This window comes from Amia ocellicauda, chromosome 8, assembly GCF_036373705.1.
Source record: "Amia ocellicauda isolate fAmiCal2 chromosome 8, fAmiCal2.hap1, whole genome shotgun sequence".
NCBI lineage: Eukaryota > Metazoa > Chordata > Actinopteri > Amiiformes > Amiidae > Amia > Amia ocellicauda.
This window is the reverse complement of record NC_089857.1, coordinates 13,587,739-13,731,917: the sequence shown is the minus strand read 5'-3', so window position 1 is coordinate 13,731,917 and position 144,179 is coordinate 13,587,739. Positions and strand designations below refer to the sequence as shown.

The following is a 144,179-nucleotide window of genomic DNA, read 5'->3' as shown; positions in this document are numbered from 1 at the left end:
AATGTGCTAATAGCTTATATCTGTAGCCTTTGAACTAGGAGGGCAGGCAAGACAGAAACCAGTGGTGTGATGGACCTGTTTCTGATTACAGACGAAGGATGCAAATTGCTTTGTCTTTGATCATTTTTCGGGTCCAATGTGAATGGAGAAAACAAGATTTATTTCCTGTATCAGAGTTGCATTATTCTAGTTATGTATCCCTAGTGAAAAGATACAACTCTCTGCACAATTGTCAGTTTTTTGCTAGAATTACAGGTCACAGTGACATACCTGTCCTTCTGCTGTACAGGCCACAGCAAACAGGTAATGTTGAAATCATAAGAAAAATGTTTCATACATAATCCTGTCTTTGCAAAATACAGGTAGGATTCATACACCCAGTCATTTTAAATCCTATTGTGCTAAGATTGGCAATGATCTATAATTTCTATAGCATGACAAACATTTGAAGTTAAAGAACATCATGTCTGTTTTCATATCAGTACTTTTATGTACTGTTAAGTTATTCAAATCACATTTGGGATTTTGGATTCAAATAAACTGCAATGCATCTCAGGTAGGTATTACAATTTCTTATCAAATCTAGTATTTTAGGGGAGATGGGGAAAAGTGTAAAATCATATTTGTCAATTGCTTTGTTTTTCTTTCAAATGATGCATGCATGTTAGAAATATGAAATACACTCAACAAAATAAAATTATATTTCACGTTTTCTTCCCTGTCATCACAGAGAACTATTTTTTAAAGGGATGGGAACAATCCAATTAATTAATTAATGTGTTTGCTTGCTTCTCCTTGGTTATCAACTTTCACAAATACTTACCCACATGTTGGAATTTGCTAGCATAGGCCGATGAGCCACTGTGCTCTTTATTGGATATGTTTGATTTTAATTATTGTATTTATCAGACACCATGAGGAACACTTATATTTCAAACACTGGTTACTATCTGAACTTTAAAAAATCCCCCCAATTAATGCAATACTAAGTTATAAATGCACAATCCCCAAATAATGGTAATTTACACTGGGAGCAGAGCACAACATGTATTCAGCATTATTCAGAAATCTATAAGGTAGATTGATAAACTTTCAAAACACTTTAATACATTGAGGGAGTAATTCTAAGTGTACAATATCTAACTTAGTTATTTAACTATCTGAGTCATAGAAAGAAAACAGACATTACATATAGGGGGGGGGGGGTAAAATACTAAGTGGTATATGTTTATACCCTAGTGACTGTGTACTAATTTTAAGTCTGTTTTTAAGTTGATGCAATATTTATGCATATCATTTAAGCTTCAAAGAAAGGGGTCTTATTAAAACAAAATTAATATCTAGATGGTAATCACTTCACATCTTAGATCATCTTTGCTACTTAAGTAGATGGTATTGTCCACGGAATTCCGAATCCTTTTGCTCCAGTGATCAATTTTTTAGTGGTATTTGCCTTTGCATCACTCACTGACACTTTACACTGTCAATACTAGCTTGTATCTCCACATGGAGATGCCAGGGGGCTAGTACTCGAGAGACTTCTTTGCAGGATGTGGGTTCAGTGTCTGTCTTAATAGAACTGCACGCACTTTAGACCTGTCACTAGAAATCAAAGTGAACCTTATTGCAGTGATTTTTTTAATAGGTTATCTTATTTCTCTGAGGAAACAGTTTACAACTTGTAGGTCTTTTAAAGTACAGCTTGTTTCCCCAATCTTGGGGAATGTAAAATGTAAGGAAATATAATATTCAGAATTACTCAGGAACCTAAGAAGAGATCTTAATGTGTAGATTATAAATGTGGTTAATCTGTGAAGTATATGTGACAAGTAGGAAAATTGACACACCATTGAGATCAAATAGCAAGATAGCTATTTTTCCCTTTTAGACTTCCTTCTAGCCAGTTATGTACAGTGCATCAATTAGCATGACTTGTACAACCATGCAGACTGTAGGCCCTTCAAGCAGACCTCCGGTTAACTGATCAAAGTGTTAATTTACATACTTGTCAACCTAGCTCAATAATATCAAGAGGTTTAGGACAGTTTGGGTTTTCAGACACAGTTGACTTTATTTATGTACGTGTCAAGCTATGCTCACACTACACGAATTTTAAAATCTGAACTGATTTTGATAACAGTGAGCAGCTCACACTTAATAACCGACTTTCACATATTTTGCATCGTGAAGGAGTGTACACTAGATGATCATTTAAGGACAGGGGGTCACACACTTAACGACTGATCTAAAATCCTTTGTTGTGGGGATCTCTGACAGTCTCGAAACTCCCCAAATCTCACGGAAACGCATGTGATCCATCCAGAGAAAAAGTAAACAAACGTAGACTTGGCCTATCTTTAGCCCACTGCTCTTGCTGTTTGTGCATTCTTCTGTGCAGAGAAACAAAAAAAGCAGAAAGAAAAGAGAAGATGGATGTAGACATGGCTGGGGAGGTGAGGGCAATATGGTCTGTATAGTCTATATCCATCCCACATTGTAGGTATCATGATTTTGTGCAGACCTGGGTCAATTACAGATACTAATTGGTATTTGTATTGGAAAATATATATTTTTAAATACCTGCCCCAAATAAACTATTTACATTTTAAGTATTTGAATAAATACTTCTGAAAATCAAATACTCCTGTCATGTTTTACTTCTTAAATCAGCTCAACTCTCATTGGCTGCTGCCTGTTTCCGTTCTTAGAACGTGTTGCTGCTCATCTACACTACATGACCCGTGCAGATTCTAATTGTAAATATTAAACGTTTGATATTATCATGACAGCCCCAACAAGCTAACGTTGGGATCAGAGCACAAGCAATTTCATCATGGCCCATCTCACATTACACGCTCATCTGTACCGGGCATGCGGCCTGACCAAGCTGCTTGTCGTCACTATTGGTGCAGATTTGTCGGGATTGCTAAATCGGGCTATATCCAGGCTAAAGAACTTGTAGTGTAAGGTTAGCTTAAATTGCTGAAACCTACTTGTTTCACTTTCTCCATCCTCCACACCCATGAGCAGGGCTTAATTTGTGCCAGAGCTCACCAGAGGGGTATTTGGACCTCTAAGCTCTTTGTGAAATGAAAAAAATTTAACACGCGCATTTATAATTTGTTTTAAACACAGTCACTGTTTTCTCATTGTCTCCATGATCCATCCATCCATCTTCGAAACCGCTTATCCATGTGGGTCGCCAGACACGATCCCGGCAAGCATAGGGCGCAAGACAGGAATACACCCAGGATGGGATGCCAGTCCATCGCTGGGCACACACACACACGACAATTTAGTGTGGCCAATTAACCTAACCAGAGGAAATCGGAGTACCAGGAGGAAACCCATGCAGACACGGGGAGAACATGCAAACTCCACACAGACAGACACCCTGAGCTGATACTCAAACCCAGGACACCTGGAGCTGTGAGGCAGCAGCGCTAACCACAGCGCCACCGTGCCGCCCCTGTCTACATGATATTTCTGCAAAAATAAAATAAAAACTCACCCAATGGTCTTCTGAGTATTTTCTAAATCTACAGTTACCCATTGGCTATATACAGGGCTGGATCATCCACTGTGCAAGTGTGTGCAACTGCACAGGGCGGTAAGACGTGGGGGGGCGGCACCATCTCAAGATTACAAACCCTTCAAAACTAAGGCTGTGTCATGTATGTCCAGCCTTCTAAAGGCAGATAACCAAATAGATAAGAACATAAAAACATAAGAAAGTTTATAAACGAGAGGAGGCCATTCGACCCATCGTGCTCGTTTGATGTCCATTAATATCTAAGTGATCCAAGGATCCTATCCAGTCTATTTTTAAGTGTTCCCAAACTTTCAGCTTCAACCACATCGCTGGGGAGTTTCTTCCAGATTGTGACGACTCTCAGTAACTCTCTGATGCAACATACACTCACCTAAAGGATTATTAGGAACACCATACTAATACTGTGTTTGACCCCCTTTCACCTTCAGAACTGCCTTAATTCTACGTGGCATTGATTCAACAAGGTGCTGAAAGCATTCTTTAGAAATGTTGGCCCATATTGATAGGATAGCATCTTGCAGATGATGGAGATTTGTGGGATGCACATCCAGGGCACGAAGCTCCCGTTCCACCACATCCCAAAGATGCTCTATTGGGTTGAGATCTGGTGAATGTGGGGTCCAGTTTAGTACAGTGAACTCATTGTCATGTTCAAGAAACCAATTTGAAATGATTGGACCTTTGTGACATGGTGCATTATCCTGCTGGAAGTAGCCATCAGAGGATGGGTACATGGTGGTCATAAAGGGATGGACATGGTCAGAAACAATGCTCAGGTAGGCCGTGGCATTTAAATGATGCCCAATTGGCACTAAGGGGCCTAAAGTGTGCCAAGAAAACATCCCCCACACCATTACACCACCACCACCAGCCTGCACAGTGGTAACAAGGCATGATGGATCCATGTTCTCATTCTGTTTACGCCAAATTCTGACTCTACCATCTGAATGTCTCAACAGAAATCGAGACTCATCAGACCAGGCAACATTTTTCCAGTCTTCAACTGTCCAATTTTGGTGAGCTTGTGCAAATTGTAGCCTCTTTTTCCTATTTGTAGTGGAGATGAGTGGTACCCGGTGGGGTCTTCTGCTGTTGTAGCCCATCCGCCTCAAGGTTGTACGTGTTGTGGCTTCACAAATGCTTTGCTGCATACCTCGGTTGTAACGAGTGGTTATTTCAGTCAAAGTTGCTCTTCTATCAGCTTGAATCAGTCGGCCCATTCTCCTCTGACCTCTAGCATCAACAAGGCATTTTCGCCCACAGGACTGCCGCATACTGGATGTTTTTCCCTTTTCACACCATTCTTTGTAAACCCTAGAAATGGTTGTGCGTGAAAATCCCAGTAACTGAGCAGATTGTGAAATACTCAGACTGGCCCGTCTGCCACCAACAACCATGCCACGCTCAAAATTGCTTAAATCACCTTTCTTTCCCATTCAGACATTCAGTTTGGAGTTCAGGAGATTGTCTTGACCAGGACCACACCCCTAAATGCATTGAAGCAACTGCCATGTGATTGGTTGGTTAGATAATTGCATTAATGAGAAATTGAACAGGTGTTCCTAATAATCCTTTAGGTGAGTGTATATACATTCTGCCTACCCCCCTGGAGCAGTTATGTCCTAACAGAGATGATTTCCAAAACTTTGCTTCTCTGATTGAGTCATTTACTTCTGTTTTTAGGCAAGAATAAGTAGAATGACAGTACAGAGAGCCTTTGACAGGTTAAAACAGGCAAAAGTAATACTGGGGTTTGGAACTGTTGTGGGAGCATCTATAAGATAACTATAAGATCTTTATTGTGAAATCTAAGTCAAATACACCAATCAAGTACAGTGTGAATGCTGTGAACACCATTCAATACATTCATAATCACCAAACGGACCCCATGTGTGGCTTATGGGGGACCAAACCGCACCATTGCAGTGGTATCTGATATGTCTTTATTGTGTCCCATCAAGGAATGGACTGATGAAAGTCAGATCGGTTGCACTGTTGCAAGTAATGCATGCAGCTTTTCAAAACTAAAGCGGAATAAGATTGAACTCCCTTCACTTTGCAATGACTGAACGGACTGGCGACAATATCTATTGAGCATGAACTTGCTCAACAACTGGATTTAACAGAGTCTATACATGCCTTTGCAGGGGAAAACACCAAGCTGTTCAACATCCATTAGTGGTAAGAATATACTTTTGCTGTCTTGTTGTCTGGTGGATGTTTCGGGGAGAGTTAGGTCTGTGCAAACTAGAATGATGTTGTTTATATTTTGCCTATGCAGATATAGATAGAGTTGAGCTTAAGTTTGTTTGATAGACTCAAAGATGTGATTGCCTTGTTTAACCTTCCTGGTCAATGGTTGTACAGCTATGTTTTTGGAATGGTGTGTCACAGTTTCTAAGGAAATGCCAGGAGGGAGTGGTGAATAGTGCTGTCATACAGGGTGCAAAAATGGCCAGGGCCGGTGCTGCATATTTACAGTATAGTGGGAGATCATACAGTCAGATTCTGAAACCCCATGGACCCAACGACGTGTCTTTGAGAGATGTTTCAAAAATAGAGTAGGGCTAATAGCACATGACTATGGTATTTGAATTTGAAATTACTAATTAAAAAAATATGTTTTGTTTTTATGTTTCCTTATTAGCATGTTGTCTACAAAGGCGTATTGAAAATGTTGTGAAATTGCGTTACATTGATGTTAACACTAAGTGCTCTGGTACTTCCACTCCCCCTTTTACATTCGCTCTGTACCATTCACATTGCGCTCCAGCACTTTGTGATGTACAAATTAAGCACTGCCCATGAGTACTGTCTGCACTGGTAAATTGGCACTAGGTTCAACTTTAGCAGGAGAAAACGTGTGCGTATTGCAAAATCTGATCTAAAGCTGCTCTACCACAAGTATAAAAAAATATTGCAATGTGGCAGCACAGTTATGGATTGCAAAATGTACGACATGTAATTTTGTAAGCTAGTAAATATATAGAAAATACTGTTTTGAAGACATTCCATTGTGTTTTTTATTTTTTCCCCTGGACTGTATAATTAAGATTTCATTGATAGGAAATGTTTTTCTGTGGCCTACACAAAATTTCATTATGCATCACAGTATGTATTTCTGTAGACTGTCTAATTGTGAACCCACTTTGGGTCTTGGGATGTGTATATCCATACTGTATTGAGGAAAAAATTGAAGCCATCGGAATGTGTTTTGAAGTTGGAACATTAAGTATTTTGACCTGAGACAAGAGGGAATTCAATGACAAAGGTCATCCTTTAGGCTTAGGGGAACTGTGGTGCATTAATAGACAGTAAGTGCTTGTGCGATGGCACTGGATCCATGGCAGCTGTTTGTTCAATGTTTCATGCTCTTAGCCACAGCTGCTCCAAATGAGAGTTAATATTGCAGTGGCTTCCACTCAGGATTGGTTCTGTCAGCTTTGCTGAATGTCACCCTAGTCCCAATGACACTGGCTAAGAAGACTTATTTTTTCACCCTTCTCTGTCTATCTGTCTGTCTGTCTCTTTGTATCTGTTTCACAGCAGACAATGAATGTAGTTATATGTTTATTTTTTTCCCAGTGGATTAAAGCAATAACGTTAGGATATCAAAATGTTGACTCCTGGCATATAGTTTTTCCTCCCCTCCCCCATCATTATTTGCTGTCCTGTTGTTATATCTCACTGTATGTATTTTTTTTATTACATTTAACTTCAGTTTGCCAGTTCGGATAAAATTATTCTTTGGCTTTAACCGTAGGGGGTGTTTTGGAAAACTGACACAAATTTTCTGCAGATGACCGTCGAAGCACAGCAATACAAAATCATGAAGAGAATAGAGGGTAATACTTTCAGTATGGGCATAACCAAGGAGAATAATACCAATGGGACCACTACCATTACTACTACTGCTACTACTACTACTATCACCCTTATTTAAGGTTTAGTGTAGAATATCAAGGGAAAACAAGTGAAAACCTACTAAATTGCACACACATTTACTGTGGTTCATTTTCAGTAGGGAGCCATAATTAATTATTCTATCACTACAGTTACTACTCCCACTTCTACTTGTATTGATATCCTTACTCTTACTTCTCCTCCTCCTATTACTTCTACTACTAATTATAATCATAATCAGTGTCATGTCACTCCAGGGACTCTGAAGAGTGTAGGTGATGCGGAGGTGCTCCCAGAAGGCACTCCTTCCCCAGCCTTCAAAAGCACAGGGCTGATGCCTGGAAGAGAAACACGTGGAAACTGGTCGTTTCTGATGAATTCCGGCCTTAAGGATGACTGAAATCAGACAACAGCTGGTATGCACATACATGCTGTCACACAACAATTCAATTACAGCACCACAGGATAATGCAGATAACTGAGCTCCTTTGGCTCATCGTTGTAGCAGGACTGATTCTCAGGATCGCTACTTGGTTAGCTCCCCAAGGTACCCTCGACTACAGTAACATATCTGTCTATGCTGCCGCACGGAAGTATTGACACAAGGGTGACGTGAGGAAGTGTGAGGGATAGACTGCAGGCTGGCAGGGAATGTAAGAGGAGACCTGTTGCTTTGGTCTCCACGGGAGCCTGGAGTGGATTGCAGCAAACATCTGCTAGGTGGTGCACCAACAAAGGCAGGTGCAAAGCCTGATTATTTTCATAACCAATACTTACTTGTGTATACTAGACTGCTGTAAAAAAGCTGCTTGTGTCAGTCATTGTCAATACCAGTTAATCCCCCACAACAAGAAAGGAAGATGTAAGAAATCACAAATCACAAAGTGCAAGTGGGAATGGGAAGAAATGTAATCTTTGTATATACTTTGTCAAATTGTATATATTTCACGATTTTAATACAATGTTCTGGCCAGTTTTTTTTTTTCAGGCTTTCTCACCAGGGCATTGTTTCAAGTATTTCAGTCACAGATACATATGTTGTGTCGTGCCTCCAAAAGTCTTTGCTCTGTATTGTAGTAAAACTATCTTTGGGAACGCCACACTGCATGCTGCATTAAATGTGTACATTTTAACTGCCAGTCTCTTCAAACAAGTGTTTCCATGCGCTACAAAGTTTTGCACTCAGAAGGTTTAATTTCACCAGAGATAAATCAGCCTCCCAATTCTCTTAATTCTTCAGTTTTTCCGCCTGAGAAACCGAGACAGTTGGTTCGTTTGGTGAACAATTCATCTCTTGTTACAATCTTTCTCCTCTACATCCCCCATATGGCTATTTTCAAGGAGAAAAATTGCATTCATTTCCCGCGGCCCTGTCCAGCAATGTCAGATAACAGTTTATTCATCCCTGGAACCCTGGGTGACATTGAAGCATATCAACAGTGACAAAAGTATATTGAATAATTATCTTGAAATTAATACATTATCCCAAACTTAAATAAATGTCATCTGATCAATATATCTTGGAATGGAAAGGGAAGAGATGTGAAGGGCACTGCTCCATTATTCATTAATTTTAGAGTAATATAGGCAGATGAAATGGTTATTTCAGCCCAGTGCCATTACACTCACCAGCATTTTAAATAACTAACTCCAGCATTTAACAGTATATTTCCTCAGTGTCATGGCAGAAATAATTAACCCGTTCAGTGCTGCTTTCTATCCATCTCAATACCAGGCACAGACTGTCTGGCCTTCACTGAGAAAGATTTGTCTTCTTGTTTGGTTTGGGTGTGTTATAAGTGATGCCCTTTTTATAAAATACATACATAAAAGTCCTGATACAACAGAGACATGACTTATGGGTTTATGCTATGTTTTAAATGCAAAGATTCAGTTGAGTTAAGTGGAATTGTATTATTTGGCATTTGGCTTTACGTTTTGAGGTACCCCTCCCCTAAAGTAACGTGATGAAGATGAGAAAACCTCAGTCTGGGTAACTGCGTAGGTAGTTGGGTTAACTAACCAGTGCTAGTCTCTGTGCACAGTGGCAGTGTGGCCAAAAAAGTAGGTGGAGGTGGAAGAGAAGAAGGCCTTTGTAAGCTATACTAAACAAACAAGGAATTTATTGAACTATAATTGAATCCATAATTTAGGTTCTCTTTTATTAGGTCCCAATTAACCATTTCATTGTACTTTGCTGAAGTGTAATTAAGAGATCAACTGAGCATGATTAGGAGTCAAGCAAACAAGCTTGACCTGTGTAGTTCACCTGGTCTTTGGTCACATTAACAATTAACCCTTTTGCTAGGCTTCCATACATTGTTTAGGACTATGAGCTGCTTGACAAACTTACTGTGAGCAGCATATGTGAAAATTAAATTGTTGCTTCAACGATGCTCATTCTTGAAAAAGACATTCTCATTCAGAGCATCTGTGAAAAAAAAAAGGCTCTTCGGATGGCAGTTCCACAGTGACCAAACAGTACTTTCACATGCTGTTAATGGACAAAGCCCATGTTGGTAAGAAAGTAGAAGACACCAAAAAAAATATGTGTTTCTAAATAAAGATGCATAATTTAATTTAAGCCCTTAAAATATACATAAGCCACCTGTTACCATGCATATCCAGCAAAAAGAAAAGCATTTAGCAAAGATGGGTGAAGAGTAGTGACACAAAATGTAGGGTTTTCAGGGATCTTTATTTTAAATTCATATTTAATTTTAATATTTAATTAATATTCTACTGCAGCATCAAGCTCACACAACTGAAATGGAATACACCCATAATTATATATATATATATATATATCCCTCTGAATCTGTAATAGTGATTTAAACATCTGCTCAGCCAATTTCTGAAAACAGATGTCTGAGATAATATCATGAATATTCCAGTCATGGAAAGATATAATGTGACATTTCTTCTTGTTTTTATTTTTAATCTTTGGCAGCTTTACTCATTGTAGAAATATCCTGACCCTTCAATCTTGTCACTAGAGGCACTCCTCCTGTCTCTTAACAATGTGACATTGATCCACTTTGCTGCAGACTGGTTAAAGCTGGGCATTACTTTATTTGATCACAACACTTGTCTGTTCAGCTCAGCTACAGTCAAAAGCCTGTTGTCCATTTGTCCCAAACTAATCTTTGTAACTGTTTTGACTGAACTCCTTTTACAGCTTGGCAAACCTTTGTGTTAGCAACCCAAAAACAGATATTTATTATCCATTTATGTATTTGTGTTAATATAACATGGCATATATCTAATGATCTATCTATATATGTAGAGAGAGAGAGAGAGAGAGAGAGAGATTACCATCATCTTAAGCCTTATTTTTATTCTAAAACATATATACATACATACATACATACATACATACATACATATAGACTATGGTATTCAGTGTGAAAGTACATGTAAACTAATGAGTCAGTGCTCCTTTAATGATACTGCGTTAAATTCTGATGTTACTAATGTTTTTTTAAAGCAACAACAATGATAATCATAATACAAAAATAAAAAAAGCAAGAAATGTTGTAGCCAAGTTGGGGAGATTGACTGCTTTTAAATGGATTGCTCAATGACATACTATGCATTTATATTCTAATGTCTAGTGGAGGGTTTCCTTTATGTTTAATTTCATACGCGCTATGTTTTAAACTTTAGAGCTTTTGCATTTGCAAGTGCTCTTGTAATTAGTGCTGTGACAACTGTAACTACCAAGAAAATTGATGTGTTTTCAATTACATACCACATGACGTTTTCACATTGCACTATCATTACAACTTAATGACATGCTAGAGGAAGTTAAAATGACAATATTTTTAATGAATGTTGCCTTTTTAAGAATAGAGAGAGAGAGAGAACTGAGTTTACCTTAAAATCTCAAAGATAAACAGAGCCAAAAAGACATTGGGTTGTATGCCATTCTGTTTGTGTGCCATATTTTGTTTCTTTCTTTGAGCTTCACACTTGAATACATAAACATTGTATTCTCATTTCAAACGCTGAAGTCATTTTACACAAGCAAGTAGTGACTTCTTTCTCTTCTTTTCATACATATGTGTGACTGTCCTCCCACCCAGCTTTATGTTGTCCATTTGGCAAACACTTGCTTAAAAGGGATATTTTAGTCATTATGAAAAATATATTGTTATAATCATTAACAAATAAAAAACCTGTGTTGCCATTAACATGTATTGAATGAGATTTCTTTGCTAAGGTAACTGCAAACTGGAAGCTAAAGTACTGAACCATCCCGGGAGTCCTAAATGGCCTTCATCAGACAAGTCCTAATGAAGTCGAGTTAAAATCTGTGGTAAATTAATGAGAATGTTCCTTTTAGTGGCAATCATCCATTCACTTACTATTATAGCAGCTTTAATTATTGTTACTAATGATAGAGTTTTTGGGTCAGTGCTTTCAGAGGGAAGCTAAAAAGTTATTTTTCTGCTAAACCACGCACTCTGTACTCACAATTGCTCAATGAAAATATTAATATCTTTTGTTTTTTGTTGTTTGTGTCTGGCATGAGACTTGCATCACACTACCCAAGAGGAAGACAGAGCTATGCAGGTATTTACACATATTAAAGAGTATAAAAATATAACAAATTGTAGCTGTTTTCTTCAGGGAATATCTGAGTTTTCTAATATCTAATTTTGACAAGTGGCTTATTTCTGTTTACCTACAGTACATGTTCTTCACTTTTTCCCAATCAGCTCAGCATGATATATAATTCAGGTTTTGCAACACTACAAAGCCTTATGTCACAGCCGTTTCCTAAATCATTATTATTTAGTCACTGAAATGTTGGAGGAAATGACCATGCATTTACTTAAAGCACCTCTACATAAAGTAAACAATTAAAGGGGAATGGACTAATAGTTAATGTACAATATCTTTAAAACATACTAGTTTCTGTTACTATTGCTAGACCAGCAGAGTAAATATCTCATTGGCTTCTGGTGTATCTGATTTCTATCTTCCTGAAGGGGGTAGTGGATAGTAACTGATTAATCAGTTCACTAAAGTGCACCCTTCACAATTAGCAACGAGACCTCAAACTCAGAGATTGAAAATGGGACACAAAGCCGACAGTTAATTATAGCCTAGGCTTCAAAAGGGTAGTTAATGAATTTTAAAGTGCATCAATTAATAGCTAATTGGGTTACACGCTCAGAACTTGAATGGTGATTGTTGAAGGGTAGAGATTTTCAATGAAAGAAATGCTTTGCATGCATTCAATATTTCAGCAGCTAACTGTTAAATATTGGTGTTGAGAAAGTATTCTTATTCGTTTTGTCAATTACATTCCATAATTCTGTAATGACATGAAGAAACCTTATGCCTTCATCACTGAATATATTGTCAATAGCTGCAGTTACAGTTAAACTACTAGTAACATATGTATTTCCTTAAATATAATTTAAAAGACATAACTGTGTTAATTGGCCTTGCATCAATGAAAACAGATTGACAAAGCATGATCATTTTGGGCAGCTGAACTGCCCAATGGTATTCTTCAGTCAGTGTTGTCTGCAGCCTGGTACCCTGGTGCCAGATCAACATCTTAGGAAGCACTTTAGTATCAGTGTTGGCAAGGGAGATGGGTCAGTATGACCTACAATCAAAAGCACTTTTATGTTCTTTTTCAAAAGTATATATATAGAAGTTTCATAAGGGGTATGAAGGAAACAGAGTTGCTAGAGGTTCAGACAACATATAATAAACAGGGAAGGTTGACCATCAGATACTCTGAGAGAGCACCAGAAATTTGGCAAGAAACTCCTCTGCATCTTCAGACTTCCTGATCAATATACATCTTGGAGAATTACATTTCTAAAAATGTTATATTGACATTCACACATATTCAGAAGATCAAAAGGGAAAAGCATTAATTTTTAAATCAATTTTCTTTTGACTGACTGTTAGGCCTGGCTGTATGTGAAATGCTGTAATGAGGAAACATGGTGCTGCCGTTCTAAAAATGTTCTTATAAAATGTGGACTGAGTAAAGCAAAAGCTGTTTGGTTTGTCTCATGGACAAAATGTCAAATTTGCTGTCAAGGGATGCTGTAAAGGTTAGAGGTGGGGAAGTTGGCACATTGCTTGTACAATTTTAAATTTGGCAAGTTTTGACAACATGCTGTGGGAGCATTTTCTATTTTGGGCTGAGTATGAAATGAGCCACTGTAGCTCAAATTGCTGAAAAAGTAAATGCTGGTTCTGATAGAAAGGTGTCAGAACACACAGTGCATCGCAGTTTGTTGCGTATGTGGCTGCGTAGCCGCAGACCAGTCAGGGTGCCCATGCTGACCCCTGTCCACTGCCGAATGTGCCTACAATGGACACGTGAGCATCAGAACTGGACCACGGAGCAATGGAAGAAGGTGGCCTGGTCTGATGAATCACGAGTTCAAGGTGATGACTTGGCCTCCAAATTCCCCAGATCTCAATCCAATCGAGCATCTGTGGGATGTGCTGGACAAACAAGTCCAATCCATGGAGGCCCCACCTAAAAACTTACAGGACTTAAAGGATCTGCTGCTAATGTCTTGGTGCCAGATACCACAGCACACCTTCAGAGGTCTAGTGGAGTCCATGCCTCGACGGGTCAGGGCTGTTTTGGTGGCAAAAGGGGGACTTACACAATATTAGGCAGGTGGTCATAATGTTATGGCTGATCGGTGTATCTATATGTATATGTATGCATGCATAAAAAACAAATCCCAGATCCCTTATTTATATCTTTGTCTTTGTGGCTTCAAATAAGAAACATTGTAGACTAATCCATGCATTTTAAAAACAGCAAAAACAGAAGTAGAAATTAATCCATTTTTAAAACTGCATCTGTACATATTGTCGTTCCTCATGTATACTTCCTCTTCTCTCCCTTATTCCACCAGGCCCAAAAGTCATTTTCTGCCCTTGGTACAATCACTGTGCCAAAATGCATAATCTCCACTGTGTGTCAGATTGCTGCTACTCCTGTTACTAGCAGGTTAGACACTCAATTTCCCCTCTGTGGAATTTTTACAATTCGCCAGTTGGAATCATTTAGACCTATCACTTACTGGAGTTGATCATATTATTCATAATTTCAATCACTGATCTGTGGTGATTTCTCCAGTTTGGTGTCAGGCTTTTTCAACCACACAGCAAGGTATGAGGGGAAATTTTATAAAATCATGTACTGAATTCAGAAATTATATAAGCATTTTGAATAAGAACTCACACACCTTTGTACATAACAATTTAATTATAATATCTGAATAATAATAGGTACAGGTGGTACAGTGGTTAATGCTGTGGCCTCACAGCTCCAAGGGGCCTGGGTTCAAGTCTCAGCTCAGGGTGTCTGTCTGTGTGGAGTTTGCACGTTCTCCCTGTGTCTGCAGGGGTTTCATCTGGGCACTCTGGTTTTCTCCCACCATCCAAAGACATGCTGGTTAGGTTAATTGGCCACACTAAATTGTCCTGTGTGTGTACCCAGTGATGGACTGGCGTCCCATCCTGGGTGTATTCCTGCCTTGGGCCCTATGCTTGCTGGGATCAGCTCCAGTGTCCCCTGTGACCCACATGGAAGATGGATGGGATGGAATACCAGGTAAATATACACTGATCAGCCATAACATTATTGTGTAGGTCTATCATCTATTATTTTTGTCATTTTAGCTGACGCTCTTATCCAGGGAAACTTACATTTGTACAGCTGGGCATTTCACTGGAGCAATCTAAGTGAAGTACCTTGCTCAAGGGTACAACAGCACTGTCCCACCCAGGATTTGAACCCACAAGCTTCTAGTCTTGAGTCCAAAGCCCTAACCACTACTCCACAGTCCTTTTGCCACCAAAACAGCCCTGACCCATCGAGGCATGGACTCCACTAGACCTCTGAAGGTGTGCTGTGGTATCTGGCACCAAGACGTTAGCAGCAGATCCTTTAAGTCCTGTAAGTTTTTAGGTGGCGCCTCCATGGATTGGACTTGTTTGTCCAGCACATCACACAGATGCTCGATTGGATTAAGATCTGGGGAATTTGGAGGCCAAGTCAACACCTTGAACTCAATGTTGTGTTCCTCAAACCATTCCTGAACCATTTTTGCTTTGTGGCAGGGCGCATTATCCTGCTGAAAGAGGCCAATGCCATCAGGGAATACCGTTTCCATGAAAGGGTGTACATGGTCTGCAACAAAGCTTACGTACAGTGGGGGAAAAAAGTATTTGATCCCCTGCTGATTTTGTATGTTTGCCCAATGACAAAGAAATTATCAGTCTATAATTTTAATGGTAGGTGTATTTTAACAGTGAGAGACAGAATAACAACAAAAAAATCCAGAAAAACGCATTTCAAAAAAGTTATACATTGATTTGCATGTTAATGAGGGAAATAAGTATTTGACCCCTTCGACTGAGTACTTGGTGGCAAAACCCTTGTTGGCAATCACAGAGGTCAGACGTTTCTTGTAGTTGGCCACCAGGTTTCCACACATCTCAGGAGGGATTTTGTCCCACTCCTCTTTGCGGATCCTCTCCAAGTCATTAAGGTTTCAAGGCTGACGTTTGGCAACTCAAACCTTCAGCTCCCTCCACAGATTTTCTATGGGATTAAGGTCTGGAGGCTGGCTAGGCCACTCCAGGACCTTAATGTGCTTCTTCTTGAGCCACTCCTTTGTTGCCTTGGCTGTGTGTTTTGGGTTATTGTCATGCTGGAATACCCATCCACGACCCATTTTCAATGCCCTGGCTGAGGGAAGGAGGTTCTCACCCAAGATTTGACGGTACATGGCCCCGTCCATCGTCCCTTTGATGCGGTGCAGTTGTCCTGTCCCCTTAGCAGAAAAACACCCCCAAAGCATCATGTTTCCACCTCCATGTTTGACGGTGGGGATGGTGTTCTAAGGGTCATTCCTCCTCCTCCAAACACGGCAAGTTGAGTTGATGCCAAAGAGCTCGATTTTGGTCTCATCTGACCACAACACTTTCACCCAGTTCTCCTCTGAATCATTCAGATGTTCATTGGCAAACTTCAGACGGGCCTGTACATGTGCTTTCTTGAACAGGGGGGCCTTGCGGGCGCTGCAGGATTTCAGTCCTTCACGGCGTAGTGTGTAACCAATTGTTTTCTTGGTGACTATTGTCCCAGCTGCCTTGAGATCATTAACAAGATCCTCCCGTGTAGTTCTGGGCTGATTCCTCACCGTTCTCATGATCATTGAAACTCCACGAGGTGAGATCTTGCATGGAGCCCCAGACCGAGGGAGACTGACAGTTATTTTGTGTTTCTTCCATTTGCGAATAATTGCACCAACTGTTGTCACCTTCTCACCAAGCTGCTTGGCGATGGTCTTGTAGCCCATTCCAGCCTTGTGTAGGTCTACAATCTTGTCCCTGACATCCTTGGACAGCTCTTTGGTCTTGGCCATGGTGGAGAGTTTGGAATCTGATTGTTTGATTCCTTCTGTGGACAGGTGTCTCTTATACAGGTAACGAGCTGAGATTAGGAGCACTCCCTTTAAGAGAGTGCTCCTAATCTCAGCTCGTTACCTGTATAAAAGACACCTTGGAGCCAGAAATCTTGCTGATTGATAGGGGATCAAATACTTATTTCCCTCATTAACATGCAAATAAATGTATAACTTTTTTGAAATGCGTTTCTCTGGATTTTTTTGTTGTTATTCTGTCTCTCACTGTTAAAATACACCTACCATTAAAATTATAGACTGATCATTTCTTTGTCAGTTGGCAAACGTACAAAATCAGCAGGGGATCAAATACTTTTTTCCCTCACTGTAGGTGGTACGTGTCAAAGTAACATCCACATGAATGGCAGGACCTAAGATTTCCCAGCAGAACATTGCCCAAAACATCACACTGCCTCCGCCGGCCTTCTTCCCATAGTGCATCCTGGTTCCATGTGTTCTCCAGGTAAGCGACACAAGCACCCAGCCATCCATGTGATGTAAAAGAAAACGTGATTCATCAGACCAGGCCACCTTCTTCCATTGCTCCGTGGTCCAGTTCTGATGCTCATGTGCCATTGTAGGCGCTTTCAGCAGTGGACAGGGGTCAGCATGGGCACCCTGACTGGTCTCGTCTGTTGGATCGGACCACACGGGCCAGCCTTCGCTCCCCACGTGCATCAATGAGCCTTGGCCGCCCATGACCCTGTTGCCGGTTCACTGCTTTTCCTTCCTTGGACCACTTTTGATAGGTACTGACCACTGCAGACCGGGAACACCCCACAAGAGTGCAGTTTTGGAGATGCTCTGACCCAGTCGTCTAGCCATCACAATTTGGCCCTTGTCAAAGTCGTTCAGATCCTTACGCTTGCCCTTTTTTCCTGCTTCTAACACATCAACTCTAAGGACAAAATGCTCACTTGCTGCCTAATATATCCTACCCACTGACAGGTGCCATGATAATGAGATAATCAGTGTTATTCACTTCATCAGTCAGTGGTCATAATGTTATGGCTGATCGGTGTGTATATGTGTGCGTGTGCGTGTGCGTGTGCGTGTGCGTGTCCTAAGGGTGCTAATAGCATGCAAGCTTTTTTGCATACATAATTAGAGGTGTGTGATTTTAAATAAAATAGAATCTTAAAACAGCTCTGCACCAAAAGTGTATTAAGGCAGTCAACAAAGACAGATCCTACTGTACAAAAACAATAAATGTAGCTTGTATAGACTACTCTGGATTTTTGGATACACTTCACTTAGAATTAAACAGTTTTAATAATTCCATTATGTTAGGGAAATACTACAGTACAAGATGCATCTAAAATGTGTGACTTCACAAATGCAGCATTAATAATTTATAATCTTTGAATGTACTGATTATTATGAACACAAAAAAGTGCTTTCATGTATGGAAAAATAAACGTCATTCAATTTTGTGAAGTGCCTCTGAATGAAACCATGACATTTAAATTTTTAAAGCAGAACGCAAGTGTGTATGGTTAGCCAATTCTTTATTATAATGGGTAATACAACAAGAGCCATTAGCGAACATACTAAAGACAATTGGGTTTTTGTGGAAGAAATTATAAAGGGGAAGTCAGAACGTGTATGCAGTTGCTGCCGAGTTGAAATTTCTGTTACAAAAAACGTCTGTGGGAATCTTGGAAGACAGACACAGTGCTTCACACATTAAGCTACAAACTCCACCGTCTTCTCCATCTGCTGCAGTATAAATGTCATTAACAAAAACCTTAACACCAATGTAAAAGGAAGCATTTATTACTCACAAATTTGTACAATCTATGGTACAAATCAGGTGCCAGTTTAAACCAAACAGATGGGCCTGTGGGTAATGCTTTTCATAAGAAACCTACCCATCAGCCTTATAGCAAGTAAATGCCAGAATTACACAAAAATAATTTTAAACACAGTGCAAATATATTCAGTGATGGTGAAAACTAGCCATTACCCTTGATTAAAGGCCTGAGATTCATGGCAATCCAGTGGTAACTATACATAACTATACATATATATATATATAGTGAAAAAGTATCTGGAAGTATTTTGAACAAGGCTCATCACAGTTCTGTAATTTCTTACAACTGCTGAAAAGTGGTCTGAAATGTATAATATCTAAAACAGAAATAAAACATCAATTTACAGTTAGGTTTGGTGATTTTGCAGTTGGATCTAGAAAAATATAATTTGCTAAACCACAGGTCATTGATGATAAACTCAGAGAGATAGAGATAGAGATAGAGGTGTGTGTGTATGTGTATATATATATATATATATATATATATATATATATATATATAGTGAACTGAACATTGATTGATTGATTGATCAACCAATAAGAACAGAGCATGCAACCAGATTCTCATGCTGGCAAATCAGTCAATCAGGCCACACCCAGTCAACTGAGGGTGGGGCAGCCTAACTTCCATGCTATTTTCTACATTAAGAAAACAACTGTGTAAAGACTTTGTACTGATAGTTTAAGGTTGCAAACAATAAATTGTCTAAAATGGCTCATATGGCTTAACATGATAAATAATAGCATGTTATATGTGAGGTACAAATGGACATTAAAAGCAAAACGAAGAGTTGTTTTGCTTGAATAAAGAGTAAAATAAATAATATTTTAAAAGTTTTTTTTTTTCAATGTAATTGCCATTTGGTTTCTAACAGAAACTGAGTTGAACTTTGAAGGATATAAACAAGAGAAACATATGTTCAGTTTATAAGGATTTTTTTCTCAGTTATTTTCTAATTAATCATAAATAAACAAAACAATTATAGAAGGTGTTACTGACAACACTATCCTGATAGAATTGTTGAATTTAATACAGTGCATGTTTGTGGTAATTAAACAAAAGAAGAGTCTCTTTGGGTTTAGGAATTAACTCGTATGTATGTATGTATGTATGTGTTTATTTATTTATTTTTGGAATACATTTGTGTTTAAGAACATCTAAGCTTATCTAATATTATTTAATGATTTAGTATTTAAACTGTACAGGTGACAAACATTTGTAACACAGAGATTTTATTCATAACGAAAGCACAAGTTTGTTGGGTATTGTCGGCTTATATGGCTGTCCTTGTTTCCTATGGCTATTTGTTTTATTTATTTTATGAAATGTCCTGTCGCTACATTCCCTTGCCTGATTAATATGACCTTCTAATAATGAATCTTACCTTTGGGCCCATCTTCTTACTAACTGGCTGTGATGACCACTAACTGTGAGGAGCCCCCAGAGTCTCCTCTTTCACCTGGCAGTGCCCATGGTTAGAGAGGACTGGAGTAGCGACTGTAAGTCATGTCAATAGATTGACATTGTCAAACCCCTCCATCAAGAGACTTTTCCCTAAGGATTCTCACCATAGGGGGCAACAACAGATAATGTCACACCAGTCTTACCATTTGCTGGGTACTAGAATCATCAGAGCTCTCCAGTTTAACCCTTACCAATCCAGTGAGATGTTTAGGTCATGAACTTTTAACAGACAAAATATATGATCTTAATTGACCATGCCTCTGTATGTGACGAATATGTTACACTGGGTTCCCAAGGGTTAAAGGCTATGATAATGGGTAAGATAAGGGGAAATGTATTACACGAACAATAACGTTTGAAAGGAGGATTTGTTTGTCAGCATGTCACAGTAAAGCCCAGCAATGGTTTAGGATGTGTTTGATATGAGCATATATATTATCCTGATTCTTTTCTCAGATGCATTTCTGTACCAGCTGCAGTGTGTGTTCACATCATGTTAACCGCTAGTGTGTGTATCTAACTGGTATTCTCTTGCAAAAGATGATCTTCAAAATTGCAACATTAACAAGGACATCCATTCATGCAGGACGTCAAACAACACAATAACATACAAATATCTAACACACCAGACAGTGGAAGACATTAGAAAAATTGCAATGTTGTTTCTTCAAGAGCATCAATACCAGGAATGCAATCCAGCTGTTGGCACTCAGGGATTATTTTTAAAAGAACTTTAAAAGCTTAAATCTGAAAGGATAGTGCATATGAAAAAAAACAATAACCATCATATAAATTTACTGAAAAGCGTTGATAATGCTTAGATAGAATATTGGTTTGAGAAAATAATGCGCTTTCGGAAAAGTTCTGCCTCTCCTCTTCCATAGCAGAGACTTTGCATTAACAAAATGTAGAAACATGTATATGGGGATTGTCTAATCCTTTAAGTATCATAAAACCCTTTGCAGAGTTATCCGCCTTACAATGAGAATAAAAAGTGAAAACCTAAAGAGAATTCAGATTTCTAGAGACTTAAGGGGGAATCCAAACACAAATATGCGTGTTAAAACTAAACTATCTTTTAATATCAGAGGAATCAGCTAGATTATCAGCTAGACTTTTTATAATGTTGCAATTATGAAATATGCAATTTATTGAGTTTTAGACTGAATTGTCTGTCATTGATTTGACCTGGGTTAAACCACCTCATTTGTTTTTCACAGTACAGAACATATAGAGGTGGAATTTTTAATGTTATTTTCAATCAACAGGTTTTTGTCAGCCAAATAAAATATATTCTGCATTACGATATGCAGTTGTGTGTCAATGACTTGACAATAGTAACTTCTCTCCCAGACTGTGGAAGGGAATGCTAGGTTTACCCTCGGTTTCATTTTGCTGCAAAACCTCTTTGACATGGTCACATCTCTAAGAGCCTGAGCTGGTGTTATGTATTATTTAAATACCAGCCAGCATGTTGAGGTCAGGGGAAACATGCACGGTTACTAAAAATATTGGTTTGTGTGTGTTTATGTATGGCTATAGTGTATAAGGAAGCACTCTTCCAGTTCAATTCTAGCATATGGGCAACTTTTTAAAATTTTTACCTTTAAAACAAAACTTCTGCATTATGAAAATAATAACTGGAAAAAAATATCTGCGAAGTGAACATGGTATAAGTGAAAACACCAATGTAAAAGGTATACCTGAAAACACAGGAAGCAATACCTTGTACTAAACAATGCAATACTCATTTTATAATATGCCGTAAATACATTTTTGGAGACCCCGATTAGCACCAATGACTTTTAAGTTTTTAAGTTTGAAAGTTTGCATATATGATATAATTTATCTGGAAGAGTTAAGTACATTTTACTTATTCACTTTAGCAACAGATAAAGATGCATGAAACCATGTTTCGTTACTGTGCATGTTTCCCTTTAAGACACTTTTTGACGACCAAGACAAATGTATGTGAAGAAAACTCACTGTTTTTGTCACAAGAGGCAGCTGCAAAAATAACAATAAGAAATAAGAACATTTAAATTACAATTTCAGTTTGAGCAGACCATTAAGACCATTAAGAACATTTAAATAACCTGAAATGTTTTCTAACACGGGAGTTTAAAAACAAACACAACAAAAATCACAAACCAGAGAAACATTACTGACACTAGATAGAGACCATTGGCACACAGCAATGATTTCTCCCATCTGAGTAATGAGAAAATGAATAAATCACCTTGACTGGTAAAGATTACATTTAAGTAAGTCATAATGTATTTATTGAAATCCTTCATAGACACGTATCCAATACCTCCCTCATACTGATTCCATAAAACATGCGTCTTGTTTTCCATGAGCTCTCTTGTTCTGTAACAGCTTCAGTAGGTGGATCCATAGCTAAAATCAAAATAAGCCCCTGCTCATGATGAAAATTTGGAATGAAATTGCTTGATTACATAAATATGTCACTGGATGGATCTATACCAAGGGGTGGATACAGAGGCGCAGCTCACGACCAGGCAAGCCAGGCCACTGCCTGGGGCCCCAAGACTGAAGGGGGCCCCCGAGGGACAACGAAAAGAAATCCACAGCATTCACCGCAATACCAACAGAAAAACTCTGTCACCCAACCACCCACCGCTCTCACCGGAGAAAACACCCCCCTGACCACTCTTACCCGAGACAACTCCGTCAGCCCCCCCACCACCCCCCCGCTCTTACCGGAGACAATTCCGTTCGAAAATGTTCTGCCTAGGGTCCCTACAGACTCTAGAATCACCAGTGGGTGGATATGATTAGTGTACATACCGCATAGGATAATACATTGAGGTATATAAATAGAATACAATATGGTGGAATCCCCTGTTACTGCATGAAGTACCAACCATGTTTTATCCAGGGAGTTGCCCTTAAACCATGTGTTTGAAATCTTAAAATACATTTGTGACTTTTATCCACAGAGACATACATACAGTAAATTGACCAAATGAACTATTTGCACCTGGGGAAGCAGATGTGATCAGGGGATTCATTGGGTTTTCCAGGGAAAGTCACACGTCTTTTACCATTGGAAAACAAATTGCGTGAAATTTGCATGAAATATGTAGTATAGTTGTATATTGTAAGGTTTGCCAAAAGTGTATCATTCACCAAATGGTACTATACAAATGGCTTGGCTTATGTCTTCAGAAACAATTGTACTTGTAAGTGAAAGAGACTCAGTTGTAAATGCATAACCATACATTCATTAAGAAAGAAAATCTTTGTTTTGCCACTTGACGTCAATATATTGTTTCTCACTTATTTTGAAACAGAGGTTTTGAAAATTGGCTCAACAAGCAATACATGTTTATTTGTTTTTGACAATTTAACCCTCCAGAGGTTAGCAATGGAATTATATTATTCTATCACTTTCATCACAAGATATACTTTCTCTCGATAATATAGCAACTGCTGCATGAATTTAATTCATTCTAACCTAATTACTCATCTGACAGAACAAGACTGAACTAGCTCCTCTTCTGTTTTTTTAGTTTTTGTGTCTTCAGAGCCAACCAACAGATTTGAAAGTTCAGTTTGCAATGTGTGTGAAATGTGGAGATACGAACACAGCTGAAGTAAATTGTAAATTAGTATGACCCTTTTTTTTTCACTTAAAGAGTACATACACTAAGTGCTAATTCTGAGATATTGCTAAAAAGTTAAATGAATCATGTATTATATTACTTTGGACAGAATAATAAAGCAGATTAAAAAGCATCTTTATAATTCCCTGAATTCCTGATTGACCAATGGACTATTTCATATTTGTATTTTATTTATTACAAAAATGGCAATTTTCGATGTGCCTTGACGGTTTAAGTTGTATTCCAAGAACTCTGTGTCTTCCTGCTGTAATTGAGATGCAACAAAAACTGTAACAACATGATTTGTTTGACCAACTGTACACAGATTTAAAGTTTTCATTTATCTAATGTAAGACCCTTTCCCTAGACTTCACATTTTTTCGTCCATTCTTTTAAAGTACATGAATCCCCCACACAGAAAAAGAAGAACATTTAAAAAACAAATATATATATATAAATAATGACAAGACGTTCAACAAATATTTTGGTACTCAAGGGATTAAACTAGGGAGCAATATCTCATTAATGTTGTCACTGCTCAGTTCCCTGCACTGCTTGCTGACCCAAATTAAGAGATAAGAGAATAAGCATCCACCCCACCTTGTGCTGCTCCATTCAGCGAGGATCAAGCATCCATAATCCCTGGATTTTATATCTACCAAAACAGCTTGGGCCCATCAGCAAATTGCGATGGCATATGGTATAGGTTTATGATTCATCTGGCACATGCATAGCAATGAGGGCCATCATCCGTCAGCAAACATGGGAAAATATCAGAATGGAAAACGATGCCAGCACTGTGAAGAAACGGAATAACCGAACGGGAGTTTTGTGTTTGCTTTGTGAAGTTGAAGCAGCTGAGGCAGTAAACTGCATTTCATATCCCTACCTCTCTGGTGGCTGGGCAGGATTAAACCGCTGCGGGTTCTGCCATACTGATCGGAGCAGCACCGATTACACAAGAGCCGTCGTCAAATGTCTCACCCTGCTGTCATTCAAACACCTCAACCAGCAATCAGAACAGACACAATTCAGACAGCTTTCTTTTACAATGAGGGGGAAACTGAACAGGAGTTGTAGTCTTAATCAACATGATTTCTGTGACTCTGGCCTGTGCAATATTTTGAGTTTTCAAAAAAATTGCATCAACTGGTGGTTTCTAGTCACAATATTTGAAATGTAGCTTTTGATAACCTTTTTAATTTTTATTTGTATTACTTGGTACATTTGGGTTTCAAGTGTGTTTTTGCTTATACTCTTCTGGATATGGTGTTCATATATTATTTATGGAAACTGCTACATAAATAATAATCTGATAATCCACTGTGCTGGAACATTTAGACTTGTGACAGTGGTTTGGTCCAGAAGTCCTCATCTGTCTTAGCAGGGAGATTTTCCTCCAAAAGTTTGCATAACCCACAACTGGAGTTTATAGCTGCGTCATTACAGACGGTGTTTGCTAAGCTTACATGTGTTCTCATAAAATCAATGTGTTGAGTGTAAATCTGAATATATGATATTGCCTTTAACTCTCTAATGTGTGTGGTTGTTCTCTTGTGACACAATGTATCAATTCAGCAGCTTTTGATTTAACTGTTTTTCTGCTAAGTGTGTGTTGTTCTTCAATGTTAAGGGAAATCAATATCAACCAATATTTTCATATTTTGTGCGAAACACTCAACTGTGGTGTTACAGCAAAGATATGTCTACTTCGAACTTGCTAAGACCTCACAGGTGGATTACTGAAAGGACTGTACGATGAGTTGAGTTATCATCCACTACTTGAAACCTTGCAGTTGCCTTTTTTGGTTTGTTCTCTCCTCATGTTTACTGTGGACAGATGTTGACATGCAATTTGCTAAATTAACACATTTTCAAGACCTGTTTGCTAATGAATCCTAAAATGATGTCATGTTTCTGAGGATGCCAAGCTGATTAACCATGAAAGCTTTAGGAACACTCTCGGGCTCTTTGTCCTACTAGTTCATTAACAGGGAGAGTTGACTCTTGGCAAGGTGACTGTGGAATCTGCTTCTTTTCATTCTTTTATTCTGTCATCATCCCGTGGAATTACTTAACCATTACTGCTTTGGTCAACCCTGATTGGCCAAGAGCACTGACAGTTAACCACCATGCCAGGCATCATTGCTCAGACACCCAGGAGAGCTAAAGGCTGCCGCAACAATATTTTTTATCTCATCTAAAGACCCTCAATGAACTGACAGTCGTATGTTCAGGTTTATCATCAAATCTTTGACCCTGAGGCTCGGAGGTGAGCGTGTTAGTTACTGAGTTAACAATATCCTCACATTATTTTGTTTCACATATTATATATATATATATATATATATATATATATATATATATATATATCATAGGAGGTGCTTTTAGGCATGTTTATGTATTCATAGAGAGGTACAAAAGAGTTATATATTATCAGCTGTGAACAGTGTTTTCCCTTCTGAGAGAATGTTGCTGTGCACTCCAGTAAAATCTAAATAAACATAGTAGAAAGCCAAAGAAATTGGTGCTATTGAACCCCTATTCACTTTATTAATAATGAATCTGCATTCTGCTCCCTTAGAATGAAGCCCCTCTATTACAAGAATCACTTGTTGTTGTTGTTGTTTTTAATTACATTTCACGACAACCTGCAGTACAGAGTAATACAATTCATGTGCAGACCTATGCTTGACAGGGCATTTTAAATGATCTCAGGAATAAAGTACTTTATGTACAATTTAAGAAAACATGACTGCATTGCTCAACAGAATATTTATGCTCAAAACAAACAAAATCCCACACCATCACAGATTAACTTGAGTACCTTCTGTAGTAAACCTGAATAAGTAAACATTAGTTTAGTGACTGAGCAACTTTAATCATACTATAACTCTGAACTGTATCCTCAGTATGCACCTTGATTCAATTCACATATTACCATATTAAAATGTCACACTTATGATGATGATAATTATTATTATCATTAATACAATCACATAGAATAAAATTCTGTTTGTAATCCTGTTTGTAGGTCTGTTTGTAATCCAATTTTTCTATAATACATCTCAGTGCAATTATGTAATACCATAAAAGGTGGGACTAATCCATGCAACAGCAGAATCAATTTATGTCTACCTTGGTATTGGCAACTTATGTAATAGTTTTCCATTCAAACTGCAGAACATAAGTGTAATCAGCTTAGTAGTGCTGCAAAATTAAATGTTCAATTTAAGCAAAGCAAATTTAATGGAAGATGTTCTGGTGTTTTTGGACACTAGACTGTCTTAGTTATTCTTTCAGTAACAGACTAACAGGATCTGGGTATGTATGTAGGAACACAAGGTAAACAGAAAACTAATAACATTTTTCAGAAAACACTTTGAGAACTAAAATACTACAAATCTTAGTCACTTTACAAAAATACAAAATACAAAATATATAGATATTAAAAATGTTTTTTCAAATGCAACATGTAAAAATAGTCAATATCTTTCCATGCTTACTAAAGAGTAGCCAACATCCCCTCCTTTGAAAGTTTAGTAGTAGGACTTCATTTGATCTACCAAGAAGGCACATTTCAAAGACACTGCGAATTCCAGTTCGCTGGTAAAGCACGGCTGGTTTCAAATGGAAACACCTGCCTGAGTCACTTCTGCATGTCTGCTGGAAAACAGAAGTAAAACGTGTATTCTTTGGTTAAAATAAAATCGTGCTATTTTGAAAAAAACCTCAATTAATAAACCTCATCCTTCAGATGTCTTGTTCAGTTACCCTTGTTTAGGTTCAGACCAGAGAGGTTTAAAGATATGTGTAAAGATATGGAAAATTAATCTGATTATAGCAGGATGTATGTATGTATGCATATTTATATACAATAAACATGCTATTCCTTAAATATCTCTTGGAACACACAAAACAGGCTTAAGAACTCATAGCCTTTTCCATTAATAAATTCATCGATAACATGCGATAATATAATTCTTGGGTTCTATGAATTTGAAAATGCCTGTCAAGGATAACCATTAGCATCAGGCATTGGAAATCCATGGCCAACAGTTAAGACAGGAAGACGGAAAAAGATAGAAACTTCAAATACTTGACTTCAAAGAGGGAAAAGATCTGATAATTCTCTGCTACTCTGTGACGATAATCTATATTTAAAGGAACAGGAGTTGAGAGCTCTGATTTATGGTATTTCTTCAAGGGGATGCATTCCCATCCATTCCAGATGCGGGCGACTTCCCTTTAACCTATTTTTAAAGGCGCCTGGAAGCAGCTAGACACCGCGCACCACAAGAAATATTTAGCCAAGCATAGTTTTCACTGTCAGGTCAGGAAGTGAAGAGTAACCCCAAAGGCCTGTTGCAGGTTGCGTTTGTTGTTAACAAGCCCCCGGTGCTGGCAGAGCGAGCGGCGATGGAACAGGTGCAGCCCAGGCAGGCTGACAAGTGTGGTGAGAGACTGCCTGCCGCACATAAAAAGTATCTCTAGGGGTGGGATGGGAATTCAGCGAAGGGCCTACATACACTTCAGCATTATAATAAATAAATCACAGGCCCGGAATCTGGGAACCTCAGCCATTTCATGTCACCACTCACTTAAAATAAGTTCAGTCAACTCTCCATGTGGCGCTCCAGGCTTGAACTCTGAAGGTCCCTGTGCACATAGACTAGTAGCTACTGTATGAAATTTGTTCAGAACCCCCCCCCCTTTTCTTTGATCTTTCCCAGCTATACAGATGAATAAATAAGAGCCAACTAATTATAAAACAAATTACCTGCACTATACATGTTTTGTGTTGTAGTCACCTGTCATAGGATGATATCAAAAGAGAGCCATTGGATAAATGTGATAAGTCTTGATTTATTGTTTATTTATGGTTTGATATTTTTTTCACTGATCCTGTAATTATTTCCATGGACTCCTTTAAAAATGCATCATTATTTCTATGCTGTTTTAACTATGTTTAATGTTTACCACAAATCACTCTCCTTTGACAGGACATGATGGAAGTTTCTAAACTTCATAGTATTTCAAACTTAGAGTTGTCTCACGTCTCCCTGTAGGTTGCAGATCTCTATAGTGTACTTCACATAACTTTTATTTTAAAAACAGATTTGTTTAAAGGATTTTACACTCTGGGCACTGTTTCTTAAAACTGATTCCTTATAGAGAAAATGCAACAGAATTAGTCAATCTCTTTTTTGATTATCTTTTAAAATGCACTTTGTACTGCCCAGAGGTTGTACTGATACAGCCCTTAGGTACTGTATCTGGGACAAATTCATACATTTGACAGGAGAAAAACAATCCAAAACACTGGCAAATACTGCTGTGAAATTATGTAAATGCTTCATAGCCTCCACAAGAGACTTTATGTCTTCGAATCTGTACATAACCTAAAATGTAGCAGGTTCAATACCACAAGGGATGACAATAAAATTGTCTTGAACCTTCAAGATGGAGGGGTGTAGAAAGTGTTCTAGATGACATGCAAGCTTTTAATTTGAAGCTCCAATTCCTAATTAAATAGGGCACAAATGTGCCATCCAAACTCCAATTCGTAAAATCTTTGGTCACTAATCCGATGAATAAAAAAATTCAGGGTGAGTACACGTCATATCTGTTAAAATTTTTTAAATCAAATCATAAAATATAAGCTAGTATGTACAACATCAGTATTTGGAGGCTTCCTTTTTTTCTCTTTTTAATTTATATGCATAAATATATGTGGGGCTCAGTATGGCGGTGTAAACCATGTGCACTCCCATGGAAATGGATAAACAGAACCCAAACCATTAATGTGGATGAATGGCAAAACAGAAATTAAACACACTAGTATATTAATACATACAACATATAATATATACAGTATTTAACAGAGGTTTATGTCATTGTGGGAGACGGAAGAGGATATTCAAATAGGTAACATAGACAGATAAGTAGATCCTTTTTTTAAAGCAGTTTATTAAACTCTCAGATTAAAAAGCATATGAATATGCGCGTTATAATATCGTTGTTTTCTAAGCTGTGCAAAAAAGGTAAGCAGATAATCGGCTTAACTGAGGACTGTGGTGCTGAGGGTCCTCACATTCAATTGGTGACAAGGTAGTGTAGGGAAACGTGGCACGAAAAGGATACACAAGACTCTTCAGCAGTTTATTTGACACTTCTACTAGGACAAAGCTTGACAGACAGTTAATTGTGGTATTGATTAAAAACTAATCCAAATCTGGCATAACATTTTTTATAAAATATACGGAAAAGCTGAATTCAGAGCATCTTCATTATTATAAATGTGCCTTGGATTTCTCGACGTACACAGTACATGGAAACTGGAGTGGAAGAGCTGTTACTGTCATCTCTCCCCACATCCTACATGCAATAACACCCTGAGCCACCCAATGGAAAAGGACTATACTGATTTACAAATGTAACTTCGCAACCAGATCCTTATGCCTCCTTACTGTTTGGAAGCCTCTTCCTAAAGAGGGGGCATCTGTTTCTTAAAGCTACAGGAGGACGGGTTAATGTGACTTCTGGTCAAATGTAACTGATGGTGATGAAAGCCATATCACCACAGCATGCAAATGACGAGGAAACACTAGGTATATGTTGCACTTTTTTTTTTGTGACTAAATGGGAGACCTAATTTCCAAGCTATCCGACCCTTGAAGGGCTATTTGTGTGCACTTTGCCTCCAGTGCCACGCACTCACTGAGATGCCTACCCAGCATCCATTGTGCAATATATGCGTCTTTGGTTTGGTTACATACTGTATAATTACATCCCCATGTCTAGCCTTATAAATCTTTTGGAGCACAATTAAAGATTGCCTATAGCATGCCTTTTTAACAAGGGACAAAACAGAAGAGGGTAGGGAGTCTAGTCTTCAAGTGTAGGTTTACAGATGGCCCCCAAAATAAAATCATGACGAGTGAAAAGGATTTTGTATGCGTTTTTAACTTTAAATAAAAATAAACATCCTTAGGAGTATGCTTTAAAAAAAAAAAAAAAGAAAAGAATAGAAAACCATCAATGGATGGACTTTAGAATAAAGACTACATACAGACACTCAGAAGTAGTAAAACAGGATATATTGACTAACCTGTATATATATTTTTAAGTAAGGACACTTAGATTTAATTAAACAAAAACTCAATATCCTTAAGAATAAACCACAATTAGAACAACACTGTATTCATACATATTGGTAACAAAAATTAGGAAGTGGATAATTACTTGATTTGCTGACATGCTGTGTCACAACTAAGCAGAATGTATCTTTGCATGAAGGTACATCATTTATATATATATATATATATATATATATATATATATATATATATATATATATATATATATATATATCACTTTTTGGCTTTAATGAAATGCTTCAGCAAATGCATGTGGCAGAAAAGTGCCAAGTATATACAATCAATGATACTTGTATTTGAATGTACAAGAACAGGAAAAAAAGAACTATACATTAACTGGGTGTATTACCAAATAACAGATTTTGCAATATTGTTTAAAATAAGATCAAAATCAAATCAGATGGGTACAACCTGATCCCAGCTTGTGTTTACTCATGGGCATCACAGGTACATTCAAAACAGCTATTTATGCACATGTACACTGAGATGTGTAATAAATATAAAATCAAATGACAATTAAAATAAAAATGAAGAAGGAGAGAAATAAGCATATTTTGCATGTCTGTGATATCAAATTAAAGCTAAAATAAGCTGCTACCCTGTTTGTGGCTTATGTGGAAACAGCAAGGCCAATTAGCCCCAGATTTTATGTGAAATGTCATTGGGATGGAGAGCTGTGTTTTGACTGGTATGTAAATAGCTCATTAATATAGGTTATTAACAGCCTTCTGCTTTCAAGTTACAAGCACAAAAGAAAAAATGGAAATATGTATGTATTTGTTGTCTATCCATTTAAACAAGCAGCTTCTTATGATTGGCATAAATAAAGTTAAGCGAAAGATTATGCAAGTGGCGATACGTATATATAAAAAAAAAAAATGCGGCAGCCCCAGAGATTTGGAAGTCGACCAAGAGAATTATTTATGTCCCTTGCAATTTCGATGAAGAGCACAAAGGAATAATTAGACTAGGACGCTTCGTAATGCTCTTCCCATCTCGCACACTTGCATGCCCACCAAATGTGAAATGTTCGCCTATTCCCCTCAAACGTGATGGTTGTTGAACTTATTTTTAGTGTCATTTGATAAGCTTCTCTGCTTGCAGAGAGACATCCCACTGACCCAGCCACTGGTCATTGTCTATACCAGTTCACATCAAAGCAGGCGCGCTTTGTCAGGTTTCGACTCGAATATCCATTTTGCATCTGAAGTACCGTATCGAAAGTGACTAGATCGTTCGAGCCTTTTTCTTCAGCTGCTGCCTCCTTCCTCCCCCACAGTGTTTCCGCTCACACTAACATCATTTTGGACTGTCGACGTGACAGGGCACTTGAAAATTTTACAATAAATATATATTGCTCGTTGTTTCTGCAAGGGTCCGTGCGACCATGAATATAATTTCCAAAAAATGAACAATGGTGCGCACCCTCTTTCTATTTTGCTTTTTATTCGAGACCCGTCTCAGTGTTCCCAAGGATCGGTGCTCCTCAAAATCCCAATAATGCAAATACAGTAATAGGTCATTCAATGTCAAAAGGCATAAAAAAGATGAGCAAAATCTTCACAGGCTGCTGCTTGCTGTTGCCTTTAATTATATTAATTAAACTTTGAGATTCTCATGCAAAGAGAGTTGCTGGGTTGTGACGCGGAGGATCCCTTGGAGATTTGGAGTATTGGAGATACCGGCATCGAGACTGCTGTATTTATATACATATAACAAAGTCTAAAACTGATAGGTATGTTTATAAACCATGATGCTTTATGCGTTACTAAACTTACAGCGAGTACAAAACATGGAAAAAACACCAGTCACCATGTCAAGGTCTTGAAGCATCAGTCCCTCAAACCCCGCCGAAGATCTTTGGTTACAGGCTGTCTTGCAGTACAATAACGCTCTATTAATTTTTCTGTCCCGGGTGCATAATGAAAGAAAGGTGTCTTCAAAAACTAAAGGGCAAAGTCTTGCTGCTTCCAATACCTTGGGGCATCCTGTCTACATTTTGTCATGCGTGTGCACTTTTCAGTGTTAAAATGACAAGATTTGCAGTCAGAAAGCTCCCGCCAGGCATTCAACGATACTGGAGTTGGAAAGATTTTGTGATGAGACATCGCCAAAAGGCAATGGACTTTTGCACTTGTTAAGCCCGTTGGGATTATTTTTATTTCCACGCCAACGGCAACCAGCCTCTTTCGCTCTGTTTTTTTTTTTTTTTTTTAAATAGCTGCCGTCTGTGTCCATGAAATTAGGTTTTCCACAGAAGGCACAATATGGTCAGAATATGTTAAGCCTTTGGTGTGCACAAAATGCTAACCAAAACCGAACGGCACAAAATGAAGCATACTTACTGCATTTATTACTCTCGTCACTAACAAAAAAAAAAAAAAAAAGAAATGGGACTAGATCATTAGTATTTAAAGGCTTGGTAAGGTGCTTGAGAATGAATGACTATTTTTAAAGACCCTGCATTCTGAGGTAAAAGAGTCTCCTAATGCCCGTTTAAGGGCACAAAAACACAGGAAAGCACAAAGATAGTGGTTATTAGGCGAAGCGGAGAGGTCCTTTAGAAAACTGATTCCTCGGTTGTCTTCAGTAGGTAGTCCTTCTCATTCATTTCAAAGGTCCAATTACTCTTCATCTATTTCTGAACGCGACTGAAATTTATACACCGCCCCTGAAAGACATAAAGGAAAAATCAAGAGAACATGGTGAGTACTTTCAGGTAAATAATGGCACAGGGAAAAAAACTCTTCAGCAGTTATAGCTCTGAAGGATACTTCTTCTTCTGCATAACGATGGCTTCAAAACACTAATGGGATTAATTTATCTTTGCATAAATAAACCTGTAAACTTGAGAAAAACATGAAAGACAAACAGTGAGACTGAATCAGTGGAGTTCAATCTTGGACAGTTGCAGAAAGAGATTCTGGTACAAATCTAAAAAAACTGACTATACGTAAGAATTATACTTCAAGTGTTAAATTAATTAAGTGTGTAATTATTATTTTTTATAACAAATGTAATGTTTTCTTGCAATTAAATGTCAAATACCATATTTTTACATTTAATAAAAGGTTCAAGGAAAAACAAAACAAGCAACAACTATAACAAATATTATAATATTAATAATAATAATTATTAAAATAATCCCACTAACCATGCTGAACATTTTCTAAAATTGCAGGCCAATTGTCCCTCTTAGGAACTTTAAAACTGCACCGACTTTATAGACCAACTAGGAACAAAATGTTCTTGGTTTCATTGATAGATATGTGCTTTACTTCACACCTCAGACGCGAACATGGCAATTTATCAGGTCACCCAATGGGATGGCACATTCCCACTGCTAGTACGCACGGCTCCAGAGACAGGTCAGAGCAGCTGAGTGCATCTCTCGCTGCCAGGCTGAACGGCACAAAGAGGGAGCTCTAGCACAGCGTATTGCCATCGCCAACAACAGCCACTGCTCAGTAATGTAGCACCATTTCCACTGGCTGGGGCTACAGAGGGCAGGTCTACACCAGCAAGTAAGAGCATAAGCCTGACAACATGGTTTAATTGGGAGTGTTTTATTCTGTAAAATAATGATAACTGATTATGTATATTATACTAATTTTAAAAGATTCAGAACTAGATGATGATGATTAATAATAATAAGTATTATTAGTATTATTATTAAACTAATGATTTTATCCATGTTATTTCTTCATCAGAGGCTCAGTTTAACTGCAGTTGAACTTCCAAAGTAGGCAGCAGTACACACACAGATATGCTATTTTGTGAATTAGAATCAGCACATTACGCCCTGATTCCTATGGTGACAGGCTTTGCTGTGTCTCATAAGCTCTTTATTGTACACCCTCTGCATTTAATCTTACATGGCAAACAAATAAGTCACATCAGATGCTGTTTTGGCCACAGATACCACAGTGGATAAGTTCAGTGGATTTTCAGCATTAAGTCTTGAGATTCAAATCTGTCCCAGCCACAATGGCTGAAAAATCATTATGGTGTGAAGGCGATGCAGGTGCAACACAATACGTTCAGATCCATCCCTGCTCCCCAGTGCGCAGCGAGCTGGTACCAATCTGGCAGCCTTTGCTGAAACAAGGCCATGTTGAACAGAAGCAGCAAAATGACTGGCACTGCCCACCTGTGCTACACGAAAAGGACAATGGTCTACAAGTCCACTTTAATGTCACTGAAATGCGACCAAATAAACAGCTTGATGGCTGGGTGACTGAATGCATCTTTGGAGAGGAAGACAGAAACTGAAACTTGTTTCAAATACAATACAGTGCAGAGTGATATGAACAACAATACAAATCTTACAGCTGTCATTATAGTGTAAGACATATTTAACAACTATACCTGTGACAAGGCAGGGGAGACTTGGATCTGTGAGTTTATAGGAGTGTGTGAATGGACTGTAATTTATTTACTGTAATCTATCTGAATGTTTATCATACACATGCCAAAATAATTGTTCTCTTATGAATATAGAGCTGTTATTAGGTGGAGGCCCTATGAACAGCACATTAGAGGCAAGTATATTGGATGCCAATCGGATTCCTTGCTACCCTGCTACATATTCTATTATAAATGCAGACCAACAAAGAAACAATATTCTTCTAAAATGCATTGACATAAGTGTTCCGTGCACACATTTGGGTGGTGGATTTAATTTAATATATATATATATATATATATATATATATTTTTTTTTTTTTTTTTCCACTTACAAAAACGTGGCTTTACCCATTTTTTCTCATCTGTCCAAAAAATAGTTTTTACTGTACTTATCTCTACAGCAGAAACAACAATAAATCAACAGGGCTTTGTATTAATACAGGTGGCATTATGCTTTGGAGGTATTCCAAGGCAAAATTACTAGTGGGCATTTTTGAAATAATATGTTTTTTTTTTTCTCTCCACATGCTTACAATGAGATCCTTAAGCCCCAAAGCTTTCAAGAAATGATTTTACAATGCAGATTCATGTCTTGGGGACATCTGAGACATGTTCATGCGTCCCAGTGACTTCAACCATATGCTACACCTGACGTACTTTTTGAAGGTGTGACTTGTTGATTTCTCTATTCTCCTCAGCACCTGTGAGTCTGAATCACTGTGCTGACTTGCTGATCGGTGGAACAAGCCCTTACCTGGTTCAGACTCCCTGCACACCTCACTACACTCTCCTCAGAGCTGGCATTAACCTCGGCAGTAAGCTTAGAGCTAAGCAACTGAGAGTGATGAAGGCGGCGTGTGATTATGTGCATCATCTGCTGCTCTTCCCTAATGGAGCAGCTTAGTATCTGCACTCTGCTCAGATGTAGGCAGCTCTCTTACACTGCTTCACTCTCTTCAGTGCAGCGACATGGGCAACACAAACCACAGTCCCCTGTTTTTGGACAACCCCTTTGTGGGACAGCTTCTGTCTCATCACACATAGTAACAAAGATTGATTTGACCGCCACACACATACATATCTGCAAAAATGTACACATCTGAAGAACAAACAAACGAAAGAAATTCACTTCATCAAATTATGAACTAATTTCATCAGGACCAAGTAAAGCACTCGCAGACGATGGAGCTCATCTAAGGGGCTTTGGCAAGCAGCTACTGGTGATGTATTTATTGTATTACTGATGCAATACAATGGATTATAGTGCAAAGTCTTTCTCTTCTGCAGTGCAGCATCGCAGCTAAAACTAAAGATTCAGAAAATGATTTAGGTGTTAGTCTAAATAATTTATATATCTGTATGAATGGAAAAATAGGATGATTAAGAAAGAAATAGAAATTTAGAAAATGTATCACATTTACATTGTTTAGAGCAGTGGTTCTCAACCCTGGTCCTGGTGGACCCCCTACCCTGCTGATTTTTACTTAATTGAAACTCTTAATTGAAGTAATAATTTGCTTACATTTGAATTGTGTTACTTATAAAAAGTTGGTTCCTTAATAAGATAATAAGTTCCTTATACGATGTTATACTTAACTTAACCCCCCTACTGTTTAAAATAATTTAAAGGCTCTGATTTAGGAAATTATTACTTAAATTAACAATTCAATTAAGAAACTGAGAACTTGGTTGGAACAAAAACCAGCAGGGTAGGGGGTCCTCTGGGACCAGGGTTGGGAACCACTGATTTAGAGCACTATTATTTAGCTACATTTTGCATTTAAATAAAGGTCAGTGTTGAAATTACATTTTGGTCCAGGACAGGGTTCAGGAACATCTACTTAACTTTTTTTAACTAATATTTTGCTGAACACCAATCTTTGTTAATTTTGCAAAGAATGTATTTAATATAAATAAATTAAAAGTTTATGCTCATTGATGTATTTATTATTTTATTTGTATGGTATGTGACTTCAGAGATTCATGGAACACCTGCTCATGCCTTAAGGCACACCTGCGTGCCGCTGCACATTGGGTTGGAAACACTGTGTTAGATGGAACAATCCTGCACTTGAAAGATAAGGTCATGGTGGGAAAAAATTATCTCAGTCCCAAGAAAACAGCCTATTGACTCATTAAAAAATTATACGTTTTGGGGAGTTCAGACCAAAGGGAATGCAGACATTTCAGCAATCAGAAATGCTGCCATTAATATTAATTTTGCATACTGGCAACAATTAACTACATCTGCCTAAATTTCAAAGAGATTCCTGAAGCATTAAAATAATATCTTCTTTTTATAAATTTTAAAATCTGTTTTGTTACAAAAAAAATGTCCACAAAACTGAAGTATTCTAAAATGTAGTGCATCAATTACAGGCAGCAATACTTCTAAAGAGCAATAAGAAAACCTGCCAGTGAAAACTCATGGCACAGACAAGATCAGAGGAGCCAGAGTAAACATTTGATTTCAGTCCCGTGTGCCGCTAACAGAAACACTGATGTCATCCACAATGAAGCTTTTATCTAAACTATGTTCCACTTTAGTGTCATCCCCGATGTGCCTTTCATCTCACCTGTGTTCCTCTGTGCAATGCTTTGATTCACAGCATGTACAATTCTGACATGTTCTACACAGAAGTAAAGGCTTATGTTCCATAATGAGGTAGCAAGTATATACACATACTTTACTAAACGTCATTAACCTGTTTGTATTCAATCTGTGAATTATTTTCAGTTTTTTTTCTGGTGCATTAAAAACACAACAATTATAAACAATAATCACTTTAAAAAGTCTCCAATGTAAAAGTTGCAAATGTCGTTTGATCACCCTTTAATAGATATCATAGGCCCTTTATGTTGTAAACGTTTTAACTAATGTGGCACCTGAATCCTCTTGGAGAGGTTATGTGACAGGTGCGAAAGACAGAGGAAGTGCCGGACACCCTGTCACAATAAGACACTTTTAATAAGAGTGGTGTAATTGTAATGTGCAAGGATGTAAAGATCCCAGCTGACATGATATTTGCAACATATCTTCTGCAAATATCATTAGCTTAAATTGAGTTATTCTGTATAAATAAACTGGCATGTGATCAGCAATTGAGCTCAGATGACTCAAAGACTGACCAGAGACAGAAATGCCTTTTAATCCAGAGCCAGCAATAAAATGTTATGCTGGCTGGCAGTTTCATACTGTTTACAGATTGTTCATCACTGGCTCACATTTCTGCAATGACAAGAGAATATTTTTACTGTGTGGAGGAGGGAAAGCTTGTCAGCTCCACCTGGCCACCGTGCCACATATATCATGCAGTGATAACAGGCAAGCAGCATGCGCTGACATATCTGTTACAGGTTAAATAGGCAAGGCACAGGCATGGCTGCAGCATTTAGAAGCTGACATCACAGTTTGTTTGCCTTCCCCTGCCGTTAGACGGGAACAGTAAGCAGTGTTGGTGTCAGATTTCTAAATCCACACAGCATCCGCATTTTGCTGGCATGAAAAGTTCTCGTATTCTTTTAATACCCCCCCCACCCCCACCCCCACCCCCACCGAAAGGGTGGATTTTCAAGCTAGAAATATGAAGTGGAGGGAAGATGCCCTATTTTAAGAAAAAAAAAACAGCTACAACAACACCAACAACCCCCTCCAAGAAAATATCCCTTGATCAAAATGGAGAACAACAGCGCGATAATTAAAACAAACTGAAGCCAAATGTTCTTTTTTTTTTCTTTTTTCTTTTTTAAATATAACTGACAAAAACCAAATACTGATAGCATGGCTTGTTCAATATTCATTTGAAGATATTTTGGTTTGGTACACAGAATATAAAATGTAAGACTGAATCAAGGAAGTATAATAGCTACATGGGAACTGTATCACTGGCACCATGAATAATGAAAACTCTGGCTGTTATATTTGCCTTTTATATGGAACTACATTTCAAAAGTCGTTAAGGAATGAGGCAGTACAGTCATTGTTTTTTGAATATATTAAACAATCCCAAACAAGCTGCCATAACTGAACCCTGCCAACAGTGAACACAGGCACTAACCACACTGTTTCTGGAAAAGCCATGGCAGAGAGGACCGTTTTGATGCCCAGATGGGAAGATTTGACTAATACTCTGCCAGAGGTGTACAGGAAGATATCTACAACTTTCTGCTCCAAAGAATTATGTGGTCCCCAATTTCTGAAATTGTTTGTATTTTCTATTGGTTTATTTATTTCAAAAGTGGAGCAGAATTTGCACTGGATTTAAAAGCCTGCCGAGACACCTGTAAGCACTCTCAACAACAGTTTTGTTGTTTATGTTTGTTTTTCTATATACATTGCTCACATCAGTACATCCAAATCAAATCAAATGTGTTCAGGAATTCAGGGAGTTCAAACATCTGAACTCTCATAACATCGTGGCTGTTAATGAACATGAGGTTTTAGATGCCAACTTTTCTTTTTATACATAACAATAATGCAAATTGGGTCAGTTTTTTTTATTTTACTTATGTATGTCTCCTGAGATTAAATATGGAATCAATCCTAGAGTGTTGCACTATTCTTAAATGAAGCATTCCTACAGTATTTAAAAAATCCAGAGTTTTAAATATAGAAATGTGCGAATGTAAAATTGTAACTGCATTAGTTCCCCTCTGTAACATGAAATCATTAAACTATTTATTTATTTATGTCAGAAATGTACCAATCATATCTGTGTCATTTACCAGATAGACAAACAGAGACGTCTAAGTGCTCAGAGATAAATATATGAATATTTGTGAACATCTTCATTCATTTTTGACACAGAGCTAAAAATAAATCCTGCATGTTTGCTGGTCCGAGGATAAGTAATTTCTTCTGAAGCTAAATAAGCGCACAGCACTAGCTGCAGCTGTTTCCTGCTCAGCATCCTGCGTCTTTTCCCCTGGTTTTGTCAAAGTAAGTGCGCATCGTTGCCAGCTAAAAGCTCTGGGCACCATCTCTGGCTGTTCCTGAGTTGACTTCCAGAGAAATGCCAGTCGTTTTGGCCGAGGCGAGCTCACAGACGGAGCAGAAGGCACAGATGGCACTAATGCGCGAGTGGAATCCAGCAGAGGGACGCGATGGAGCCACGGTGGAGAAGGGTTCCAGAGAACCGCAATATATCCAGTCAAGCTCAGTAAATACCAAGGTTAATGCCACAGCACTCCCGCATAAAGAATTCAGAACTATAAAATAATAATAAGGGGGGGAAGCAAGGCTGTTTGGATAGGCAGAAATTTTAAATTTGCCATCCTCATTCTGAAAACAAACAAAGCTGGAGAGAGAGTATATGATCCCGTTGTCGTGCTTTTTTTGTTATGTACTATCCTTACTGTTTGCACCCTCACATTTCTTAGGCTGGACAGTGAACACATGGGCTGGATTGCTTACATAGACAGGGATTACTTAAAGAGTGTTATACTGAGTGTAATGCAGGGTAAATATTGTTATGGTTTTACAAAGGAAGACGGAAAGGAAGCTCGGCTCGTTTGGGATGGTTAAGTTAATGCTTATTTAGTATGTGCCATCAGTAAGGCATTTAAGAGTCCCTTCTGAATATAAATACACGTAAAATGTCTAATGTCTAAAACCTCTAATGTCTTTTGTATTTCACACCTTTCCTTTATTTGAAATAAAACAAACACCAAAATAAACACCTTTCATGAGAAACATTTGATATAAATAGTTTTCTTGTATTTTTTGTTCCATTCATAGAACTGGTTTTAGCAAGTGTAACTTCTAAATTTTACATGAGAAAAAATCCCAAAGGCCCAATTTAACTGTTTGGGTTGAGCATATAATGACAAAATACAAGCACCAATTTGAATTTCGTCCTGTGATTTAAATCCTTTAATATATATCACATCTGCAAAATGTTTCCCCCTACCCTGTTCACCAGTTTTGGCACAGACCATTCCAGTCCCCCTGTGTCACTGCTTGAACTCAGTGACTTGTGAGAATGAAAAACACACACACTTTGTGATATCAGCCCGGTTGAAACAAGGCACGGGAACAAAACTGAAATGCCAGTTTTCGAAAAGGCACATTTTAACAAAATCAGTTCTCCACACACCCAGCCAGCCTGGTGTAGTCTGAGCAAGGCTGAGTTTACTCCACTTATTCCTACTTACCCATAGCTACGTAGGGTCTCTGATATTTCAGATCATTAGAGATCAATATTAATCACTCGAGTTCACTCAAAGTCCTAAAATCTTTGATTTTGCTAACATACTTGCTCAATTTGAACTTTAATAACTGGGCAAATATAACATTAAATGCATTTCTTATACTTGTTTCATTAATCTATTAACAATTATATATCACAGGAGAACCCAACTAATATTTTGCCATGACTTCAGGTATTTATAATTCATATCATCTCTCAAACCAGTATGATGTATCATATAGTCTGAATTACCTAAACCTAATTAGGTTTTAAGATGGTAATGTATAATTGTACATATAATCTGATATTATACATATTCAACCAAGAGATGTAACAGTAGTCACCGAATAAATAAAGGAACAAACACCATGAAGTTTTGGTTTCTTCAAATAAAACACACAAATACAAAATTAGATTGGATACATCTGGGTCTAACATTTCAATTATAATTTCATGTGCATAACAGTCCCACGACACCCTGAATGAGCATCCTGTGAGGCTACTGGGCTAATTTGTATCTTTAATGTATATGCTGTCTCTACAGCTCAGACACTGCCTCTCCTTCCTCAAGAAAGGCCCTTAGACATGTTACACATTCCACTACACAGAAAAGCATAAGCTTACATAATAACTCACAGTTAAAATGCAATGAAACCAAGCTGAATGAGAGCATCACAACAAGAAAGACTACAATTGAGAATAACTCATACAGTTTATCTTGCTAATGTGGTTCCTCATGAGATAACAAATCCCAAAGTCTCATCCAGCTGTTTATTGATTCCAGAGTCCCCTTCAGCTGCAAGTCTGGGGTACATTGTTCCAGAAACCCTGGCGTCTCATATTCAGACCTATATGTGTCTGCTTCTAATGTTCACTAGTGACAATATTCCAGCACTGTAGGTCCAGAAGATTGTACTCTCTCTCCATTAGAGAATATTACCGTGATATCTGATACCAGGCTATTAATGAATGTAATCATCTTTTTAGGATACATGCAAACTAAGGATATTTCCAAAGTGGTTAATTACAAAAATATATATATCTATATAAAATCATGAACAAAATTGTGTTCAAACTGGACAAGTTATCTCAAGTATAATGTCCTTTGGAGATTTAACACCTGTCATAATTTTAATAGCCACTATAACTTATCCCTCTCTGGAAGTTTTGTGCTTCGTGTCAGCTGTATATCTCTTGGAGTTTATTCATACATGTCTGCAAAACCGTCTGCGGAATGATTTTACATCCCTAATATTATCCAACAATATTACATTTTATTACATGCAATGTATCAGTTTGCAATGTGTATTATTTTGTTGCACATTGGCCTTCTTGAAACTGGTAACCACAAGAAATACAGCTGTTCAGTATGATTTCCTGATATTTACTTAAAGGCTTCACACGAGAGGCGACACACATTACATGCGTATTAGCAGAGTACCAGAGAGCTTGTAAAACAGTTCTATAGAGCTACTAAAACATTATAAAAACACAGAACCAAAATAAGTCATTTAGCCTGGCTAACTGCTATAAAGACAAGTGTTCCAGCATAACATCTTAATGATGTAAATCAACTTTTATATTGTTTTTATTGGAACTACAGTACATTGTCAAATACCTTCTGAGGACCTTTATGACACTTATGTTATGCAGCTATAGCATTTATTCATGCCTTAATATTGATACTGAGATCCCATACGACTTGTACCTATATTTTAAAGTAATGGTCTAGGTTTCTCTATCTGAGAAAAGGTATGGCTGTAATGGGGCTGGGATTCAGACCAATACTGCTGACACATTCAGGGCAGAGTGTAAACAGGCCTGTTAAAATGATACCTCTCCCCTGAGCTCTGAACTCTTTACAGACAATCTGCACTCGGGGACTAGCCTCTTGGCACAGTAGGTGTCTTGATTGTTTTGTGGCACTAGTGCTCGAGGTGGGCCATAATGTGGGACATCCCCATATAGCCTACTTATGTCATTTCTGTTGCAGTTTCAATACAATCCACACAACAAATGGAAATAAAAGATAAAAAAACAATATTAAGTCTCAGACACTGGTTAATTTGTACATATTTTAAATAAGAGGATGTCGGCCAATTTCATTCTAAAAGAAGTGTTTGAGGACGCACAGATGTGTATTATAGACAAGCCTGGGTTGATATGTAATGTCCTATTTACAATATGGTCTAAGGCTGCAGTGGAGCCACACGTATTCTGTTTACTTAATTATATGGCCTGATGCCTTGTCAACATGAACCTCTGTCTGTCTCTTTTGCACTTTTCTGTGCCCGCTTCAGAAACTTATTATTTTTGCCTAATGGGCAATCACTCAACATCTATTTCACCACACAGCCGTTTATTAACACAACATTAAAAATAGAAGTGAAAGACTAAATTTAAATGCAGAGTACAGTGATTATAGTTCTTGTTTAGAAAAGGAACTACAGAAACTATTAAACATTCTACAAAACAGTTTTCCTTTAAGAACAAAAGTTATTACTACCTATCCAGGGGAAGCAGCGTATATTTTCAGAACCCGGTTTAGAATGTGTTCAGGATACAATCTATCCAATTCCTCACACTGTATCAAGTTCCAATATAAATGAATCTCTCAGGTCATGCCTGTTGGATATGTTCTACGTCAAGTGAAACACAATATGGGAACGGATGGGATCTCATCATATACATTTTTCTATAGATGTTACCAGGTTCATGAGTCTTACACTGATGTATTTTTAGGTTGTATTTACTATCCTGAGATATGAACATTATTAGCATATTAACATTATTATTACAAATGTAATTAAATCTAATTTAGTTTACTAATGCACAAACAATAGACCAGTGAGTGGGACAGAATCATACCAATTAGTTAGCTGATGCGCAAAGGAATTTTAAAAAGCAATGATTATATAAATGTCTATATAATCTATGTCTTATATAATTATTATTATAATATAGACATATCATTATAATTATATGTCTATATAATTTCACTTGAAAGAAGCATCAGCGATATGACAAGTTTATATCCGTTTATATAAGAATGCAGCTTTCAGGATTACATAATTCAGTATTCAAACATGCTTTAGATTAATTTGGGATAAGGATGGTAAAAAAATCCCTCTTTTTCCAGAAAAATAAAACAACAATACATGTTCAATTAATACAGAAAAACAATATACTATGTTCTGAAGAAAATGCAATGCATATTTCTGAGCAGGAAGAGCTTTATCCTGAATTACACTGCAGGCACTTAACCTGAACTGTATTTTAGGCAAGTGTTTGTGAATTTCATAGGTTCTGATTCTGCATTTAGTGAGAGCATGATCTCTCACTCCACCAGCCCTGTGCTGGGTAGGGTCAAATGAGATATATAAGAATTTAACATCTGAGCATATGACAGGAGAGCCAGTAATTGGAGTAAGCTGTCAGAACAGAGCCGAGCTAGTGTGTCTGAGAGTCTGCCATTTGGACACTGCAGTGTACATGTGCCAGGACTCTTACCCTCCCACAGGGTGGCACAAATTAAACTCAATGATGAGACTAATGCAGGAAGAAGTGTTTCTGGCACACACTCGAAGTGACATTAAGGGTAACGTGCTTTAGAAACCCCACGTTTCGAGGTGGTAGACCACAACAGTGACGGCAACATGTATTTTGGTTCCATATTCCTACCTTTCATTCGTAATAAAAGCTTTGTTTATAACCAATGATTTTTGATTGTTGATTGTTGCATGTAAAACACTCACACACACATATTTTCTCCTGCCCAACATAATTTTAAATACCATATTAAAAACTCTTTGAAATAAAAAAATATATAATACAAAATTATATAGATAGATAGATAGATAGATAGATAGATAGATAAATTAAATGATTGGTAATATGCAATTATATACAATATCAGTGATTAGAAAATGCTCTCTGGTAAATCAGAATTTGGTAAAAATATGATTACACTATGCCTACTACTGGTATATATGGTATTGTATGAGGACAGCTGAACTAAAATGTAATTACTACACTCAGCTGAGACAACAGGTGTCAAGTAATTGATGTTCGGTCAAATACAAGGGATGAGCATTCAACTTGAAATGCACATTAGCATAAAAACAATACATAGGTGCTGTGTTGCCCCCAAGCATTACTATATATGTAAGTCATTAAAGATGTTATGGGAGAACATATCGCTCTCAATTTTCCACATCTTTGTTTTTATTATTTGCATTTGGTTGTTTGGGTAGTAAGACATTAGTTTTGGTTTGTGTCAAGAGATCTGCAAAACTATGCTCTCTTAACTGGCATAAAAACTATAAACACATAGCCTTATACATTCACCACGGCCATCATATGAACTGGTTTTGTATAAATAGGAATTGTACAAAAGAAAGCTGGTCACTGAAATAAATTGCAGAAGCCTGCAATAGCACTGAACGAAGTCTCAAAAATGTACCTGCTCAAAATATGTTAAAAAGCTGGTAGATCAATAATAATAATAATAATAATAATAATAATAATAATAATACAAAAATAAAACTGAAACCTATCAAAATATTAAAAAGCATTCTCCAAACATACAAATATAAGTATATGCCATTTAAATATGTTTATATATATATATATATATATATATATATATATATAAAATAGTTCATAGATATTTTGTAATTATTTTTGTTATTATTTTTAATACTACTACTACTACTACTAATAATAATAATAATAATAGTAATAATAATGGTATTACCCTCTTTGGAACCACCTCCTTCCTAATGGGCAATAAAGCCAGTCTCACAGTCTGGCCTCTTTATTGATTATTCTGCTTCTGTTTACAAAGCCTGTGATTTCCAGCAGGTCTTCAAATGAGGCATAGGACCTGAATATAGTGGTAAAATCTGCCACCATCTAAGCTAAGTGATTATACCAGGAAAAGGAAATCAGTCCAAAGATGCTCTTAATTTGCAGTACTTTGTGCAACCAAATGCATTATTTATGACATCTGTAACAGTATCAGCTATAAACCATGACACTAATAATCACTGCCACTCATTCGAATTGTGATTGCCAGCATGCACTGCTAGTATGTTGCAGCGTCTCCGTACATGACATGCCTTCTGTGTGGTCACAGGTGTGTACAGTCATTGGACAATCTAAGACTCATGAATCCATTAAAAAACAAAACAAAAACACATAGTTTTTATTGATATGGGGTAGATTTTTCTTTCAGAAATATTCTGTCTGGTTATGGGTCAAATGATTTATTCTTAACCCCACAAGGGACTGAATACAATGACAAAACCAAGCATTTTTATTTTTAATATTATAATGTTTGTATATAAAATGCCACAGCTCTCAATTATACTGTATTTTGGTTTGGGATCCTAATATATTTACGGTTGTATCACATTTAAACTTTAAGTGTTAAAACACATTCAAATATTTATATATGGAATTAAGAGTAACTGAAATTATTATATATTCTCATTGTTATTTAACCATAACATGCAGTTCAGTAGGTAGTATAATTCCAACCAAAGCCCACAAAGCACATTTAACTAATCTGATTTTTATACTGAATTAGTATACTTGAATTCTTATTTTCAGTTTGCCTAATAAGGACAAATTGTCAAATATGCAGACCATTTCTGTTTGATTGGATATTATTTTTTATAAAGTAGTTGCCTTTTTGTTTTACTTCTTGGGAGTTATAATTTTAACCACCTGTAGCTCTGTGAATTATATCACCCTCTTTTTAAGTGGTAGTAAAAGGCAATGCATACAGCTGCCCAGAGTGCTTGAATTATGCCAGATTGAAATGACCTTTTTGGCTTTGCAAATGCTAAAATCCAAATGTTTTGCTGTTCTTAGGTTTAAAAAAGAAAAACAGTTACACAACGATGAACAGTGGTGGACATTCATGAATTCTTCCATCTCTACTGATGCTCAAGGAGTTACTCTTATAGAAGCAAATTATAATGACTGTACAGTCTAGGAGTACAGCAATTTTAATGCCAGTACTAAACCTTTATTGAAACACAGGCCCATATCTGTTACACCATCTGGCATCATTGATCACTTTCTTTAGACAATAAAATCACTTTGATAATCTGCTTTGGGTAAAGCCTAATGTTGTCCTGATTTCTGTGACACACATCCGTGAATGTCAGTTCACCCCATTTGACCTGATCATTTCATGGGGTTGATGGTAATGCAAGAGTTAATAGCGTTCGCAAAACTGTGTGTGTCGCAGAGCGCATCATTTTCCTTTAGTTAAAAAACAGACACTGGCCTTTCACCTCTGGAATTTGCGCCGGAATCCAGCCTAGGCAAGACTCCAAACATCATTAAATAACAGTGTGCTGCAAATTATGACAGTCAAGTATTTTTACTGGGTCAAGGCCAATGTTTCATGACTTTTAACATACTGTAAGTGCAACTAAATAGGGCAAATGGACCTTCTTTTGGCAGTCAAATTCTCAGAAGCATGGGAGCAAAGCACAGTGATCTGATATTAGAACCATGACCTGTTAATTAATTTGCCCATGGTCCAGCAGAAACACTGACTGAAATAATACACCTTTCACACTTACGTTATTTTACTTATCTATTCTTCGTTTGAAACACAAATAAATGTCAGACGATAAATCCGTATATTTATGCAGAGGATATTTCAAATTTCAAAGTAAATTCCTGAACTGAAATCATATCCCTCTTTTTGATTTTTAAGTTCAGAGAATGATGGCACCTTCAAAGAACATTACGGTGAGAAATATTTACAATGGCTTCAATTCACACATTTAAAAGCAAACAACATCGTTCTCTATGCAAAATGAGTCAATTTATATACATAACTGTCCACCTACAGTGCAGAGGACAATAACCGCAGACAGAGCGGTGTAGATGTTCTGATAAATACTACCTATGAGCCTGTAAATGAACTGCGATTGTAGAAGATGGCCTTTAAAAAATTGCACACACTTTTTTTTGGTACACAAATCCAAGTAGAATGGTAGTCTCTCCTGAGCCAGTGCTTAAATGCATATGGAAACACGATTCATTGTGCTAAAGGCAAATGACAAAAGGGTGCGTGCAGGCAGGCTTTGATGCACTAGCCAGTGACAGTGTGTGTGTATATGAGAAGAGGCCCATTAAATGGAGGTTGACAAGCAGTAATTATTCTAATGCAATACATCCCAGACTAAACAAGAGTGGCTGGGATGAGGTGTCAGATGCAAGTCATTAATGTTGACAAGAGCTGGATCCAGCCATGGCAGCTGTCTCCCTCCCAGGTGGGCTGACCCAACCTGCTGTGATCCCATCTCCAGGGTACTGCCGGGGCAGCCGTGGCCCTGGTGGACAAGCTACTGAGGCCATGGGTGTTGATGTCTTACACTGGATAATGACGGCACAGTCGTTAACCCCTTCTTGTCCCTCTATGAGAAGTCCTGTGCATCAGAGCAACGCACAGTACTTTCCATTTTTGTCGTCCTCCGGAAGAATGAAGGAGGGGTTTTCTGGTTGTTGTTGTTGTTGAATATTGATACTATTTAAAATCACTGCAATTCACACGCTTTTATAAATTGTAAAAGGCTGATATTTTTTAAATTTGATTTTCTCATTAAACCTGTGCACACAAACATAAAAAAATGAAAGATACAAATGCTGTTTATGATATGTGCTCTAAGGTGAAGAAGCAAATACATTGTTTTTAGATTTGGTAAAGAAATGGAGAGCAGGCCCTTGATGCATTGCAATGTGAGGACCTCAGTGCCCTTAAAGGCCTAGCAGTCTTTTTAACAGTCCCATTGCTATGGTTTTCATTAATAAATCGAGTTACGGTCAACATTTTTCCTTCTTCACTGCAAAAAAAAATGTTTAAAACTTTGTAAATGGCATCCTAAGTACAATTGGCATACTGCTTGTTGTGTATCTGTAGAACAATTAAATATACAAAAATAATAAAACAAAGCACTACTAAAAGTCCTCTTAAAATGGAAGTAGTTAAACTGTTAATTGTTTACTTATTCTGACATATTAAAATCAACACAAAAGGCTAAACGTCATCAGCCTAAGTCATATCGTACTTGACAAACACTGTGATCATCTTACATATTTGCATATGTTCAAACTCTAGTTGTGCAGGGTTGCCCCAAGTGAATAATCTAATTTAGTATACTACAATTAATTAATTTTGAAACAAGAACACATTATTACCATTTCCTTACATTTAAAAGAGTATATCAATAGATTCCCAGTAGCTAGGTTTACATAAATTCATCAGTATGTGCATATTTTCCTTAAAGCACATTTTCACTGAGGGATTTCATGCTGGTAATATGTGATCTCTCATACCATGTTAACAGGCTAAAGCCCATAAAGTGACTCACACTGATAGAGAGAAACTGGCCAAAGTTCTTCTGCCTACATCTGTAGTTAACATCTGGAGTTAGGGCTAGATATATGTTAATTTCTTTGGTGTTCTCCATATTTTACAAAGATGTTTTTTGCCCTCAAAAGATGTCAAATTAATTTCAAAAGAAAGCTGTAGACTGTGTGTTTTGTGGACAATTATGCATGCTTGTTTCTGTTTTGTTAATCATACAAGACAATACTCAATAAATATTAATTTATTTCATTGCTTATGATTCTGTTATACACATTTATGGCTTAAGCCTGTGTTAGAACCAAACAACAATATTACTTATCAACTCACACGTTAAGGTAATAAAACAGCAATATTATAGTGAATTGAATCAGCTGACAATCAGGGAATATGAAGTGAAAATTACCATTGGTAGATAAATGCAGGCAACTCATGCAAACAACTCTGACTTAATAGCAGTTTTATGTTGATTTAACTTTAAATGACCCATCAAACAATACGGAAATAAACATTCAAACTGAATCCAGAACCTTAAGAAATGCACTTCTGCTTCACTAGGTACTACTAAAATAAATTAAAAACACACAGACGAAACTGCTACAACATTGCGTATTTATTTTTAATTTTTTGATATGTTCGTATTAATTAAACTGACACAATTGAAAGTATAAAAATGTATGCGTACACCAGTGTTATATCTCTCCTCTTGCCCTGTAAATGCAGTGTACATCACCAGGCATTATCATACAGTACTAGCGAGCCTCATTGGGAACCTTCGCGTCATTAATGGTTTGACTGGTATTTTGAGCAGGGACATTGCCTTATATGTATTTAATCCTTTCTTCCACTTCTAATTTACTTGCTTTATTTCCATTGCTACTGCTGTAAGTCAGAAAAGCTGGTGGAAGCCCCCCCCTCTGCTTTCCTGTCCCCTCCCCCTACACTACTATCATCCTGTCCGCCTTTCCCCCTGCCTCTCCCTCTCTGGGCTCCCTGCCTTCATTAGAAGTAGTTTACATCATCTCTCGTGAAAACGTCAGATGTCATCAGTGACTTCATTCTTTATCACTTCCTCCGGTATAGACAGAGTAACCTTCAGAAACCTGCTGCCCACAGTTTTATGTCTTAATTAGTACCACTGTCACTACAGGAAATTCCTCATTGTCTCAATTTGAAAAGACATGGAGTGGCCTGGTACGTTTGCAAAGTATTTTTTCACAATAGCTGCTCAGGGTTCCGCTGCTGGTCTCACAATCCAGCCCCAGCGAGAACCCAGGTGACCCGACTCCTATCCGCTATGTTAAAGCAAGGAAAGAGAGTCAGGCTTTCAAACTTGGCTGGCCCTCGTCTGTGCACAAAGATACAATTACTCTGAACTAATTAAATTAATTCAAGTACACTAATGACATAAATTCAAGGTATTATTAGAATATAGTGATATATATAGGCATCTTTATTGAGATATTCTGTAATACACATTCACAAAATTATTGTCATACTATTATACTCTGTGCAGTGCAGTTTCATTCACAAATAGTGTTGTATAAAGCACTCATTTAGTTATCCAGTAGAGCTGGCATAATAATTATTATTATTATTATTGTTGAGATACACATTGGTCTTAACCTTGACTAGACTGGTTATTAGAATTACTGCAATTAGACCTTGCTTCACATTTTGGCTCATGTACTAAAGATTAAGAGTAATATATATATGTGTGATATATATTGTATTATTTATTTAAGTATTATAATTTCATATATATATATATATATATATATATATATATATATATATACACCCTATAACCTATGTTATTTGTGGTTTTTGTACGAAACATTTTCGTTTCACAATTTTTCTCCATTTCTACCTTCTGAATTTGCTGTAATTTAAGTCACTCTATAAATTATATATAGTGAACACCCAATAAATCACCAAACTGCACCTCACTGTTAAGGATATTATAGTGGGTTATACAACTATTATCATTAGTATCATAGGCATTCATTATAATGACAAATGACATATTGATATGGTATGACATCTCTGTATCCAACATTGTGGTGGCTCAAAGATTCAAGATAAATGAGGAGTGAAAGAGGTTTACAAAACAAAGTGGAAGGTGGCTGAGTCAAATGAAAGATTACATAAACAAACAAATGCACAAAGATAAACCCTTGAGACGAGGTGTTTCTGACCACCTTAAAAACAAGTGTAGACACTAACTAATTTATTTAGGCATTAAACCCTTGTATTCTGAGTTTTAGCTACTGAAAATAGCATCCGTATCAAAATGCAATGTAACATCTTGTATGGTAGATTACTAAAATTGAAGTGTAAAGTACATTATATTCCCTGTTAATGTTTTGTCAGAGAATTTGGAAAATATGTGGGCACTGTCAAACATGTAGCTCTGTTCAAGAAAATATGTATGGTAAGTAATGTAATGTACAGTACCACATTGTGTTATAAAATTATTTGGCAGTTTATAACCCTGAAAGCAGCATAACCTCATACACTTAAAACATTATATTTTAAGAAACCTGAGAAACCGTTTGTAGGTGTCATGAATTTGAATTAATTATATTATCTGCTCTCAAAAAACAAAATGGCTAGATTTTGCATAAAAGATAATTAAAGTGAAAAATAACTAAACAAAAAACATGTGGTCTTCAAATTATATTATTATTATTATTATTATTATTATTATTATTATTATTATTTCTTGGCAGACGCCCTTATCCAGGGCAACTTACAACACAAGTGCAAAACAAAGTGCAAAAATACAGTTAAGTACAACAGAATTAATACAGCAGAATGTCCTTCATTATAAGAACCTTATAGTATACTTCATACAGGCATCATATTTTCTCGTAATTAACATTGAAAAGATTACACTATAGATTTCTAAAGAAGGAATGCTGTACAAGACACAATCTCACAAGGGTCCCACTGAATTTCTATACCCTCCCTTTCCTTGTCATTTACAGTCAAAACTGCCACACAGGACATAATGCATACATTCCATAAGTGCCCATTAATGACTTAGCCTCTAGTGGCTATTGTTCACCAGATACTCTGACCTAATTGTTATTACTAATTTTAAAGGATTAATGATAAAAGGACACACACACACACATTAGCATCCGACTAACTTTACAGCATGCACTAATCTCTTTAAGCTAATTAACCTGCTGCTGCTTTAGGAATAGGGCAAAGTAGCTGTATTTCCTACATTTCAATTTGCAGCCAATGACTTCCACCTCTGAGCATTTTTGCCTATCAATAATGAACAAGAACCCCTCACTTATTTATGAGGAATGCAAGCTTGGATAATCAAATGTTAAAGGAACTCAATATACTAACTGACAAAAAGATGGCAAAGCTTACATCTTATAAAATGACATCTGTTAGCATCACATGCTGCATAGCATCAGACTCATGACAAACTCATTTTACAGCAAAATGCAACCGGTTAGAGGGCCGCTTATGGTAACATGTGATTCAATCTGTTTTGGTCAAAAACCTCCCCAGCACTCTATTGTATAGACAGGGTGAATACAATTATGCACACAGAATAACGTTGCTTTTGAAAAAGTATAATTGGCAGATGAAAATATATAATATTTTATTTGTATTTATTATTCTATTAATTATGGTCAAATGTAAACAATAAACATTTTATGTAAATGTTTGTAGGCCTACAGTCTAGGGTGGTTTGGTGTTGTTATAAGAATATTAAACTTCCAACAACACCCAATATTTACTGTTTATATGCTCACTAAATCAACCTTCTCAGTAAGCAATGGATCAAGCCAGACTTTCTTGAGAAATTCGTGTTTAGGTAATGCAAGTATGTAAGCAGTATCACCACAGCAAGTTATATTATCTGCAATCTCTCTCCCACCCAGAATATTGAGGAAGTGGCTACAACCTTTGGCCTGTGTCCCAAATTTATGCCTTTTTCCTGAAGAGACCATGCTTACTACACTCCAGAAACCAAACGTCCTCTGCAATTAAGAGCCTACTTACAAACTGCTCTCAAAACCTTTGCATTGAACATGTAATTATATATATAATTTTCTTGTATAAGAGTAAGATTTATTTTTATTGTGTATATTTTAAAATACAAAATATATATTTTTCCTTTGTTACATTTGAAAAGACATATTCTGAAAATAACTGATAAAAAAGTGAAACAACTGAATTACACTAATATTAACCTAATGTTTAATTGGTGTAAAATATGCTATGACCCAAGATTTTAAGTTAATATTAAAGTGTCTATCTCCTACACTACATGCTCACACTAACTATATTGTTGGCTTGGACAGGGAGACAGAAATCCACATTTAAGACACAAAAAAATATTAATTTTAAATAATATGTTTTTAATATATTTATTGTGCAGTTTTCAATGTATTTATCTTATATAAATTGTGCTACAAATACCAGTATAAATATAGAAGCAGAAAATATGTTAAATGCTTTTTTCCTTAAAGTGTACTAGTCAGTATCTTTAAAACAAATATATACATTTTTTATTTTAAATATAGAATCACAAACAAGTTCTAAATATTAAGAATAAAAATCACATTTGTAACAGATTTGTAATTATAAGTGCATTAATAAAATAGAAGGCTTAACCACTGAATATCATTAAGATAAAATAGAAACCATGATATCATTTTATTTAGTATATAGTAGCTTTAATTTATATTCTAAATATAGTACACATATCAATTATAAATGTCATAGTAAAATACTAGCATCATGCATTAAAATTATTTTTGTGTGCAAACCATATATAATTTAAAATTATTCAAACAATTAAATCATATCCAGGGACATCATTTATTTTATTTCATTTATTTAATGCAAAAAATAAAAGATCTCTGACAAATACTAACTGGATAGGTGGTAACATGAATTATTTTACATTTAAATGCTTTTATTGCTTTTAAGTATATCTTAAAATCATATAAAATATTGAATTCCCTCCTTGAAAAATTAAGTGATTAAATCTAATAATAACGATTCTTCAATATAATGTAATGTGTTTTACAGGATGATATTTATCAATTAACAAAGTAATTGTTGTGATAATAATTATGTAATGTTTTACTCTATCATAATATTGTAGTATTAAAAAACATTTTAAAATGCTTCAGGGTTTGAACTTCACTCACATAGTTTTAATTATTCCCATATTGAACATGTGTAATATCAATAGATAGATGGATAAAAATTACTATTAAAAGAAAGAGAAGGTGAAATATATAATACATATAATATACATTTTCTGTTACATTGGGAGCATTTTCACAGAGAATGCATCTTTGTGCTGTATAGTACACTCTGCTTTGTCTTTTTTTAAATTCGAATCCCAGATACGAAGGGAAGGGAACATTAGAATACATTATTTCATCTCCATTTGATTTTGTATATGTCTGTCATGTGCTAAAACATTCATTTGACAATGCACTGTAAAGCTGACATTTACAATAATTTAATTTAATTGAATGAAACCAAAAAATACACCAATCACCCGGCAGTACTTTGATTTTAATACGTGATGAAGAAACTAAAAGCACTCTGGCATGGTCATTGCATTAGCAAATCTAGTGAAAAGCACACAGCTGAACATCAACTTAGATTCCATCAAAAAGACCAGGGAATATAAATACTGCAATACAAATAGTCTGGTCAGAGTGCAGGTACCAGCCTTCCTGACTAATCAAAAGGAAGTGGGGCCATTGTTAGAACAAAAAGGTTTTCATCACTGCATCTCATGAAGAGAAATGCAAATGACAGACTTACAGCCTTTTCAAAAGCAGGTTTTTCTTTTAATCTTAATTTTAAAAGCGCAAGTATTAACATCATATGTGTTTTACAATGGATTGAATTTTAAGACATACGTATAGGAGAGGGAATTAATCTGGGCTGTAAAACAATTTGGGAACATAACCTGACAAGCTTTGCAAAAAAACAAAAACAAAGACAAAACACAGAAAACAGCTGTATAGATCTTGAAACACTAAGCTTTTAAAATCGCTTTTCAAAATAAATTGTATTTGGCTTTATCAATTATTTTCATGGTGTTGTTCATAACCGCATGTCAAATACACCCACCGTTCCTAAAGACTTATGTAAGCAGCCATTTGTCTAAACATGTATGAGTGTTAACAGAATGCTCTTTAAATCAGCACCTAAAACAGCCATTTATATTGAAAAAAATATTTTTTTATATACATATATAAATATAGGCTATATTAGCTCCCCATATACTAAACTAATACATTCACGAAAACACCTCTTGACAACCAGGGAAGTTTTGTAACAGAAGACCTCCCCTCCCCCACTCTCACCCCCCCCCCCACTATCATCACCCTCACCACCATCCTGGGCAGTGAAAGGGTCCCTAAACTTAATCCTGTTACCAGCAGCCTTTGCTGTTTTAGGAGCCTTGCAGATTAACACAGCAGACATTATCGAATTTACAACCAGCCGCCCGGACATCTGCCCTACTTTTAGCAGTTAATGTAAAAGGGACTAATCTGGTTAAGAGCGGAGGGCCATTTCATAAATCTGCACCCAATGACTGTTAAAGCTGTCACGTCTCTTCTGGAGAGCAGAAGCTGAACTGAACTGTCAGCCTTCTACTTACTGCTTGTTAGGGGTAACAAGCCCGTCCGCATATAGTACTAATGAGGTACTCAGGCTAACACAAGGAGCGCAGACCAGGAGAATGTAAACAAGCACTTCTGCTCTCACCCCTTTTCCTCCCTTCCTGAGAGGACATTATACAAATATATACATACATATATATTTTGTATTGTATTTTATTTTTAATTACAAAAGGCACTAAATTAAGGATTAACCATTACACATTTTTTCTTGTTAGCTCCAGTAGAATTTAGTCTCCATGAGTCTCTGATGTCTCAAATGCTGCGTCATTTGTGATTCTATTGTTTAAGCTGAATTATCCTGTTAATTACAAAGAGCATGCTCACTGATCTCAACTGCATTTACCTCGTTCAGATGGCCAGATTGTTATTTAATGTGTGTGTGTGTTTGTATTTAACAAACACCTTTTCTTTCTTTTACACATATATAATGTACTGTAGTGATTCTATATATTGCACTTTGTATATTAGACCTGAAATGAAATTAAAATATCAACCAACTATGCAATCATAAATCATAAAACCATATTACAAGTGCTTGATTTGAGGTTTTCCTGGGCTTAAAACAGATACCTATTAATAATAATAATAATATTATTATTATTATTATTATTATTATTATTATTATTATTATTATTATTATTATTATTATTATTTTTGCCTCTACTGTGTTGTTAGTCCAGGCCTAACTAAACTTAAATTACCACCCATGGAGCTGCAAGTGTCAAACGTGAACACAATCAAAATATATATCAAAATATATCATTTATTGTTGTAAAGTTTTTTTATTATTATGCGTCTATCTTTCAAATGACTTGTTAACAATATGTATTTCTCTCTTTTCCTCTCTCTCTCTCACTATATATACATAGTGAGTGAGAGAGAGAGAGGGGGAGAGATATCATTTAGCACATATATATATATATATATATATATATATATATATATATATATATATATATATATATATATATATGCTAAATGATATTCTTTTCAATTATGTTCATTACTGATCTAATGGATAGACCCTATATGGATCCATATCATACCAGAGGATAAATTGACAACTGCAAGTGTTGCCAGCTTCCATTACATCTCTCTGTGACACAGCTAATAGGAGAATGTTTCAAGTGTAGCACAACTAAAGTATCTGCTACCAAGTTCAGACCTTGTCTACTCTGAGCGAGCTGCTAAGCAGAGCATTAATAAAATTAAGTAGATTGTTAGGCTTGTCTGACAAGACATGTTAAAAATATGCTCAAATAGTGGAACGGGTCTACTTGTCAGTTAGAGATGCCCTAATGAAACATTTCCTCAGAGGGAAGGCATGCAACATGAATTCTCAGGAGACTTAATTTCTTCATGTTTCTGGATTTAACCTCTTATCAAAGAAATAAAATCAATAACAGAAAAAAGTTATTATTATTATTATTATTATTATTATTATTATTATTATCAACATCCTACTCTTGCCGTTTGTAAGTGCCATTCAGAAAGCCAGTCATGGACTGTTTGTGTTTAAAGACTTTCATAAAACAAACAGGTTAACAGATACAAAAGCTGAAATTAAATCAAAACTCTGGCCCACCTGCTAATAGAAACCTATAAACCATTTCTGAGTGTCTGAGGCTTTTTTATCATCAGACGCTTCTTTGTTCCACTTCCACAGAAGTGAATATAACTTCTATCAAGTACGGATTTGAAGTTTGCTATTAACGGGGGTGTCAAAGTTTTGATTCAATCCAGCCCAAAGTCTTAATACCATACAACAAAACATTTAAAAAAAAAAGGATTAAAAGTGTATAATACCACCCCAGCATTGTCTTCTGCAATCTACATATTTTTTTTACTTGCTCCATTCTATATTATATATATCTATATGTATATGAGATAAATACATGTTAGTATAACATCTGTATTGCAAACATATTTTGAAGCCCAAAACGTTTGCTGTATTAAATACAACTTTAACCAGTGTCAACAAAAATGACTTCATCATTGAGAGAGCTGTGAACAAAGCAAGTGGTGTAAACAGACAATGGAAAGGTGCTAATGTCATTATTTAACCGGTGTGGGGATATGGAAACACGGGAGTATTCTCTTTTAGCGTTACCGTGCTCTGCCTTGAGCCGGCGCTGAAATGTGGCATGATGCAAGATAAGCCGTGGCATGTGTGGTAGTTATAACCCAAGGGACATCCTGCCAGGCCAGTCTATCGCCATCCCTCGAAATCACAGTGCCACCCAGTCCCCATCACAATGCAGTCCATCAAGAGCAAGCAGGCTGCTCTCTTCAACAAAGTTAGTCCTTAATTAAGAGGTTGCACCGCATTGTTTATCTGACCAGTGCCTGTTCAGTGAGAGGCTGTCATATTGGGCTGTGACCATAAGATACAACTGCAAGATACAAGCCCCAGGACTGCAGCTGACATGTTTTTTTTGTCTCTAGTTGGAATTTCTACAATTTAAAAATACACTTTACCTCATTAAAAAGCTACCCTGAGGAGGCGAACCGTCTGCATGTACTAATAAGGTATGTGTTATAATAAGGGTGATTTTAACAGGGTTTAATATATGCAGAAGACATAATGAAGTGTCGTTTTATATAGCTACACAATAGCCACAGTGATCAGGAGCGAAGCCATTCTTTGTTTGGTTTTTGTTGCTGTTTTTGTTTTTGCCATTTATTTAATGTACTATTTTGGCATAACTTCAATCATATTACCGTTATCGTTACTGGTGGTCATTTTGTCAAGAAATGGTTTGGAAAATAAATAAATAATTTGAGACAGGATTCTTTTTTCCCTCGTTACAGTTATTCACTTTTAAATTTTTTGCATCACATTGTGTGAGTTCACCACCTTTGAAACTTTGGTCCTGTTCCAGACAGTTTTACTGTTGGTATTGTCCACTGAAATATTAATAAATCTGAAAATAATTACATATGAAATAAATGAAAATGGGGACAACATGAGCCCCTATTTTTTCTGTCTCAGGCGGCACAGTTTGTCCAGTAAGCCCCAGGACGAGGACGTAGTGTACACAGGCTGGTTTACACTCCTGCAAAGACAAACACTCAGGGCTCCAGACGCTGAAGAGATTTGGATCCAGAGAACAGACTAATACTTGAATTGAAATTTAAATCTGTCACGAAAAGGTGCTGTTGCTCTTGTCTGCCTAATCTGGGCTATGGTTTAATACACGAGTGAAGCTTGATGTTCCCTGAATAGTAAACTCTACAAATGATAGTCCAGAGGTGATTACAGCTCATGTTTATAAGGTCTTGTATAAACAATTCCTCCTCCAAAAAATATTTTCCTAAGAGTGCCAAATAAGCTAGGAACACAAGAAAGTATTAAGAATTAAAATATGCACATTCTCATTGCGTACTATGTAACTGGAAAAAAAAAAAAGCTAAACGTTTTCCATTTCCTGTCTTTGGTGCTAGGATGTATATGATTTCATCATTTTATATGCATATCATATATATATATATATATATATATATATATATATATATATATATATATATATACAGCAAGGCACATGTAGAAACAGACGTCCCTTCATACACTGCTGGAGTAAACACCACTTTTCCTTGGTCCTTTGTTTTTGTACTGAGGCACAGTGGGCTAAGGTATGGTAATGTATCATTTATAAACTACCTTGTTAGTACACTTTGCAGGCTGCTGCTTTGTAAAACAATACAGAATCCTGCTGAGTACACCAGCAGGTTCTGATAAGAGGCCGTTCAAAAGAGTTCGAGACTTAATAGGGACTGCTTCCACGGCGACCACCTTCCCTACCTGCTGTCCCCAGCCGCTCCCTGGAAACTTGGCGGCAGATGTTGCCGCGTTAAGTTGGCTCTGAAGTGCCTCTCTCGCTCCCCCGTCTCCCCAACAACACAGTCAAACTACATTAGATCTCTTTATTTGTGCCTCAGGCAAGTTCGGGAGTGCAGCTGTGTCCACCCCCGCTCTACCTTTGGTGTTGAAGCCCCTCAGGCGGCAAATGTGAGACCAAAACTGTTCTGCCGCTCTAAACTACATCTGCTGAGAATCCAGCAGTCTCGCTGCGGGCTGGTGGGGACCCCGGGTCTCTGCTCAGAACAGATGTCTGCAACAACCTGCTTCCTTACACCTGTACGAGTTCTTGTAACCTCACAGATTCTGCTCTGAAAAATTCATGACCCTCGAGGTTTCCTGTCCGCCATCAAAGGCCCTCCATTCAACCGTTTGTGGCTCTCAAACTGGGCCACCCTGCATCAGCGGCTGGCACTGAAAAAGACTCTTTCCAGCTTTGATACTTCATGCCTGAACTTCAATTACTTGATCAAGGACTTGAAAGTCTGTGGTTGAGTTCTCTCCTAAATGAAGTATGCCAGGCCTTTGTGGTCCCAAAATGCATTTTCCTGACCAGGCTTACAGCAGCTCCTGATCTCCTGATTATGCACACTGACATAACGTGCGCCGTTAAGACCACTTTGTTTCAGTTTTTAAGAAGCAAATGATTCAGACAAATCTGCCTGCACGTATATCTGGAGCTGCCAACTGAATATTTATACAGCTGCATGTTTTAACACTGGTGCCACTGATGTAAAAAGCAGAATATATCGATATATATTTATTTTATTGAAAAATATAACTGTAAAAATACAATACAAAATTAAAGCACAGATTATACTTATAAATCCTGTATCTCAGCAGTTAAGTCAGGTTTATGTTCTCATAGTGAATCTGATCACTTTCATTTCAGCAAATTATTTTGGAAAATCCTCCACTATACAGCAGAAAACGTGCACAATATGTAAAAATTCAAACATAAAAAGTCCAATGTGTTCTTATCATGCACGCACAAGCGATTATGTACTACCGAGAGTTGTACCTTGAACAATTATTCAGTCAAATGACATGGAAATAAAAGTCATGGTGTTATTATTATTATACTGAGGCTCGATGCTGCTGTACAGTATTATGACAGACTTACATGCTTCTAAAATGCCTGTACCGAAGATGATAAATACTTATGAATATGCCATTATTAATTCATAACACTGCTTGTTATCATTAATATTGTAATTACTAGAATTGTTACAACCTGACACAAGATAATTATTAATGTTACTACAATTACTACATTTAAAGAAATCTGTCTGTATTTTAAAATGCACTGAGAAAACATGGTAAGAAATGAATCTGCTACTTAAATACTGCAACAGATCCTAACAGCTGAAGAAACAGGAAGTCTGACTGTGTAGGCAGGGTTACACAAAGGTAAAACAAAATGTGCTGCTTGTATTTTAATTTGCAATAGCAGCATTTACCTAATCTTTAGCATGCCATCTCACGTAATTACAGCAGGAAACAGAGCCAGCTCCATACGTAGTCGACATGTCACTCTAATAAGCAATCCCACAAGAAACGCAAAGCTTGCAGTATTAAAACAAGAGCTTCTAATATGATTAATTTGCCTTATACTTATTCATCTCATGATTAATCTGAGGAAGATCTCTCAATACAGAGGATTCTTCAGATTACTTTCACTATTCTTATTTAGACTGGTTTCCAATTTTCCTATAGCAACATTTTATCTTTAACATTTGCAAAAAAATATGTATAAAGATCATTCTTTAATTTCATAATAATGTGTGAAATCAAGAATTGCTTAATTTCAAGTGTTGCTGTGTTTTATTTATGAGACACTTAACTATCGTGCTCTAATTGAGACTGTAAATCCTATATAGAGAATTCAAAGGCTTGCAAACTGACTTTTTGTTTAATCTTTAGACACAACTCACATTAACTCGCAGAACATTAAACAGCAATAATTTTAATCACTTACTTTTAAAACAATAAAGCAATTCCAGTGCATAGCTGGAAACATGACAACTTTCAATGGCCCTGCTCTAAATTTCAAATAGTGATTACAAGTAAGATTAGAGATGTCTTTTTGTTGTTGACATAGCTTAATTTGCTCTAGAGGGAGCAAGAAAAGCTGACCTGGATATGTAAGGCTACATGAACTTAGAATAACCTTATCTGTATTCTTAAAGAAGCACTTTCTCAACTCACTATGCGATGGCACTTTCAGGATCTAATTTTGCTTTGAAAGTTAGAGACTGTAGTCTGTTCACAGAGGATGTACTAACAGTATGAGAAGGTGACAAATGACAAGATTTTGACTACAGTTTTAACACTGATTCAGTCAATGTGGAGAATTATCATAAAAAACACATATGTCAATACGAGCCATTTAATTCCATTATCCAATGTATAGATCATATACGATTTACCATAAAGAAACAAAAAAGTACTGCATGGCAATATTCCCATGACCAGTAAAACCTGTTTAACTGATGCTATTGTCACAGCTGTAATGTCAAATAAATTGTGCCTATTAATTGCTGCTGGAATATTTAGTGTGTCAAAGGTAAGCACCATATACTTTAAAACCTTCAAAAATTCACCTACTCCGCAATCTTGAAAACTATTAAGACGATATTGTATATATATATATATATATATATAATCTAAATGCTTTAGGACAGGACTATTTTAGATCAGGACTGTGACAAAATCAGCCCCTCGGGAGTCCATCTTCTGGCAGTCATTAGCTTAAACAGAATGAGTTCCTCCCTGCCTGTTTTACATTGTTGAGATATTTTGATAAGGAAACTCTGGTGTTTCAATCCTTGCCAAGGTCTGAGAGTTGGCAAGCTCTGAGAAGCACCATAATAGGCCATGCCTGTCACATCCTATCCTGATAATCTGCAGCTGAAGGTCACATGACCTTATAGGGAAACATAAATACAAATGCACAATCATTCTTTTAGGGAGAACTACTTCATTGGTATGTATTCTAATCACAGACTACTGTTTACTGAAGACTTCAAATCAAAATCAAAATCAAAATCCCTTGTTTTCCAATGTTCATGAATCAACATGTGATTAATGGCTATGAGAAAAAGTGTGGCCTCCCTGTGCTTGTGATACCAAATTAACTTATATATTAACTGTGTGTGTGTGTGTGTGTGTGTGTGTGTGTGTGTGTTACCATCCTCTACTGGCCTCCTTTACACTACTGTGTATAGTGGAGAGCTTTCCATCTAATAACTCTTAATATTAATTCAAGTCTTCACAATGGATGGGTTTTGCTTTTGTTATCAGCTAACTGCTTCTCTGCTCTGTGGCACATATGGGTTGTTTCGGTTTGTGTTGTACCTCAACTATATTTTCAGCCTTACCTCATCTTCCGCCTGTGGTCGCATGAGGGAAACTCGATCATACTGCCTCCGCAGCAGTGCCCACAGAGCATCCAGACGGCCCTGAAAACACACCATCGAATCACAAAAGAGCAGCACGAGAGAAATCACAGAAAATCTGATGAAAGTTACAGTTACATGAGAATGAGAAATATTTATTTATAATAGGTAATACAATGTATGGTTGGATTAGGTATTTCACTTTTTCCCTTAATTCTATTGTTTTAAAGCTACTTAACTATGTTCAACATAAAGTGATATTTTTTTCTTAACTGTTTTTATTTCCTTTCACAAGTTACTGAAGATGTCACTGCATCTGGTTTAATAATAGTTTTAAACAGGATGTTGATTTGATGTACAATTCAAGAGGTACATAGACCTTGCAGTTTTTTTTAGCACATTTTTACAAAAAAAGGAAATAAAGGCTGTATTGTTCTGAAAGATTTACACAGTACTGAACATAACAAAACATTTTTTTATTCCAAAATTAAAGCACTAATAAAACATACTTGCAATAGATCTTGAAGCAGATCAGAATGTAAATGTAAGTTTCTTTTTTGTAAAGTCTATGAACGCCATGCGAACTTTGATTTTTCAAGTCTCTCTGAAGGCATGCGAATTGAGAGATTTCAATGAATAATGGGCTTGTTCGAGAATTAAAAAAAAAAAAAATCAGGTTACTGAAGATGTCACTGCAAAGAGCTTCTGGTTTAATAATATTTATTTTAAACAGGATGTTGATTTTGTGTACAATTCAAGAGGCAGATATACCTTGCAGTATTTTTAGCACATTACATTTTTACAAAAAAAGGAAAGAGTGCACAACAGTCTGTTTCCAAAAGTAACCAAAGCATTGCATATAAATCTTTTCAACCTGTATTAGGTATACTTAAATATATATAAGAATTGCAAGACTCTCACTACTTTTCTTACCTTAATAGGGGTGTACCATTTTGATTCAGATGGCTGGTGGACGGGGGCAGCTCTTGGAGATTTGCGTGTCATTGGCTCTTCCACATCTTCCGGTACATGCACTACAGCATTCTTGGCTTTCTCTAATCTCGCCCCTTCTTCGGTGGATCCCTTTTCACCCCAGCGAACCTAAATTGATACCCAGACAAAGAAGTTAGACAGACATGCACTGCTGGTACTGGTACAGCTCAGTAGCCGGACAGAAGATATCATTCCAATTCAGCATCCGTTTATTTTTTAGTACGGCATCTAAAAAAATGTTTTCATATTAGCCTGGATATTATTTCCCATTTTATGAAATGGCAAAAGTAAATCCTCTATGTCATATGTACTCTAATGGTATTCTTTTTTATTTGTATTCCCTTGTATTCCCTACAATTTTTATGGTTTGAGGTGGCAGTTTTCACTGTGCGTTTACTGTAAAACAAGGCAGGGGTTGATCTTAGCCTATGTCTGGGATTATACACTTATTACTGCCCTGACCCATACAGGAATCCTCTGGAAAGGGGATTCACTGTCTAAGAAAATAAAGGAACTCAAACTTCTATGTGCAGCAGCATTAGAATAAAGGCGCTTTTGAAAGCCTGTGGGAAACGCTAGGCGCATCATTCCCTCCAGCCCTTACAGATCCTAGCGACGCCACTTCTTCTCAGGTTGAAGAACATAGCATAAGGATGAGCATGGTGCCTAGCACTTCAAACCTGATTCCCTTGGACCCTGGCAGCCAGCAGAGTTGGCTGAACAAAGGCCTGACATGATCAAACTTCTTAGATGAATTCATTAATCTGGCAGCAGCATTCAATCTTTCATACTCATGGTGACTTAAGACATTCAGACGCGGCGGCAGACAAGATAGCTTAGCATGTCATGTCAAAACCATCAAAGTCTGCTGAGAACAGTGTCTCACTGTATCCAGGAAGACTTTGCTGGGACAGAGAAACTCTTGGTGTTTAAAATGTGACGTCACTATTTTATTTTTAACAACTGTCATGCAGTGACACATGTAGCTTTTGTTTTCTCTCTCTCTCTCTCGCTCTCTGTAAGATACATTTTTTTTTTTGCATTTACTGGTTGACTGTTTGATCTTCTTATATGTGTACAGATGTGTAAAGCACTGTATACGTGCTTTGTTATTTTGTTTTGTTTTCAATTATCAGTCCATTATCTAGTATCAACGGACACTGCTTTCATGGAAACCTCAAAAGATAATGCATCCAATCCAACAGCAGACCCGGAACATTCGTATCCGCTTTTTCGCTGGTGTGCTTTGACTTTTACAATATACGGTCTGTAACACAGGAAAGCTGTCTGTCTGTATGTCTGAGAATGTGCAGTGACCTTGAGAACAATACTGTGTTTAATTAATTTAGGTTAAAAAAAGATACTCTACATAGATTGGCAAATTGTGATTTAAACGGACTGACCTCCATTCTCTTTATACCACCAGCTCCTCTTCCCCCATAGTAAGAAGCATCCACAGTGGGCCACTTTTTCTTAGGCAATGGGTCCTCTTCTGGTTCCTTTGAGACATTAAAAATATCAATTTAGCTTCATCATATTTCATGGAACATAATTAATTATTCTTAACACTAAATGTAAACTGAAGAAAACCAAAAACAAGATGCAAAATTGTATATTATTAGCAAACAACAACGGTAGTCTTTTGGGACCTTCATAAAAAATAAAAAATAAACGATTTCAGAAATATATACCTTTTATGGTGGATAGGTTTAATATAAAAAAAAAATCATTAGCATTGGAAGGATGACTACACTGATTTAGAGTTTTGCGTATGGCAAACGTGACATGCAGGATTAATCAAGACCTAAAGTACAACACATGTTTCTTAAACTTTGTGTAGTTGTTACTCTTTGTAGAGACAAACTTCTGCTTTGCACCTATTATCTGTGGAAGTTATAAACAGAAATTAATTGTCACTCTAAACCTAATAATCAAATGTTTAGTAGATGGAACAAATGCTAGCATTTTGCAATTAAGGCCAATAATTTAATCAGTCCCCCTTTAAACTTCCCACTTCATAATAGCACCCTCACACATTGCCAGGTTGGCCTCTGGAACAGTCTTGCACCAGTATATAGTTCTAGTTTTCAGTTCCACCTCTACACCTTTACAATGAGTAAGATGAAAAGCAGAAGATCCTGAGAACACCATCTTATATCCATTCAGAAAGGCAAAACAATAGTATATTCTTAGCATCCATTGTGTCAACACAAATGAAGTATGGCACAATGTGGGCTGTATTGTTCACAGTACTGAACAGACAACATTAAAGCACTAATAAAACATTTGCAATAGATCTCGAAGCAGATCAGAATGTAAATGTAAGCTTATTTTTAAGTCTATGAACGCCATGTGAACTTTGATTTTTCAAGGCTCTCTGAAGGCATGTGAATTGAGAGATTTCGATGAATAGCGGGCTTGTTCGAGAATTAAAAAATAAAGAAATAAATCAGGCTATTTGAAATGGAAACAAAAAGATTCTGAAAGCACTTTTTCTAGTCAAGTACTAAGAACAGAAAACAGTCTGGCCCTGGAATCTCCAGCTGCAGACAGACCATAATATCTACATACCGGTATTGGAGCTGGTGGCGGAGGTGGGGGTGGGTCTTTAATCACCTGAAACAAAACAAGAGGAGAGGAATTGGTGACAGAGAAATTGGTGTGAGAGATGGTGTGTAGCAGGTGCCTGTACCCCTGGCCTGGATCCCATGTCCTGAGTCTGCCTTATTGGCCTCAGCAGGGTCATTTTGCAAATTGACAACTGGAGTCTACGCTCCCTCAGCGATGGCTTATGAAGGCCGTTTGTAAATTAACACTAAGACTCTGGTGCAAAAAAAAAATCAACTTGTTGACAGGCAGTCTTTAGGGCAATTGCTACTGCCCGTTTATCTCTTAATTAATTGGACGAGGTTCAGCGATTCCAAGTGAGCCCCAATCATAAAGTCCTAAGGAGTTAATTAGTTTCAATCAGATGCAGGATGGCGACATGGGGCCTTTCTCCAGACATTTTCTATATACGAGTGTCTGTTGCTGCGCGCTGAGCCCGGTAAGCATATAGCTCCTCCTGACACCTATAAAATAGCTCTCGGTAACCAGAGCACTCCACAAGGACTTTCATCACCAATAGCATTGCTGCTATTGTCCAAATGGATGTTGACTGTGTGGCACTTCAAACAGAATATAGTATCTTTGCAAATGCTTCTGTGCAGTGTTTATTGCATCACAAGAATTACACTGCAGATACAAATCATTTCAGCAGGAAAACAACATCAACAAACAGCCCTTGTAATGAAACTGAACAGTGGGAGTTCTGGAGGAAATGCTTCCATGTTATTCTCTTCATTTCTTAATCTCAATGGGCAAACAGAAGGTGTATGAAAAAAATACTGTATTGTTATCAAAAGTTGTGATTAATTCCGTAATTAAATGCCTACTAATTAAAGATATTGAATTCCTCTCTTCATCCTCTAACTTCTACATTAGGCAGCTTTTGTTTTAGTTGGTTTTTTTGTAAGATATGAAAGTGTTATAGCTTCGAATGCCAACCCTAAAACTTAAACAAATCGTGTAGCCTATTAGACCATTAAATATGAAACTTCCTATAGCACAAATGGTACATTAACAAAATTAGTTTGAGAAAAAAATCCACAAAATTATCACATATCATAGTTATAGCAGCTGTTTCACTCGCATTAAAATACAGTGATACCATCCCACTAAGAGTATTGTTGTCATTACTATAATAGGACATAATCAATTATAGTTAATGAATTTCATTCTGACTTGTAGCTGAATGGAGACAGATCCACTAATATCTATTAGCAGGCTCTCTGTGCAATGATTAACATAATTTTAGACAGAACTTACGTTGGAGGATTACCTTTTTATTAAGTAATTAACAGGCAGATTTATATTTTCTGGACATATTGTGGGATAAATAAAGCATTAACCAAATGACATGCTCTCTGTTGCATTTTTAAACTACCTGACAGACAGATGTGCTAAACAGACACCCAAAAAGCAGGAAAAGTATGCTGAGTAATTAAAATGAAAATCATAAGGTACTTAACCATTTGACATTAGCTTGAGCCTTCAAACTCCCACATTGACAACCAGAGACCTGACCAATTTTTAAAAGCAAAGGCCAACATTCCCATATGGCTCCCTGGTAAGTGTCCACTCTGATTGTTAATCCATTCCTTTTTATAAATACTCATATTCATGTCAAGCAATTTCATAGCCTAATTGTGTAGGGATAAGTGGCAGTTAATACATTTGTGAATAAAAAGCACTGCCCTTAATCTTGCAGTTAACGTGCAAATCATATCAAGTACAGTCTCCCACTCAATATTGATCAAATATATCACATGTTCATTGTGATATGATGGTGTTTAGTCCTCTATAGATTTTTATTCTCTTTGTGATAACCCATTCTGAAACTCAACAGCATTCAGAATATCGTATTCTTGTGACAACAGACTGTTGCCAAAAGTCAAAATGCAAATAAACATTAAGCTGAATGTTCTGAAGAAATCTACTGCCATTGCAAACTGGTAACCTTACTATGTTCTCAAAAAATATATAATACAAAGAATACAATTCACAAGTATTTATTCTCTGGCAAAGTTTTCACAAAGACCTTCTTAAAAAAAGAAAGGGGTGTGGAGAATAAGAAAACACATCAGTGCATGAATATTTTAGGTAGAGATGTCCACTCAGAAATCAAAGACGTTACGCAGAACCGTATACCTTTCCCTGTATTCATGTTTTTAAAGTTACCTCTTTCTAAAGATAAGTGAGAGCTCATTCTTTCAGGCCAACTAGAATGATAGAAAAGCTTCAGTTGTTAGGAACTAAATCATCCATAAAACCTATCCAAGAAGGCAACAGTCCTCAACACAGTATGCGATCACACCCAATTGTAGAGCAAGCTAGAGATCAGAGACATGAAAATCTGTGTGATGAAACCACTCCCACTGTAAGTACCCCTTTAGTGACCAGAACTGGAAAATGGCAGTGACCATGTAGTATTTCTATATGTCTACATCACCACAGGTTTAGCAGATATGCCTTAATTTATGATCTAAACCAATCCTGCCATCACACTACATGGAAAATACACACAGCCTCATCTGCCAGTTGCCTCCAGCTCCAGTGTTCTGTCCATAAAGGGATACAAACAACCTCTTTTCAGTTTATTTTTTTATGGAAACTAAAAAAAAATTCCTGGGATCAAAAATCTGATCCTATATGCTGGCTGTGTATGGGCCAAGAGATTATCATTGTAAACACAGAAGTGACAAACCTGTATTGCCTGAATGTAATTATGGTTATTTATTCAATACAAAGTTAGCCCTAATCAGGGTGATGTGCATGTTACTTTATGTATTATGTTTTAAAAAACAAAACAAATATCCAGTCAAAGGCAGGGTGGTTAAACTTCTAGTGTCTCTGGACAGAAACGGACAAAACCATAGGATGAACGGCAACCTGAAGTTTGCATCTGAAGAAACAGCCCAGGCAGTACAAGTTGTGTTCACAGCCACATCACTAAAGCCAGAACAACAGCAGCTATAATATTATCTACATTTGACAGGAATTTCCACTGGTTCCAACATGTTAACTGCGAGATGAAGAAGGAAATTGACTGCATCCCCAAAATGAGTGTGAACAGTTCCATATTTGAGACACTGTAGTACCAGTTTTTTAACAGTTTAATAATTCACACAGTATCAATTTCAGCTTGCACAAAGTATAATGGCTATAAAGGGAACAAGCTTTTCGACTTCTGGATTGTATTACTTTTAATATATATAGATATATACAAAATATAATCATTGCTTTTTAAAGTAAAAAACACAACAAAAACTTTGATATTTGAAATTTGCTGTCCATCAGAAGCAGGAAACTGTAAGGTTAATAAATAACTATAACGTGGGTAAAAATATATATATATATATTATGAGAAAATTAAACTGTGCAAGGATCCACTATATATCAAAGTTGACATTAATAAGGCATGACAAATCTATACTCAGTGCATAATTAAGATGTAATATATATATATATATATATATATATTTCTTTTAAATAGAATAATGTCTGGATTTTAGCACTATAGCTAATATGATTTTCGTTAGTGCTTTGAGATTCTGCATGTCATTATCTAGTGCATCTGCACAGCACAGAATCCATTGCAAGAATTATGCCGTTCCCAGGAGAGTTGTGTCAGCTGTGCTACACTACTCATCAGTGAATCAGCTGTAAAGGCTGCAGGTTTTGTGTTTTGAGCTTCATTGTGGTGGATGGTATACGATCAGCTCCTCTTAAAAAAGTGAATGACAAGACAAATAGGAGAGGGGAACTCACACAAATTGTACAAAGCTGGACACCAGCTGGAGCAGTGCATTGTTGTCTTTTCAAAAGTTCTTCAAACTCTAAAAACTAAATAAATGTAAGACTTTTTCCTCATATTATTAGTGCAATACATCAAATAAGGAAAGGGGTATTGCCTAAAAGTTTATGAAAGATGTACTGTAGAGATAATAGATAATGTATTTAACAAGTATATTATACCGCTGTTCACAAAGGAAGGATAGAAGAAGAAGAAGAAATACATTGAAAGAAAACAGGCAGAACTGTTACAGGGAATATAAGCATGATCACTTGATGGTATTAAAGGAAAAGAAGGATTTTATTAATTGAGAATTACCTTTCTGCAGCTTTCAGTTAACCATAGAATCTGCAGTTTATTTGAACAGAGGCAATGTATAGCAATACACCCTATGATATGATATATCTAGATACACACAAAAAGGTTATCTGAGAAAACTGCACAAATGGAAGGCAAGGTTGATGGGTTTAAAACAAAGAGATCATGTGATTGAGATATACAAAGTCCTGAAGGAGGAATGGATACATTAAACCCCAGGGACTACTTCACACTCTGCTATGAATCAAGGACCAAATATCACAAGTGGAAAGTGGAAAGATTAGATATATTTGGAACTGAAAATATGAAGCACTTATTTAAGTGACAGCTGTTGCTGTGTGGAACAAGCTACCCAGCCATGTGACTGACGTTGTCTGACTGCATGAACTCCTGATGTTGTTTTGCTATTAAAAACAAACAAGCAAATGCATTGACAAATTATGCATTCTTCTTTATAACCTCTTATGATCGTATGTGTGTTTATTTTTTAAGTAATTGTGACTTTGTTGTTTTGAGACTTCAGTATAGTTTACATTTTCATGAAGAAGCATATTAACACTGTAGGAAATAAATGGCTTTTCAATGCAATCAGGATAAATACATCTCTTTTCCTCCTTGGTGACTTTGGCCTTGATCAACATTGGCCTAGACCCTTCCATGATGAACCTACATAAATCAGCACATTTGTCACTATCATTTATTAAAATAACACACCATATGCATGACTTAACAATGATCATTACAACACATTATCAATACACTCTTTCTTGCAGAGTAAACACTTGGACTTTTGGTCAGTACAATCATTTTCATAAAGAGTATGAGTATTAAAAGCAAAAGGGTATAAAAAAGCTTGCATATACTATTATTATTATTATTATTATTATTATTATTATTATTATTATTTATTCCTTAGCAGACGCCCTTATCCAGGGCGACTTACAAAATATAAGCTGGATCAAATTGTACAAATCTGAATGCTGCTCTGTTCTTATTTGAACCAAACAATAGAGAAATCAAAACCACAAGACAGAGACTAGCACATCCTGTGTGTGCACATGACACTGCGATTGAGGAATTGAAGGCTGTGCTGAGATCTGAAATCAGCTGCAATGCAACATACAAATAATATATATATATATATATATATATATATATATATATATATAAACAGAATGTAGGAGAAACAAAATAACTAACAAGGATTTGGCACGACAATAGTCTAGAGAAAAAGTACATTTAAGGCCCAGAAAATGCCATGTTTTGGAGGTTTGCCACATTTTGGGAGGGACCATGCAGATGAACACACCACAGACATTGTTGTATGCTGTCTAAAATGACTGGACTAGGCCTGGGTGGATTTTGAAAAGAAAGGGGTGTAACGGATACAGGATGTGTGGTGTATATGTTTTTAGTAAGCAACAGCTTTGCATCACTAATTGCTTTTCAGTATTAGCATTTTTAAACTGCATCAAGATGAATGTGGGGCATTTGGAACTGCCTAAATGTGACCTTAATAGTGGCCCTCTTGTTACTGTTTTTTTACGCCCTTTTTGAGACAGGATAACATGTGCCAGCTGTGAGGTTGGTCTTCCAAATATGGAAAAATGCCAACTTGGAACTGGTCCAAGGTCAGTAGAAGCACATTTACTCTCCCTCAGCTAAAAAGCCCCAAAACATTTGCATATTCTGAAAACAACACTTTTTATCATGTCTATTTTAATGGGAAGTTAATGATTAGAAAAATGCACGACATACAGAATGGATGTGTATATGAAAGAATATAACTTCTGTTTTAGGTGGCTGTATGCTAGTGATCCTTGAGGTGCTTTGTGTGCTGTTTGTGTGCAACTGTTTACCTTTGAAATAGGTACTCACCAGGGTACAGCACAGGGGCCAAAACCACCACATGAGCAGCAGTGCAAGCAGGAGGAACAGCACCAGGAACACAATGGCCACAGCTGTACCGTCAGACTGACAAACACACAAAAACAATGAGAGATTCAGAGCTACACACCAACTGAATTAACTACTCTAAAATAAATTATGATTTATTAAACAGGAAGTGTGTCATAGGGCTATGACTTATACATAAACCTTCAAGTAAAGGTGTCATGCCTATATATAGGACCAATTGTTAAACCACAACTTATTTAAAATACCAATGGAAAATAAGAAGTACATTCAATCTCATATGCTTAACATGGGTTGGGGGGAGTGTGTAACACTGACTATAAATAAAACTTGGATATTATTTTTGATTTGTTTTGAGAGACAAAAAAAGACATGCTAAATACTGACTGAATTCTATAAAAATACTTTAACCAGAAGTTATTTTTACTTACACATGATGTGGCATATATGGTAACTGCACTTGAGATGAAGGACTGGCCATTGTTCAAACTTACTAGCACATCTATTGATCTAGGATGAGAGAAGAAAGTAGTTAAGGTCTGGGTGTATTAGATTGCTCTTTATTTAATTTACTGATTAAGAAACATTAAAGACAAAAGCTCATGTGCATCATCATATAAATCCATCTGCTCTGTATCACTAAACATCTTAAAACATTCTTCACAACAGTAAGACCAAATTCTGACTGACCCATGAACTGCAAGTTGTAGTACTACCCTTCATGTTTAGTAGTAGACAGCGGTTTCTGAAAGTAAATTAAAATGTGATGGGGTAATTTGCTATTTGTGGGTAAGTCAAATGTTAGAATTGGTCTAGGCCTACTCTCCATTCATACTCCATGTGAAAACTACTCATATTTTAGCTCAGTTTAATACTACTAGTAGTTCCACTCTACATAATCAATTGTACTGAATACTTGAAATTGCAGAAATAGCTTAAATAAAATAAAATACAGACTGGAATGGCAAAATGGGTGCAATCGAGATCGATTAATTGATTGATTGAAATTCGCTGTATAACATAATATATACGTTTTTTGTTGTGCTTAACCTTACTGGCAGTGAATGTTATCTCTACAGTAAGGAATTGCTAATGCTTCAGCTTTTAGTGGAGTATACATACACAATCAGAAAAGATGGTGTTGGGCTTTTTCAGAACGCACATGCCTGTGCCAACAGCAGTAGTATAAATGTGGTAAAGCAGCAGCTTTACCTTTTATATAGAATACAAAAAATAATTTAAAAACAACACAAAAAGATACAAATCACAAAGGTGTGCTTTGTCTTGGATTTGGCCCCAAGCCTAGCCTTTGGCCAGGCAATCTCCAGGGGGCCAAGTGCACACGAGCTACTGGACTGCCTGCCCCTTATTACCTTCTTATTTAATGTATGGCGATTCAAATGGACTTGAAGAAGCACAATTCATAAGCACTGCTCCCATAATGAATCCATAAGGATAATAGAATAAGCTATATAAAAAAACAGACATGCCCATAATATGAAGTGTTGTTGTCTGATAAAGCACACGCCCTCTGTTCTCCATTACATTCTGAACTAAAGATCAGTAAAAGATAAAAATAAGTATTGAAAACAAAACATTTTTTTTATTTCCACTAGACCCAGATATTACAGTACACACACACATATATATATACTACCGTTCAAAAGTTTGGGGGTCACTTAGAAATGTCCTTGTTTTTGAAAGAAAAGCCATTTTTTTGTCGATTAAAATAACATCAACTTGATGAGGAATACAGTGTAGACATTGTTAATGTTGTAAATGACTATTGTAGCTGGAAACGCCTGATTTGTAATGGAATATCGTACAGAGGTCTGTTATCGGCAACAATCAGTCCTGTGTGCCAATGGCACGTTGTGTTTGCTAATCCAAGTTTATCATTTTAAAAGTCTAATTGATGATTAGAAAACCCTTTTGCAATTATGTTAGCACAGTTGAAAACTGTTGTGCTGATTAAATAAGCAATACAACTGGCCTTCTTTAGACTAGTTGAGTGTCTGGAGCATCAACAATTGTGGGTTCGATTACAGGCTAAAAATGGCCAGAAACAAATAATTTTCTTCTGAAACTCATCAGTCTATTCTTGTTCTGAGAAATGAAGGTTATTCCATGTGAGAAATTGCCAAGAAACTGAAGATCTCGTACAGCGCTGTGTACTCCTCCCTTCACAAAACAGCGCAAACTGGCTCTAACCAGAATAGGAAGAGGAGTAGGAGGCCCCGGTGCACAACTGAGCAAGAGGACAAATACATTAGTGTCTAGTTTGAGAAACAGACGCCTCACAGGTTCTCAACTGGCAGCTTCATTAAATAGAACCCGCAAAACGCCAGTCTCAACGTCAACAGTGAGGAGGCGACTCTGGGATGCTGGCCTTCTAGGCAGGGTTGCATAGAAAAAGCCATATCTCAGACTGGCCAATAAAAAGAAAAGATTAAGATGGGCAAAAGAACACAGACACTGGACAGAGGAAGACTGGAATAAAGTGTTATGGACAGAAGAATCTAAGTTTGAGGTGTTCAGATCACAAAGAAGAACATTTGTGAGATGCAGACCAAATGAAAAGATGCTGGAGGAGCGCTTGACACCATCTGTCAAGCATGGTGGAGGCAATGTGATGGTCTGGGGGTGCTTTGGTGGTGGTAAAGTGGGAGATTTGTACAGGGTAAAAGGGATCTTGAAGAAGGAAGGCTATCACTCCATTTTGCAACGCCATGCCATACCCTGTGGACAGCGCTTGATTGGAGCCAACTTCCTCCTACAACAGGACAATGACCCAAAGCACAGCTTCAAACTATTTATGGAAGAAGCAGCCAGCTGGCATTCTGTATATAATGGAGTGGCCAGCACAGTCACTGCATCTCAACCCTATTGAGCAGCTTGACCGTATGGTACGTAAGAAGTGCCCATCAAGCCAATCCAACTTGTGGGAGGTGCTTCAGGAAGCATGTGGTGAAACCTCTTCAGATTACCTCAACAAATTGACAACTAGAATGCCAAAGGTCTGCAAGGCTGTAATTGCTGCAAATGGAGGATTCTTCACACAGAGAGTCGTCACAATCTGGAACAAACTCCCCAGCGATGTGATTGAATCTGAAAATTTGGGAACATTTAAAAACAGACTGGATAGGATACTTGGATCACTTAGTTATTAATGGATACCAAACCAGCACAATGGGTCGAATGGCCTCCTCTCGATTGTAAACTTTCTTATGTTCTTATGTTCTACGAAAGCAAACTTTGAAGGGAACAATTATTATTTCAATAAAAAACATTATTTCTAACCTTGTCAGTGACTATATTTCCTATTAATTTTGCTATATTTCCTATTCGAACTCATTTCATGTATGTTTTCATGGAAAACAAGGACATCTCTAAGTGACCGCAAACTTTTGAACAGTAGTTTGTGTGTATATATATATACACACACACACACACACACACACATACACATTTGGTATAATAAATAAATGTATATGTACAGTGCTTTGTCAATAATTTATGCAGTGCTCCATGTATACAAAGGTTTATGCAAGATGTGCTTAAACAACTTTTATGGTAGAAACTGTTTTGATGTGTGTGCATTATTAAATATATTCTGTATATGGAGACAATACCACTTGATGTGTTGTACAGGCTTATTGGTTTGATTTGCACAAATATTAACAGCTGTCCTTCTGCGGCCTTCTGACTTTACTTAAGTGGTATTAGTTGTAAAATCCCTCACACTTTTGATTCAAAATCCATTTCAGATTATTCTGACAAACAAACCTAAACACATGCTTCATTAGTATGTACACGTAATCATATTCATACATTCTCTGGTTCAAAGATGTTTGGCTGAAGACAACAGACTTGCAAATCAGTATGAAGCAGTCAAAAACTCCAAAAGTGATCAAAGCAACAACCCACAAACTGCCCATGAAGATTTACAAGCACAGTTAACAGTAGAGTTAACGGGTAAGTGTGTATATTTCTGAAGATAAATAGCAACCGTACTGCTTAGCCTGAATACTGGTGGAATATTGATCTGGGATGGATTGAAATATATTTTAAAATGCGGAGAAACACCTTAATAATAGCAAAATAAAGCAGTCTAGCCATATTTGAGCTTCTGGTTTTATTTCATGCAACACAAGAGGACATTGATAATGCTGATGCCATTGTCAAACCCTAAAATATCCACCCAGAAGACACAGAATTATGTGTTGCAGAAAGTGTTTTTGAACTTGACGGTGACAAAGAAGTAGTGGATGGTGTGCAAGTCCACATATTTATTATGATGAACAAGGTGTTTTGTTTCCTCACTCAAATGATGAATTGCCTATACATTGAAACCCTTGCAGGATGTGTTAGCAGTGTCTTGATAATGCATGAATATATTAAAACAGCTTTTATTCATGATGAGAGCAACTGAAGGTTATCAGACAGAATGAGTGGCAGCTTTAGACTGGCACCCCATCGAAATGCCATTGCCATGACTGGATACAGACCAGCAGTCGGAAGGGGGTAGAGGGAGAATTGAGCAGGTCACTCAAAAGCCAAGTATTTCTTTTATTAGCAGCTTTCAAACTCAACAAGATAAGCAGCATCACAAAAAAACCTATAGATCTTATGGGGATAGTACATACTCACTGCAAAACAGTAGGATCTTGTTCCCCTGGTCCAGGAGCACTTAACACAGGCAAAGTTCTGCACTACAATTAGCATCAAAACATACTTGGTGGTGTAGCGAGCTAACGCAGAAGGCTAGATCAAGTAACTTAGAAATGAAGGCCAAGCCTTAAGGAATAATGTGTACAGCATGAACGAGATGGCCATTTTGAGAAAGTAGTTCTATCTATTAGCTGTGATGAAACGTTGATCAAGTTTTCCTCTAGGTTGGGAACCCTAAAGCAATGCTAGTCCAGAATATACACCTGCCAAAGAAGGAACATTAAGAAAAAAGACATCTATATTTATACCTGTGCAATACATTATGAAGTAAGATACAATTCTGGCTTGAGCGTTAGTGGATTATCTACACCACACAGATTTGGAATACAGGATCTTTAAGTACTGCCCTGGCAAAAGTATCTGGTCTTGGAAGGGCCTATCATTGTCCTTAATGACATCTGCCACATCTGTCGAACCTCCCCAGCAAAAATGGCCCATGTTCTTCATTCACTCATTTATAGGGATGTCAACTGGGGTGAAGTACACATGATCATCCAGGGACCACATCGTGAAGGCCGTACCACAAGTGCCAGTTGTCAGATCATTCGAGTTTAGTATTTTATTGAAATACAAAAATAGACACGCCTGTAAAAAAATTATACATGAAGACAACTGAACAGTTAAAGGAAAAAAAACGCATGCCAACATTTATTATTTTAATTATTTCCCCAGCTTCAGTCTGACAAATAGAGTTCTTGTTTTTTTTTTTTTTTCTCCAGTGACAACACTGGATAGTTCCATTTCTCCTACATATATGAGGTCTGTATATTAACACCCACAATGTTGGTTTGTAGCTTTAAAAAACACACTTGTGTGATTAATGTGGTTTAATGGGGTCTGTTAGGTTCTCACATCTCACTTTTTTTGCTTATACTTTCCAGGTCTACCTACAGCAGCAGCTTGAAAATGCATTGCAATATCTCTGCATGTTAAGTAAGTGATCCTCCTGTATGGATGAGAGGACAGGCTAATTTAGCTGACATCTTCAGCTGATGATTAGGGTGGGCAGATTGCTAATCAGGGTGGGTTGGTAGGCCTCAGAAAGAAGTAAGCTCCCATGCGAGTTACACTGTCAAATATTCACGTTTGCCTTTGGTTATTGCTGGACATTCTTCACGGTCCAAGACACTACTTTTGTGAGGGAAACCTGAACTTTTGTTTGGTAAATCTGATGCCAACTTTTTCCAAAGTGTTCTGCTCGATAGATGGATAGACACATTTTTTAAACAAGATCAAGAAAGACAATAACAACAAAAGGTACTGTTAGTAAACAGTGGGTTTTTCTTCTGTATCTGCAACATCTGCAGAGCTGCACAGTCTACACATTGAGATAAAAAAACACAAGCATGTGAAGGGTGTTTTTGTTCATAATACATCTCTTATGTCATCTCTAAGACATGGCCAAGCACTGGTCAGGGATCAGCGGCTTCTGTGGGAAAATATTGTGAGTGCTGCACCTGCTTCAACTAGGGTTACTGGCACACCACTTCCCATGCGCAGAAAATGTTCACTGGACTCAAAGTAAAAACTGCATTTGTATTAACTATTAGGAGGAAAAAAAATACACAATTTGAGAGCAAACATGAGTACAGAAAAAAATCTATTTTATCTACTAATTTAAGGAAAAAAATGCAATCTAAATCTAAATCTAGAAAAGGTAAGTCTAGGAATTAATAAAAGTAAAGTCTGGTAAATTCAGAATCTAAGACAATTAATAACATTGCAAGGCATGGCAGGAGGCCAAGGATGTTTTCATATGTTCACAAAGGAAATGATGCAGTCAGGGTTTTTTTGTTGGCTGCCTAATAGCAGCACTGTAAACAATAAACTTGTCTTAGCAACCAAATGAACAAGATGAGCTGACTGTCATGCGTAACCTCTCTAATATTAATATGTACAGCTGTTTCATTCATTTAAATACATAAATACAAAATCCAATGCTAAAAATAAATGCAGCTACTTAAATAGAATTTGAAATGTTATATATATATATATATATATATATATATATATATATATATACACATATATACATACAGTGAGGGAAAAAAGTATTTGATCCTGTGCTGATTTTGTACGTTTGCCCACTGACAAAGAAATGATCAGTCTATAATTTTAATGGTAGGTGTATTTTAACAGTGAGAGACAGAATAACAGCAAAACAATCCAGAAAAACGCATTTCAAAAAAGTTATACATTGATTTGCATGTTAATGAGGGAAATATGTATTTGACCCCTTCGACTTAATACTTGGTGGCAAAACCCTTGTTGGCAATCACAGAGGTCAGACGTTTCTTGTAGTTGGCCACCAGGTTTGCACACATCTCAGGAGGGATTTTGTCCCACTCCTCTTTGCAGATCCTCTCCAAGTCATTAAGGTTTCGAGGCTGACGTTTGGCAACTCGAACCTTCAGCTCCCTCCACAGATTTTCTATGGGATTAAGGTCTGGAGACTGGCTAGGCCACTCCAGGACCTTAATGTGCTTCTTCTTGAGCCACTCCTTTGTTGCCTTGGCTGTGTGTTTTGGGTCATTGTCATGCTGGAATACCCATCCACGACCCATTTTCAATGCCATGGCTGAGGGAAGGAGGTTCTCACCCAAGATTGGACAGTACATGGCCCCATCCATCGTCCCTTTGATGCGGTGCAGTTGTCCTGTCCTCTTAGCAGAAAAACACCCCCAAAGCATAATGTTTCCACCTCCATGTTTGACGGTGGGTATGGTGTTCTTGGGGTCATTCCTCCTCCTCCAAACACGGCGGGTTGAGTTGATGCCAAAGAGCTCGATTTTGGTCTCATCTGACCACAACATTTTCACCCAGTTCTCCTCTGAATCATTCAGATGTTCATTGGCAAACTTCAGACGGGCCTGTACATGTGCTTTCTTGAGCAGGGGGACCTTGCGGGCGCTGCAGGATTTCAGTCCTTCATGGCGTAGTGTGTTACCAATTGTTTTCTTGGTGACTATGGTCCCAGCTGCCTTGAGATCATTAACAAGATCCTCCCGTGTAGTTCTGGGCTGATTCCTCACCGTTCTCATGATCACTGAAACTCCACGAGGTGAGATCTTGCATGGAGCCCCAGACCAAGGGAGACTGACAGTTATTTTGTGTTTCTTCCATTTGCGAATAATCGCACCAACTGTTGTCACCTTCTCACCAAGCTGCTTGGCGATGGTCTTGTAGCCCATTCCAGCCTTGTGTAGGTCTACAATCTTGTCCCTGACATCCTCAGACAGCTCTTTGGTCTTGGCCATGGTGGAGAGTTAGGAATCTGATTGATTGATTGCTTCTGTGGACAGGTGTCTTTTATACAGGTAACGAGCTGAGATTAGGAGCACTCCCTTTAAGAGAGTGCTCCTAATCTCAGCTCGTTACCTGTGTAAAAGACACCTGGGAGCCAGAAATCTTGCTGATTGATAGGGGATCAAATACTTATTTCCCTCATTAACATGCAAATCAATTTATATCTTTTTTGAAATGCGTTTTTCTGGATTGTTTTGCTGTTATTTTGTCTCTCACTGTTAAAATACACCTACCATTAAAATTATAGACTGATCATTTATTTGTCAGTGGGCAAACGTACAAAATCAGCAGAGGATCAAATACTTTTTTCCCTCACTGTATATAAAACATTTCAAATTTGTGAAACAAACCGATCAGGCTCTGGAAATATGACAGTGAAAACCTCATTATGTTTTCTATAGTTTATACAATGGGAATAATATGCCTTTATATTATTTACTTCACTGTACCTGAACTGAAAATTACAAAATATGCTTATTTATTTCCCTGTACATTATCATTAATTGAATTATAAACAAATTTACTCTAAATCTGGTTAGTGATTCAAAGCTACATCAAACATGTCATAAGTTATTCTTATGAAATATGCAATATATACACATGGTTTAACACCATGTGTGCAGCACTGGTAAGCTGCTTGGCATGTGAAATCCCTATGAATCCTGATTGATAATAGATGAGATCTTTTGGCTGTGGTACTCAATTGTCTGTACTGTTGTGGTCTTTTATTGTGTTCCGGCTTGCTTCTTCTCACTGCAGTTGTAGATAAACAAGTGAGCAAGCAAAAACAGCCAAGCAAAAGGACATCACCTGGATGTGAGGAATGCCAATGCTCTTCCCCCGGCAGCTGTCATTCCAGATGATGCTGCACAATGAATCCATTGACATCAATGGAGAGACTGTGTCCTTTTTGGTCTGTTTGTATCACACAGTTGTTTTTCTTGGTTTTAGTTTTGTCTAGGTAGGTACGCGAGGTGCAGGACACACAGCAGCCGTGCAGAAACTTTCCATGCGCTGTAATACTGCTGATGAAATGTGGCAGCCCTTGGCCACACAGAACAGTACAGATGGACAGAGAAAGGACTTTTTGCTCAGACATTATGCAGGTGGTTATGTATGTTGAATTGTCTGGACTGGATAACTGGTGTGTGGTGAATTATTTAAAAGGAATCGCAGGAAACACATTCACCACATCTGTCGCACATCCTTTTAAAATCCTCCACGCACTAGCACCAGATGTGTTTACTCTCCGCACATACCAGCTAACTACTTAATGGGTCACAACCGGCAGCCAAAACTTAATTAAGCAAGCACTTCAAACAGCAGCCACCTAGATAAGTTAAAATTTCAGTTTCAGCGCTGGCTAAAGCGTGCATGTGTTTCAGACGATAAGAAACAATGAAATATTTAATGCAGCAGTGACTAAACAGAAATCACAGCATATGGCATTAGTATTGTAGAGTCTTTTATCTGTCAGACCTTTAAAATCAGTTTCAGTTCTATGTATGGAGAAGAAAGGCATCAGCGCTTTTCAGATTTCTAATAATCTGCACATGGAAAGGCCGAAAGCAGAAAGCTGAAAAGGGAATTCACTTTCCACATACAAATACGTGTGTGTATGTGTGTGTGTGTATATATATACACACACACATATATATATATTAGTGGGTATGTGTATGGTTTACCACAGAGGTTATTTTGCATGTAATCATGATGTAGTTAAACCACCTAATATATATTTGCAAAGCTACACGCATTTGTTTCATACCAAAAATAGTCCCTAAACACTGATCCCAAGAGGAAAACCTTTAATTGGGTCAGTCTCAATATAATGTCTGTTTTGGTAGAAATATAAAAGGTCAGGGCAACCTGCCATATAAATAAGTATGCCAGCAAAAAAATGAAGACAAATCTCAAGAAAGTTTTACAATAAAGGAACTAAAGCAACCTTTAGCCATGTTTGGCACATTTAGTCATCCAAGTCAGTTTCTTTACCTTATAATAATTGTGTAACTTGTGATTTCAAACCATGTTTTAGCAACTGCAACTTTTTTTTAGTGAATTTGATCTGAGAACGAGCAGAAGAGACACAAAATTAAAGTTTATGAACATTTCCCTCATTGATTTTAATCTGTCAATGCACCATTTTACTCCATCCCAGTCATTTCAGTCACATACTGTAACATTCCAGGATGAAGCTGCACACGTTGCAAGCAATGAAAGAAGCCCCAGAACGTGATACAAACTCAATGAATTATAGCCCACAGAGATTCAATAACATCCTGCCAATGTGTCCAGTTATTTATAATTGCAGTATGAAGCTTTCAGTGAATACTTACTGTCCAACTTCATGTAGCGTGGGCGCTGGACAGAGCAGATAATTATCCTTCACTACACTTGGCTTCTCATCTGGAAAATGAGGGACTGCATGAGTTCCTTATACAGCACTAGTTAATGAATTGAAGAATAAACTTGTTTCCAGATGTATAATATTTAACCATTTTTCAAAAGTAGGGGACATTAAATTCTGATGCGGGTCTGACACGCATTATCAAGATTATAAATACATTCTGTGAAATTAGCTTTGCACTATAATCCACAGTATTTTATGACAATTCATGCAGGGAGCTGAAGTTCAAGTGGATGTCACCTTCCTCGGCAGTGGAAGGTTTTTCCTTGTGGGGGTTGTGGGGGTGTACATATTCATAAATATTCTGTGAGTTGGGATTCAGGATGTAAGCCTGTACTTTCCTTCTGAAGCAGTTTTGGTAAGTTGTGATTATGCTTGTCCACAATTATATGATACCCTCCTACAGAGCGGCACTGGAGCCATGCTCACACCCATGCGGGCATAGCAAAGCAGCATGTTTTTGGCGTCTTAAAAATACATGGCAACTCTGCAAAGGGTTGATAAGGACACATCTGTTAGCAGTGGTGTCCCTGATGTGCACTTGCAAATGCCCTGGCACTACAGGACTTCACAGCACAAATGACCCTTTTTAATGTTTAGTTCTATGGGAGATCAGATGTGCGTTTATTCCAAAGTTTCATCAGGCTCATTTTCTTTGCCTTTGTTTATTTTAGTTTTTTTAATCCAATGTTTTGTTTTAGGGATTTTTCTGGTTAAAAAGGGAGGAACATTCAGCCACTGAGTCATATACAAAAGCTTTTCTTACATCTAAAATTGTCTAGGCCCTGAGTTTAAGCATTAAAAGGGTATTTGTCTCTTTCCAAATGTGGCATTAATTATATAAAAAGCTACATTTTTCAAAAGGACTTTGATGTATTGACAGAAAACAAAAGTACTTGAAGAATAATATATTAATAACATTGAAATATAACTCCTTATATACAGTTTGTGTTAATGGAGGCAGACTACAAGACTAAATCAATTCAAAACAGATGTGGTTTTGTTCACAACAAATGGCAAGCATTTTTTGCCTTTTTTTTTGCATGTACAAGCATTGTATAACAAAACAGTATTTAATGTTTTAAGGTTTATTAAAATAATAAGCTACCATATAAAAGGCTGATGCTGTAGAACACTTCAAGAAATGGTTTTATTGAAATTATTGGGTTCAAAGAAACAAAAGCAGATTACTAGATTTTAAGATTTTAAGAAAATAAATATTTTGATCATTTTGAATAAATCTGACTGCAAAGTCACTGTCCTGCTGTGCTTCAGTTCTGTCGGATATGCAGACTTTTGGTCACTTATTTGAGCTCTGCACTTTATGAGAAAGAGAAAGCAAATGTCTGCCTAAGCAGAGTGAAAAAATTTAACTTTGGTCGCTCCGAATTAGAAAGGCTGCATATTTGGCAAGTTTACCGAATTGGCCTCTTTCGTTTTAAAGGCCGAGTAAAAATAATGAATCATTGCTGGAACACATAAACACAGTCCCGTGTGTATGGAACAGACATGTTGCCTTACTAGATCAATGTGGCAAGTCTATTGTTAAGGTAACCATGCAGGATTCATGTGGGGAAATGCTCCTTAACAGAGTGTTTAAATGGGTTATGAGGCCAGGGCCTGACCCTTGGGAAGGAGTAAACGTTTCATACGGCTCCCAATTTAATAGTACAGTTGTGATGATGTTTGTAATCTTCAGCCTTTTTGTATATCAGAAATGAAAACCATTGCTAACTGATTAAACTGGACATAGCAACCACAACCAGGCCATTTAATGCCATCTACCAATATTCAAAGCAGTTCAATTATGCATTTTTCTACCAAACGTGAGCACAGTATAAACTGTTGACAGTGTGAAACATTGTCATAAAATTTGTACTTCTCCTTTTAAGATTTATTTTAAGATACTTACTGTATGTTTTTTCATTGATAATAAAGCTGCAAACTACTCCACTTATATCTCTCCCCAGGGTGAACCCATTTCCTCTCAGCACAATTTCAAATGACTCTGTAAAATGTAAAGATGTTACATACATACAAATTAACAACAGCATTTGTATATAAAACCTTTGATGAGTGCACATTAAAAATCCTCACCAACAGCATTGAAATCAACAGCAGCATTAGGGTTTCTCAAGAAACAAAGCTGATGTGGTCTGTATTGCTACTGTTCAAAATTAAAGGCATAAAGTTAAATGGTGCAATTTTAAGTCAAGTGGTGCAACAATATGTAAGATTAGGTAATGCAACACATTATATTGTGAAGAACATTACAGAAAAGTGGAAGATCTGCTTGAACAATGGGAATGAGTTTGACAACAGGTGCTTGCTTTATGATCTTCTGAACTGGCCATATAATGTAGAGCTGGTGATAACAGTTCATTAATCATAAGGGATATAGGTAAATATAATTTGATCTATGTTTGCAGCATTTTCTTGCTAAACATTACAAACCGAATTCCTCGTTAAAATATTATTATTAATTCAGTTAACATAAACATCATACCGTTAACACAGATGGCTGAAGGCTCAACGGTTAAAATTTCTGTGCAGGACTGCTTTAAAATCTGTACAAAAAAAAAAACAAGATTATTATTAATTAATTTAAATATGTGAAAATATTCAATACAAATAATGGCTGTGTCAGTTTTGGGGTTCATGATATATTTCTAAAATATGATAAGAACAGGAGGGGATTCCCAGTGAATATGGAGATGCTTTATGGTATTTGTCAACAAATGCAAAAAAGCGATGGCTCCTTCTCTTCAGATTGATGCTGCTCTTCTCACACAGCCTGGGTCCCGACTCCCGCTGCCTTGTCTCACTGTCACTCTTCACTTGCGTTTCATCACTGAACGATGCTCTTTGACTATCTATGCATTTGCTTGACAGGGCCTGCTACAATGACACTAGCAAGACACCTACTGATGATCCAACAATGGGGCTGCCAGGCTTCTATCCGCCTGTAAGACGCCACAGTGTACTTCAGTTACAGCCCTCCGTGGATGACATGAAGAATACTAAACATAAAAGACCATCCAGGGAGCATCTACTCATACTCCCACATAGAGGTAAAAATGGAATAGGTCAAGCAGTCCCGAGATAGCACTATATGGATCCCCAGACTCAGCATAGTGAGAAACCCTGTGTTGTCTTAAATCATGTACTGCTCAAACCAAATAAGAGAGTTCAGAGAGAATTACATCACAAAAATTATAAACAAGTGATGTAAACCTAACACAGGACTAAAATAACCCTTCACAAAAAACTTCTAGAGAATTAACATTGCTACCAACTGCACTCTATTTATGGAAACATGTTGTTCTGACAAACACAAAATAACTTTTGCTCCACAATAGCCAGTGTCAGTCAGAACAAATGGTTCAGTTACAACAGGCTTATTACATCTGATGGTTTGATCCAAAACAGATAAGAGCATTTTTCTGAGACTCCAGTGAGCAACATTGCCAGTGCCAACCTAGTTATTTTTCAGAGATGCTGAGATCGGAGGACACAGGTTTCGAAGGTCAGTGTACAGCTTCTGGCCTTTTCATACACGGAGAGATTTGGGAACAACTTTTCACAGGCTGTCATAAAGCTCTCAAACCTGCTGAGCTGTTATTCTTCAGACACTCAGATGTTAATATGTGTAACCTTTGATTTGATTATGAATTCCTCCACCAGTGTTAAGTGTTTCCAAAGCCCTTAGCTGCTACATCTCTATTGCAGAGATTAAAAAAACACGCACAACCCTCTAACTTGTGAAGGTGTGTATTGTGCTGTGAGCTATTTTTTATTGCCCTGTCACTTTCCCAAGACTGGCCCAGTTTTCCCCGATTGATTCAACTAAATCACTGAGCTACTCTGAATCTGAACCGAACACTTGATCAATGCATGCCTGACCAACTACTTCACATGTAAGCATAACTGATGTTTTTAAATTGATTTAGAACTTTTAATTCAACATAGACTTCAAATGACTATTCATTTCAGAGTAATTTCATAAGAACTTGTCTGGTTATAGTAAATTCCAACATATAGGGTGTTTAGCCTAATTTCTCTGTGATATAAAAATTGACCACAGTCCTTTCACCAATCTCAATGTTCTACAAAATATTTGTACTTAACAGACATTTTTACATTGAAGGTTGCAGTGAATGACTTCCAGAAGGTACTGAGGAAATTACCTTGTGATGGATGTATGTCATTGTGGTAAATGTGCAACAGCAAATACCACATTTCCTGCTGTCCCCTGAGAACATCTGGTAGCAAAAAAAGTATTTTGTCCTGTACCTGCCAGGGAGAGGATTCTTTGACCTTAAACATAATGTGTTGCCACACAATGCCAAGCACAAAATGAACCATACACAAACACAGCGGCATATGGTACCATAGCCTAATGCATCAGTCACTGGCTGACTCATAGATCCATTTGTACTTGACTTTACTTTGCAAAAGGTCCCAGACAACATGGCTGTCTTACACACTTGAGCCAGAACAAACAAAGTCTGACACTGTTTGCCCTAAAATAGATTAATTGTCCAATCAATGCCTAGACAGTTTGGTTGATGCCTTTATAAAATAAAAATAAAAAAGCATGCCCCAATTATTACTTTTTTTTTAACAAAAGAAAACAAACAAAAAATATACAGCAAAAACATTCTTATGCACAAAATATTCCTGGCAGAAAAATGTGAAGAGAAGTTTAGCAAATGGAAAGTATCACAGACATAATTGGCCAGTGCCTAATGTAGGAAGCTAAGGCTTTGGCAATGTTCATATAGACATGCAGGGCTCGGCCCCTTGGTTTCCCAAATGATCAGCTGATCGCTGAGAATTCAAATCACAGTTTATATTGGTCTTTAAAGTGACCACTAGCCTGTATTCCCTGTGTGATCGCCTGCCAAGTTGTTCTTTTTTTAATGCCAGTCAGTTTTCTTTACACTTGACAGCTACGTTCCATGTGTTCCTTCCCTTGGGGAGTAGGAATAAACCGTATCTAATTGTAGTGTCTATGTAGCCAGACTTTTAATGAAAAGCAACAATCTCAAGTTATGACAAATGGCAAAGAAATAAAAGGCCACAAAAAACTAAAAAATCTACAAAATATATATATATTTTAAAAACACTCAAAAACATTTGAAGAGGTCATTAGGTCATCATCTTATTTTAATTAACCTTATGTACAATGTATGTTTCAACTTACTGAATGTGTAATGTGACTACATAGGACAACTATGATGAGCTGTTAAGCCATCCTTTGTAATTCCTTATATTTGGCATTTATTTAAATGTAGCTGTTGCTTTCTTAGTTAACTTATTATCTGTACTTTTATGGTTTTTTTTCCCATTTAAAACATGTGTTATCTAAATAAGTAATGACATTTTGCTGTGGCCACTTATGGACGCGTGCCAGTTCTAAGACATAATGATTTGTCTGTCTGCCTTGCTAGCCCATCTTCTTGCAAAAGCAGACTATAGGGGTTCAAACATTGCTCTCTGTCTTAACAAGGGTATACATGGAGGAGGTGAAAAAAGCAACATATGCTCAAACATTCTGGTCACTTGCTTGCTTTAATCACCAATTAAAGTTAACTGAATAACAGGCTTTTCAAGCTGTCACAAGATGGGGATCTACACATGTCATTAAGTGTCTTTGTTATGAGTTGTCAACAAGAGCCTTCAGTATTCATTATGCAGCCAATTGTCCTTTTCAGCACTGTGATCTGTATAGACTGAAAACAATGAAGCTTTAAAAGTAAAAAAAATATCACAAATCTTGCCATAAATCTGAAGTTAAATAATTATTTATCTGATCACCAGGTATTACTCAAAAACCCAAACAGGATCTCTGTAACCACATTACCACCTGAGTACACTTACAACCTAATGTATACAGTTAACTAATTATACTATATTAACACATACACATATCTCCCAATGTAGAGAGAATGTATGTATACTCTTAATTTAGTGTACATCTGTCTACTCAAAATCAGCATATCAGAATAAAGCAGTTACTATTACAATTACTATTATGCACATGCCGAGGTGGCACTAAAATTCCTTCATGCTGGAGACCAGACTCCAACAGAGACACAAGAGAGAGCTGTGTATTTTGTGTAGACAACAAATACAATAAAAAAGGTAGATTTCAAATGGGCCAAAGGAAAAGTGGAAGGAGAAAGCATTTAAAAAAAAAAAAAAATCAGCAAAAAGAGGATCCAAAAGGCTGGACTGTTCTGATGGGGAAATTCAAGTCATAATTCCCCCTTCGGTGCATTGCATAAGAATAAGGAAGCAGTAAGTTAATCACAGGCAGTGGAGGCATACCACATTGAACCATGTGCCGTGTTCCATATGAGATTCTAACCCTCTTTCTTTGCTGCACACTCTAAACTCTTTATCACTATTCTACCCAAGCAATGAAATGCACGGGTAAAGTTAAGAGTCACGTACTGCACAAACTTGGTGCTTTTACAGCACTGAAACATCAAAAGGCACATTTCTATTTAAAGAGTGTTTCTGGCAGTGTGAAGTACAAGACCTTAAAAATCCCTGCCACTGTCTGCCAGCAAATGTACTTTGTCAAAGAGGCCTGAAACACTGTGAATAATTCTCAGAGAAGTATCATTGTTTAGCTGGTTACACAAGAATATGAATCATATCCTTCTGAAAAACTTATCACTGCTTTTATACTAGATGGGAACATTTCTGAAGAATTCATGACCAAATAAATACTTCAAAATGAGAAATTAAACAGATTATGTGCAAGTCCTGTAAGCATTTGATGTTTTTTGGTTTCCGTGGCGTTTCATGTTAAACATTTCTGAATTGTACCGAAACCAGATCTGTTGAAGGACACATTACGAGAACAAACAAAAAATGATACGGTAGGTAGTGCAACCAAGCACTCCCATGTTTATAAAAGCAAATCTCTGTCTACATACTGTAAGTGTTGGGAATCATTAACATTATCAAGACACAGAAATTCCAAAACACTACCATATCTCTCTCTCTCTTGCTCGCTCGCTCTCCCCCACTCCATAGAAGGAAAACAAGTCTGGGAACATGACTCAAGTATATTTAGTGGCATGCTGTCAATGAAACCTTAAACATGGAGTACTAAGGCACAGTTGAGTTCTTTAAAAGGTATTGTTTCCATCTATCTACCTGCTTGTATAGTCCTCATTTATTTATAGCTGAGCCTTTGTCAGTGGAATAAACTAAATCACTTTACTGAGATCCATCCATTAAAAATAGTAAGATCTCTTTACTGTTCAAGTGATGTAAGGCTCTCTCTTTTTTGGTCCAAATTTGAATTGCAAATTGTGCTAACTGAAATGAAATGAAACGGTGTTACAATGTTATTCTCTTGCAGAAGTCACTAAAATGAAGTAACACATTCTTGGTTGCTAAGAAGGTTTTGCCAATAATCATATGGTAGCAACCTGTGAAATGAAGGACAAAAATAATATTTGCAAAACATGTTTTCTTCTATAGTCTAGAATAAGACTAGATCTGTGCTCCACTGATTAGACTCGCATTCACTGCAATGTTCTGTTCATGTGCTGTTTATAGTTGGTTTTACAAAAAAATACTGGTATGTTTTTATACAACTAAACGAAAATGATGTAAAAAAAAAAAAAAAAGTATGACTATCAATACTGTATGCATCAACAGCAAATTATCAAAAATACATGCATATACTTCTAAATACACAATGTTTACTTCTAATTTTGTTGTTGTATCAATGCACCCAATATAGCACTGGCCAGCAGAAGAAGGGACTTGATTTTACCAAAAAGTATCTGTATTACTTTTGAATCTATTTGGTCTTTGTTTAGTTAAAAATGCTTTTTAAAATAATTAGTATGAACAGCAAAACTTTATAGTATAATGTCAATTTCCTAACAGGTAAATGTTTATCTCATCTGTGCTACATTTTAGGGTCACACAAAACTCTCAAAGACAGGCCTTAAAGTAAAACAGCTGCAGTACAAAGTGGGGAAAACAATACAAAAGAATTCATACAGTTTAATTTCCATAACCCACAGTTATGAATTTCCGCACATACACTATTATGCAATAGATATTACATATAATTGATGTTTTTTGACATTTGACCCATAAATTGGTTTACATTGGTTTACATTTCAATTTTTTGGTCTTTTTAGTTACAAATCCAGAACAGCATTGTAACATCGAATATTGCAAACATCTGTCACACCGATTCCAACTGGAAACCAAACTGGACTGTACACATAAAACATAAAAGTAATCAATCCATTTTATAACTGGATATTGTGAGGTCAAAACTTACAGAGTTTATTATGCCTTTGAGGGCATGGAAGCCATCTGTGACAGGGAATACTTGATCTTTGGTGTCAGCAATTGATTCAAGCTGTTGAAAAACAAAAACAAAACATATGTATTTTCATTTTATATACTAGGTGTGTAAATAATCATGATTTGTTAACAATATCTGTCTACAGCAAGAATATTAAACATTATCTTCCATGTAACAATGTTTTAAACCCAGGAAGAATCTATAAGTGTTTTATAACTGCAAAATTACTGCAGTGAAAATCTACTACAACTACCAATTAAATCAATAAGCATTTCTTCCTTAGTTACTCAAGTTTTGATCACATGCTTTTTAAATAAGAGCAACATGCCTAGACAATAACATCTAATCATTCCAATCAATGTAGCATTGCAACCCACTAGGTAAGTACATTGTATTCCTGCATTGACTATGAAACAAAATCATAAGCTTTTCTTTCTACTATTAAAGGGTTTGTGATGTATATTAAAACCTACGAAAGATACTACTTACTATCAAAGTATCAAAGAGTGAGACATCATCAAGAAGTATCAAACCATGATCTTGCAAGTGTGTTATAAAAACATATTCAAGGAAACAAAGTATATTTGCTGTACCTTAGATAATTACAACTAATAAGTTGTCGGTACATCTTAAATTAAACCTTCAGTATTGCTCACCAAATTCATATTTCAACTCCATTATAATACATGGATTTTCATGTATAACTGTTTTGTAAACATTACTTTTTATCATTCTGATATGTAGATTCGTTTCCAAGAGAAATAGGCAATATGATGTTTTAGAAGGAAGGATGTGGTTTTACAACTCAAAACATCATTTTTTTTTTTTTTAAAAAGCAGTACTTATTCTTACACTTAGACCTCCATCTGAGGAGTGTGTCCTTGTGTTACTTTTTTACCTATCAAAAGTGATTCAAATAAATTAATTAATCTTTGCTTGGACATCAAGTATATCACTTACAGAGGCAACCAGCATTTACTCAGCACTATGAAGTTACACTTGTTTTAAATTACTCTAAATTAATAGATCAGTGATGTTTTGGGAGGAGTGAGAATAAAATTAAAAACATATTTAAAATGCTGCCTTCAATATCTTCAATAATATGTTGTATATGATGACGTGGTAATCTTGATGACGTGCACTTTGGCAGCATTTATGTTTGAGACTATTTTTTTTATTCCGACGGAATTTATAGTAGGAGTACAATAATATTGTAATTTTGCGAGAAAGTGTGTGTTTTGTCACTGTTAAGTTTAAACTTTTAAGTTTGCATTTTACAAGCTCCCTTGATTCCCTTATTGGGCTGTATCCTTGGTATTACTCATAAGAACGTTTATTTTCTTCTTTAACACATCTACTATGCAGCTCAAGTGTAATGTCTGTTCTGAGGACAAATCGTTGAGACAGTATGCAGAAGAGAAAAGTACATTTTGGAAGTAACATCCCATTCATCTTAAAATAAAATACCACATTAGCCCCAGACTACAATCTACTGAATCTGCTTTTAAAACAATGTTATAAATTACCTCCACTTATGGTGGAGAGCTCCAGTAAGACAGCAGAGTGGAGTCAGGGCTCTAGACTCCTGAGTAGAGGATCATGGGGTCAATCCCAAGTGAGGGGCACTGCTGTTATATGTAAGACCAATGCACTCCATCATTGGAGTTGATTTGTAGATTGATTTCACAGCAATTATAAAATGTCTATTTTACCTATTTTAGAAAACAACTGTAGATGAGACATTTGTATGATTATGAAACAAGGTTGAGAGGTATACATGTACAATGTATGTTTATGACAGATTATGGAGTACTAAAAGAAGTTAACCATTTTTACTAGAAACCTGCAGCTTACGAAACATCTCATAAGGGATTTATCATAAAATGTCTTTGCTTCTTACCTCTGACTCTTCAAAATCTTTAACACCAACACAGTAAACTCGTGCACCGACGGACCTCGCCTTTTCAGCCTGGATTAAATAGACAAATTTAAGATCACAAAATAAATACATTGAAAATACATTTTTAAATGTACATGTGTATGTGAAATAGAAAATATGTAGCATCTTACTTCATCTTGTGCAAGTGTGAGCAGAAATCCCTCCAGCTTTCCATCCGTCAAAGCAATAATAATGCTGGATGTTCTCGAACCTTGAGCTTGTATTTGGTCTAATGCCTAATAAAGAACCCATTGCAGAAACAGAAGATTTTACATAAACTTTACACATTGGAAGGACAGCGGTATACCAGAAAACTATAAGAAGGGCTAGTTAATTCATACCAAATCTGTGTTATGCTTAAAGAGAACAAAAGAAAGACATTACAGAAAGGGAAACATAATTGATATGAGCTGCTATTGAATTTAGCAAGGCAAAGATCCAGTTAGTATCCAATGTATTATAATCATGTTAGTGTGGTGTTGGTCATATGGACAAAGATGACAGATTCCACGAATCTCTAACACATTGGGTACTAAGAGGATAGTGATAAATATTACAAAGTCTGTACAATTTTGGTCCACTGTACTGCATGAGAACTAGCCGTAAAAGGCAGTTATCCTTCTCTGTTTTCTGGTCATTTCTTTTCGTAAGCACGTTGGGACATTGTAGCAATTTACACACATATGTTACAAATAAAATAAAACCATGATTCATCAAACACTCTAAAACAGCTACACTTTATAACTTGATAAAGCACTTCTTCTGAGGCTGAAATGCAGTACAAAGCAGCTGTAACACATCTGTTGTATCACCATTTCCCAAATACGAAATGTGAAGGTATCTAAAGCAGTACAACAGTGTGCAGAAAAAAAATATTTGAGTATTGTTAGACTATGTATTTTTTTATAAAATGTCTCATGGTTTGGGAGGCCAATCGCTGATGAAAATACAGGGTTTGTTTTTATTTGTCATCATATCTTGTTTCTCTCTCTGTACAGTCTGGAAATGATTAGAGCCTACCTTCGTTATTCCATCATGCATAAATGTTTCACCTGCAGGCTTCACTGCACTTAATCTTTGCAGGCCTTTTTCAATTTCATTTCTACAAACAAATGTCAGAACAAGACTTATTAGAAGGCTTAGAATATAACAGGAGACAATTTTAAATGAATCTCTAAACAAACATATGGGAGAAATCTTTGATATATTAAAGGTCAGGATTTGAGGCCTTGCAGCAATTATAAACTATCCCATGTTTATTTTTGTTGCTGTTCTATCTTAAATCCAAGTTACACACCACTCTGATCTTACAATTACATATAACTAGAAGAACTACATGAATTACTTTGAGCCCAAATCCATTTCATTATAGGAAAAGCAGTTGTCTGTGAAAACAAACAGCAGGCGTTTGCTCCATTGTGTTTCTTTCAGTTTTACTAATTATTTAAATACAAAGATACCTCAGAAACACCAAACTTTAAATAACAATAACACATACCTGTCCCCAGTGAGAGGCAATAGGACTTCAGCACTTGATGAGAAAACTATGAAAGATAATCTCATCCTTGGGCTGGAAAAAAAGAAAGAAACAAATAAATACATAAAAAAGACCAATACAACCATATTTCATTTCCCACTGTCATATAATCAGTCCACCCTTGTATTTAATCACAAAACTCCTGATATAAATCATTGTTAAAAACTTGTGCACTCCCTCAGGTCAACCATGAGCAGTTTGTTGACAATTGTGAATGCATGCCAACTCCCTTATCATTTTCATCCTCCAAGAGAACAGGGAGAAACCCCAAATGCTCTTCATGTGTGGCACAAACTGCATCCATTCAAAACAGAAACATTAAGGAGCTATTTCTGTTGTGAGATTTGATTAAGGCAAAGGAAACAATCCATCAGATTCAAGAGCCCACCTCTTATACAGAAACACATCTTGATTGTCTGTATGTGCATCTTTAAAACAGACAGTACTGAGGTGGATGATTGTACACAATATCCACATAGCTAACAGGTTAAAAAATAACAGTAGTATAATTCATATATAAGGAAATGGGCTTACTGTATAAGAACCAGCCTTTCGTTAAGATCAGGAAAGTAAACATTAGCAGAAATGGGATACTATTAGGTTAATGACTCCCTGTTTATATGTATTCTGTGAAGATATTTCAAACGTGTACAGAATTTATAAATGCAATTACATGTTTGTCTTGAATTGCTCAATTTCATATCACACTCAGCTGTGAGGTGTTGAAACACATGCTACTTCCTTACAGAAGAGGTGCATCACATTGGCAGGAACCAATGCTTTCGAAATCAACGGGTCATAATTTGGATAGTGAATCACCTAACCTAAATTTCCTGTCAATTGAATCTCTTCAATGCATCCTGTTTTTGATGCACGTGCTTGTATTGACAAGGAGCTGAAGCTTCATACAGTCTCTATGATGGCAAACTGTAATTAAATACATCAATCCCAACTCCTTTTATCTTTCCGATTGTCCAGCTGGTTGAGACCACTGATAGAAAATATCTTCAAAATATGCATTGTATGTAAGAATACCACATTCTTGAGTTGGTTATGCTTAAAAGAAATAGCTCTTCTTGGCAGTGATGGTGTAAATTGAACAGGATTTGAATTACGTAATGACAACCTGTGGTAACCCATTCAAACTCCCAAAGAGTGTCACATACAGTCTCCTTTGTGCTACAAAAGAAATTTAGAAATTGTGCAGACTGAATATGTTACTAATTGCCTTTGCTGGACTGACCTTAAAGATGGTAAACATAAGGAGATGTGGTGCTAATTTTCACCCACGAGACACATGGCTCATTTTATTTCCTCCTCCACAGTTCTATCATAACTTCTGATTTCTGCTTTTGAGTTTGGTAGATATCAACTTTGTTGTTAAAGACAATCACCAGTGAAAACAGCTACAGGATTATTCTTCACCCTCAATGTGACAGTACAGTGAAAATAATCACAGCTCTCTTAGACAATAATAAACAAAGCCCATATTGTAATTTAGCTACCTTGGTAATGACTTCATTTTTGAGAGATCATACCAAGGTTTGCTTGATTATTTCTGATATTTTCGTTTTTTCTAAGATGTCAATTAAAAAGCCTTTCAATGTGGATGATGGCAATTGAGAAAAGAAAATTAATTCAGTCTGAAAGTTTGTAGAACTTAAAATAATGAAAAACAAATATCTGCCTGTTTCTTTAGCTGGAACTGTGGCACCATAAAACTTAAAAGTCAGTGAACTCAAGATACACAGCAGACTGATTTTCTTATCTGTATCCTATTTTTTGTTTTTCTTTACATGTTTTTTATTATTTTTTTATAGTGTGTATGTCTTCTATCGGAACCCCCAGCACAAATGGCCACCATGACAGAACAGCAGACTAATCCACTATGCCACCCACTGCCACCTGCTCCGTTTGCTATTTTCTTCTGCAAATTAGTTTATTTTGGCTAGGTCGTAGTTGTCTGTACTGTACACAAATTCAGTCAACATTACATAACATTACTTTCATTTAAAAATATTCTTGATTTTTCCTTGTTTTTTGTTGTTTATTTGCTGTTGTTTCATTTTATTTCTATTGGAGTCAGTACTCACCTCACAAATCTGTCCGTGAGCTGCTTAACGAAGCCATAAATTTCAGGCCAGTTTTCTGCCACGCTGCCAGAGCTGAAACAACAATACAAACAGAGTCACATAACTTAAAGAACTATTAGGTGAGTTGTATAAACAATTATAACTTTGCCAAGCTCTGACGTGTCATTTAAAGCAGCGGTTACCAAACACCAGTCCGCTAGCACAGTTTGACCGGTACCACATTGGGGTTCACAGCATGTTTGGTCCTGCACTCTATCACATTCCTTTCAAATCCAAAATTAAAAAAACATGGAAATAACAATAACATTATAAACACGACGTACAACAGATCACATTTACTCCAGAATTCTCAAATTGTTTCAACACAGCCGAAAAGAGAAACAAATAGGCCTAATATTACAGATAGAAAAATAACCCTAATTCTCCTTGTCTAACTGTAGAACCAGGTAGGTCCCTTCATACAAGAGAATAGGACTTTTCTAGTGTCAATTTTAGAAAAATCAACAGCAGAACAATCACGAGAAAACTTGTTTTTACACTCTAGTGGTCCTTCAGTGGCTAACACTTAATAGACTTACTTTGACGTGTTGAAGTAGGCCTACATCAGGTGTGTGTGAAAACAACTGAATCAAATACGGCCAGCTAAATTTTGAACCTCCGCTTTTGAATGTATTTCTGATTAAACAAATCCGTGTTCAGAAAGAGACAAAAATGCATTCACAAATAGGTATTCAACAGCTGTGCACGTGCAGCAGTTTTTACTTTTGGGTACATTTTAAGAAGTAAAAATTTAATTAAGAAGGGCTGGGGTCAACAGTCTTGCAAATGAAGAACATCTGAACGAATACCTTGATGGTAAGGGGAAATTTAGTGTTTGTCTCAGCACTTATTAGTAATCCAGACAGCCGAGTGTAGAACAAAAGTAATACTGAGATCAACCTCAGTCACTCTGTCTCTTTTCTTCCAAACTTTTGACCTGTACTGCATGACAGGAATCACACATTGATTGATTGATCCATTTTCCCTTAGAACCAAATGTGTTTTAATGTGGGTTCCACAAGCTCACAAGCTCTGTGAAATGGATGAAAGACATGTATTCATTTCATTTGAGAGAATTACATCACCACACTTTTTTTCAACTTTTTGTTTCCCTCCAGCATCTACAGCTGAATGATGTTCTCCCTTTAGATGTCAATTAGCAGTCACTGCAGTTAGATACATTAAACCTATAAAAGTACAGCAAAAAATCTAAATCTTCTGATCTAATGTCACTTTACAGGACTATGATGTGATGTGTATAACTGAACAAAGCAAGTAAGCCAAGATGAATGCAGTAACTTCTGCTTTTCATACAATAATGTGTTGCTAAAACATCCTTCTAGTGATGAGAACTTAAATTCCCAAATATTACTTCATGCATGCACAATAAAAGCACTATTAGAACAAAATTTCAACATGTATACGTTTAAGGAGAACAAAGACCGTGCAACAACAGGTTGCAGACACAGGAGATGATGTCAAGGCACATTGTCTAGTCCAATATTCATTTAGCTTTCCCTGATTTGCCATTTACCAACAATATCAATCCTCAAGGCCTAATTGGCATACTTGACTATACTCTACATAGGTGGGTAAGTGAGCTCTACTCACTAATGTAACTGGATCTTGGCCTGGCTATTAACAGTCTTATTAATGTTTCCTAAAATTCCAGTCTTCATGTACAATGTTTACAGATTTCCTTAATATCAAGTCTATAAATAACCCAGTAAGTTCAGGCATAAGGACTGTATAATAACATGTCAAGCATGTTCATGGCACAAAACGAACTTCATAAAGTAGCTGAACCACCATACCGTAATTGAACAATTATGGACTGGGTGGAAGAGACTGAACATAAACCCATGCAATGGGGACTTTCAACTCGTAATAACCCTTGGCATCTCGCCCTGCGACAAATTCACTATAAATGTTAAAACTTGGTTTGCCACAAACCCTACAGTGTAACATTATATTCACTGTCATAGTTACAAAGGCGCATGTATTTATTTATAAATGCATTCATGCTATTATAATCATAATCTGATTTGTAGCTAATGCAAAGGGTTTGTGCATGGGGGGGGGGGGGTAGAGTAGCATTAATTAATAAGTGTGTCCTTGATCTGATAAAAAAGACGAAACTGTCACTTTTAAAAAATAGAGGGAAAAAGTTATGTTGGAAGTGAGGAGTTTCCTCCGAACAAACAAACGGTGTTGACGGATACAGTTCCCATGCAACACTTGAAATGAACTCTGCATTAACTTTGACTGCCGCCCATTTCAGCCATGATGAAGTGAATCACTAATTAAAGGACTGTGGGGCATCTGGACGTCTCTGCCCACCTCCCCTCCAGGGCTTGACTGCTTCGCTGCCAAAGCCAAACCAAGGAATAGGTAACTACTACCAATAATAATAATAATAATAATAATAATAATAATAATAATAATAATGCATGTCCTCATGGATGTGGAAACAGTTAACTCGAATCAGACTACATACTTACTTACCGGTCCAGTACAAAGTAGAGGTCGAAGGCTCCGTGGCAGGACGCGTCCTCGGCTCCGCAGGAGGATCCCACGAACAGAGCCAGAAACAAGACCGCGGCCGGGGTACCGCCGCTGCGGGGTGTCGCGTCCTCTCCCCGTCTGTCCTTCATGACTGTAATCGACAGTCGCAACAGTTTTGCAGACGAGACCTGCAAAGCCAAACAAGATATCCAACAAAATCCTCCTTTACCGCGATAACAAAAGTCAACCACACACCAGCGCCGAGTGCGGAGAGGGACGCGCACGTTTGGCGGATGGGAGCAACATGTCAAAGTTGCTTCAAACAGCAACAAAGTGATCCTCCGCACAGGAAATCACTGCGCTGACGTCAGCCGTGCGTCCCCATGACTGTCGATTGCACACCGCTGCGCTGACGATAAAGCTCGCTTCTGTCTGTCTACTGGTGAACCGTTAAGTTTTATCCCGAAAATGTGTCCGGGAAGAACCGTAACCCCCAGCCTCCAATGAATTGTGTTGGGCTTGTACCCTCTTTCAGACGCGCATGCGCTCAAACTCAACCAGATGTGGAGTCGCAGGAACCTAGGCAGCCAGCTGCAAGCTTTGCAATACATACTCTTCCCCCCCTGGCGTGCAATATCAACAAGACTGGGTGATAAAGATAAACAACTTACATGCGCCATAACCAGATATGTCATAAATATGTGTAAACTATTGTAACATGTTTTCAAAAAAAAAAAATCCTAACTGATGTATATATTTTGTATTATTTTATATATTTACCTATACCTTCTTACTCTGATCAAGGTGATCGTGTTCTCTTAATGCGTTGAACACTGATTTGATATTTGTACTAATATATAATACCGTGCCCTTTTAATGGCACTCTCAGATGCCTGGCTGTTTTATCCAATCCTACTGCATCTAGTGCTCAGGACAATGAAAAGAAACTGACCCCAGTGTAAAACTCCTTGATGCATTTAATGTCAGACCTGGAACTTAGCTACAATGTTGTCCTTCTCTTCCCAGTGTGCACTGCAAATATCGTTCATCTGGAGCAGTATTTGGCACACATTCCAAGAGAGGGTACCTGGAGGCTGAAACAGGCAGGTCAAGGAAAAAAGTATCCAGATCTGTGCACAGTGTGGCAGGTACCCAGAAGGTTTGATCTTTCCTCTTCATCTCAACTGAGTGAAGTGCTTCTGAAAGCTTTTTTCCACAACTGTGCAGCCTGACACAGATGCTGGTGCCAATCCAGCGCCTGCCCCTACTTAACCTATGACTTGCCCTCTAGTCTTGTCCGATAGGGATAGAAGGAGCTGCCCATGACCGTTAGGACTGCACCGGGTCTAACCACCTTTCAGCCTCTGTTTAAGACACTTCTGTTTAGATTGTACCTGTAGACCATTCTGATCTTCTGTTATGCATTATATAATAATACAAATGTAATGAAACAGCTGTATTGTCACATTGCTGAAATGTCCTATTCTCTGATGTGCAAGTGAATGCATCCTGGTCTTGTACTCAGTCTTTCAATTAGAATACATACTCCAGTAATGGCTTCTTGTTATTATCATCTCCAAGTCACTGACCATAAACAACTCTGTGGGGGGTCCTGAGTCTCCGAAGGAACATAATGTTTGCTGGTGAACCTTTCAGGCCAGCATTATCCACGCCTCGGTTCCATTCATGTCCCATCAAGCCATAACCAGCCTGATGCATGGGCTGACTTCTTCCCAAATGGGTCTCCAGGCCTGTTTACATCTACGTGCAACAGCATGGGTCAGGTGAGTGTAAGGGCATGCTAATAAATAAATAATAATACATGTATAGATTCTTGGTAACCCTGACATCCAATCTATCCTTGTGAATGCATTCTGGAAGTCACTTAAAATGTTGTGGCATTTGTGTCCATACAGGGCAGGGTCAGATCCAGCCTTGTAGAAAAGACAACACATGATAGACAACACCTGTGTAACACTGACTGAGGAAACGCATAGCTCGCACATCCTTCATTTACAACAAATACAAATGTTCTGATTGTGAATATAATATCTGCCCTTGCATGCTGAAATAATTAACAATTGAAAGTGTTAATTATATGGGGTGTCTTCATCATCTTCTTCTTCTTCACACCAATAATACAAAGAAACATCCATATGAAAACATTAGTATGTGAGAATGAAACGTTTTATTTCATAAGTTGGAATATTATACTCAATAATATGAAAAACAGGGCAAGCAGATTTTCGAACAAAGGCACATGTGCCTGGGAAAAAAGTAACAGAACAGCAAACTGATTTTATTTTTCCATTATGCAAGAGCTTAAACTACATTACAAATCGATGCTCTACAATGTGGTTACATTGCGTCACGCACGCTGACCTGAGTAATAAAATGCTGCCTGCAGGTTAGTGTATTCAGCTGATGTTAACACAACATTGACAAATACAGGGAGTTCTGTATTTGTGCTCTGCATGCTGTTGCGACATGCATTTGTCAAGGATGTTGGTCTGGAATTATTATTTGAGCTTTAGGTTTTTTACAGTGTGTTTTTTTTTTTTTTTTGATTCTCTTCTCTTTCCTTTTTTCCATTGTTTTTTTTCAAGTACCACTTAAAGAACGGTGCCTGTTAGAAACAGTTTTTTTGTGACTGCTTGTTGTTTTGGGCCTTGTGCCAGCTTAAACCTTGAAGCGTATCATGTCCAGACTACATCAGATCCGTTCACAGCTTAACAAATCTTCAGAATCTAGATTTGAAAAAGATCCATGACTCCTATGACTTTAAAACTCATGACTCATGATTTCTCAATCATTCAGATTTATTGGTTTTGGACCATTTACAATATTATACATGTGTATGTATTTATTTATTTATTTTTGATTGTTTAAAGATGTCTCAACCAAATTTCCAAATCAAAACTGACATAATATAAATGCAAAGTCAAATATTTGTGAGCTATGTCCCAAAGTACTTAATTTCCTTTCGTTATTAAAATACACTATCTGCATTACATGAGAAATATAGATAACTTAGTGATATAAATAGCTTCATGCCATACATTACAGTTTAGCAGGTTTTCAAAAAACAAACACTGAAAACATCCAGTCTTTCTAATGTTGAATGCAGTTAACTACATGAATCAAGTAATCATAAAAGTATAAGATATATATAATTGTTTAGGCACAGCCATACTTAGGACAACCATAGAAAATATTGTAACTGTAAATGTCATAGCCGCTACAAAAAAATAAATAAATAAAGGACATGGGAATATGGAGAGCATGGTTACTTTTGCAGACTCTGCAGAATGTTTTTCCTTTCATCTAATTTGCTTTGCACTGTCCGGATGTTGAAAGGCTCAATTAATGATCTGCAAAGCCCAAGACAGCACTCTTTTTCCGGAAGGGACGTGTTTCTGTATTGTATCAGCTGGTACTGCTTCAAAGCATTTGATAGCATCAGCATTTCCCAGATAAGGCTATTTCCTGTGTTTCATGTTAAACATGAATTTGTTTCAGGCATTTATTTATTTATTTTGGGAAGTACTTACTTTAATGTATGTAATGTAATAATAGTTATAATAATAATATAGAAATGAATGAAGAAGGGAATTACAATAAACTGCTGTGACTTCATGAGTGTTTGAGAATGAATCACCTTTAAAATTGAATCAGATTCTCATGCATTTTTATGGATATCTCTCCTGACTATGAACTGCACTACTTCATTAGTATCTAAACATGATGCTTTAGTTAAATTTAGCAACATGTATAGGGCAGGTATCTACAAACAATACCAATAGATGCAAAGATCTTCTATACACCCTCTATGTTTGTATGTGAATCCGATGGAGTTTCAAAAGCTCATCTTCTTGGCTGGGTGTTTCATGCACATGTAATACACAACCTGCATATTGTGTATATGTGTTGCTTAAGGGTTGTCAGTGATCCATCACAAAGCTGCTGTCCTCATCCTGTCCCTCTCAGCCTGAGACATCCCGTTTTAAAGACTCTGGCTTCTTAGAGTAGTCTGCCTAGTAGTTCAAAGTCACATCTTGACACACTTCTCAGAAAGCCAACATAATTGGACCGTTTTTATAACTTTCCACATCTGTCACACAAATGGCAAACAATCGTTTGTGTACCACACGCCTCCTGGTGGTGCTAGCTGCATGAGACTGTGAACTTTTACCCAATTGCAAACCCAGGCAGCCCAGTATCAACTTTTATAGAGATTGCAATGCCTTTCTCAAGATTACACCTTTTAAAAGGTTTATTAGTGTTTTTACATTCTCTCTGCTGTTGGGTGTGATAAAAGAAAAGAAAGATGGTCTCTGAGGATGTCCACTAATCTCAGTGCCTTTGAAACAAGAGATGCCCTGTTTAAATATACTTTTAAATACTTTGCGAATTAATTGTTGTAGTTGGTAATTTTATTTTCCTGTCATTCACTCTCATATATGAATATTAATAAGCATTGTATTATGGATAATAAGCATAAATAAAGCCATATAAATTGTGAAAAATTGAGAAAATAGGATAGGTATTATTCTGTCAATAAAGTCAGGAAATAATGCAACTTTAATCAGTGTTAATTTATTGGAATGCTGCTTCCTTCCCGACTCACTATTTAATATGCAGTGAGGAATAAATCTAACCTGGGGAAAAAAAGCTATAAATTAAGGGATTATAAAATAATTACATAAATGCCCTATTTATCCCTGTTTTGTAGCAGTGTCTATGTTTGTGCACTGGGGTGTGTGATAAATCTAATGTCATTAACATAAAATTGTTTTTAAAATATTTTCATCTGATCATCTGATTGTAATGATAGATTTGGGAAACCAGTGGATTGGGAATAAGTTTCATTTTGCCAATTTGTCAAGCCCTGTTAAGTAATAATTATAATTAAAAGTGACAGTTAAAACAACAGAGCTAATTGGCAAAGGCGCTGAGGTGGTAAAAATCGTTTAGAAATATAACCATGACAAAATTAAGGGGTTTAATTACTACTAACAGGCGCAACACTAATAAATAAACAGAGACTTTGTCACAGAAAAAAGATGTAACCCACCTGAATCAAACTGAGGCCTCAGAGTATAGAAGTCTGACATGACCTGAAAACAGCACTGGAGGAAAGAGATGGACTTTATTATTTACTTCTTAAGTTGCTGTTGCCATTCTCAGAAATCTTAGTATTGGATCACTGTCAATAGCATCGGTGCATTGTTGTGCCTTCATTAAATTGTAAAGAGATCTGTCAAAAGGACAGGCCTTTAAGACAATACATTACTAATATATTAAGACATATAAAATGTAGGCTCCACATTAACTTCTTTCTATATGAAGTTTGTTGTAATTGTAATTGTTTATTGTTTATTGTAAAGTATGAAGAGACATTTATCAACATGCCAAGTTAATCTGTCATATATTATCTACAGTGAGGGAAAAAAGTATCTGATCCCCTGCTGATTTTGTACGTTTGCCCACTGACAAAGAAATTATCAGTCTATAATTTTAATGGTAGGTGTATTTTAACAGTGAGAGACAGAATAACAAAAAAAAATCCAGAAAAACGCATTTCAAAAAAGTTATACATTGATTTGCATGTTAATGAGGGAAATAAGTATTAGGAGGGATTTTGTCCCACTCCTCTTTGCAGATCCTCTCCAAGTCATTAAGGTTGGGAGGCTGAACCTTCAGCTCCCTCCACAGATTTTCTATGGGATTATGGTCTGGAGACTGGCTAGGCCACTCCAGGACCTTAATGTGCTTCTTCTTGAGCCACTCCTTTGTTGCCTTGGCTGTGTGTTTTGGGTCATTGTCATGCTGGAATACCCATCCACGACCCATTTTCAATGCCCTGGCTGAGGGAAGGCGGTTCTCTCCCAAGATTTGACGGTACATGGCCTCGTCCATCGTCCCTTTGATGCGGTGCAGTTGTCCTGTCCCCTTAGCAGAAAAACACCCCCAAAGCATAATGTTTCCACCTCCATGTTTGACGGTGGGGATGGTGTTCTTGGGGTCATTCCTCCTCCTCCAAACACGGCGAGTTGAGTTGATGCCAAAGAGCTCGATTTTGGTCTCATCTGACCACAACACTTTCACCCAGTTCTCCTCTGAATCATTCAGATGTTCATTGGCAAACTTCAGACGGGCCTGTACATGTGCTTTCTTGAGCAGGGGGACCTTGCTGGCGCTGCAGGATTTCAGTCCTTCACGGCGTAGTGTGTTACCAATTGTTTTCTTGGTGACTATGGTCCTAGCTGCCTTGGGATCATTAACAAGATCCTCCCGTGTAGTTCTGGGCTGATTCCTCACCGTTCTCATGATCATTGAAACTCCACGAGGTGAGATCTTGCATGGAGCCCCAGACCGAGGGAGACTGACAGTTATTTTGTGTTTCTTCCATTTGCGAATAATCGCACCAACTGTTGTCACCTTCTCACCAAGCTGCTTGGCGATGGTCTTGTAGCCCATTCCAGCCTTGTGTAGGTCTACAATCTTGTCCCTGACATCCTTGGACAGCTCTTTGGTCTTGGCCATGGTGGAGAGTTTGGAATCTGATTGATTGATTGCTTCTGTGGACAGGTGTCTTTTATACAGGTAACAAGCTGAGATTAGGAGAGTCCCTTTAAGAGAGTGCTCCTAATCTCAGCTCGTTACCTGTGTAAAAGACACCTGGGAGCCAGAAATCTTGCTGATTGATAGGGGATCAAATACTTATTTCCCTCATTAACATGCAAATCAATTTATAACTTTTTTGAAATGCGTTTTTCTGGATTGTTTTGCTGTTATTTTGTCTCTCACTGTTAAAATACACCTACCACTAAAATTATAGACCGATCATTTATTTGTCAGTGGGCAAACGTACAAAATCAGCAGAGGATCAAATACTTTTTTCCCTCACTGTATATTCATCTTCAAATATGCTGGTTTAAATAAAAAGAAGGACTTTTGAAGAGAAAGAAATAGAATCTTTCAATGAAAAACACAGAAATGAGAAATCACACTTTGGAAAGTGGCATGTATTTGTTTATACTCCTCATCATCAAGTATTGCGTATCTTTTGACACATAAATGTTTAGGAACGTGTCCCTGGATTATTACTGCTCCATTCTATCCTGATGTCATTTCAGTCACCCTCACAGTTGTACATACAGAAAAAAAATGTATTTATTTGCAGACTGGTAAAGTACAATATCAATTAGCAACTAACTTATCCTCTCACTCTGTGTGAAATTCATGCAGTTTGTGTCCAAGTTTAGAGATCGTTCCGAAAAAGCTCTGCATGCACACAACATGACACAGACTCGCCTCGTACAGATGCATTCATGGCAGGAGAGCAAAAGCCTGTCTTCTCATTCAGGCCTGGCCCTGCAAAAATGACAGGACAGTGCATGTATGTTTTCGTATGTAAAAAATAAAAAGAGCTCTATGAGATGAAATCCCTTGTTTGAAAGGGGTCCCGGCAGAACTGGAACACACTTCCACGCATCTTCATCCAGATCATACAGCGTGCATACTTTAAAGCACCATATTTTTACATGAATCTTTAAAAACACATATTATGAATGTTAAACGTGATCAAAACCAGCTAGATTCAATCACACTGACATTCTGTGCATACTAACATATGGAAGACAGGCTTCTACATCAATAAATAGCCCACCCACATTCATTTTGAACACAGAAGGAAATGCTCTTTTCAGTTTACTGACTGCAGGGTGTAAGCCACCACTGGCCTTGATGACTAAATGATGGCTATAGTCCATTTCATCGAAGGACACAGGAATGCAGAGGTATTCTTCCTGAAGCATTGTTTCCACTGCAGTGAGAGAGGTTGGTCCCTCTTGTCTTTGTTAATTCTTCAGAGAGGTGTTCAATAGGACTGGGGTCAGAGCTCTAAGCAGGCCAAGACATGTTTTTAATGTCAGTCTCCTGGAGCCACTATGTTACACGTCTCACTTTTATAACATGGCATTATTCTGTCCAAAGATGTAAAGGCCTAAACTTCCCTCAATAACAGTCATATACACTGTTATCTCTAAAGTTACAGTATGTAGTAGCAATCATAGTGCCCCAGTCCCTGCACATTATATGACCTCTGGAACAATCTATTACCAACAGATGGAGGCTTGTTAATATAAATAAAATAAACTATAGCGCATGCATTTATCATGACTCCAGTCAAGAATAACAGAATGATTTAATATGTTTCTGAACAAGAAATATTCCTCTAGATATTGTCTTGTTTGCACACTCATTATTTGTCAGATATAGTTAACATACATAATGGATTTTAATATTTTTGTTATTTATTGTGTTTATTATTGTGAAAAACAAACATATATCTAAATAACATGTATGTATTTCCAAAAACAATAACATTGCATTTGAAAATAGATAAATAAATAAATGTTACATTAAACTATGGAAATTTGGAGAAGGGAATTATTTATGAAGTTATTCCACCCAAATAAACATTATCCTCTATCTAGTGCCAGTTCTGACAGCAGTGTTCAGATTGCAAATTTCTTGGTTTTGAAATGTCTTTTCTGGGGAAAAAAATACTTCTACCACTAGGACATGTAGTCAGGCTCCTCGCCAGCTACATTGTAAAACAGGTACGCTGCCAAAAAATGAATGTTGCAGTTTATAGTTAGTACAATAGCAGGAGAAGTCAAACGTATAATATTGTAGTTTTCAATGAAATAATCTGTGTGTTGGAATAGCTGTCTGAGAGGTTCTTATAAAAACATCAGTAGTTATTTTCCCCACAATTGACTGTGCCACAGAACATAATAGAAGAGACATATTTACATTTTGACTATATTGGTTGTAGAGTGTATTATTATTATTATTATTATTATTATTATTATAAACATCAAATTTACCACATTTTTACTTTATAGTTAAACCATGATTTGTGCTGTATAAAGAATATTTGTGAGAATTATCAGAATATTTAATTTAAATAGTTGTTAATTCCAAGGTAATCAACAAAAAAGGCAATATTTTATAGCAGTATAGCAGTTTTTACAATTGGAAATAGGTCTGGATAATATAATGTGTGTGTGTGTGTGTATATATATATATATATATATATTAACTGGTACTAATTCAATCCATTAATTTAACTTTTCCTATCTGCGCATTTTGGTTCAGGACAAAGACCCCTTTTTATAAATTAGAAATTACAGCCTTGAGACAAGTCCTTGTAAAAATCACTGTGTTGTTATAAAACTAAGCATACATTTCATCTGTGACAAAATTACTACATGATACAGACATTAAAGATGATCCGATTTATGCTTCTTGAGTGTTTTTTTCAGTTCTTCTGCAGAAACATGTTTCACACTGACAGGACTTAAACTGTAATGTTTAATTGAATTAAAAATAAGTCGGTACAAATAGATTTTCAAATGAAGGCCCCAAACAGGTGATGAAGTCACTTTGCAGTACCTATTTCAGTTATTATAAAGTGAAACTGTTGAATTATCAAGGATTTCAGTGGCAAAATGCATCAATGGGAAAGAAAGCTGATCTATATTGGGCACATCTTCATGTGAGGAAATGCTTAAATAGCAAAACTGATTACTGTCAACGATCCCACTGCCTTGTCCAAAACTCAAGTGAGCTTACATAGACTGGAGTTAAGATGACGGCATGAAGTACAGCAACGTGAGTTTCATTAACCACTTCCAAGTGGGAGAATACAGTTTGAAAAAACAAATTATAAAATAAAACTTACACTAGATACAAACTTCTTTGTATTATTTATTTTCCATCTTATGAGCAAAAACCAAAGAATAACACTGCCCCCTCTTTACTGCTTAACTACAATTAAGAGTCTTAACAACACAAATCAATCTTTGAGCATCATGTTTTTCAAAGATAAAGCTTTATTTAAAATAAATAAAGCCAACCATACCCCAAGCGTGTTGCCATGTGGAGCTCCATCAATGAATGTGAGTGAGGATATCAACCCTTCCTGAATGGGCACCTCTTTAACTTAACTCGTTTAAGTCAAAAATCCATGTCACCTCGCATTTGTTTCTCTTTGTGCATTACTAGCAGGAATAATCTAGGCTGAACAGAGTTAATTGTTGCTGTTTCCCAGCCTGTCAACTTAATGAGAATAGTCCACCAAGCAGTTCCTTTTCTCCACCATAAACAAGCTCCAGTAAATGTGTTTAAGCAGTCCTAGTTGAAATCTAAGTGGACAGGGCTATATTTCTGAAGATTGACCTGTAAAGAAGATTCAATCAGAGCAGTTAAGGGAGCTTCCCTTTGATTGGTTTGTGGCAGCACATGCAGTTCACTTTCCCGAGTAGCGAAGACAACACAATTCATGTTCTGCTTTTCTACGATCAGGAGAATATCTATAAGGAAAAGCTTTTAATACTGATAAAAAACAAATACCATTTAAACTTCAAGCACAATCTCAGCATTTTAGATGTTTTTGATGTTCACACTAGTTTAGCAACAATGTGCTTTTTCCCCCCCTGAACTTTGACAGAAGTAGGAGGACTTCTGTATAATATTTGAAACGTATACGTTCATGGCTTAAGTGCTTGGAAATAGGATTTGTTAAGCTGCCCACAATTAAGACAAGAAGATCATTTGGATATCTTTATCACAGTAGGAACACCCATTCATATGGTTGCCCTAATCATATGGTGTTTACACATAATATTACCTCTAAAATCACAGTCGCGGTTCCAGATACCTGTAATTATGTATCAAAATGTGTTCAGTATTTGATATCCATAGTGTAATTCAGGGTTCTTTCAGTATCTGATTGTGTTGTGTTAATTATGCTGTGGTGTTTTGCAAAATTGTGTGTACTGTTTGTAGCCCAATTCCTTTAAGATAAAGATAATCCTTTTTACCCTGTTTTTTTAATACTTCCAGCTGAGGTGATAAAAGTAGTATTAATACACCTGCCTGTATTGCTGAAGATTAAATGTGAATAAATACAGTTTGATGTATCCTCAATATGGTTAAAATATTACTAAGCCTGGCAGACACCAAAGATTATTTTGCATTGAGGGGATTTTTTTTATATTAGATTTTGTCATGTTTCTAGTAAAAAACTGTCAGAGCACAAATTACCTCTTATTGACTGTAACAAATTTAAGATTCTATGGTACTGTGGATGTGTGATAAACACAAATAGATATATCCCAAAGAAGATTTGTTTGTAGACACTCTAAACCTCTTAAGCATATTGAAAAAAAGCCTTGCTGTTTAATACTGCATTGGGGATTACAGGAATATTGTGATTTTTTTTTTAATAATTTGCAGCACAAGACAAACATGTTTACTGTGTGTAGGAGACAGTTTTAAAAGTGCAAGATATAGCTTTTATTCCTGCACGCAGAAGTGGTGGTGTCGTCATAGAATATACTGTAAGGGGAAATTTGTTAAATAATGAATTTAACTCCTCGGGGATACATTTCACTTTTTGTTTGGACTTTCTATCCAAACATATGTCAGTTATTATTTAAAGATGTGCTTTACTAAAAGCGTGCGTGCTTCTGCATTTGGGCTTTTTCTCCCACTCTTGTTTTCCTGTCTGTGTACTTGCTTGACAATACGTCTCAATCTGGCAGCCCCTTCCATCAAAGGGCACCTGCTCTCTTCATTTGTTTGAGCAACATGCTGTCCAGAGCTGTAGAGATAACTGTCACTATTCCGCTTTCACCGGCTCTGTTTTTCTGACTGTCTAAAGGTCTTTGAAGCCTGATAAGTTAGTCAGCCTGCATGCAACTCCGACTCATTCCAACACAGAAGCACACACAGATACAGTCAAAGACTCCTGTGATCATTAAGAGCCAACCAAAGTTAAATCAAGCTGTAAGCGGTTCAAACTCGCTGCTGCTTTGGATTTCGAACTTCTGAATATGAAATGTTGACACTGGATGATTGGGTGGAAACATTATTTTACAGCGCAGTGATTGCTATGTACAGCACATCCCCTGAGGGAAAACATACTTTCAAATAAAGAAGTCTATTAGACATACTATTACTTAATGCCCAACAAATAATCTTTTTACCCCCTGTGACTGGGTCTCCCTCCTTCATTTAAGGTGCCTGAGGCGCATGACACGAGATGGGAACGATCCCTAGAATGCATTAATCTGCGAGACACTTTTAAAAACCCGTCACGAGAAGGAAGAATCAAGCTTGTGGTCTCCAGTTCCAAAAAAATGTAATACTGATTGAAATACGTCTTCAAGGTGCGTAGGACATAGGAACACAGGGACTTCTACACAAAAAGGGGGCATTAGGAATATTAAAATCTTAGTAGGACCTTATTAATCTGATAGCCACACCAGGCAGTCAAGGTCAAGGTTAACTCTTTAAGGAGTACGGTGATGTTTCTTCTGTACTAGTATAATATTAGATTGTTTATCTCTTTTTTTATGAGAACAGCTATAAACTATTTACTGGTAAGTTTTTGAGTTGTTTACCAAACCATTTAATAACATTTTCAGTCTATATTTATGCAACAATCAATATGTATAATACAAAAATATAAATAAGTGAATGTGTATACTGTAAATGAAACAAATGCTTAGAACCAGGACAGAGATGAGCTACGGAAAAATAATCAATGTATTTTATTGATTAAAAACAGAGAAAAAATAGTATTAGAAAAGGCAACATCTATTTAATACTTGTAATACTAATATATTGTATTGCAATATACACCTCCAGGATTTACCTAAATAAAGTAGAACGAGCACTTCAATTTCTTCCCTGTTTCTTTCATTTCGAGATATCAGCTAGTGCTGTATGGGCTGGGGCATCTAAAGTTGAATACTTTCTGTGTCAATGAAGAGATTTGCCTTAATAGCTTTTACCTAAGTAGTCATACACGGCTTCATATACGCAATACCTCTGTGCTCAGCTTGACATGCTTGCCTCCCTGCATTTACACTGAAGTCCTGAAATATATACAGTATGTGACAAACTCTTCAGAATAAAAAGTGCTGTGGTTATTTCAACATCAGCTCACTTGACAGCTGCCATTTTCACTACGGGGGCCCGTGCCCATGAATCGCGAGGAGATGTTGCCTTTGTTACTCCTGGTTTCTCTCTCACACTTTTGCAGATTAATAAAGGATCCAAGTGAATTCCCTATGTCTCTAGGGAGAGAGAGGCAGCCATATCTGCACTGTTTCAGTCATACAGAGCTCGGAGCGCAAATAAACTATTTCTGTGCGATACAGGATATTAAATCAGTCAGTAACTTGAGTAAAAAGAGGTCAGTAAAAAGAGGTCTCCCTCTTTTGGCTTCTGCTCTGGAGAAGGCATTATTTTGCAGTTAGATTTCTGAAACCTCCCCTAATATTCTCTAGTGGGTGAAAAATATTATGGATCACAGTCCAACGAAAACATGAACTTCCGGGTTTGACACACAAGTCGTTTTCAATTTGACAATATCTGTGTTCCTTTCTTTCATAATCATGTAGACCCAGACCAGATTCAGTTTTTACTTAGTGAGTGGCATGGAGGAGAACTGGTGTCTAACCTGGAGGCAAGATACTGACCTGTGCCAGTCCCCAAGCGCTGGGGAAAATGCAATGACACTGTGTTTTATTCTACTGTTGACTTTAATTTTATTTCTTGTCATTGCTGCTGCTGTTGCACTTCTTCTCTTTATTTTATTATATATTTATTTGATAAAGGAAATCACATAAAAATCAAGTAAAAAACTGACACATTCCCACTGTCTGCATTGGATTTGAGCTTGAATTTGAGCAATCCATCTTCAAGCTACTAATACAGTTACCTAGATTCAGTTACCATATTTGGATATTTAGGGGCATTTTCAAATGCAAATTCCTATATTCAAACAAATCTAGTGACACGGCAGCTCATTAACAGCTATTACTTAGAAATGTGTGTGCAAATGCTTACTTTAGCCTTGATAAGTACAGATTTAATCATATGTGCTGCAACTCTAAATCGGGAGTGTCCAATGATTTTCCTACACCCAATTAACAAATATTGACCAAGCTCTCTCCGAGCCTAGATATGCAAGGTTAACATTCTCAGGGACAGCTTTGTTTATAATATGTTTTATATATGAAATAACAATGAGCAATAACAGTACAATCATATACACATTTACATATAGGGGAGAGGTGATCTGTCAAGTAGTGATTGAAAATTGACCAAAGTGTGCTAAACACTGGAAATAAAGACAGTTAGAAAAGAAACCAGCAGCACTAGAAGCTGCTTAATATCGACACATCAGATAATGGCAAAATGTCGACCACAGCAGCTGATGATATAAACCATAGAGATCCCATTGAGCAACTGGCTATGTGGTTATCACTGATAACTGATCACTGGTTTGAAACAACATCTCCAACCAGAAACAACGTCTACTACTCTATAGTTAACAGATACTTACCCTCTTGAGTTTGCATCTTGGACCTGCTTCCCCAAGTTGCATAGCCATAGCTGACCTTGTATAGCGAGCATGTTAATTTCTCACTCACAACATCCATTCTGCGTGCGTTGAGATGACTCCTGCTCTGGCTTCATATTTTCAAAAGCCACCATAAGATGTTCGGATAGATGATAGCCACTGTCCTAGTGCATCGCTCAGAGCAATTACCTTGCCCCATGGAGTAATCTCCTAATTTCTAAGGGTCACTAATTTAATACAAAATGAATTTGACAGTAATGAACAATGCGGATGTGTGTATGAGTGTTTCCGAATTAAATGGGCACATTTATGATACCAGTAAACTCTGGCCAATCTTTGCAATATTTTACTGGACATTGAGCTGTAGAGCTTGAACTTCACTCCGTATTAAACTAATGCAAACTGCTATTCATTTAGATCTGATAAAACCACTCAATTGCATGTTTGATACTACTGAAGCCACACCACTACCAACCCCTCAAATAGGTTACATACTTGAGTTGGCAACAGAGAACTCGCTCTTTGTGGCAATGTTCATGCATTTTCCCCAACCTTTTGTATTGCACAGAATGAAACGTTCCTCGAGGCCAAGTGTATGGTATCAATTAAAGAAGAACTTGGGAACAGCATTTGCTTTTGGCAGGCGTTTCTGGTAACGTGTTTCAAATTCTTTATCCTAAAAGCATCTATTAAAGCATTGTTTAGAGCACATTCAAACAAGCTTAAACATATGACGGGTGTATCAGAAAAAGCATTTGGAAACCCTCACAAGTAAAACAATAAAGTAACTTTTTAAATACTTTTTTAAATGAGTCATTTATACTTTACCCTAATTTGAAAGTACCAGTGTTTCTTAATCGTATTGCAATTAATTTCTTACCATGACGTAATTTTGACTTACGTTTACCTGGAAAGCATCTGATGATTCCAGAGTATGTTTTCCTGAAAATGACGGCAGTGGTTTGGTAGAGGTCATGTTCCCCCTGGAAAACTCAACAAAAACAGCTCAGCTTGTTTTAATGCAGAGGTCAGTGTGCCCGAGGACCTGCCATCAAACAAATATGACATTTAAGCTGAGGTCTTGTCTTTTAACCCTAGTGCTGTGGTAAATTAAATGCATTCCTTACTGTATACTGTATGTGAGTGCACTTATAGTTTGGTTTTGTTGCTTTGGGAGGTTGTCACAGGACACCAGGTAATACCAAACACACCAGAATAGGACACGGAAAAGCTTAGAGCTGGATAACTGGGATAGAGAAGAAAAACCACACAACTCCACAAGCTCAAGAAACACAGAGGGGCCTCAACAAGCTGTCGCCCCTCGGGTTACCCTATAGGTACACTCTTGAAAGTGGGAGACAGTGAGAGGCTGACAGTGTGGAGTGTTTATCCTACCATCGTCAGCAACCGTTTCACATCTTTAGTTTAGTGGACAGGGTGACAGACAGGCTTTGCTCACTGACACTTTGTTTGTGAAAACATTTCACAGAGGTCATCAAATTGTGTATGTGTTCCATCACGTGTGTTTATGAGGCTAGAGTATGTTTGCAATACATGCAACTATAGAACATCAAAGTGCTTTCTGGAAATCATCTGATGTTTCAAGGTTCCACTCACAATCTATTTCAGCCGTTTATAGACGATCACTATGTGAAACTCCAGCCTAACCAGTGATCGTGACGTGCATTGTATGGATCTGTGACATAACTGACATAATATAAAGTATTTGAAATGCATTTAAATATATGTTGCAAACCAGTATATGCTTGTTTGGTTAAAGAAAGAATCCAAGCAAAGAACTGTTTATACAATAGCTGAAATTTAAATAAATCTATAAAGCTATGCAAAAACAACATATTTATTTAGTCCATTTTGCATTCAATTAGTTCACTTTGGGTTTGTTTTTTTACAAATTACAATAATTACTTTGTATGTTCTCGTATTGCTTGTCGTGTGTGACCTTTTAGTTTTTTGTATTAAAATTGCATGAACTAGTGATTGTGTTTCTGAGTGTGATGAGTCCCTTAACAGGGACCACTAGTGAAAGACTGCAGCTGTTTTAGGAAGTTCCCAAAAAAATCCTGTTTGCGGCTTTTCTCTGGAGTCTGAACAGTTGTGTGTGTGACTACTTCGATTTGCAGGGCTGTGCTCTTCTTGGGACAAGGAGTTGTCAGGAGTAAAAGACAGCACTGATAGCATTCCTTAAGGCTTTTCCCATCAGCTGTCATCCTTCCCTCAGTTACCCCCCAAGAAGAAAACAAAACTTAAATATTTATACATATCGGGAGGATTGCAATCCACTTTGGTGCCAGATGCAAATTCTGCAAAGAAATGCAATTAACCTGTTATAAAAGACACATTTGTGTAACAGTAATGCACCCTCTGCCGACTGAGTATAGAACTTTTTTACAAAGGGAAATTAGGTCTATCTTTGAATTTAAAACAAAGCTATGTTGTTTTTGTCTTTGTTATTGATCATGGACATGTTGAGCTCATCAACATAAATATTTTCATTTAATTTCTGCACCAAATATACACTCACCTAAAGGATTATTAGGAACACCATACTAATACTGTGTTTGACCCCCTTTCGCCTTCAGAACTGCCTTAATTCTACGTGGCATTGATTCAACAAGGTGCTGAAAGCATTCTTTAGAAATGTTGGCCCATATTGATAGGATAGCATCTTGCAGTTGATGGAGATTTGTGGGATGCACATCCAGGGCACGAAGCTCCCGTTCCACCACATCCCAAAGATGCTCTATTGGGTTGAGATCTGGTGAGTGTGGGGGCCAGTTTAGTACAGTGAACTCATTGTCATGTTCAAGAAAACAATTTGAAATGATTCCACCTTTGTGACATGGTGCATTATCCTGCTGGAAGTAGCCATCAGAGGATGGGTACATGGTGGTCATAAAGGGATGGACATGGTCAGAAACAATGCTCAGGTAGGCCGTGGCATTTAAACAATGCCCAATTGGCACTAAGGGGCCTAAAGTGTTCCAAGAAAACATTACCATTACCCCCACACCATTACACCACCACCAGCAGCCTGCACAGTGGTAACAAGGCATGATGGATCCATGTTCTCATTCTGTTTACGCCAAATTCTGACTCTACCATCTGAATGTCTCAACAGAAATCGAGACTCATCAGACCAGGCAACATTTTTCCAGTCTTCAACTGTCCAATTTTGGTGAGCTTGTGCAAATTGTAGCCTCTTTTTCCTATTTGTAGTGGAGATGAGTGGTACCCGGTGGGGTCTTCTGCTGTTGTAGCCCATCCGCCTCAAGGTTGTACGTGTTGTGGCTTCACAAATGCTTTGCTGCATACCTCGGTTGTAACGAGTGGTTATTTCAGTCAAAGTTGCTCTTCTATCAGCTTGAATCAGTCGGCCCATTCTCCTCTGACCTCTAGCATCAACAAGGCATTTTCGCCCACAGGACTGCCGCATACTGGATGTTTTTCCCTTTTCACACCATTCTTTGTAAACCCTAGAAATGGTTGTGCGTGAAAATCCCAGTAACTGAGCAGATTGTGAAATACTCAGACCGGCCCGTCTGGCACCAACAACCATGCCACGCTCAAAATTGCTTAAATCACCTTTCTTTCCCATTCAGACATTCAGTTTGGAGTTCAGGAGATTGTCTTGACCAGGACCACACCCCTAAATGCATTGAAGCAACTGCCATGTGATTGGTTGATTGGATAATTGCATTAATGAGAAATTGAACAGGTGTTCCTAATAATCCTTTAGGTGAGTGTATATTCTGGGGAATAAATTCAGTATTTTGTAAAAAATTGTGTTGTTTTTTCAATAGAAGCCTACTGCAGATTAAAGTTTTTGTGCAGTGAGAGATTAACATATGTACATAATTCCTTTGCATTTAACTGGTGGGACCCAATCAAGCCAGATCAAACACTAATTTTACGCTATCTACTCTAATTAAATTTATTACTAGAAATGTGTTCAATATTCCCAAATGTCCGATAGTTTTAATGTGTTCATACCATGCATTATGTTGTGCCGTTGCATACCACAGTACCATTCTGCCATTTCACTGTGCTATACCACACACCATACTATGTTTTTTGCATGGTATACCACACCACATCTATATACCTGATGCCAGTTTTGTGCAGCACTTCCAAAAGATGGGCTTATTTCAGGCTGAACCATCATACTAAAACAGATCATACTTTATTTCTCTTTTCCTTCAATGGTAACCAATAACAGTTTCATGGCACAATTAATAACATTTATCACGTCATATATTACGATTTGCTCCATAGGACTGGACAACAATAATTGTTTCAATGTCTGTAGAATGAAATACACACATTTACAGTAAACAGCACTGAAAGTGATATATATATATATATATATATATATATATATATATATATATATATATATTGTACTAATAATGATCCACACTGAAGGGTTAAAGTCCTCAGGCAGTGAGTATCATCGGAGATCAACATCCCCTTCCATGTTTTGCCAGCGATCTAGTAGGAGTGATTACATCGATCACTAACAGTATTGTCGCAGAGAGGACAGAAAGGTCAAACAGAAACTCTCGGGGTAGCTAAGTGTGTAAAATGTGCTTGCCCACTGATCCTTTATATCCAACACCGACTTGAGATTTCCGCTCCTCCTGTCAACTTGAGAACAACGGAGTCCGAAAGGGGATGCGCTGGGTTGCTAGGTTTCAGTCTTGCCAGACGAGGGTCTTCTTCCTAAGTGATGAAGTGAGCAGATGCCCTAAGGGGAGAAAGACCTGGAACATTAAGTCTTGCCATAGTTGCTCAGCTCAGCGGTGGACCCTGAGCTAGTCTGGCAGGTTGGCTGTAGGCTGTTGGCTTTGGCTAGGCCAGGCTGCTTCACTTTGGAGCCTTTACCACAGAATGGAAACCAAAGAAAAACCTTGGGTATTATGTAGCCTTCTCTATTAAACAATTGTGTCCCTGAGGCAAGTTTGTATAGTCTATAGGAATGGGACTCAGGCAGCACTGCCTCCAGATCAGGACTGGAAATGGTGACAAAAACACAGGCCTTTTTATTTATGTCCTCCAAAATGTACCTTGCCCCAGTATCATGGGGAACCAAATATATTTCACTGTCACTATATTAGACAAAGTGTTTCAGAGACTAATTGGAGATATTGCCTTCACAGCATTTAAGGCCTATGCCAGCACTCCCCAAACCACATAGCTTAAAGCTACACATCAACACTTTATGGGATCTTTGTATTGTGTTTTGATGTTTTCTCTAGAAAAAGAAAATTAGCAAAAAGTTGCATTTGCATAAAAGTGCAAAAGTCGGAAAAAGCAAGGTCAAAGCTTTGTTTTTGTGTACACAGCATCTTTTTAACACAAGAAAAGTATTTCATAAAGACTGATGGGCTTTTTGATTAAAATGATGATGCTGATGCTTGGTAGCCAAAGTAATTTTACTTCTTTGAGTTTGCATCAACTTTTGTTTTGTGTTGAAAATGAAAGCAAATGCTGCTGTTGGCCCAGAAGGAGAAAAAGAATTGAGTTACAGAGAATGTAATCTGCATGCAAAAGCAATGGCAGAGTCTGTTTTATCTCGCAGAATCTTAGTTTTGGATTATGTGCTTTTCCTTGATTGTACACAGGCAACTGCAGTACGATGGGACATCAGGGTAGTCGTCAAAAGCACTGAAGCGTTTTTGCACAGCCCTCGCTATGTTTTTGGCAGTTACAACTGACCATCATATGCCTTGTTGCCAATTTTTGTGAAAACTGGCACATATGGCAGCTGAAGTGCCATATGCCATACAGAATTTTTTTGGCTGTTGCTTCCATTTGTATAATCACTGGATCCCATATAAAAGTGCTTCATTATTAATTTATTCCTTCCCTTTTCATAAGAAGCATTTCATGTAAATGTGACGCTGTAAGTTAATTTAAGGTGCAGTGTAAATTAGCGGAGAGCCATGAGGGGACGGCTTACTCTGTCAAAACAGTGAAGTTATGTAAATGGGGTCAGGGGTACAGGTAGCCCGACTGCCTTCAAAAGAAAGCCTGAGACAGGAAGAAGGCTGCGTCTGTGTGCTTGCCCGGCACACTCACATTGTCCTTGTTGGTGCTGTGCATTGCTTCCTTATTTCTTTCCTCTTCTGCCCTCCATTGGAAATAACAAGGAAAGTCATCAATTCTGAAAAGCTTTAGCTATCCACAATGAAGCCTGCTTCTGCCATGGCTGATTTACAGACTTTCTTTTTCATTCGAGCTGTTCCCCCCATCTCTCTCAGTCAAAAGGGTCTTGCCTCGAGACCTGTTTCATTACAGAAACTTTCTTCCACTCTCAACAGGAGCCTGTAATGCTCTTTTCATACCGTTAGACAGTGATGCTCATTCCTGCTTGTGTTAGCACAAATAAACACACAATCACGTGGTAAGGAATTAATTTAAGTAAAAACTCATTTGAAATAGAAAAACAAACGAAAGATGGAAAATATTTTATTTTTTTTACATATATTTAAATTATATAATATCGCTACTGAACCCCTGTTAGACTTACACAAACTACTGTGAATACAAAAACCTTGTGAAGAGCTTCCTGTACTGGACATTGTTCATTGTTTTGTCTTTGATTCATTCTCAACTGGTGATGTACTACCTGTAACCTACCTGTTCATAATAATTTAAAAGATGTATGTATAGCTAGTACTTAATAAAAGTAGCCTACATATTTACCCTGTCTAATTATTCAGTTAATACAACTACTACTACTACTACTACTACTACTACTAATAATAATAATAATAATAATAATAATAATAATAATAATAATAAACATTTAGCTTTGTGCTTTTTGCAATAAAAATAACATTATTTCTTCCTTCAGTGAATCCCACATGTTTTTGTATGCATGTCTCACCCTATATGTAAATACAAAGAGGTTTAGAAGGAAAAACGGCACCTTTAAACCACAACATAACTATTCCATTTAATCACAATAAACCAAAAACAACAGCAGAAGAAAAACAACAACATCATCGTCTTTAATTTCGCTACAGTCCTTTGTTTGATATTTTCATGTTCAATTAGACTGTAACCATGTACAGTAACTTCAAATGTATCCTGCTTCAATTAAACGGATTGGTAGTTGGTGTTGTTAAGTAGATCTCAATCTATGTTTTGATCCCTGGTGCTTTGAGAGGAAATAATGTGAAGTAGAGATTTACTCACAATTCAATTATTTGCTCCTACAGTAACATTTAATATATCATGTACATTTAAACAACACCCACATGTATGTCCAGTCAATATGTAGCATGCCATGTTCCCTGTAAACATTAATCAAAAATGGTTATAGATTTAAAATATGCCATGTTTGCCTTATCCTCATCTTAATCTCTATTGTAATTATGAAACGCAGTATTATATTATGTCCTCCTTAATCTCTAAGATGAAATGAATGTAATTCCAGTGCAGCTACATCTCACTGTAGTTGCCCCAGTTGGCTTTAACAACCTCTGATTGGTGCAATGCAAAACACAGTTTAAAGGGAATATGCAAAGACGCTGGTTTTTCTTTTCGGAAATGATGACCATTGTTCCTTCTGCTCTACGTAAAGAATAAAATAAACCAAAAAATGAAGTGAATTAACATACACTTCTCCTAAACTCATGTAATGTACCAAAAAGAAAGACGATTCTGAAGCTTTCAATGCCTTGGAACAAACTAATAAAATAAAACACACCCAAACCCAAAGACAGTATATACAGTGCATTGTTATTGTAAGGATTTTATGATGGGAATCCAGTATTTCTGAAATATTATTATTATGATTAATAATAATAAAGCAATTTCTGCTGTATCTGTGGAAATGTTCTTATAACCTTAACTTCCACTATAATTGTAATTCAAATCCAATTGATATTTAATGACACTGTTGTTGATGAAGATTCAACCTGTTCGATTTTTACAGCTCCTTTTTTCTGACTGTATGTTAACAAATAATTGTTTTGAGCACAGATTTGTCTGTCTACATTCAACACAAAATGTGTGTGACTAGTACATATTCAGTCTTACTGTATGAGTATAGCTATTCGTCTTTTTTTCTTTTTTGTATTTTTAAATGTTTTGACAAACCTTAACGTATATGTCTTTTTTAAAATCTGTTTATCCTATTGTGTCTTTTTAGAAGCATTCCTTGCCTTCCCATTCTGGCTGCTTTGATTTCACAATTAAAGATAGAGGAAACCAGCAAACACTTTAAAACACTGGTATTAACATTGGCATTTGTTGTAAAACAATGAGAGGGCTCCCCATTCTGTCCTGTCTGCCTTTCCTTGTTACTAAGGGCTGTAGTTATGGTAGAAGCAGATGGCTACTGATTGGGTGAGCTTTGTGGTTTTAATGCTGAATACTGTATGGAAAAGGCCCTTATCATGCTTGGATGAGCAACAGTGGAAGGGGATGAGATTTATGGCTAAGAGGACATAAATCTTTTTATGTTTCAGCTCCAGTATAGAGAAAATGAACTTGATAAGAATATATAAATAAATACATAATAGTTGAAAAAGTAGTTCCAGTTTTTGTATTTTATTTTATTTTATTACATTACAACATTTGACATTTGATTTGATTGTAAAATAAAAGGAGCAAGCTACTTTTTTGCTCATTGTCTCCAGCTCATTTACAATTTATTTTATACAGATGATTAATACAAACACATTGCACAGAAGGGCATGAACACTTTTTCTTAAAAACAGAGAAATCAGTCCATATCAAGCAAACAGAACTGAGAGCTATATTGCTGCTATTTTGCTTCCAGCTATATGATTTAGAATATCAGTCCTATTTAGTTCCAGTTTAATGCTCAGGTGACGCTTGAACTCATTATGCTATAATTCACCGTAGAGTTCACATAAATTAGAAAATATAAAAAATATTAATATGTTGAATAATAATAGCTGAAGCCCTGACTTGCCCACACAAGGGCAGCCAATAATAATAATTAAAAAAAAAACAATAAAAACTTACAAAATTATATCATAGTCAATTATTTCACTAATAACCAATTGAGACAAAGAAATTACTGCAAGGAGAAGAGTAAATGTATTTTCTGTGTAGCATTTGAATCCTTAATGAAAGCTTTATCACCGAATGAGAAATTTCAGCGTTATACAATAGCTAAAGCTGTCACCACCAGTGCTATATAATCTTTCATACACCAAGATGGATTTTTCTTTTTTAAGAAATTCATGTTAAAAACAAGTTACATGTGTGAGTGGGGTTTATCTCGTATGAGTCTCTGTGTCTTTTAAATAAGATCATTGTTTTAATTCTAGAATCTATATTTTACTGTTACAGTAAAGTTAAAATCTCTTCTTTTCAGCTTTGACACTGAAGAAGAAAGTCTGATAAAGTCTTCAGGAATATTTAAATTAAGCTGTTTGTTTGGAATTCATAAATATTCTGAGCACATTTCTGTCAACAAACTGTTTTGAATTCCACCAAATTCACAATATTCAATTCAGAAGATGCAGAGTGTGTCTATAGTACGGCAGAAATAAAATAACAAGAAATAAAGAAAGGACATAAAATTAAGTAATTCTCTGAATTTTAAGAACTGATGCAGTATGTTACAGTGAATACAAAAGAGACTTTGGTGTAGTACAATTCAAACAATTAGAATCAGTGCCTGTCACTCTGGTGATTTTGTTGATTTAAGGCCTGCATTACAGTCTTCTGGTAAGGGTTTAATGAAAAACAAGGAAACCAGAATATTTTTTCTACCCCAATACAGAATCTGTCAGGTTTTCTGGTTCAAGGAACAAATAATTACAAAGCGAAAATATGTATCAAGGTTGGTTTACAATGTTTGTATTATTTTAGTTGTCTGTTGTCAGCTGCCTTAAAAAGGGAAGAAAGCAAGAGAAGCATATAAAAACTAAGATTTTGGAAAGTTGGTTAAATTTAGAGATTCCACATATAATTATTCATTAGCAAGATTGTACATTTTTTGCATATGATTGTATTCCACATTCACATATATAAAGCTAAACCCCAGTTGTTATTAAATGCCACAATTTTATGTGTATGGAAATTGCCTATAACTGTGCATTCCTGAAACAGTACAGTTAATGATTGCAGACTTTATGTCATGTACTGTAATTACTTTAGTATTCAGATTATTATCAGTACTACAGAACAAAAAATGCTGACAATCTATGTAATCAGTAAGACATTAGCAATAATTATTGGTGATTTTTGTTAGTTTTCTTCTATTGTTTTTCCAACCCTGAAACACACAGAAGGAAATCACTGAATTCATTAAATGTTTTTCTAAGTAGAGCGAATGGTCAAATTGACAGTTAGTGTGGTCTGTCACAAATAACAATAAAAGAGAGGTAAGACTTAACTCCGACATAGAATCTTGCTCCTGCCTGCCCCGTTGCAATCATTTGTCTCTTAAACAGACAAGCAATTCCTATGGACAAATCAGCAGCTTGACAAATAAAATGAGTGCCTTTTTGTAATCTTCGATTTGTTGCATTTGACAAAGTGCAGCGTCTAACTTTGAAACTGTATTTTCAAGCTGTGATTAACAACTCAATACGAAGCAAATTTGGAGGGGGAGTCAGCAGTAAACTAGATGAAAGCAATTGTGTTTACATGCAACATACATTTTATAAATAATTAAATAACTATGTGTCGTAGGGCATTTTATTTTAAAAACAATACAAAATACATTTGGCAGATATCATGTCTCACTGAGCATGCTAAATTGAGAGGGACACAAAATCTGTTGAATGTCCTTCAAGAAAAGAAACTTTGAAGTTACACTGAAGTAATTACCTTTCTGATCTTTCTATAGATATTTGTTATGATCTTTTTATGTGCTAATAAGGTCCCACCCCTAATTCACTTTCGTCAGCGAAGAACATCTTTCCAATAAGACTGTAGATTCAATACTGTAGATTAGCTGTATTTCCCCGGTCTGTGAGTCTCATTCTGTTATGGGCGTCTTTGCACATGTATAACATGTATTTCTAATTCCACTGTATGGAATTCACAAAGAAACCCACTCTTCTTATATCTCTCTGCAAACAAGGTACACAGCACAAACTCTGCGATGACATACACTTCATTCTGTGGGCTCCTGCCTTAAGATGCATTAAGAAACATTATATGTAATTTCACTTTAACATATATACACTTGGGATATATTGGAATAACTTGAAAGCCTGCTACACACAGATACAGACACAATATAATAAAGTTGCCAGTATATTGTGTGACCCCTGAATGTCAAGATCTATGCTGCAAATTGTTTGGCTAACAAAAGGACACAATCTATGTCTAAGTTTCACATTAAGAACCCCAGTGACAGTTTGCACAGCATACAGTTATTTAAAAGGAAAATCGTCCCCTTCAGTGAAATGCCCACACACATGCACATGCTGTATACAGAGATTTTAAAATCTGAGTGATGCAAGAATAACAAAACAACTGAATCTACTTTATTATATAGGCTACATTACTTTATTTCATACTTGCAGAACATGAAAGATCATAATGTAACATAAATAGAAAAAAGTATTACAATAGTATAAAATAATATTGCTTCTGTGCCATGATTATACATCCCCTTATCTCATTAATTGTTTTTCTTTTCTTTTTTATATATATATTCTCAGACATCCACACCATTTCTACTCAACCATAGCCATCCGTTACTATTAGAGAGTGGACCTTGTCTAAATTATACATGTCCTTTTTGGGTGTTTTATGTCTTTCATCGAGAAAAAACACAGTTCTCATGAAGATCGATAGACTAGTTCATCCACATTCATCCTGAAAAGGCTGCGGACACACATTGATTAAGATCCACATTCATTATTTGTTGATTTACTTTGTCGTGGTTGTTGTTCTTGTTGTTGTTTGCTAGCTCAATTGTGGAGTTTCTGATTCCCTAAAGGGTTCAAAGCTGTACCCTGTCTGTGTATTAGAACAGAGAAATACCTTTCAACAAATGGGTAACCAATCTGTATAAAAGATTACACATGCTGATCTTGTGCGATAGGATTGTATACCATCTTTTTAATTACTGAGATCTAGGGATACTTATTGCAAACTGACTAATGCTATTTCTGAGTCAAATTCAATTCAGAATCAAAACCAAAAGACTCCTCCAGAGGAAAAGGTTTACCTGTCATGCACCTGTGTCCAAAAATACTTTTGAGTACACCTGTTGCGTTCAGACCCTCATGTTAGAAGAGCCTTTAATCTACAGAACTATACAATCGAATGCAATACCATTAGCAAGAGAAATTAGAATTAAATGAGAAATATTTTTTTCTGTGTAGATGGAAACTTCTCACTTTGCGAAGATTATTCTGCATAAATAGTAAAGAGCGCTATGTCAGCTATGTTGTATGCTGGACTTAAAACATTGTTATACACACTACATGTTTTAAGTTAAGAATACATTTTATTTATTTACACCAGCTTGTTTTTATGGTCTGAGTCTGCCATCCATGATGTCAGTTACATATTAGAATATCAGGATAGTATACCATTATTGATTGTTGTTTTATTTATTTTTGACTGCTTGTGAGCAGAAAAACAAGAGCAAGGTTTATTGTCTGTAAATATGGAAGGTATTTTTTATACTTATTTAAAAATGAGACTTTCTATTTTTATATACAACTTAGAGGTAAATTAAGTGCATTCATATACAAATCAAATTACCCTCCAATTGTTATTGAAATAGTTACCTAGCAGTTCCTGCCCAACAAATCCTTGCTGCTGCTTTGGCCTTTCTGTATAACGGTTAAAACAACAAGCTGATTAAATGAGACAAGTTACTTTACAAGGCAGTTTAACGCTGATAAGTAAAAACAGAAACTCAAAGTTAAAAGTATAAAAAAACGAAATTGACATGCTCTCTGAGACGTGTCACTTGTCTGAAAATGTATATTAATATATTTAGTATTTAACTTTAAATTATTATTATTATTATTATTATTATTATTATTATTATTATTATTATAAGCCTCTGTTTTTTTGTTAAACTCCGGTCAAATGTTCACCTCAAAACAATACAGGTGTACCTTATAGAAGTGTTATTTTCTCTGTGTAACATATGTGTGTGTATATATATATATATATATATATATATATATATATATATATATATACACACACATTCAATATTTATTATACATTGCATATACAGCTGAGCAGCTGAATGAGGGAGAATTAGGCTGATATGTCACAGCATTTTGATAAAATTACACGCGATGCTTTACTGTATAGCCTACAGTTCTTGTCCAAACAATGTCTATGAAAAGCATTTTGCTAGTTTATTTCTATTTTTTATCAGAAGTGCAGCAGAACAATAATTAAACAACAAATAATAATAATAATAATAATAATAATCGTAATGATTTTTATGAGTAAGTCCTAGTTTGCGAAGCATACCCCTTCTGTTATCTTTATGAAAAACGTGATATATATATATATATATATACACACACACACACACAATATACTAAGGTATGTTATTAATCTATGAAATTCAATCTTTAGAATATACCCTAATTATGGGCATACTTTAAATAACTTTCAAACTATAATTTAACTGCAATGCATTATTAAAATATTGAACAAACCTGGTTTCTGTCTGCAGGTTGGCAGCGCTACAGCCCACAGTCTCGGTGCAGCGCAAACAATTGGCAATTTTTTTTAAATGTAAATCATGCACACACACACACACACACACACACACACACACACACAAAAGTCAAATGTTGATACAGCCGCACACAAACAACACATTAACATTGATAAAAAGGGCTTCTTTAAGGTAGAGGTACATCTCATCAGTTGCAACTTGGCTACTGAAGAGTTAAAGGGAGGGGACGCAGAGTAACACGCCTCACTGGGCAGATTATGTGCAGCAAACAAAAAGTGTGTGTCTGAGTGCCAGTCAGTCATTGCATCGGGTCCATCTGCACAACTCTCTCCGCACACACAACACACTGGCACTGTCCACTGGCAGGGACATGCACTGACTGCACGGACAAAGTGAAGGCGACAAAGTGTGTGGGTTTTTTTTTTTGCGGCCACATTGCATCCAACATCCGTTGACCGTTGTGGATTATATTATTCCTAACAGCACGGTAAGTACGTTTTTAAAAATATTGCATTGAAAAGAGGCGATAAAAAGTGCACAGCAATACAAAACTGCATAGGCAATGCATGAGAAAGGAGACGGGACTGTCTGTGGGCTATAGAGCATCCTTAACAGGGCGACTTTAACAGCAAGGTCTCCAATTCTCTCTTATTTAACATGATGATGATGAATAATAATATTATTATCAATAATAATAATAATAATAATATCAATTATTATGAATATAAGTATTATTATAGCACCAAATGAGAGACGTATGATTAGAGTAACGTTGTCCAGCAGTGTCTGTGTATTCAGAGGTCTCTGATCGCATTGAGCAGAAATGCATATTCATTGAACCTTTTGTATGGTTCCCCCCAGTGAGACTGCGACCCTTATTCACTATGGGGGGCTCTGCTGGGGGGGAAAGATTACTTTTTTGGTGAATGATAACTTTAACAATTGAATGTTGCTAGACGTGGCGGTGACTAGAGCATATATTTTAGCACAACTAAAACAGATTTAAAGCTCTGTTTATGTACTTATGTATCCAGTCTTTAAAAAAGTACCCCCCCACACCGCCCTTTCTTTATTCTTCCCAATTGTAACGCTTCATTAGGCAGGACCGTGCTGTCAGAATAGTAATTCGGGTGACAGTTTTCAGCCAGTTCCCTTTGCATGTCTTCAACCTTGGTGTTGCAAAGCGAATATAGACAATTTTACATTGAATATTAAGATGAACAGCATTGCACCAAGTAAATAAACACCGTCGTATTTATATGGCAATGCGTAACGGACTAAAAGTAGGATGCATTGGGTAGGCCACATTTAATAAGATTATATATTATATATATTTCTCCTATCATGAAAGAAGTTGCACGTGCGCTCCACGGATGCCTTGTAGACTCAAATATGCAATTAAAACATTGTTGTATTTGACTGTTTGATTGTTGATTGTTATCGCCGTCAATTAGGCTACAGTTGTGAAAATCCAAAAGACTGAATGGGTGAACGGATACTGAGATGAATGGCATGATAGTTGGTTTAAACATGAGGAGTCCATACTTGGCGATTTGTTCTGTCCAATAATAATAATCATCATCATCATCACCATAATATTATTATTATTATTATTATTATTATTATTATTATTTAGTATAAAAGCATACAATGAGCGATATTAACATGCATTTACTTTAACTACTGAATAATAATAATTATAATAATAATAATAATACAAGTATAATTATAATACATGTATTATAATGAATATATTATAAATGTAGTATTATAATAGGCCATACTAATATGAATAATTATTATTATTTCGAATATGAAATATATCCAAGTGAAACTGGAATTCGACATTAAAATTGATTAAACTACCTGAATTTACGGTACCTTTAACAGATTATCCAACAAGTAAATCTATCTTCCGTGTAGAACAAGATAACTGGGATTCGCCTTCATCCATAAATAAGCGTGCAGAGGTAAAAACTAATTAACTCTGCTTGCTGCCTTAATTAAAGTCTCGGAGGGAAAGTGCTGGATTATGCTAATGAGGAGACACGGGTTCCCTCTTGTCGGATGGAGTAAAGGTTGGCCGACACGAAATCAGTGACTTTGACAGTCCACTCGAAATCCATTCGACATGCTTCTCTCTCCTCTCTCGCTTTCTTATTGAGATTTCTCCCACGTCTTCTTCCAGTGCAACGACAAAAGAAAAAAAGATCATGATATAGGCTACATGTCACAACAACGCTTCCAAACACGACATGTGCATGTGTAACTATCTTAAAATATAATTTGAACAAAGTGTTTTACTCTTAAAAAATTGGTTGTTTGATCTGCACTTGCCGCTGTCTGGCACAGATGCACACATTTGTATGTATCCACAATAAACAGCGCATACACATATGTATCTTTATGCATCATAAGCAACAAATACGCATTTATCTTTAGCCATCATATGCAAAAAACGCAAATGTGTATCTTTATGCATCATAAGCAACACATACAAATATGTATCTGTATCTGTCATAAGCAACACATACACATATTTATCCATCCAAACATGTATCTGTATGCATCATACACAACAAATACACCTGGACTGCACAGAGTGAGTGTTGTCCCTGCTTCCAGATATTTTGAAAACATTGTATCCCTTGGTGTAGGTGCACCTTGAGTTTTCCCAGTCATAATTCAATTACGGGGCTCTGTAATGGACCTGCACTGGGACGCCCTTGAGAGCTGCTGAAGTGCACACATTCAGACCTGCGATGCCTGGACGGGACCGGTCACTCACCCCCTTGTCTGTCTGCCCACAGAGATGATGGAGGAGTCCAGCTCGCACAAAGTGCTCTGGGACGGAGATGCCAAGGCGGTGCAGCAGTGCCTGACGGACATCTTCACCAGCGTCTACACGACCTGCGACATCCCGGAAAATGCCATCTTCGGACCCTGCGTGTTGAGCCACACGTCCCTGTACGACAGCATCGCCTTCGTGGCCCTCAAATCCACAGACAAGCGAACTGCACCGTACATCTTTCGGGTGAGAGTTTTTACAATATATGTTCTTATTAAAAAAATAAATATATATATATATATATATATACACACGTTTGTGTCTGTGCGTGTGTGTGTTTGTTCTTATTCTGGTTATAACCAACGTTTGTTAATAATAATAATAATAATAATTATTATTATTATTCATAATCAAATTCTCAAAAATACTGTAAATGTTTATTGGACAGAATTGTTTTTAATGTATCCTTCTTTATTCATACTGACTTGATTTTCTTTGAAGAATATTATTAAACAGATGGCATGTGATGTGAAAATTAAAAGATTATTTCAACTAGGAGACGTGCTGCGCTGGGATGGGGCAGGAGGGGATTTTACCATTAATAACACGCATTCACTTTTTTAAAGTCTGCAAATACAACTTGCGTGCTTGATAATAATATTATTATTATTATTAATAATAATAACAATAATAATAACATTGCATAGGCTAATGTGTGATTGCGAGGTTGTGCCCTGTGTCTGATGGCCCTCTTGTTGCGGTAGGTGGACACTTCAGCGGCCAGCGGCTCCTCGGAGGGCCTGGCGTGGCTGCGGCTGGTCCAGTCGGCCCGGGACGCGGAGGAGCAGAACCTGGAGGCCTACGTGAAGAGCGGCCAGCTGTTCTACAGGTCCCTCCGCCGCATAGAGAAGGACGAGGAGCTGCTGGTCTGGTACGGGAAAGACCTCATCGAGCTACTGCTGCTCACCTCCAGCAGAGCACAGGGCAAAATGAAAGGTATTATTATTATTATTATTATTATTATTATTATTATTAATTATTACTAGCACTTATTTGCACTCGCTTTTCACCCCCCAAGATACTTTTTTATGTGAACTGAATTTTGTGTAGTCAAACCATTATAACGTTTGTGGCTGATTTACAAGCTTTTGAGAACAATACAAAATGGTTAAGCTTGTTCAAAATAGAAAATAAAAAATAAAACTGTCTTTAGCACATGCGTTGCAAAATATAATGCACCGAGTAATTGTGGTTGGTCACATGCCAAACTCTCACAGGGTTATACAATGAATTAATTAAAAGCATAGCATAGCCTTTACTAAGAGGATAAAGCTGTGGATACCCTATATTTAATTACCTTTTATTACATATACATGACATATAAGCATATAGTCTACTATTATTTATAATCTACATAGTTTGCTTTGTATATTATATTATTATTATTATTATTAATAATAATATTTTCATATCGCTATAAGCAGTAGTTTCTTATACTGAATTCCCTTTTCCCTAATCTGTATTTCTTTCTTGCATAGGGTCTCCTCCATATTTGTGCCCGGACTGCAACCAGCGTTTCCAGTTTGAGTTCCCTTTCCTGGCTCATCTGAGGTTTCGCTGCACCAAGAGACTACAAACTATTAGTGCAGATGAGGAGTCTAAAGACCACAGTGAACATGGGAACCCACATACAGCAAGACCCAGTCCAAAGCATGGTCGATCAGAGGGATACTCTACTTCACAGGATGGGAAGCCATCGACAGACTTTCACAATTTAGCCAGGGATCTAGAAAATAACAGGTCGTCCCCAGTGAGTGACCAGGAGGCTGAAATCAGGAGCGAAAGCACCAATAAGCGGAAATTTTCGGAGGACAATGACAGCAGGCATGGAAATTTGTCTCGATCGGTCTCGTCAAAGGAAGATTTAGGAAGCACACCACATCACTACAGGGGATCCTACGGAAGTCTGGAAGACACCAGGCGAGCATTTTCACCCTCGAGTCCCGAACGCTCAGAAAGCAAAAGAAGTGCTTTTACAGAGGTCAAGAAAAACCCCCAGAGCCTAAAGCACAGCTCAAAAAACCTGGGGTCAAACACAGAGAACAAGGACAGCGGCAGGCCAAGCAGTAGCCCGGCAGAGAAACACATAAGTGTGCGGCAGGTTTTGACAGAAACGCAACCCCAGTCTCGCATAGACAGCGGTTCTATCGGGAGCGCTTTCACTTCAGTTCCGCAGCAGCTCGGCAGCTCTGGGGAGAGGAAAAGTGCTTTCAGCCAGCCGTCCCGGTCCTTCTCGCAGCTGTCACCTCTCGTGATGACCCCAAAGCTTCTCCCCACGGTGGACTGCCACCCTTCCGTTGGGGACACCATCTCATCCAGCAGACTCTACCAGGCAGATCACTTGGCTGCCAAGCTCCAAAGTTCAGATCTCAGCAACAATTGCAACGTGCAAGGAGGCATCCCCAAGCAAAGCCCCTTCCTTTACGCTACAGCATTTTGGCCAAAGACCTCTGGACCTATTCAGCTACAGGTGCCCTCGGCGCTAACACTTTTGCCCCCTTCTTTCACCTCGCTTTGTCTGCCAGCACAGAACTGGTGTGCCAAATGTAATGCGTCTTTTCGAATGACTTCTGATCTCGTGTACCACATGAGGTCCCACCATAAAAAGGAGTTCACCATGGAACCTCTGGTGAAAAGGCGAAGGGAGGAAAAGCTAAAGTGCCCCATTTGCAACGAGTCTTTTCGAGAACGTCATCATCTGTCCAGGCACATGACTTCTCACAACTAACTATTTTGGAACTGCCTAGTTGCTCGCAGTTTAAAATTGGGAATATTCATGTAACTGGAAAATACGTCCTGAGCGCACACATCTTCACTTTTTTTTGGTTTGTTTGTTTACTTTTCAAGTGTCATGTTTTTGAAGTATGCAAATGCATTTTGTCAAGAAAAAAATATATATATATATTTATCATATGAAGCACTTATAATTTCGAAATTATGGGCAACCATAATGATATGTGTAAACGTAAGTTTAATTTTATATATAAAGTAAATAAATAAATATGTAGTTACATTCCATTGGTTTATTATTTAATGATTTTTCATGTTCACACAGAAAAGTTGAAATATTAGAATCTAACAGGATTCTGGTATCAAACTATATTTGAGAGTGCATGTAATACTAAATAGATATGGATTTCAAATACAGTCTATAAAGTACAGTGTAAATACCTGTTTTGTTTGAATACAAAAGTGTCATATTTTGTGTTGGTGAGGAATAGTTTCAGTGTTTCTTCCTTTTGCTGAAATTTACTATACTTGATAGTTTATCTAATTATGTTGAATGCTTTGACAATAAAATAGCTTTATTTTCATCCAAATGTGTGGAAGTTTATGCTTGTGTGATCAGTGTTGTTTACAGAGGTAAAACATTTTGCGGTTAATACTGAACCAATCTCAATGCAAAATATTAATTTATCTGAAATAATGGGGTGAGAGCATCAGCCATGAAGGTAAATCAAATCCACTCAAAGTCTTTAAAGAATAAAGCAAACTACTACACACAGCTGTTTTATGATTTTGACATGCTCAAATTCCATTTACAATTTTATTATTCCTGATTTTGGCATTTCTATAAATGTGCTGGGGATATGACTAATATAAAATGTCCCACACTTGTGTTTCAGACTGAACCCATGTAAATTGATTAGACACATTATTTACATTATTTTTTAGCGGAATCTCAATGTCCGCAGATGGTGATAGCAAAAACACCTGTTTGTATATGTTATAAACAGAATCACATTGCACATCCCAACAATACTCAGAGGGTTTGCTTAACACCATATATATATATATATATATATATATATATATATATATATATATAGTGTGTGTGTAAACTGTGTGAATCAAATGTATTTATTTTATTTACAATAGCACTGAGATCTGTCCATACATAAGTATGCACACACATACACTCAGACTCACTCATATACTCTTGTACATATATACAGCAATGCTCTCACCACACACACACCCTGCTCAGGTTTACAGCTTTCCTTTCAAGGACACATTTTGCAACCATTAAGACATCTTTGACCTCAATGTCCATATATGTATATGTGTATACGTTATGCTTTTATACATCATGGTGTTTTCCAACTTTTCGGCGGTATGGTGGAGGATCAATATGCATTGACACGCAGTTTTGTTTATAAAGGACAAAAAGCTAAATAATGTATCTATGTATAATTTATAATTTTGTTTTTCTGTGTGAGCTTACAGTATCATTTTGCAGCACGTCAATGCTGGCAGAGGGAGATGGGCATCGGTGTTTATTTCTCCGTGCGAATATCTCTCACGCGTTTTGATGAAGTAGTAATGAACATAATCATGAACATGAACATAATAATAATACTTACTGTGGACATTGACGACGACAACACCATAAATATCTCTAAGACATTATAGGCGACTCGTAATTCCTTATCAAGCTTGAAACTACAATATTATTTCATTTAAACAGGACACATATATATATATTACTACTTCTACGGCTAATAATAATAATAATAATAATAATAATAATAATAATAATTGTATTATTTAATACTATTATATTATTATTAATAATAGAATAATAGTTATTATTATTATTATTATTATTATTACAACAACAAGAAGAAGACTAACCACAAAGTGATTTATTATACACGCAAACGGCTCTACAAAAAGAGTATCAAATCAAGTATCAAGTTTAAGTTATTTACTTAGTTCTGTACATTATTTGTATTATTAGTATTAGTATTATTGTCGTTATATTATATTACTACTAATACTACTATTAAGTGTAGTTGCAGTAGTAGTAGCAGTAATAATATAACAAATATCAACACAATAATAATAATAATAATAATAATAATAATAATAATAATAATAATACAATTGTGGAGAGAATTCTTAAAATACACATGGAACAGAACATCTATTTTACGAAAAATAAATTGCTAGCGGTTCTATTATTTGAATAGCTAGTGTTGCATGTAAGACCAAACTACAAGAATGACACACTTATAATCTTCCACTTGCCGCAGTAAAAGCCTGCTGGAAATCGTGTTCAGCTCAACATTGTTTTAATTTGTGTTTGGATGCCACTCTTGATGATAGGAAACAGTCATGTTAAAACATTAAAACGTTTTCACTGCAATTCTTCAGTGCAACAATAAAATACTGTACTTTGTAATACCCACTAGCAGGGCTTCAACCAAGCAAAAAACAACGCTGTGATTTAAATTAACCGAAAAATAAAGTTTGATCAAAGAACATGTAACTGATGAACACACCATTCATTAGAAAGGACGTTTTGTTAAAAACTCAGCAAATTAACATCTACATTTGCAAATGTTTCTGAACAATAAAGCAGTAGCTGTGTGGCTGCTTTGTACTTAAATATTTTTCATAACGAGGATGTCCTATTACCCTCATATTGAAATAGTACAGTCGGGATATAAAAGGGGAAATTAATCGGATGTGACTAAAATCTCATTGATATAATTTATAATATATGTATATAATAAGAATGGAAAATATTGAATACATGGTTCTTTCTGTGGCATTAACCTATAAATACTACATTATTATTTTAAAATTATTATTATTAATATTATTATTATGATTATTATTATACTGTTGGTGTTAATGATGATAAGTATATTGTAAATAGCATTAAAAGATAATTGAAAAACATTTATAAACAAACATTTATTTTCAAATCTGAGCCGTAACAGTAGAATAATCCGATGAATATTAAAAATTAAAGTTTATCATTCCACTATGTATAATACAACGTTAATTTATTTTATAATGTAATATTAGCTTTATGAGATATGTATAATAAACAGATTATTATTATATGTCACTAATCTTTTTTCATTCAAAGATATTGTTTTGATTTCTGATCTCTTTCCAATGGAATTTTATTCTATTAACATAAAGAAGATAACGAGTATTTTAATTAAGTCAAGGAAAAAAGTATTTATTCTGCTTGAAATGCTATGACTACTTTTCAATTTTTTTATATAAATTACATGTATTTCCCCATTTTCTTCTTTCTAAACGAAAGATGTGCCACAGGCCAGAAGAAAGCCTAAAATAGCTAAATAGTGACACCAAGCTCTCAGAATGTGTAATTCAGAGGAATTTGGATATTGATATTTGTTAAAAATTGTATTTTTCTCACCGCTCTCGTCTGATTGTTCACAATTGCAAATTTAATTACATCCGATTCAAGCAAACACAAATCATATTAATATCACAAACCTTTTGATATTATGTTTTAAATGTGAAACAAATAAATAAATAAATAAATACATACATACATACATACATTAGTAATAATGTCCTCATTTTAACGGACAGCAACAGAATACATATATACATACAATAATAATACTAATATGACTACAACTACTATTACTACTACTAATAATAATTATAATTATTATTATTTGTAGTAGTAGTAGTGTAGAAGAAAATAATTTATACTTGAAGTATGTATTCCAACTAGTTCACTTATTCTACATTTCTTGCATGTTATATAGTTTAAAATATATTGTTTTTAATAATAAAAGTAGTGAAACATCATCATTAACTAAGCATTAAAACAGATGGCACTCATAAACAGTAAATATCTTAAAGGACTTTAAGTAAAAGTATTAACTCAATGTTAGAGAATCACCACAGTCAGAGCTTTCTATATCAGAGCTGATTCAATGTTTGTTTAATACAAGGTCTTCTCCTTATTGCGTAGTTTATCTATATTTCAGTATTTAAAAATGTCACTTTTTTTTTAAATTATGTTTCTTACGTTTTCATGTTCTGTATTTAACTGGGCCCATAGTTTCCCTAACATATAAATAAATAAAACCTCTGCAAGACTGTCACTTCTAGGAAGATCTGACATGACACTGAATTGTTTTAAAACCTGACCCTATAAAGAACACACTCGGTCATTATGGTTTTTAACTAATTCCAGGTTCTTTGGAAAACTGTGGTGGGATTTCAAATTAATTTCCTGTATAGTAAGCTCGGTGTCTGAATAATTCTACAAGCTTACTATTACTACAAAGAAGAAGAAGCAGAAGAAGAAGAAGAAGCAGAAGAAGAAGAGGCATACTGTAAAACAAAATTAAATTGCCACATGGCTGTTAATGTTTCTACATGTAATGCAATTAAAATCATACCATAAAGAAAGTTATTATCAGACTGCAGACATGCTGTCTTGGCTAAAAATCAACCTATAACTGGTAAGTAATTCAAGTAGTTCCAGCTGTTATGTGTGGTATTCCATAGCCGGAATGTGACAATATTAATTGTCCGTGATACTGCATCATGAGCAGTATAATCAGCCACTGCATGGCATATAACAATAATATTTATGACACCGTGCTTTCCTGCTGTAGTCATCAACAGTCATCCCTGTGATCCTCGTACTCCTGTCACTGCACATCAGTCATCACACAGGAACCTCTAAAAGAGTTTTTTAAGCCTTGTTACATCATTGCACCCAGTTGGGCCCACTTGGAATTCCTATTTGTTTACCTGCTTGCCCTGGGATCACATTCTGGCTGCAGCTCCACTCCAGCCTTCAGCATTAATTTCATTTCTGAATTTGAGACCGGACATCACCCACAAGTACAGTGCACTGCTCATATAAAACAGTCAGTGTATAATGTATCTCTGATTCCCCTTGACAAGAAAAAGATATACTGCAGTGATCCACAGTACTGGACTTCGTCGTGGTAACAAAGCTGTGATCATGTCTGGTTTTCATTGATGTTCCACCTTATATATTTTGGCCAGGCAAACTGCTGTAAACTCTGTGATTTACCATAGATCTACTATAGATCTTTAGATAACCTGCACATGAGGGACAAATAACTCCCTTTTAGCACAGGGAGAATCAAACCCTACTCTGCAGTCCTGCTCTCACCTGAGACTGGCTCTCTCCCAGATCATGGGAACTCCCGGAGCAAAGCAGCTCTCCCTGAGTCCCAGACAAAGACCAAATGACCGTGACTGGGACTTGAAAGAGTGATCCTGTTTCACATGGCTATAAAGCATCTAATGTGCAGTTTGTACAATAAGCACATTTTCCATGATGGGCACTGTGACAGGGTATGATCTAGTATATGAATGTGGATGATAGTTATCATTACATGTATATAGTACATGTAAAATAGTGGAATCCAATGTGTTGGCTGGTGAAGAGTACAATGGAGAACAATTCTGCTGCTGTTTTTTTCTACTGCCTGACACACACATACTCACACACACACACGCACGCACACACACACACACACACACACACGCGCACTGTGCTTTCATATGAAATATGAATATGATTTATGATTTCTCTAAACATAACAAGATCTTCATTTATATATTTGTATATATATATATATATATATATATATATATATATATATTTGTTTGTTTACATTTTGTACAATCTTGGTAGGAACAAATATTACACTCCACTTTTAAATTGTTTAGATATCAAAATAGAGATCAAAATATTTAATGCATAAGCACCCTAACCTATCAACTAAGACACTGCCATTGCAGTACAAATACACTCCTGAGACAACTTATTCAACAGTGTCTATAGATTATTTGTATATTTTTTTGTAGTATACTTATAATGGAGTGTGTCTCTTTAATAAGGGTTGTCCAAGTCACTGTGGAGTTGTGAGATGTTATTGGGAACTTGCATTGTCTGTTTTTGCTACTCAATCCACCTGCCTTTGAACAAATACATAACCTTTGTTGTGAGAAATGAAATGTACTTTCATCCTTTACTGAACTGAACCTGCCTGTGAATTTGAAATGTAAACCATTCATTTTAAAGTACATTGCATAAACGTGTTGCTGTAGATGTTTCTCCCAGGAGCTCTTATGTATTCAGCTAGCACACTACAGATGTACTTGTTCTTCTGTAGGTGTTTTCATGATGCCCTCTTAAGGTTAAAGTAGTGTTTTTCCAGGATAGCTGGAGGATTATTCTAGAACTTATAGGGAAAAAAGTAAAAATAGTGTCCTCCTACCCACAGATGTTATGTTACTTCCTGTGCGAGAGGAGGGGCTCTTTAATACAATTTGAGCAGTGGAACATATCCACAGCTTTTTATAATCATTTGCAGCGTGCAAATATGTGTTGTAATGCGCATTTACTTGTCATTATACAAGCACTTGCATGCAAGTTATACCACTGTTGATTAGGTTATCTGTGTCACATAATTTAATGACTCAAAATGCTATATATATCAAGGACTGAACAACAGCCTGTACTGACTATTTTAATGTACAGTACATTTAATCTTGTTCCTCGCTGACAGGGCCGAATTTACACTTATTGTCTGCTTTAAACCCAATCTGCTTTTATTTACATTGACATTAAAATGCCTAGCCTGTGTAATTCCTGTGCCTTTTCTCACACTTGCCTTTGAAAACAATTACAAACATAATTATGACAATTACAAAAACCTTCAACAACATATCTGATCTGCGCCGCTTGGTTTGCATAGCATGAAAAATACATGATTTCTACGATGTATAGCCTACCAGTTTAACATTAACTTTTTTCTATATTTTCAACATTAAGCTCACTACATTTCTATAGATATCTGTATTTAAGAGAAATTAATTTGAGTTTTGCTAGTACCTTGCAGTTTACATCCATCTACTATCTTAAGAAAATTCAGGAAAGGTAGTAATGTTTCTACATTGTATTAGATCATTAAGTATTTATTGTATTTATTGTGAATAATATCAAATAATGTTTGTCTTTGCATTTGTGTCAGTATTATAAGGAAGCAGATCAGTTTGCGAGGAACTAGCGTGTGAAAATGCTACCAGTCAGTGACCTTCAGAAAATGGATGCTAAACTCAGGAACTCAGGAATTGTGCTAAGCCTGTCCTCTATTCATACTAATATGGACAGCCTTTGTACACAGTGAGCAATGAGAGGAATAGGACACTTCAGTTTAGATGGCCGTATTGCTTGTTACCTTATTACCTCAAATAGTTTGTTTCCTACCCTTAAGACATCCTCCCCTTCATTATATTTGTGAGTGTTTATATTACCGTGATGCTGTATAAAAGGGACTTCAGATATTGAAGCACTACGTTGATGACAGATGCCAATTTTATTTATTTATTTAATCATGGCACGCTCCGTGACAGTAATAGAAGAGGAGCTCAGATCACCAAAGCAATGACAGGACTGCAGTCAACAGTTACCTCTTAGGGAGCAAAACTTTGGCACAGCTGATTTCAAGTTAGCTGGCTGTCTATCTCCCGGATCGTTTATCACTCTGCTGAGGACGTTCTTTTATTTACTGCTAGGGGGGCCTTCCTGTCGAAGCTGGGTCTGAGGTAAAAATACAAGCATAAGAAATCCAGGGTAAAACTACACTGAACTTACTTTCGCAGGAGAGATGGCCATTCATTGTGCTCTCTGCTAAGTTCTGAAGAATCTTAAGGCGAGAACAAAGTACACTATACACTAATGTGTTTTTACCACACTACACTACACACTACAGTGTTATTACCACACTGCTCTACATTACACTTTTGTTTATACCACAATACACCACCCAATATATCACTCTGTATTCACCACAGAACACCACAGCGCACTTTACCAGGTTTTTAAGATCACCATGTTTTTACCATGGTACCGCACACTACACTTAATGTTGTAAGGGACAAAAGTGTCATCCAGGAGAAAATGTGTCACAAACTCATCTTTGGCCCATGTAGTATACCTGCTTATCACCACTACAGCTGTGGTCTGTGTCGCTGTGTGTGCCAGCTTTGGGTACATAGTACATTTAAATTTTAATCAGTTTATAGATCAGTAATTTTGGATGTTAAAATGAAACACCACAAATTAAACATGAGGCATACAAAGTCAAAAATAAATACAAAAAACACAATTCATTCTCCAGGGCAGAAACCACTGAGAGTTCTGCTTGTAGTAAGACAATAGGAGTTGTAAATGCAACATTATAATGTAGTACAGTAGAGCACAATACAGTACAGTACAGTCTACAGTATATTATAGCACAATACTATATAGTACATTACAGCACAGTATCACACTGCAGAACAATGTATTGTGTACTACAGCACAGTGCAGGCCTATTACAGTGCATTATTAGATTGTTTTAGACAGTAAAATAATACTTTGATATGTAAATACACTGAGTAACTACTGTTAGGTAGTGGCCACCTCCCCTTCACATGAAATAGACTGCTTATTACCTACTTACTGTCACATACCACTTACGCACTTACTACTCCTAAACTAAATCATACTACAGCTACTTAGACTTATCTACAAACTGTACTAACCTACATACTACCATAAGTCTACATAATAACACATCTTCAAAAATAATTTATGCAATAAGTACTGTCACATGCAGACAAAATATTTTTAATTCTTTGTGTGTATGTGTTTGTGTGTGTATGTGATCGCTATAAACAATCCAACGTCGCTGGATTCGTGTGATCTCCAGTTGCTTGTCTGCTTTGCTAGGCTTGAGTCAGCCTTGGCTGCCTTGCACAGTTCTAATAATGTTTATACAGGCATCATATTAAAGGCATGCATGGATGACAGTTTCACACACAAATTAGATCTTTTAAACTGTCCGTAACATGTTATCTACCGATAGTCAGCTTTAGTACAGACCATACTCACCACCAACAATTAGCAACAACCAATATACATATGCCATAGTATTTTTAGTACTTCAGATTTTCCCAAATTGATTACATTTCTGACCTGGGAGGGCAACAACTCCCCCTGTAGCTATGGCATGGTTTTTATGTCACATAAAAGCAAGCATGTACAGGCAGGTATGTATAAAATCTGATTTATGATACTGGCGGCTGCACAGAAAACCTGTGATGAATATGTGAAAATACTGTGCTGTTTGTTTCTTTAGCCAGGAATTTTGAATCGGGATAAGGGGAGTAAAAACACTTCAACAGAACAGGTTAAAATGGATACAAGAGGCAACTTACAGGCCTCAACCTTGACCTAAAGGAATGTGAGTTAGATTAAAACACTGTTTTGTCACACTTGATATATTAATTGCTGTGTTTAAAAGAAGATGAATTTTTAGAGAGGTGAACCGATGTTTTGAGTTATTTATGCAAAAACAATGGTTGTCTATACCGCCATGAATTACTTTGACTGTTCCAGTAATTTTTGGTTTCATTGTTCTTATTCCTTTTGCATTTCTAAAACGATGGGTTATAAATCACTTCCAAAATTCTTGCTTGCATTCGTGCAGGGCTGTGCTTGTCGGGCCATTATCTGACAATGGTCTCGCAGCTGCTGTGGAAGTAGACAACCACAGACACTTCCATCACTTCTCTGTTTGGGGAAAGGTGTCCCTCCCCTCCAGCAGCTGCGAGTAACATTAAATATGTGAAATAAGCCCTGCACAACTGCTGTGTGTCCTTGTCTACTCAATACTTATACCCACATGATTAGATATTTATAATTAGATTTATTTACAATTATTATTTATAAAGGTAAAATGGCTATTGATAAAGTTAATTAATTAATTAAGACCAGACCTGCCAGGGCTGATATAGTATGAAATTAAGACATAAAAACACAATAATATTTCATTTTGCCATTGATCCACCACCTTTAGAAAAAAGTAGGAATGCTTTATTGCAAGTTAAAGTGTTTAAAGTTGTATTTTCCAATAACAATATAAAATACCATT

General features: G+C 36.6%; 2 protein-coding genes across 4 annotated transcripts; one reads left to right on the top strand and one right to left on the bottom strand.

Moving 5' to 3' along the window:
* Positions 1-29,971: 29,971 nt before the first annotated feature.
* On the bottom strand, positions 29,972-100,940 carry antxr2a (ANTXR cell adhesion molecule 2a). The gene is made up of 17 exons (XM_066712098.1): positions 100,453-100,940; positions 97,909-97,980; positions 95,777-95,848; positions 95,299-95,380; positions 94,410-94,514; positions 94,240-94,308; positions 92,313-92,393; positions 86,496-86,556; positions 85,902-85,997; positions 83,919-83,988; positions 73,974-74,052; positions 73,507-73,602; positions 67,488-67,532; positions 66,320-66,415; positions 64,857-65,024; positions 63,906-63,986; positions 29,972-33,661 (listed from the first exon to the last, which is right to left on the bottom strand). The coding sequence occupies exons 1-17, from the start codon at positions 100,599-100,601 to the stop codon at positions 33,626-33,628; spliced, it is 1,458 nt and encodes a 485-aa protein (XP_066568195.1). The 5' UTR covers positions 100,602-100,940; the 3' UTR covers positions 29,972-33,625.
* prdm8b (PR domain containing 8b) lies at positions 100,042-134,724 on the top strand. Of its 3 annotated transcripts, XM_066712095.1 has the most exons (5): positions 100,042-100,338; positions 101,479-102,236; positions 131,393-131,616; positions 132,135-132,366; positions 132,909-134,724. In XM_066712095.1, exons 3-5 carry the CDS (start codon positions 131,395-131,397, stop codon positions 134,156-134,158), a joined length of 1,704 nt encoding a protein of 567 aa, XP_066568192.1. In that variant the 5' UTR covers positions 100,042-100,338; positions 101,479-102,236; positions 131,393-131,394; the 3' UTR covers positions 134,159-134,724. The 3 variants fall into 3 exon arrangements, with proteins under 3 accessions (XP_066568192.1, XP_066568194.1, XP_066568193.1); XM_066712097.1 differs by lacking the exon at positions 100,042-100,338 and having other exon boundaries at positions 100,982-102,236; XM_066712096.1 differs by lacking the exons at positions 100,042-100,338; positions 101,479-102,236 and adding an exon at positions 128,794-129,069.
* Positions 134,725-144,179: the final 9,455 nt, after the last annotated feature.

Coding starts and splice junctions, on each gene's coding strand:
- antxr2a (XM_066712098.1), bottom strand. CDS start 100,601: ATGAAGGACAGACGGGGAGAGGACGCGACACCCCGCAGCGGCGGTACC. Junction 95,381..95,776: donor TTGCCTCTCACTGGGGACAG/GTATGTGTTATT, acceptor ATTTGTTTGTAG/AAATGAAATTGAAAAAGGCC. Junction 33,662..63,905: donor GACCACAGGCGGAAGATGAG/GTAAGGCTGAAA, acceptor TATGTCTTTCAG/GGGCGGTGTATAAATTTCAG.
- prdm8b (XM_066712095.1), top strand. CDS start 131,395: ATGATGGAGGAGTCCAGCTCGCACAAAGTGCTCTGGGACGGAGATGCC. Junction 131,617..132,134: donor CTGCACCGTACATCTTTCGG/GTGAGAGTTTTT, acceptor TTGTTGCGGTAG/GTGGACACTTCAGCGGCCAG. Junction 132,367..132,908: donor AGCACAGGGCAAAATGAAAG/GTATTATTATTA, acceptor TTTCTTGCATAG/GGTCTCCTCCATATTTGTGC.